The sequence below is a fragment of the Nothobranchius furzeri genome, chromosome 14 (genome assembly GCF_043380555.1).
Source record: "Nothobranchius furzeri strain GRZ-AD chromosome 14, NfurGRZ-RIMD1, whole genome shotgun sequence".
NCBI classification, from domain to species: Eukaryota; Metazoa; Chordata; class Actinopteri; order Cyprinodontiformes; family Nothobranchiidae; genus Nothobranchius; species Nothobranchius furzeri.
In genome coordinates, this window is record NC_091754.1 from 28,588,775 (window position 1) to 28,732,953 (window position 144,179).

At 42.0% G+C, this 144,179-nt stretch overlaps 4 protein-coding genes across 4 annotated transcripts in view; 3 read left to right on the forward strand and 1 right to left on the reverse strand.

Moving 5' to 3' along the window:
• Window positions 1-521: 521 nt before the first annotated feature.
• Window positions 522-121,370, forward strand: clybl (citrate lyase beta like). Its single transcript, XM_015965989.3, has 8 exons — window positions 522-616; window positions 74,927-75,140; window positions 100,368-100,556; window positions 109,529-109,630; window positions 110,511-110,604; window positions 116,131-116,298; window positions 118,359-118,483; window positions 120,352-121,370. Exons 1-8 carry the CDS (start codon window positions 573-575, stop codon window positions 120,445-120,447), a joined length of 1,032 nt encoding a protein of 343 aa, XP_015821475.3. The 5' UTR covers window positions 522-572; the 3' UTR covers window positions 120,448-121,370.
• Window positions 121,371-129,991: 8,621 nt separating this feature from the next.
• zic5 (zic family member 5 (odd-paired homolog, Drosophila)) lies at window positions 129,992-134,163 on the reverse strand. Its single transcript, XM_015965987.3, has 2 exons — window positions 132,669-134,163; window positions 129,992-131,628 (listed from the first exon to the last, which is right to left on the reverse strand). Exons 1-2 carry the CDS (start codon window positions 133,708-133,710, stop codon window positions 131,189-131,191), a joined length of 1,482 nt encoding a protein of 493 aa, XP_015821473.1. The 5' UTR covers window positions 133,711-134,163; the 3' UTR covers window positions 129,992-131,188.
• Window positions 134,164-136,301: 2,138 nt separating this feature from the next.
• On the forward strand, window positions 136,302-143,058 carry LOC129157058 (uncharacterized). Its single transcript, XM_070544384.1, has 8 exons — window positions 136,302-136,361; window positions 136,750-136,806; window positions 137,140-137,170; window positions 137,771-137,916; window positions 138,819-138,880; window positions 139,125-139,272; window positions 140,038-140,130; window positions 141,049-143,058. Exons 1-8 carry the CDS (start codon window positions 136,302-136,304, stop codon window positions 141,325-141,327), a joined length of 876 nt encoding a protein of 291 aa, XP_070400485.1. The 3' UTR covers window positions 141,328-143,058.
• Window positions 143,059-143,975: 917 nt separating this feature from the next.
• zic2a (zic family member 2 (odd-paired homolog, Drosophila), a) overlaps window positions 143,976-144,179 on the forward strand; it is a 3,469-nt gene continuing 3,265 nt past the window's right edge. The window contains exon 1 of the mRNA XM_015965988.3: window positions 143,976-144,179. This exon is cut by the window's right edge and continues 1,272 nt beyond it. The gene's annotated coding sequence lies outside the window, so the exon portion shown is untranslated.

The following is a 144,179-nucleotide window of genomic DNA, read 5'->3' on the forward strand; positions in this document are numbered from 1 at the left end:
GCTTTTACATGGAAAACACTTCCTGGTATGAAAAAAGCTTTATAAATGTTTTTGCGAATGTGAGAAATGTGTTGCACTAGGTTCACGACGCGATAGTCAGATGAAGGCACATTTATTCTAAAAGCACATCTCTGACATGTACTTAGGAGCTGACATTTGGAGCTAATCCCCTGCAGACTTAATCACAGTAAAGTCATGGTAAATCATGGCTGATGGTGGTAATCACCACTGCTATGAGAGACAAGGATCAGTAGACTAGTGAACAAACCTCTCAGCTTTTATTGTCATGGTTTGTCTCCGTTGTTTTAATTACTTATTCTGTAACAGCTAGCAGATCTAAGCTGGTGAAATCATAAAAGCTCAACTTTTTACATGTAAAATTACTTTATTTATTTTTTATGAACACAAGAGAACGTCTTCCTCCTGCCAGTCTGCTGTTTGCTTTACCACGTGCTTCGCCACACTGAAAGCCCGCCCATATTTTGCTCTGTCCAATCATGGAGCTACAGAACCACGTGGGACCTACTAAAGAAACCAATCGCTGCTTTGTCTTTGACTCGACACCAGAAAACATGGCGGCGCACATAAGCAGGGCTGTCGGACTGCTCCGTCCACAGTAAGTGAGAGTCTTATGTAATGAAACATCATAACATACACGCACACTTCCTGTTTCACGTAGCAAACAGCTCTGCAGCATTTCTGGGTATTCTTACATTCTTTATTACGGTAGCTTTCTGTCATTGATGTATTGTTGTTTTTACCTGAAAACTCAACTTTTCCTTTATTCCAGTTGTTTGTCAGCATTTTAAATTAATAAAAAACAGCTGTTAGATATTTTGATCGAATGTGAATTAAAAAGAGACTTGTGAGTTTCACGCTGGCCAAAAAGCTGATTGTGCTTTGCAGTGGTTGCAGATCCACCCCTGTCTATTTTATTATTTCCCTGTCACCTGCTCACTTTCTCTGTCCCTTTCCTTACATATTTTTTTATCACAGTTTTAATTTTTTCTCATTTAACCATATTTTTAATCATTTTTGAAATCTTTAATATACTTTAATTTTTTGTTTTTGTGAAGTGCCTCCTGATTTTTATCTTGAAAGGCGCTATTTAAAAGATCGTTTCTTTCTTAAAACTGCACGGTATTAGAACAATTAGTGCAAAAAATTTATTGAATTTTGATGGTTTTGGTTTCATTAAATCCTCCTTTTTTTCAGTCCGCTCTCTGTGTTCTATCATAACAAAAATCTAACACATAATTATGTAAAAATGTTATTCATAATTCTTGTGTTTTCCTGTTGGGCTGCCATGTCCAAAGTGCTGCCGGGGGCCATTTGTGGCCCGCAGAGTGATTTTGTGCGGCCCCAGTTGCATTTCTAAAATTTCCAAAATGATGAATTTTGTGAGCATGGATGAGTACTTATAACAAGATACTGGACATATCTCGCTAAACTGTTGATGTTATACTTTCTAACATTTTTATGTTCAGATTTTTACTAGCATGCCTATCGGTCTTTGTCAGATGATGTGTCGGGTGCTGTAGCGCGTTGCATGATGGGATAGGTGAGTGTATAAACAATGCTGTGTTCCTTATCTGAATCCTTTTTTGGTTCTTCCTATATACAGAGTAACTAGAGCTTGTTTTTACCTTTTTGCTCACATGTTTAAGATCTTGCTGTCGCCTTTGTCAAAGCATTACATCACCGGTGTTGGTGGCATCCTTTCAGTTTCTGTTTATCATATAAGAGATTGGATTATCATATTTTGGAATGTCACCTCTCTGGTGGGGAAGGAACCTGAGTTGGTGTGAGAGGTTGAGAGGTTCATACTAGATAGTCAGACTCACCGTGACGCATGGTTCTGGCTCTGGAACTAGTTACCTTAAGAGGGGCTCTACCACTCTCCCATTGAGAGGCGCCAGGCAGGGGTGGGCATACTAGTTGGCCCACATCTTGGTGCCTGTACGCTGGGGTTTACCTTGATGAAAGAGAGGGTAGCCTCCCTCCACCTGCGTGTGGGGGGACAGGCAAGGGCGCCCCCAAGGGGTGGCCACCCCTAGAAAATTGCTGCCCCCCCCCCCCCCCCCAGGAAAAGCCAGTGTTAACAAATCATATTAATGTTCAGTCAAACCATATATGGATCTTGTTTATTCAAGACAGAATTGTAAAACAAATAAAAATATTGCAATTAAAGAGTAAAGAAATGATCAGAATAAAAAATACATATGTTTATGCTGCTCAATATTTAAAAATAGTTTTTAGCTCCATAGTTTTTTTTAACACAGCAACAGGTGAATTAACCTATGAAAATACATTTTTAAATTAAATTATGGATACAGTTTTAAATAGCTGAAATGTATATTTCTGAAATGTTTGTGTTTGTAAAATTTAAGTTAAATGTTTTGGATGCGTGCTGTTATTTTAATAAAAATGAATAAAGGTGCAATGCAGCACATCGCCACAGGCAATATTCTCCCAGCATTACCACAAGGACCAATTTTGTGTGTCACCCCAAAAGTTTCTTTGGCCCCATCTGGCCACCCCTATAAAATTTTTCTTGAGGCGCCCCTGCGGACAGGTCCTGACTGCTGTCTGTGCTTATGTGCACCAAACTACAGTTCAGACTACACACCCCTTTTGGAGTCCTTGGAGGAGATGATGGAGACTGCTCCTTCAAGGACTCCCTCGTTCTGCTGGGGGGCTTTAACACACATGTGGGCAATGACAGTGAGACCTGTAGAGGTGTGGTGGGGAGAGCCCCCCCCCCCATCTGAATTTGAGCGGTGTTTTGTTATTGGATGTTTATGCTCGTCATGTATTGTCCATAATGAACACCACGTTCAGGCATAAAGGAGTCCATATGTGCTCTTGGCACCAGGATACCTTAGGCCGCAGCACGATGATCGACTTGTCTTGGACACTCAGGTGAAGAGAGTGGCGAGGCTGTCAACCACTACCTGGTGGTTAGTTGGCTTTGATGGTGGGGGAGGATGCTGGTCAGACCTGGCAGGCCCCATGAGTATTAAAGTACTCTGAGGGGTCTGGGGGCATGCCCCCCAGTAGAAAATTTTGGATATTTTATATGTAAAAGCATCAGTCTTGTGCAATTTGAGAAAAAGGTAGCATTACAGGCTGGTGAGAGTGTATGATTAAAGTATCTATACATGTTTATGGTATTATATCATATTTGCTTGACTATATATCCTGTCCTGTCTCTAATCCATTTTGCACATCGACTACAGCAAAATCCTCTGATGCATCCATGCTGCTCAGTACCAGACCTGTACTGATGTCACTAGTTACTAAAGAACCATCAGTTGGCAAAGACACTGTTGAACGTGTGAGCGTCTAGAACTTGCAAAACTACATGACTCAATTTAAGGAACAAAGTGGAATCCAGCTGCCGTTTATTTGTTGTTGGTGTTTATTGAAACTAAATCTATCTGCAGGGCTTTTGGCCCAGGGCAGAGTTTCATACCTCAGACCAAACCACATCTAGACTTGTTATTAATACTACTGTGTGTTATTTACACCAATCAGAATATTCAGTAATGTTCGCAGACATCCAAACCTTAGAAATCAAATCAATCAAAGATACTTTATTAATCCCAGAGGGAAATTAGAGTTTCAGTACACACAATTCAGAGATCAGACATACATGGGCAAGACACATGACAAGAATTGGTGACTGTGGTCATTCGCAACCCTGAGTCGCGCTACCTTAATAGAGATAAGATGGTTACATGAGGATCGGTTCAGGTGGAGGGAAAAAAGAGGCACTTCAGAGTTACCCTCCACTGGGAGGGCAGCTTTGCTCTGCATAAAAAAAAACACCTCAGACAGATATGCAACAGACTTCAGACAACACAACATAAGTGTCCACTAGGTGGGGTGGTGGGTTGGGACTAGCCCTACTTCAGTTCCTGCAGCCACGTTAAGCAGCGCATGTCACCTCAGTATGGATAGGGGGAGGAGCATTGAAGGTTGGAGGGTTGCAGTGACCCTGGAACGTTTCAGCGGCCTTCCCGCAGTCCCGCCCAGGCTGGGATGGGAGACAGAGATGAGTTGCCATAGCGACGGCACATTCCACATATCTTCTGAGGGGGGAGCTTTCGTTGTAGCCTTGCAGGCTCAAGGGCGCCAGATTCCGATTAGAAATTGTTTTGGGGCCCGACAGAGATAATTTCCTCTCTGTCTTACAGTTTGTTGGTCCTCAACTAGGGCTGGGCGATATGACGATTTTAGACCGTTTTATGATCTACACATCTGACGGTCTGTCATTTTTGAGAGACCTTTTTACCACGATTCACAGCTCTGCTGTTGAAATTCTGCCTCTGAATGAAAAGGGAACTTACCTCAGGCGAATGACACGCCTTTGTTTGACCCTTAACCAATCAGAGTGAGTCATAGTAATATATTAGTGCCCCGCTTGTTTTCACCTGTGTGTGAACAAACATGGCTTCGGCCGCGGCTGAGAGCGACAACGAGGTTTTCGTTCCGAAGAAGAACGCCTCGTCCGTTATATGGAACTGGTTTGGTTTTTCACCAGATGACAAAGAGCAGCGAAACGTCATTTGCAAAGTTTGCAAGCAGAGCGCCAAGGCAAGTGATGGCAACACCACAAACTTGTTTAATCACTTGAAAAGAAGGCATCCCAAACAATACAATGAGAGCCAGCTGGCAGCTAAAGCTAAAAAGCCTGTGGCTGCAGCGGCTAGCGCTTCTTCCAGGCAGCAAACGCTAACATAAACACACACAAAACTCACTCCTTACGACAGAGACAGCAGACGATGGAACAGCGTGACAGATGCAGTGACGTACCACTTGGCTAAAGATTTGTGTCCCGTGCGAACAGTAGGAGTGGGATTTAAGAAAATGATAAAAACATTGGATCCGCGCTAGGGCTGGGCGATATGGCAAAAATAGAATATCACGATTTTTCCAATATTTTATCACGATTTCGATTTTATCACGATTTTTTTATCCATGAATAGCATAACTTCAATTGCATATTAAAGAAGAGAAACATTGAATAAATAAACATTTATTAATATTAGGGATAATCTACACAGTGCTAACACACTTATATTTTAAACTCACACCAGAGATGATAAAAGCCCTGAGAGAAACAATTACAAAAATCAGTTTTTCTCGTTTTTCAAGTAACTTAACATAAATTAAAATCGTAAACATATTTAAAGTGCAAACATGTCAATTGCAAACGTATTGTGCAAACATTAACTTGTTCAAAATACTATGTAGCTCCCTGCTCATGTAGTGGATAGTTAAGCTCAAATACGGCTCTGATGTGCGGCTGGACCAGAGATCGCTTGTGGTGGCAAAACACTGCGCATTCTGAATATTTTCTGCAACTCTCACTTTGCATTCAGCGTACATGCGTGGAATGGCGGTGTTCGAAAAATACTTGCGGCTGGAAAACAATTCTTTCCTTTTTAAATGAAGTGAAAGAATCTTAGTAAACAAGAATGTAGTGTGCTCCTGTACTTGTACTGGATTGTATGTACAATAAACATCAAACAGTATCCTGTTGGTAACAAGAAACTTTAACTTGTTTGTTTCGTTTTTGAGTGGCATGTCTGTTTTAGTTAGCAACATTGTGACATGTGGGTCTAATTCAAGGCAGAAACATTTCCAGAGGCACAAAGCTGACCATCCTTCTAAATTACAAAGTGAAGTAACTGTCACTGCATTTTGGTGGGTTTATTTGAGACTGTTGCATGATTTTTCTTAACTGTCTTTGGCGTTTTGCTCTGCTTGTGTACAGCCCAAGCTTAAAGGCCACATTTCTAAACTGGAGTTGTAAATGTTGACGAGTGTTCTAAATAGCAGTGTCTCTAGTGGTGAAACGGAGCCCCCTTAGATGGCTGCAGCTAAGAGAGGAATGTGTGTGCATGTTTTATGGACAGCCTAGAGCTCTCGCCCTAGAGTTGGCGGCAGACTGCTCTTTGTCACAAACACCCTCATGTCAAAGACGCAACAGCATCCTGGAGGAAGCATTGACTGCTTCTATGAAGTCGACAAGTGATGAAAGTAGCCTAGAGGTTGTCAATTAAGAGAGCCAAGGCCTGGACCTTATAAGTTAATGGGCAGTTTCCCCTCTCAGGGCCTGCTATGGCTTTATAGCACAACCTATAAAAACCCTAAGTGTAATGCACCCCCATAACGTTTTCAATTAAAAGAAGGGGCATAAAGCAGTGCAGACACTTGGCATTCATGCTAGAATGTTTACGTAGTGGCATTTGAATTGCCACAGTTGTTTTAAGTGGCAGCTACTGTGCAAAATTTTTATTTTGATGGCACTTCCTGCTGACTGGAAGCATTACAGACATCCTAGTGTCTTCCTATTATCATTTCTTTGTTTTTAATTTTATTTTGAAATCAAGATATACCACCAGTACTTAAAAAGCCCTCTTTTTTTTTTACTGTGGTAAGAAATACAAATCAGAAAATTATAATAATGTATCTGCAACTTAATTCATTATAATGTTGTTTTTTTCTTTTTTATTTATTTGATTGGGACAGTGCATGCTAATGAACATACATGAAAAATAAAAACATGATTATAGCCAAGGGCTAATTTCCATCTGTAGTCCCAAAGGGCCGGGTCACGGTTAGGGTTAGGCCCAGGAAGACAATTACACAAGAAAAAACATATACATTAAACACAATACATTTCATTACACTTAACAGTACATTGGACAGCGCATTTACATTCCCACTCCCACACACATACTATTATGTCTATGTAAAAGATCGTTAACAGTTAAAATTATACATTATATATATGGTGTGTGTGTGTGTGTGTGTGTGTGTGTGTGTGTGTGTGTGTGTGTGTGTGTGTGTGTGTGTGTGTGTGTGTGTGTGTGTGTGTGTGTGTGCGTGCGTGTGTGTGATCCTGCTGTGTGTTATATTACTTGGGGAGAATACGTTAGTATTATCAAAGATGGCCGTGCTACTTGCTATATATGCTGTAATAATAAACACTGAAGGAAAAATGCTCATCTGGTGGCTCTCTGTGGTTGAGCTTCTCCTTAGCTTCCGGTAGAAAAATAAATGGGACTAGGATAAACACCAGAGTGTTGACACCTCATTTCCTCATTGATTGGTTGTGGAAGCTGAGCTTTAGGTGTGTGTGGCCATAATCCAATCAAGCAAGAAAACAACCACTGGGACTTTGTAACTACGATCTGGAGCAGTTGGAGGGTCAGCCACAGCTCTTTAAACCTAATACAGTATTGAACTGTTTAATGTTTATCTGATCTTTAAATAGGTGTGTTTTAGATGATTGTCTGGGTGATCTGGACATGTTTTAAACCCTGTTCTCCCCTTTTTTCTTTCATTTTATGCTTAAAAATATGCAGTTGATATTGTCTGAAACTTTTTTGAGGAAAGGAATGGACAAATTGCACTATTACCTTCTGTTGACCCAGCTAAGATTGCCTTTGAAATCTGTTACAGAGCATTAAGTTAACACATGTTGCTATGTGAAAACAAAGTCCTGGCGACTGGCGTGGAAACCAGCTGAGTAAACAGGGTTGAGGGAGCAGTTTTGGATGCCAAGAAAGAGAAGCCTACACTTGTCTCAGCACCAGCTAAGGTGGATCCATAAGGCCAGCAGATGGATAGGTTATCCTGTATCCCACAGAAGAAGGGGGTGGAAAAAAGTAAAAACAAGTGACTCTGCTCTCGCACTAATGCCTTTGATCAACAGCACATCTTCAGCCACGGTGTAGGGCTTCTTACGACCCCTGAGAGCACATGGACCTGCATCTGTATAAACATGGCTGAGAGAAATGTGTGAACAATGCAACAAAAGAATTTTGTTCTTGAAACCTGGGGTGGACTTGGCTAACGGGTGGTTTATGTGGTTAAGGATCTGAGTGTGGGGGTTGGGTTGAACAAGGAGCTGGGGAAATATTCTCTGTTTTGAATGACAACACAAGTGTGGGACTCATGTTTTTGTTTGTAGATGTGAGCCAGTATGAAGGGGCGTGATGAAGTTATCATTTTTAAGCGTGGTGCGGTGTTTGGTGGCTGCAATTAAACCCTCAAAAAACTTTTTGTTTTGTCTTGAATTGTTGAAGTTTCTTGTCTTTGATCTAGATGAATGCATTAATCTCTTTGTGCTTACCGTTTCTGGGACCAAAGCTTGGCCAAGTCCGTTAAAGCTTGCTGCTTCTCTTTTGCCCTCTCTTAAAGGAAGTATACTTTTACTATGTAGCATTATTTCGGTTACACTCAAAGTTGTGCATTGATAACATATTGCTTCAGGATTTAAAACACTGGCCAAAAATCTGTGAGGGTTTTGGAAGAACCTTTTTGGGACCGTTTCGTTTCACAGTGGTTCTTTAACCTTTTCCTTACTCTGTGGTTGGCTTGTTGCCATGTAGATGCTTGGGTAGGTTCATGGCGATGAGGTGTAATTTACCCAGCATTTCCTGTCTGATGCACAGCACCCTAATAAGAGGCCTGCTTTCATAGCAGAGTGATTAACTAGGCTCGGCAGGAGCATTGTGTTTATATGTGCCTGTGTGTTCTTGCTGCTCTCTGTGCCAATATGCCTAAAGCTGAGTGTGTGTGTGTGAATCTATAGGTGAGGCTAATTGTAACAGTACAGGATCCTTGCTGTGGTAACAGGACTGCAATTCCTTCCTTAACCTCTTGGTGTCAGTGTTGACAATGTGCTTGAGATGAGGTTTGAGGAAAGCAGCTTGAACTGTTTGCATTATGTTTTACATGCAGACATATGTTTAGCAAATTCAACAAGTATTCGTCTGGGTATGTTTTTGTTGTTGTGTGAAATGAATGCTAGTGGTAGTAATACAGGATGCAATAATACAAGAACTAAAGCTTCAGTTTGACAGAAACACTTCATTGCAAAACTACTACAAATTAAGAAATAAGGTAAACATGTTATTGTGTGGAAAATGTTTGCAGTCAAGTCTAAATCTGTGGCAGAGAGGATCAGCACTTCCAATTCTGAGTTCATGCTTCTTAACCAGAAAAGGGTGAATTGCAGACTCCTGGTTGGTTGTATCTCAGGTTTAAGTATTTTGGGATCTTGGTTGCTGGTGAGGGATAGACGAAGTGTGAGGTTGGCAGGTGGATTAGGGAAATGGCTGCAGTTGGGAGGAAGAGGGAGCTACGCTGGTAGTGGAATATTTTAAATGTAATTGTTCCTCTATGCTCCAACTCTAACATAGCATTGAAAAAGGACCAAAAGAACAAAATGGCTAATCCAGGCAAACAAAATGAGTTTCCTCGGAGGATGGCCAGGCCTTAGGGATAGGGTGGAGCGGTCAGATGTCTAGTAGCTACTCAGAGGAGATCCACTCCTCAACGTTGAGGTGAGCCAGCTGAGGATAAGATCAGGATTCCCTTAGGTGTTTTGAGTGTGTCTGTCTATGAGGAGACCCAGGACACTCTTGAAGGATCATAACTCTAGACTGGCCTATGAATGACTTGATGTTCCACAGGAGAGACTGGTAGAGGACAGTTCCTTCAGAGGCTACTGCTCCCTAGGGATGCACCGATCAGGTTTTTTGCTGCCGATCACCGATACCGATATCAAAGAATGCTGATCACCGATACCGATCACCGATACCGATCACGTGGATTGGCCAGAAATTTTCTACAACATTATAATGAGTGCTACAAACTACATAATCTGGGAATAAAGGAAATGGAACCTAATCTAAAATGGTCTGTATTAGGGTTGTCACAGTGTGAAAATTTAACTTCACGGTTATTGTGACCAAAATTACCACGGTTTTCGGTATTATCGCGGTATTTTTTTTAAACGTGCTACATTTTCACACAATTGAATAAACCCTGTATGTCAGGAAATATTGTCCTCAGTTTGTGTCTAAATTTTGCCTAAAATGTGTTATTTTGTAATTATGTTGTTTATTTGTTTACATTTTTTCCCCTTTAGTCTTTAAAATACCAATATTTGCCCATAACTTTGTATTTTATGTCTGTTTGATGTCATCATTTAAAAATATTAGATCAGATGATACTCTGTACTCAAGTAGCCTTCTAATCAGATACTTTTTTTTTTTTTACCCTTACTTGAGCAATCCGTATTTCAGGAAAATATCATCCTCGGTTTGTGTCCTTCCAGTGAGCTTTGCAGATGTGGGAAAATGTCATCAGGCAGTAATCATTGTTAAATTCATAATTATTCTCGGAGAGAGACCAACTCTTATCTGCCCCTGGAAGCCCCGTAATGCATAGCGTCATTTCAACATGGCGGTGTCCGCGACACGGTTTATATGCAGGTAGCGGCGCTGCTTTATATAGCGACTCGTTGCGTTCTCCCTCAACCCAAAGCCCCGGATCACGCATTTTAGCTAAAACGCTAACGTTAACTTACCTTGCGTTGACTGTAGAGTTGTGGGTGATGGTCACGCAGATGTGTCATGAGATTTGAAGCGTTGCTGCCTTTCACAGACACTTTTTCTGCTCGTGCTGCAAACAGGATAGCCGTCTTCTATAAACTCCCTCGGCATTCTTCAAATATCTAAAATATGCCCGTACTTCCGACTTTGTCTTCTTTGAGGGATAAAAAATGTCTTCCTGAGCGCTGCCGTCTCCTCCTTTGACCATTATTTCAGCTTTAGCTTCAAGAAAGTTTTGTTGTAAACAAAGCGTGTATGTGCCGCCGGCAACTTCTGCAGATGATACGGTGGCTGGTAAGGGTCACCGCGCCTACACCGCAGCCACGGTAAACCCACCAAGATAATATAGTTTTTTAAAAACAAGACGGTTATTATTGTCAACTTTTTTTTTTTTTTTACCGGGGTTTAGCGCTACACTGGTTACCGTGACAACCCTACCTGATCGGTTTGCTTTGATCTATTTTGAAAATTCCGATCAAAACCGATAGGGGCGCTATCGGCCGATTACGATCAAATGCCGATCCATCGGTGCATCCCTACTGCTCCCACGACCCACCTGGATAAGTGGATGATGATGAGATTAGAAAAGACAAGTCATTGTATGACCGTTTTATTTCAAGTGTCATTATTTAGACTTTTCCTCTAAACTCCAACCAATAGTTTATTTGATTTTTCTACTTTATCAGTTTAGTATATTTGTAATGCTACCTGCCAGCATCTGTTTTCTAATTCAGGATTGGCAATCAGTGGGTATTTTCCCCACTGCATTCCCTATGAGTTAATTCCCCATTCAAGACCGATCCCTCTTGACTCTTAACAGAATCAGCCGGTGATCTCCTCAGCATCGCCTCTCACGCACGAGACCTACAACTTCCCCGGGTTTATGAACCGTTTTATCAAAAACATCTTTCAGGTTTGCAAAGTTGTTTCCGCCTACCTGCTGTTTTTAGTAAACGTCGTAGAAGTTTACTAGTTTACCATGCCTTGCAAGACTTGTACATAATTTACCTGAACAACACCAAGTGTTTAGATTCAACCGGCACCCAGCTTTGCACAAATGAAGTGTTAAGCATACCCCCTGCAGAACCATTGTTTGCACCCTGATCACAGCAAAGTCAAAGATGATTGTTTCGATGGAGATTGGATGTAATGTATAGAACAACACAGCAACTGAAAAACTTGTCTATGAAAACAGGTCAGATGAGATTGTCTGGTTTGTCTTGTCAGTGAGCAAAGCGGTGTTTAGTTCTTTTTGGTGTTGTGCTGGATTTTGGGACTTGTTTGTAACTTCTAAGCACACAGCTCTAGTTGCAGACAGGCAGCCTCCTGATAGCGCTACACTTCATTAGAACCAGGTTTCAGTGCTACCACACACATTCAGACAGCAGGGCCATCTCCCTAGCATCAAAGGCTGTTTTATACAAAGGGCTGTCTTTGTGTCTGTCCTCCCATCAGTGTCTGCTAATGATGCATGCTGCACACATTTTGCCGCCCTCCTCTCCCTGTCAGTCACTCACATTCTTCAACGCTGAACGTCTGATTCCATTTCTCATGCCGCTCTTACTGTTCCTCTCCCCTTCTGCCATTCGTGGTGTTTGTTTGGCTGCTGGGTTTTGTTTGTTTATTGTTTCCAGATGGCAGACACAGACTTCATTTGTGTGGCTTTCAAGTTCCCAGAGAGCTTTTTACAGCCCTGGCTCAAGCGCTTATCCTGTTTCCTCTTGCCAGCCTTTATGATGGGCTCTTTTACATGTAGCAACTGGAAACAACTGTCACTTCCATTCCGAGCAGGAGAAAGTGCCTCTTTCTATCTGTCTACACGTTTCTTCCTGACATCTCCATTACTGAAAGGCCAGTTTATGTTCAGATTGTGTTTCTTTTGCCATCATTGATCTTTACTCGGGAACAGGAGCTAAAACATGTCGACTTGGAGGTGTTATTCAATTATTCCTTCTCATTTTTTCTCAAGATTTGCTGAGTTAGTTAGTCTGGGCATCATTAAGAATGATGACATCACGTATTTACAGGAATCCAGGAGGGCGCCCTTCCCCTTAAACGTGGGGGAGGACCAGTGCTTGTCTTTAGTCATCGGATGCGGTTTTAATACACCGTAATAATCAAAGCCCCTAACTTCATAAAGCCCCCCCCCCATCCTCTTTACTTGTTTTTTTCCTGGCTGTTCCTAAAAGCGTGATTACTCTGGCATCCCACCCCACCTAATCTCATTCCTGATGATTTTTAGCAGAAAGTAGCAGGCATCACTTCATTGACATAATCGAACTAACAATGCCACTTAATAGTCACTTAATGGCTAGTTTTGCAAGATATTATTACAGAGGTATCCCTTTTTTTAGTAACCATTAAACGGGTTGATTAAAGGATGCTGGGAAAACGGATGTGTCACTGTCTTCTTCTGACTAGGATGCATCACAGCATATTTGTGTGTTTTATTATCTATGATTTGTGCTAATGTAAGGGTCATCCTTCCGGACACTCATTACAGTAACCTGCTCGTGACCCCTGCGCGATGGGATGTGAGCTGAAGTGTGAGGGGGATCGGACTTTAATGTTCACGTAATCACTGGTGTTTGTGTTTTAGCACTACTGAGCGCCTGGCTGGCTGGCTAATCTCATCAGGGTTTGGGCTTCGTGGCTGGGGTGAGGGAGAGGACAGCCTAACATGACCCACATCTCTGTGCCAGGACAGTTAGAAGACTCCAGCTCTACTGTGCGGTTCCACCAAGAGTTTACTACGAGGCCTTGTGCCAGGGTATTTACTACAGAACAGTCTGGCACACTGAGATAATGCCTGAATTAAAGACACAGACACTGTCGCATAGAAGCTTTTTGCCTGAGTCGCTAAAATGAACACAGTGACTTTTTGGAGAAAAGGACATTGTCGTTCATCATCTTTCTGCACTTGAGGGACTTTATCAACCTCACATGATGCATCTCATCTTTTAAGCAAATCAAGTGCATACGACTCATTTATTAGCTTATTTTAAACGCTAATTTGTATATCAAACAGTCAAACAGTCTTGGTTTTATTTTATTTAATTTTTTTGTTGTTTTTTTTTTCCAACATGAATTTTACGTAGGCTGCACAGTGGCATAGTGGCTAACACTGTTGCCTTGCAGCAAGAAGGTCCTTGGTTCAAATCCCAACCATGGGCCTTTCTGCTTGGAGTTTGCATGTTCTCCCTGTTCATGTGTGGGTTTTCTCCGGGTGCTCCGGCTTCCTCTCACAGTCCAAATAATATAACTGTCAGGTTGGTTGATTTCTCTAAATTGTCCTTAGGTGTGTATGATTGCTTGTTGTTCCTGTGTGTCTCTGTGTCACCCTGCGATGGACTGGGTCTGTCCAGGGTGTACCCCGCCTGTTAGATTGCTGGATAAAGGCACCAGCCCCCCGCGACCCTGCTTGGACAAGCGGGTACAGAAACTGGATGAATTTTATGTCTGAAACTTTACCCGCTCGCCCGCCCCCTAATTTGGTGCTAAGAGGTGAAGTGTTTGGATATCCAGGAGGTTTAGGAAGTAGAGCCACAGTTCCTCCACTTTCATAGACGAAGTCTACCTATGTGTTGACAGCTGAGGAGAGGTTCTATGCTGATTTTACTTATTGTGACATCACAAAATGGGATATTTTCTAATAGCTTGTAGATTATTCCTGAAACCTAATCCTGATAGTTTATTTTTGCATTTGTTGTGTTTGTAAGGACCTACATGGTAGCACAAAAGGCTCCATAATGTGATTTGGATGATGTGTCCTTTTTACCTTAATGTTTGTTATGAAGTAAGTAATTTAGTTGACATTGTTTAAATTAGGTTTTACACATGTGTATTCATTAGTCATTGACACAGTGGAGTTGTGCAAAAAGCTTATACAGGATTTTCTTTTTGTACACATGAAAATCAAAAATACTTCCTGATGTATTCATTGTCTTATGAACAGACTCCATTGCAGCATTCTGCACAAATGAGAGGTCTGACACTTGCTACTTCCTCTGCCTCATATCACCAGCCAACCAACACACACACACACACACACACACACACACACACACACACACACACACACACACACACACACACACACACACACACACACACACACACACACACACACACACACACACACACACACACTGATATCCTGTCTCACACACGCTTACACAGGAAAGAAATCAGCAGCTGGTTGTTTGATGGTCTAATTTAAACCAGTGGATATTTCTGAGCACGTTCAATCCCCCCATGTGTTTGTGGAGACAGAGGTATAATAAAGGTAGTTTTTTTATGCATGGGATAGATAGCTTTCCTGTTTTGATATCCAGATATGTTTAAATATTTTGTTTTCCAGTTTATTATATAAAATAGTGGGACAGCTCCATAAATTGTTACTTATTGGTCTCAAATTACTTTTATGAATGTTTCATCTTCTGTGTTCTAAAGGAAATTTGACATTTTTTTCAGTTCGCACAGAATTCAAATCTTCGAAATTATGAAAACATGAAAAATAAATCTACAAAAAATACCATTACAGTTTGAAGAAAGGTGTTGAAACCTATATTCCAGTAGTTTTTTTTACGTAGTTTTGCATCTTTAGTAAATGCTTTATGCTTCAAAATGAGATCTAGATCCAAGTTTATTCTTACTTTATTATTGTATCATTTTCAATGATAATTATGATAATGATAAGTCTTAGAACGCCATCTGGGAGCACCTGTTCGGATCAAACAAACCTTAGGATTAGATATCCCCGAGTATAATTATCACCTTGAAGCTGATGCGACAACAAATTAGTACTGATTATTATCTCATTAGCTTCTCTTCGTTCAGTCCACACATTGTCAATTCTCAACAAATAAAAGATGAATTTTTATTAAAGGGGCATTATGGAAGTTAGACAGCCAAAACATGTATAGAAATAATAAATTTCTTCTTCATACATTCTCCTGCAATGCCCTGGTCCTGTAGAATGAGCCCTGGCATTTTTACTGTGATTGCCTGTTTTTCTGTAAAATCACAGAAAAAGAGAGCTGCTCGGGTCGAGCAGGCTGCTTCATGCGCGTTCACGCTCAGGCATAGCCCGTAGCATTTGCTATCTGTGGCTTTAGCAGCAGAGAGTGAGGCAGTGCCAACTCAGCAACTGTCGCTGTTCCTAACGCCTAGTGATGAACCTAGCTACATTTCTGAGGACCCTTAGCTACTTTCTTCTAGATATTTCCTGCAAATTAGCAACAAAATAGCCATTTTTGCTTCAAACCGTTCTTTGGTTTGACTTTGTTTCAGGTGTCATCAAGGATATAAATATTACAGATACTTTGAATGTTACTAGAGTGTAGTTCACCTTGTAAGATGCCTGACTCCCATGCAGAAGACCTGGGTTCGATTCTGGGTGTGAACATAGTTCATTCAGTTTCTTTTTTTACCTTAATGATATATTTTTCTACAGTAAGATGCCCAAATTTTTATTTGACACTCGCTGAACGGCATTGAATTCACAGATAAAAAAGATGTGGGTTCAACTTTCATTTTGGAACAATTTTTCAAGCAAGGGAAGGGAATGATCTGAGCATGCAGGAGGACTGACCCACCATAAACCTTTGTCGGCTGTGCTGAAGAGAAAGGTACAGTACCATATTATTTAATTAATTTGCTGCGTGTTCTCCAGTCCTCTGTCCTCCGGGCCACACACACACACACACACACACACACACACACACACACACACACACACACACACACACACACACACACACACACACAGGACTGTCTCAGCTGTTATTTTTGTTAAGGAGTGTGCACGTACAGCATGCGTGCCTCATGCACGAGCCTACTATTGAAGCTGCTGTTATGCTTTTGGCCTGAGGGGGCAATCGTGAGCATAATTCAATTCAATAAAAAAAATTCTATAAAATTTCAAAAGTCCGTAAAGTCCCTTTAAAAAAAGAATGTGTGCTGAATGTGTAGCCTAAACCATCGGGAATTTCTGTGTTTCACCTAAATGCTTCTATTTTAGCAGCTTACTTGATATGTGCTCACTTACTAAATCAATAGAGACCATGTGAGCTTTGCTTTATGATGTTAAGTACATCAATACAAACATGCACACAAAACATACAAACACAATCAGCATGATGAGTTGGTTTATCTTTGAAGTATCCCCCAGAAATAAAAGACCCCAAATTATGAAAGGATCACAAATAAACTGCAGTGGCCTAGTTTCTCCATGTCTGTTATCAATGAGTAGGTAATAATTACGCTTTGATATCAATGTAGCTCAAGACATCGCTCCCGTGTTTAAGAGAAGTGTTCGTCTTTGGTGCATATTCACCGTGAATAGTGGCCAAAGGACAGAATCGGATGGCCATATGACCACAAGCAAATTGCCACGGCTTTTTCAGTCCTATCTCTACTGATGCGGTACTTCCTCGGGCTTTTGTCCTCAGTCTGGGGCACAGCTGTCAGGCTAGGTGCTATCCACGCTCCCCTCCCAAAAACCTCAGGCCACGCGCCACTGCACCCCAAACACTAAATAGGAGCATTAGACACACCGTGTTAAGGGCTGCTGGTGTTTGGGTTGTGGTTTTTTGGTGCTTGTCTTGTCTTCTGGCCAGAGACATGTGCATTATCACAAGGACACACTCACAGCTGCACACCACACGGCAGAAGTTATTTTATGCTACTTAACTGGCAATCAGAATACAGAATTACTCAATTGTGGTAAATTCTCTGTCTGTCGCCCATTGTATCCTTTTCGTTGTCACCACCTGACTATAGATCTGCTCTATGTAAATGCCCGCCAGGCCTATCTACACATATGCAGCTTTGCAGGTTTTGATTATGCACCACTGGCATCACACCTCAGCAGGATATAAGCAAACATGAAAATTAATTCACAGCTAAATGCTACTATATGCAGTCTGACAGGGAGAGACGAGTGGGAATCAAACACAGATTTACACTAGTAAACAGCTCCAGCATTAGGAAACGGAGCCTGAAGGCAGTCTTCATTAATGTGCAAAGCAAATGAGCTAACACACACACACACACACACACACACACACACACACACACACACACACACACACACACACACACACACACACACACACACACACACACACACACACACACACACACACACACACACACAAGGATTTGCAGCCACTGTCCACTCAAGTGAGGAACGTGTTTTTTGTTTTTGGAGAAACTTGAATTTAAGAATTCACGTGGGTCTTACGTTCTAAACAAATTCTACATATCATCTTTTCACGTAGCAGCTTCTCAAACTTGCATAGCCCCCTTTACATTTGATGCTGAGTCTTCTTTGTTCTCTACAACCTATTAGAAGATGGGTGGATCTCAGCAAATTTAGGAAACCACCTCCTGTGTCTGCAGTCATGACTGCAATGTGCTCTTAGTTCAGTTCTTAGTGTTTGCTGATTAGGTTTATACTACTATATTCTCTGTCCTTAAAGGTAATGCGGACGTTCTTTCTGATTTTCAGGAAAGAACCGCCCTCTCCGCAAGCTGCCGGCCTTGCATTCTAGCTGTAATCTGAAATAAATTTCTCCAAAAAAATACCAATTTTAGCTTACCTGTCGAGAAGGAAACTGGCGTTGGGAGCCCAACCTTCTCTTTCAGCACACTTCATCATTCAAGAGTCTCCTAAAAAACCTCTGGTTTTATTTCCCACTTCAGATGCCTTTTTTTTCTTATCGTAGACTTAAGGCACTTTTTTTGTGTGACTCTCAGCCATTTTGAAAAGTACTCTGAGAACGGAGAGGTAGAATGAATATAAACAGAGTGCGCGTGCGCACGATATGAAAACGACGGCCTTGCATAACGGTTTCACCAGAATGATTGACAGTTATGTGGACCAATGGTTAGATGATCCACCCGAAAGAAAAGAACGTCCACATTATCTTTAAGAAGCTCTCCTTTTCCCATAAGCTATACATCTGGAACACATTTACACAATAATCCTACCACATCCTCTTGCAGTTGCCCTCCACCTAGATCCACAATACATGGCTAACACCATTGTAAATCAACACAGACCTGCAAGAAAAGTTCTGTGAATGCTCAAAACCACCTTTTCATACTCCATCACACAATGATGTCAAGCTTTATTATTCTCTTGCAGCAACAAAGCAAGGTCACCATCAGTCTGGGATTTTGTAGCCTCCTTCAGCTCCCTAAAATAAGTGTAGGCCACGCTGATGTTTAGTCTTGTTTTAGTTATTTTCTTCTTCTTGACGGTCTGCAAACAGGAAAAGCTAACTGCTAGCCTTTACAGGTGCTGGCCAGTAAATTAGAATATCATCAAAAGGTTGAAAATATTTCAGTAATTCCATTCAAAACGTGAAACTTGTACATTATATTCATGCAATGCACACAGACCAATGTATTTCCGATGTTTATTACGTTTAATTTTGATATTTATAGGTGACAACCAATGAAAACATGAAATCTGGTATCTCAGAAAATTAGAATATTCTAAAGGCCAATGAAAAAATGTTTGTTTCTCTAATGTTGGCCAACTGAAAAGAATGAACATGAAAAGAATGTGCATGTATAGCACTCAATACTTAGTCGGGGCTCCTTTTGCCTCAATAACTGCAGTAATGCGGCGTGGCATGGACTCGATCAGTCTGTGGCACTGCTCAGGTGTTATGAGAGCCCAGGTTGCTCTGATAGTCGTCTTCAGCTCCTCTGCATTGTTGGGTCTAGCGTATTGCATCCTCCGCTTCACAATACCCCATAGATTTTCTATGGGGTTAAGGTCAGGCGAGTTTGCTGGCCAATCAAGGACAGGGATACCATGGTCCTTGAACCAGGTGCTGGTGGTTTTGGCACTGTGTGCAGGTGCCAAGTCCTGTTGAAAGGTGAAGTCTGCATCCCCATAAAGTTGGTCAGCAGCAGGAAGCATGAAGTGCTCTAAAACTTCCTGGTAGACGGCTGCATTGACCCTGGACCTCAGGAAACAGAGTGGGCCAACACCGGCAGATGACATGGCACCCCACACCATCACTGACGGTGGAAACTTTACACTGGACCTCATGCAACGTGGATTCTGTGCTTCTCCGCTCTTCCTCCAGACTCTGGGTCCTTGATTTCCAAAGGAAATGCAGAACTTGCTTTCATCAGAAAACATAACTTTGGGCCACTCAGCATCAGTCCAGTCCTTTTTGTCCTTGGCCCAGGCGAGACGCTTCTTGCGCTGTTTCTTGTTCAAGAGTGGCTTGACACACGGAATGCGACACCTGAATCCCATGTCTTTCATGTGTCTCCTCGTGGTGGTTCTTGAAGCGCTGACTCCAGCTGCAGTCCACTCTTTGTGGATCTCCCCCACATTTTTGAATGGGTTTGTCGTCACAATTCTCTGCAGGGTGCGGTTATCCCTAGAGCTTGTACACTTTTTTCTACCACATTTTTTCCGTCCCTTCGCCTGTCTGTTAATGTGCTTGGACACAGAGCTCTGCGAACAGCCAGCTTCTTTAGCAATCACCTTTTGTGTCTTGCCCTCCTTGTGCAAGGTGTCAATGATTGTCTTTTGGACAGCTGTTAAGTCAGAAGTCTTCCCCATGATTGTGGTGCCTTCAAAACAAGACTGAGGGACCTTTTAAAGGCCTTTGCAGGTGTTTTGAGTAAATCAGCTGATTAGAGTGGCAGCAGGTGTCTTCTATATTCAGCCTTTTCAGAATATTCTAATTTTTTGAGATACCAAATTTGGAGTTTTCATTAGTTGTCACTTATGAATATCAAAATTAAACGTAATAAACATCGGAAATACATTGGTCTGTGTGCATTGCATGAATATAATGTACAAGTTTCACGTTTTGAATGGAATTACTGAAATATTTTCAACCTTTTGATGATATTCTAATTTACTGGCCAGCACCTGTATATTAGCTACCAGAACTGTAAACAGCTATTGGCATAAAGCCGGTGGAGGCCTCCAATTAATGTTCCTACTTGAACCACATAACTTTGGTCAAACTGTGCTGGCAAATGTTGGTAGTTTCTACCTCAAGAATCACTGAAACTGGTTTGACAGCAACTACTTACTCTTTAGTGTTGCTTTAAAGCCCCATTGTGTAAAAACATTTGTCTCGTCGGCACCAACCAGGTCAGAGTAGGTATTGCAGCTACAGTAGCCCACTTGTGTAATTGTGGAGATGTGTGCACGGTTGCAGGGAGGAGGGAGCAGAGACCGCCACTAGGAGGTCACACATAGAAAACACCACACACCAACTTTCAACCATTTACACGTTTTATTTACCGTTTCTGCTGCTCTGCTGCTTCCTGCTGTCAGCGTCTCTCTCAGGGAACCGAGAGCCCTCTCTCTGTGCCCTGGAAATATATGTAGAACAGGTCGGATTATTCATCTGCAGCAGATGCATCTTCTTGCTTTGCTTCCTCTTCTACTGCTTCTACCTTGTCTTCCAGTGATGCCATGTTCCTGTCTCTATCTCCCTCACAGCCATGCACACACTGCCACAGTCATAAACAATGTCCAGCTTTTCAATCCAGCAATATTCTAACATGACATTGTAGGAGGGCAAGCAACCCAAGGGAAAAGAGCAGAATTTCTCTAAACCTGCGAGGCTGCCACAAAGATGGCCACCATCATGCCCCGCAAAACATTTGGAGGGTGAAGGAGAACTTCCATGTCAAAGCGCAAACGCTTAATATGGAGCGATATATCTTGTATTTCCTTTAACATCTATGGTATTTAAGGATGGCACATGACTGTGGAGGGTCGGCCACAGTTTCTCTTTATAAAAATGGACAATTTCGAGCTAATAGGATTATTTAGAATTGACGTTGGTGAGAAATAATAATGAAAAAGGACATGTTTGTGAACGGGATACACAGAATTTGATAGTAAACAAGTAAAAATATTCCAAACTGTGCCCTTAAATCAAAGCAGCACCATGATCTATTGTGATGTCTGATATGTTGACCTGGCCTTCAAAATCTGACATGACCTGATGGGATCTGATGGCATACGTAAAAAAAAACAACCCTATTCAAACAGACATTTTCCAAACAACGAACAAGCCAAAATGATCTGTTGCTAATGTCTCCGCTCAACACAGGACACATCTGGACATTCTTGTGTACCTAGATAAGATAGATAATGATACAAACAGTGCAATAAGCTAAAGAATGATGCTCATCAGCTCTTTCAACATCATTTTTCTAATTAAACTTGAAAAAAACAAAACCTGATGTTTTCAAAGGACACCCCTCGGTTAGACTGATGTATTTGTTTTATGTTCTTTAATACTTTTGATTTTTACCTGCAGTTTTAACAATTTCTTAGAACGTTGGTTATGAGCTTAAGCATGAAAGTACTTGGGCATGACTTTGTCTGAGAGTGATGCAAATGGAATTGCCCCCCCAATGGTTTGGAATGCGCCCAGCTGGCCTTTAAAAGGTGATAATTGGAAAATACAGGATGGAGCCTCAGTCAAAGTAAGAAACTTATGTAAGAAAGTTAGAAAAGATGAAATGAGGAGATCGAGAGAGATGTTCAAGGAGATACGAAGAGAAAAGATCAAATGCACAGATTTAGCTTTTATTTCTCTTTGTGTTATGAAACCAGACTGCACATTGATTGATACTACCCTTTAGACGGTCACTGAAAACAAACCTTGTAACAACAGTTACTTCTTTTTCTAGAAGTCAAACCGTGCCTTTGTTGTCAAAGTTCTTCTTCAAACGGTCTTGTTTAATTCTTTATTAGGCCGTTAGGTGACCAAGTTGAATCTTGTGTTCTCTGACAGGAAAAATCAAGAAAGCACATTTTTTAGACATCGGACGTGAAATCATAGGGACACATGTTCTGATACTTACTCTACAGATGACTTAAAATGCACTGGATAGTTTTTCACCACTGTTGTACCTGGTTTCATCTCACATCTCCTTGCGTTGACGCAAGCATCTATCATCTATCACACTTTCCTCAACTGTTTCATTGAAGCAATGCCCTCCAATTGCAAAACTGGATGACCAGATCTGTCACATGTTAAGAGGGACCTTGGGTATAGACAGGCTTATGGAAAACTAGCACCCGTTGCAAAGAGTAGTATTTATTACATTAGGAGGTTTGATTTTATCTATTAAAAAACAAGATTGTTTTAAGAAACAGATAAAAAATCTTACATTATTGACATTAAACTCTTGACTTGTTGGGCTCCTCATCTATTAGAATAGAGTATTTTTGCTGAGAAGCGAGGCGATGGTGTTTCTTTTGAGGCAGATGTTCAGTTTGTTTAGATTTAAAAGGAGCTGTGGAAAATCCACTTTTTGGAGCTTTTTACCACGTGATATTGTTATTTCCTCATGAAATTACCCCCAAACCCATTTTTGGCTGCATTCCAAGCATTTTCCTGTCTTAGCTGCAAGTTTTCAGATTCTGTGGTAAAACCTGCAGACATGGGGGTGGAAACTAAAAGCGTCTTCAGGTCTTTTTACTTGTTCGAAAATAGCGCACCCAGAGATGTTTGACCCTAACGGCCATCCGTTGGTAAGGTCTTACTCAAACAAAAAAATACCGCTTGAATGCAGTGCTTTAGGCATGTACTGCCCTCAGTCACCAGGGAAAACACACATCGTCATTTTAAGCATTAATAAACAATTGATCCTTTTATTTACGTTCCTGATATTTCTAATTAATAGGTGTCCTTAAGGTTAGGGCAACGGGCCAGGTGGGGGTCGGTCTGCTTAGTGATGCATTACTCAATATTAACAAAAATATTAAACAGCTGTTAATACTTTATTTAATAGTTTATTAATGCTTAATAATGCACTCAGTGACAAAATGAAGTAACCCTTATTTTAAAGTGTTACCTTTCTTCTATTTATTTATTTATAAAATAGTAGATTTTGATCTTTGTCAAATTGGTGCATTTTATTCTTACAAATATTTATATGAATGTTCCTTGATTAAATTCTTTGTCGTTCCTTTTTAATCATCCTTTGTTATTAGTTTGCATCATTGTTTTATGGCCTTTACTTTAAATCTGACGTTTACTGAATTAGACAACTGAAAGTCCTTTGAAATGCACAAGCGTACTAATTTATTAAACCTGACACAGCATTCCTTTTCTTGTGAGGAAGGAAGTGGAGTGGGAAGTTCAGGAGGGCTAATGGGAGCTTGTCCCTTTACAAACCTAAATTCAAAGCATTTCTTTTCTCCCCTCCTTGCGTTTGCCTAACCCAGTGCACGTTTGTTCATTCGCTCTCTGTTTCTGCATTTTCTTCCAAGAGAATGTGGCAATGATGAGGTCTTTGAAGTCCTGTTTTACTATAGGACTTAAAAAGAAGGACACATCCTAAAGGCCTTCTGCCAGATAGGACACAGCCTTTAGCCAGCTCCCTTTAGTGTTCTTCAATTCAAAACCTAAACGATTCACTATGTTTAAATATTGAGAATGTCATTCCCTCTTCAGCGCTTGATGCTCGCTTGATAAAATCTCCACATCACACATTTTAGTGACCTAGTCATTAGGCTGGAGTCCAGTCAAAACAGTCTGCAGCATGACACCCGTCATGCCCTGCATCAGTCAGCAGGGATTTCCAGTAACAATATATCAACACCCACGCTACACTGGTCAGGAAACATTGCACCAAGTTCAAATGGAATATTCCTAATGATGTCCTGGACCCGATATCTGCTCTCACTCTCTGTATCCCGGTAATAGACCCATTTGACTATACTCCTCTTACACTTTACATCCACACGACATTTATCATAGTCAAGAATATCAATTATAATTATGTGAATATCAAAAACATGTTATACTTGGAAACATTTAGATCAAATATAAAACTAAGCCATTTGCAAACACCAGAAGGAGGGTTTGCGCTATAACTATTATTTTTTGGCTGCTTAATAAGACATGTCGATGTCTAGTGCTGAAGATGAAGAAAAAAGGTATGATAGTCGTTAGTAGGACCAGCAAACGGTTTAAAACCTTTTTACCATTCTCACAGCAGAGGCGGACTTACAGATCAGGCAAATGTAGGTGACTGCTTTAAGCCTGGTTCATGCTTCTCTATCAGCTCTGCAAGGGACAGACACGCACGGATTGACGGAAGCGTTTTGCCCTCATACTTCTCCGTCTCCTGGAGAGTGTTGCAAAGCAATTGCCCGGCAGGAGAACAGAGGGCATAGCGCTGTTCTGTGGTATCCTGTCATGTATCGGTCCAAGATAGTGCGTTCATACTGTGTTTTTTTGTATATAAGAGACTTTTTAACACAGACAAATTTGTCTCTCATCCTCCTCCACCTCTTCATGCACTCGCCACCTCTAAGCCCACGTTTCCTGTCATTTTCGTCCACAAATAAAACGCTTGCTGCGCATCTTTTAACTCCTCCAGTCACGGGGAATTAAACGTTCATGTTTTTAGAGTTTTTTCTTGAGGTATTCTTCAAGCTTCTCCGTGTCTGCCGCTTGTTATCCTCAGCTCTCTTTGTTTTTGAGGGCGCAATGGCGGCGCTGTAGACAACAGCGGCGTCCTGACCAATCACAAGCTTGCGTTGTCTGTCTCGACTGACGGATGTTTAGAAAAGAGAGCTCGACTCCGTCCGTCCTTGCGGGGCTCTTCGGCAGGCCTGCAAGGACCTTGCGTGTCTCCGCACTGACGCAGACGGAGAAGCATGAATCAGGCTTTAAGCTTGGTTTATGTTTATGTTATGTTTGTTTTTTTTATTTGGGAGACGCTTTTACCCAAAGCGACTTACAATTTATAACCTATAGGGCATGTTGTGATCTGTGGGGGAAACCGGAGTACCCGGAGGAAACCCACGCATGCATGGGGAGAACACGCAACTCCACGCAGAAAGGCCGCAGCCGAGCAGAGTTTCGAACCTGCAACCTTCGTGCTGCGACACTGCAACAGTGCTAACCACTGCGCCACCATGCAGCCCTATGTGTGACGCGTCCGCGAGGTTTGCACAGCTCCGCGCGGCAAAATTGCGTCATTTTAACAACCATGCCCCTCCACCGCGCCTCAGCACGGCCTAAACTTTCCGCACCGCACACCTAGGAAATTTTCTAACCACGTGGACGGTCGGACGCGGAAAAACATGGCAGACTGGCAAGAACTAGTATGGCAGAGGTTCGTAAATACAGAAATTTGTATGATTCAGCTCTCAGAGATCACCGTGACCAACATGTTGTTAATAATCCTTAGAGAGAAATAGCTCGCACTGTCGGAAAAGACGAAGACGCTGTTAAAAAATGCTGGAATGCCATATTGTAAACAACAGTAATTTTTACTTCTACTATGATGCATGCCGTAGAGCTCCATGCTGCCCCCTACAGTTTGGGAGAATATTGGCTTACTGCAGAGACAAGCCGCACGAACCATAAACGCTGCAAGTTGTGAAGCGCGTTCCATCCGCGAGCCGCATCAGCAAGCAGAAAGTGAATGCGTCAAGCATAAACCAAGCTTTAGGCCCCTAACACTTCAAGAGCCCAGTGAAAATATGTTTAAAATATTTTTTTCCTCCATAATAAATTATCCTTGTCTCACTCTAAAATAACAATTACACTAAAATGGTGTCAGGTTGCCTTGCGTGAAGGTACTTCGATGACCCCTGTCCAACTACAGTGGATTATTACAAGACTGTATGGAAGTGAATGGCTGACGAGGAAATTTGTCAGTATTTACAGCACTGTACTGCACTTGGTCAGTGCGCTCAAGTGTGTTTACTCCAGAGAGCACACTCTGACAAATCTTTTATAATAATAATAATAAGAAACAATCTTTTATCGCACGCTTCTCAAGCAAAATCACGAGGCATATCACAAGGAAAATAACATAATATCATAAAATAAAACTAAAAATAACATTAATTATTAAAAACAATAAAGAACATCATAAAAATGGGGAGTATAACAATTGTTTTTACTAAAACCACGGCATCCACTCCACAATGTCAGATTCCCATTGGGTGTTTTAGTAAAAATTATGTGACTCAGCTGCTTTTCCATGGAAAATGTATTTATTGGGTAAAATAATTTTTGGATTAGGATTATGTGTGGATGACTGTGACCTTCGGTATTGCGGTTCTACCATAGATGCCGTTCCTACGCATGGTCTAAAGCAGGGGTGTCAAATATGTGGCCTGCGGGCCGGATCCGCGAGATGGTTGTGTAAACTTTATTTTCATACTTTACGATGTAGAGTGAAAATAAACTTATCTTTGTGAGCAAGTTTTCTCTGTAATGAGTGTAACGTGAGGATAAACAAAACAAAGCTGCTCTCAAGGCTCACACAAGAACTTGAATCACATCCTGAAGTTGGCTGCCACTCAGGATGTGACTTCTGATATTGATGTGCTGGTGAAAGCTAAAAGATGTAAAGTAAAATGAGTCAAATATACTTTAAGTGCTGCATGAAACTGATCTTGCCATGTGATCTGTAAGCTCTTTGAATCACTAAGAAATGTTTTTATTTGTTGATTTTTTTTTTTTTTACATTTTCAAGTACACTTCAGGTGTTGTACTTGTACTACACTGTCCTCAGGCTCCAGCCTTGTTTTATATTGATTGTGTTAAAACAAAGAAAACAATCTAAAGTTTTTTTTTAATTTACCGGTCCGGCCCACTTGGGACTAGATTTCCCTCAATGTGGCCCCTGAGCTAAAATGAGTTTGACACCCCTGAACTAAAGTTTTCTTATATTTAGGAACATTTCCACGCAGCAGGTAGAAAATGATACATACCACACAATGCATAAATTAGTTCCTACGCACGATGTACGCACAACTCTGTGCGTAAGTACGGTTGATAAATGAGGCCCCTGGTTTCAGAAAATCATCCTCAGTAAAATAATCAGCGACAGTAAAGCTCTGTCAACGGTAGTAGCTTGTTAATGTTCATTTATGAACACAGGCTCCCAAACTCTGGGCGTCTCCTTTAATGTAGTTACAACAAATTAACCTCAACAGTTTCAGCTGATTGTCTCATTTAGTATTACTACATGATTGTGAACACTCTCTCTTTCTGCTCTGTGTAGCGCACAGCCGTCAGACGCGCAGAAAAAGAAAAAAAAACTACACCTAAAACTAAACCTCCAACCTTAATACTGCCTGCAAAAAAACACAGCGAAGCATCATTTACCTGCGGTTATTCACTAGTGAAGCAAAACTTAACTATCATGAGAATAAATAAATAAATAAAAACCATAAAAATTATTCAATAAATCAGGAAAGTAGAATAAATGTTTCTGTTTTTACATATTTCACTTGAGTTCAAACTATTTAGAAAGTTGTGTTTTCATCACCTTTAGCTTGTATTTTATTAAAAATATCTTCAGCTTTAATCATGTTGCGAACATTTCTTTTGCATTGTTTGGAAAAATAATCATAACAAAACAATTACTTGACATTTTTTTATGAAATGCTTTTTAAAGGACAGTAAATGTTCTGTAAAGGCCCCGTGTGTGAAGTCCATTTAAATCGAGATGAAAAAATGCGACTCTTCAATGCCGTGCAGTCCCGAGGGAGTATTGCAGCTACGGTGGCTCACTCATGAGTTTGACTGTATAATGGATTTCCAACCTGTGTAACCTAACCCACACTAAGCTTAAAACAAGCTACTCGCCCTCTTTAAAAAAGCATTTATAATTATGACTGTTTTATCAGCCTACCAGTCCTGAAAGAAGCAAGCTAGTTCTGTTATTGAATCGGTCACGGTTCACACACGGAGGAGGGGTGACGTCAGCCGGGAGGTCAGGTGTTGTGAGAAATTGTGTTCCCCTGAAATATTCTGTCCCCCCGTGTCGGGAGATCGCACTTCTGGCTATTTTCACAACATTTATGAAAAACTTTCATTGGAAAATGATGTAATGTAATATAATGATGTTATGCTTGTGATTTCTTATCTGTATTTCCTCCTAAAAACAATAAAAAACATACAGTAAAAACATTCTTGTTCACTCTTTTCCAGCAAGCTTATCATTTTTGAAAATTATGCAAAATGATGTGATCTCACTCAGTTTAACACCTTTTATCTGAGGTTGTTTAGTCCTCATAATGGACAATAAGTTCTGTGGATTTGGAAATATTTGCTCTAGACTGCCTAAGGGAAACAAAATATTTCAGGGGGACATCATTTCCCACAACACCCATTTCACGTGGATAACTGAGCGCTCGATGTAAACAAACTGGCTCCCGCTACAAGCTTATATGGATAAGGAGCGATCACTGGCTGATCGTTAACTGTGACTGGTGAAGGAGTGTTGGTGAGCCGGGGACAAGCTGTGGACATCAAGTAAACAATGCTGACTTATCCACCAGCTAATCATGGCTCACGGCTGGCGTGGTGGAGATCGGTGTCACGAGCTACTGAGCTACTAGTTAGCCACAGCTAGAGCTGGGGAGACGCTGTGTATGCTGTGTGTAAACTATCACGGATTACCAGCAAAAGGAGACCAAGTCTGAAGCAGGGATGGGGAACCTTTTACTTATAAAGGGCCATTACATTTCTTTTAATAGTTCTTTGAGGGCCATGCTATAATAAATACATACCAAGTGATGCAATAGAAAGAGCAATATAAAGTCTTTAACTACTGTGTTCTAAGCCTGGGAATTGCTGAATTTGTGCACATCAGACTCTCCTAATGAGACGGCTGGAACTGTTTTTCTTTGGAGAGGCGTTTGATGTCAGCTGGTTTGGGTCAGTCAGTCTTGAGCGGAAGCGACTCTTTGCAAGTGTCAGTTTTGAGAAGAACTGTTCACATTTGTATGTTGTCCCAAATAGAGATGCAAACTTCAGGGCATGTCTCCTCAGGTTGGGAAAATCCTCTGCACAGATGTACAGTTTGTAAAAGTCCAGCAGAGAGAGGTTGTCGTACTTAGCTTTGAGCTCGGTGTCATTTTGCAGTTCAAATATTTCCATTTGAAGGTTGTCTCGCACATCAGATGGTTGCACATTAAATGGTGTAGAAAAGATGTCCAGTTCCTTTTGAATATTTTATACAGCTTGAAACCCAACACATTCTCACACCCAATGCGTCAAAATATGACACGTGTGACCAAGCCTCAATATATGATGATTAGGAACGCCCCAGCGCGTCAGAAGACGACGATCAGGGACACGCTGGTTCACGTGGCTCCGCTGGCGTCACAGTTTGACGCGCGCGGTCACATGGACATTATTTGACTATTCAACCTTCCCCTCACCCCAATCCTAACCTTAAGGTCCATAAACTGTGACCTTAAGGTTAGGATTGGGGTGAGGGGAAGGTTAAGTTGTTCGCAAGTAGTTCTAATGTCCGTCTCACCACCGGAGTCAGATACCGACGCTCTGGGACGCTGTGTCAGCAGTTTGTCCCTGATCATCATTTCCTGACGCGCTGGGGCATCCCGGATCGTCATATATTGAGGCTTGGTCACACGCGTCATATTTTGATGCCTTGGGTGTGAGAATGTGTTGTGAAACCTGTTGTCAAATGCCTTAATGAGTTTGGCACACTCAACAGCATATTCAGTTGTAACATCAGGATTTTGCTCTTGCAGGGTCGGAAAGTGCACTGTGTTTCCCTTGCCAGAGCTTTAACTTCATTTCAAATGAAGTGACATTTGAAAGTAGGGAGCTGATGAGCTGGTTGGGACCTTGCAGCTTGATTTTTAGTTCTGACAGGTGCTTGGTGATGTCCACCATAAAGGCCAGGTCACTGAGGAACTTGTCATCACTGATCTCCATGACAAGTTTCCCCTTCATCTCCATGAGATGTCTGACTTCTTCCCGCAGTTTATAAAAGCATACAAGCATATTTGCACAGCTCAGCCAGCGCACTTCACAGTGATAAACAAGATCTCCGTAATCTGACTCAAGCTCGCAGAGGAGCTATTTGAACTGGCGGTTGTTCAGCCCTCTGCTTTTGATGAAGTTTATGGCTGACACAACGGTTTTCATTACATTGTTTAGCTTCAGGGAATGTGCACAAAGACTCTCTTGATGTATGATACAGTGGCAAACAATTAAATCACTTGCATCCAGACCCAAACAGCTCATTTCTTTTTTTTTTACCAATGCAGTCAGTCCTTTCTGACCTCCAACCATTGCAGGTGCTCCATCAGTGGAGAAGAAGAAGAAAATATCATTTCTATAGTGCCTCTCAAGATAAAAATAACGAGGCGCTTAGCTCGATCCCGCTTAGCTTTTTGAATGGCAGTTCAAAATTGTTCATTGCCACTACAACTTGTTGAAACAAATCTTCACCTTTAGTAGTGCCGTGCATGGCTTGCAAAGACAGCAACTCCTCCTCTGTTTCAAAATCGACCGTAATTCCACGCACAAAAATTGATAGCTGTGCCGTGTTAGTGATGTCTGTCGTCTCATCACAGGCCAAAGAAAAATACTCAAAGTTTCTTGTAGTGTCCTTCAGTGAATTTTTAATATCTTGTGCCATATCAGCAATCCTATCAGACACGGTTCTTCGAGACAAACTGATGTTTTAAAATAATTGCACCTTGTGGGGGGCGAGCAGCTCTGCGGCAGCTATGAGGTACTCCTTTACAAACTCTCCTTCAGCATGTGGTTTCAGCTTCTTTGCTATTAATGCACCCACCTCGAAACTTGCACGCGTAATATTCTCTCTGTCAGTCTGTGGATGTGAGAAAGCTGCTTGTGGAGCAATCGAACACTGACGAAGAGCACTTATTTTATCCAAGCTCATTTGTCCTTTTAACCCCAAAATTCCACTACCTCCGCTCCGCTCTGCCCCCGCCTTCCGCAGCCGCTCGCTTCCGAACTCAATTTTTACTGGTACCCGCTCTACAACGGCTCCGCTCCGGTGCGGAGACCTGAGGTGCGCAAACAGGCATGCGCGGAATTTTCGAGATCTTGCGATACAGTCCGAGCAATAAACGCGGAAGTTAGATCCAAACACCCGTTGTGTGGGAGAAGCATCGAAATGAACTGCTTAATCTGCCCATCATTTGTGTTGAGAGATCAGCAGTGTTTGGATCAACAAAGGGTGACTACTTTGATAGTAGAAACTGTATTTATGGCTTATTTTTGTGCATTTAAAGTTCAGCCGCCATTGATAGTTGTTAAAAGTTGTTAAACCTGTGCATATGAAACAAAAAACGCTTTTTGTTTATCGATTTATTGTGAAATAACGGAAGTTGTGCTTGCTCCCTTTCCTGTTGGGCAGTTGTGATTTCTGTCCATTGACTGCGGAGGTGCTCCGGCAAAAACAGAATTGATCCTATTTTTGCTGGATGGCGGAACGGCGGGTGGTGCACTGTGCCCCATGGCCGCAGTAGTGGAACAGCTCTGATTGACTACAATGGGACCGATTTTGCTGCGGAGTTCGTGCCGGAGCGGAGCGCAGCGGAGCAGAGGTAGTGGAATTTTGGGGTAACTCCGCAAGTTTAGCATGTTTTGAAGTGTAATGGCGCTCGAGATTCACCTTTTTCATTACTGCCAGCGCATCACCACAAACCAAGCACACTGGCTTGCCTTTCATTTCAACGAAGAAAAATTCATTTGTCCATTTTACCTGGAATCCACGGCATTCTGCATCCACCTTCCTTTTCTTGACAGCAGCCGTGATTAACACTAAGTCGTCTGTCTCAATCACATAATAATGTTCATCTCATGATGCATTCACTGACGCTGAGCCTAACTCGGACATACAATTCCATCTGTTTTATCGCTAAAAAATAATTATTTTTCCCCCAACTTTCTAAAACAAATTTTCATTTTTTTGTCTGGCGGTCCGGTTAAAATGGTCTCACGGGCTGTATACAGCCCTGAGGCCGGACGTTCCCCACCCCTGGTCTAAAGGTAATGTTTGAGAAGAAGCCTTCTGAGTCGGAGCATCTCTGTAAAGCATGGAGAATTACATCGCCATTAGTAAAGGGTTGTGGAGAAAAAGTAAACAATGCTGATTAGCCACTGGCTAGCGGACGAGCGTGTTGGGCAAGACGGCAGGCTGCAGGAAGAGAGGAGACTTGAGTAGAAGTACTTTTGAACCGACATGTTGGAACCGGGTCGGGAGTTCTGCTACTGACAAGTTGGGACCGGTTCAGGAGTTCTGATACGGACACGCTGGGACCGGATCGGGGGTTCTGGTACGGACACACTGGGACCGGATCGGGAGTTCTGGTTCTAGGAAAAGACGGATGAACAACTTGAGGTGAGTTTGGGAGTCAGAGATACACTAACCAGAGGCTGGCGTCCAGATAATGGCGGGCGAGGATCTGAACATATGCGGCTTCCTTGTGTTGGACATGATGACAAACTGACAAATTTTATGTGTCTTTTGATTTAATTTTTTTTATTCAAACTAACAAGTACAGCAACGGTGTAGCTATTCTTTTCTATTTCTTAGTTGAATTAGCAGACTTCATGCTTCCAGGGTGCACTGCTGCCCTCTGCTGGTTCTTTCAGGTTACAGTCATAGTCCAAATGGGTAACATGGAGCTCGTATGTCCCTAAACAGCTACTGTATTTTAAGATGGTGGATTACAATGGAGGGTCGACCACAGTTTATGTATATAAAAATGTATAATTTGAAGTTGAGAGGAATATTCAGAATTGATGTTGGTGAGAAATGTTAGTGAAAAAGGACAAGTTTGTGAACCGGAAACAGAGGATTTGATAGTAAACAGGTAAAAATATCACACACTTTGCCTTTAATTCATTAACTGCCAATGACGACTAAAGTCGCCATTTGCATTTTTTCACTGTGTGGGTGTCAGAACGAGCACCCGCACCATGAGAACAAACAGCTCTAAAGCCGATCTTCATCCGCGTACATCACACGTCACGTGATCAGGAAGCAGAAAACCTATGTGTTAGGAGATCGTTTTGGGCCGCTGCTGTAAAAAGGGTGAGGCGCGAACCAGAATAGCTTCTGCCGATCACATTTCGATAGTGGATTATGAAAGAACAACAATGCTCAAAACTCGCTGATATTTCCTGATGTAAGAGGTGAGTCTACTCTTTGATTTGGTTGTTTTTGGTAGTTTAGGCATTGACATCATCCTAGCGCGCAACATTCTGACTCTTAAAAAAACTGTAAAAATGCTGAAAAACGCTGGCAGCGAAGGTCTTTACTGGTGAGGAATCAGCGGGTAGTGAATGAGTTTAAAAGCATTTTATAGTTTTTTGGTAGTTTTTGTTCATCCATGACAAAATAGCTGAACATTATGAACAATTGCTGCTTAGGACAGGTCACAGGGTCAAGGACTGAACAGGAACAGGTTAGCTGCTCCCGTGTGGTCAAAAAGCCATTTTATTGATCCATTCTAAAAAAATGTCAAATCATTCACTCAATTTGTATTTTATTTTCTGAAAGAATCTGGTTAGTTAATAACCCACTTACAGATTCTTTGCCATATCAGTTCCTCAGTCATGCTATTTTTGGGACCAAGTATAATCTTGAAATTTAGGATGAGTACGATTACTTTTCAGTGTTTAAGTGGTGCCAATGCAATGGCCAAAACCAAGCTAGCTGGTTGCCCTTGGTACTTGTGATCATGTCTAGTCTTTTAGTACTGTGGTGGTCTTTACCGTATTGATGAATTGCCAGATTTGTGTCTCCCTAGTTTGTTTAACTGAGGAGGTGAGTACAAAGTATGCATTAGTCACTTATTCAGTTAAAAACAGATGCTTTCACATCTTTTTGTGTAAATCTAAATGGTGCATTGCTTTGTTGTACATAAATTGTAAAGTTACTGATGTAAAGTTGCATCAGTGTGTGAATGTGTGTGGGAATGGATGAATGATGCACTGTGGCGTAATGGGCTTTGGAGTCCTCTGACCCTGAAAGGCGCTATATATCATTAATCATTTAGGTTAAAATAAAGTTTGTCTTTATAGAAAACACGAGTTAGCTGTATATTCTCTAAACTTAAAGAAACCAGATTGTTGGTAACTATTTTCTGAATTATTGTCAGCTAAATAAACTCAAAATGTCATAGAACATGTCAAATTATAGGCATATTTATATATTAATGTCTTTATTTTGCCAAATTTGTGGAAACTGAACTATTTTTTTCAGATCTGAAACAAGCTGATTCCAGACAAATAAAAAACGTGATAATGAGTTCAGTTTCCATGATCCTCCCAGTAAGGGAAGGAAGGGGCTCTGGTTTTTGCCCACCCCCACCCACACCCCACCCTTCATGGAGCAATAGGCTAACACAGGGTCTCTCACTTTCCACATTGGGTTTGTGTTTTTGTTTCTGAACGCTTCTCCTATTAACACACTACTGGGAGTCGGCTACCTGGACGATTTTAGAATCTAAGGCCATAAAAATCTAACTTTACTCTCAGGCATTGGTTTGGCGATATTATGATACTATTTCCAACTAAAATAAAATGTAAGATTTTTAGTGTTTTTTTTTTTCATTTATGGTCTGAAAATGATGTAAAAACAGGAAGTACCTTTTTTGCCTTTCATGTTTTCTTTGTTTCAATTTCATATGGAGCATCAATTTGAATGGCAATTTGTAAAGTGCAAAATCATAATCTGGAAAATATGAAAGTGTGAAATTCATACATACCTAAACAATAATAATTGGTTTGAACTCCAAAATGTATTTAAGAAATAGAAAAAATAAAAATGTAAGAATACGATAAAGTGTAAAAAATATATGTTAAAATCTAGATTTATTTTTTTCTATTTTAAGTCGTTGTTGCTGTTGTTTTCAGAGCCATTCTCCCACAGTTTGTTGAGTATTCACTGGCTGTGTTTTGCAGGACAAAGGAACAGGAGCATTCTTCATGGTGCTCAAAAACAGTGCTGACTAGCTTGTGTTCTAGTGTGGTTTGCACCTTTCGCTGCAGGAAGTGTGTTGTTTTAATAAAAAGGGTGTGTGGGTCTGATGTAAGGAAGCCATCAAACTAGATCTGCATCAATGACTTTACAGTGTGCCATAAATGCACCGTGGATGTAAACTGACTTCTAAATGGGTCAAAGCAAACTTCAGATGTACCAGTTATGGGTTAATACACAGTGTGTGGCATAACTTATTAATTCCCAGTCCCATGGACTGACCAGAGGAACTTTCGGCCTACAGTCCCTTTATGTGGAGTTTGGGAGTAACTATGGGCTTCTATGGGGGGTTGCAGCCTATACAATACTTCTATGGGTTTGTTCTGTCAGATTTTCAAAAACCTTCCTGGTGTGTCAGGATCAGTCAGGCCTAAGCCAGTCTTAATTAAAGGCCCTGGGCTGGGCAGAAGTTGAGGGCAAAAGGCATCCCTGTTGGTTAAAAGAATGAGGCGTCTGCCATTTTAACACTGTAGGGGAGCGCCAGCTTTATTACTCAAGATTCCATCGAAGAATGGAAAAGTATTTGGCGCCGACACACACGAATAATGGTTTTTCCACAGAAAACTTAACATAGTTTAAAATAGTTCTTATGAGTTTTGATGCTTTCGTCTAGGGTTCATTCCATTTTTATATCCCAAGACTGCTTTGATCCCACAGGTTTACACTCAAGGTGGTGTTTCATCTTGAGGGCCCTTTTCACTTCTAGTCACTTCCCTGAATTATTTTTAAAGAGAACATTAGTTGTAAATACTGACATTTCAAAGTAGATTTTACAGAGCATGAGAACATTTGAATTGTTTTTGGTTATTGCAGCAGTTTTTGTTGTTAGGAAGATGCAGTTACAGTGTTCAACCACTTGGGGGCACAGGCAACTTACAGGCAAGATGTGAGGACGGTTGAGCTTGATGGAGAACAGTTTGCAATGAGTGGGTTTATTAATTAAGTGGAATATGATCCAAAAGTCTGTATGACCCATCATGCATCACAAGAGAGAAAACAGGGTAAATGTCACAGATGTCCCTTTTTCCTTTGTCCTGTTATCCACCAGTTAGTTTCCCTCGAAATTCAAACGTCAGTCAGACAACGCCTTAGTAGTTTTTTGGTCTCCTGAGTGGATATTTCCAGTCCACCCATATGTCAGACCTTTTTCTGGGGTCTGAGAAAGGGCACAAAGGTGTGTTTTTGTCTGCCTGAATTCATGAGAGCAGCAGAACAAACGATGCATTTTACACTGCCGGCCAACAATCCAAATGCTCTGATCTACTTTTTGATTTATTGTCCTGGTCCTATCCATTTCCAGGTCTCACTGAGGCCAAATCACTACATGTGGTGGATGCTGTAAAAAATGTTATAACCATACTTGTACAGTTTTTCATTGTTTTTCTTATCAAACTTGTGCTTTTATCATCCAACAAAGCCTCATCTTTTATTTTATACAATTTACATACAGCTTTTTGTTTGAAAAGTTAAAAAAAAGAATTAAAATGATATGTGTGTGTGTGTGTGTGTGTGTGTTTCTCATTGAAACATCTTTCAGCAACCTTATCTTACATGCAAATTGGAGTCAGTATCATTTCTGAGCAGTGAGAAGTATTTGCACCTGCAGAACTAATACTGTGAATGCATTCATATCATGGAGGGTTATATAACAGCACTAACTGAGGTGGAAAGTGCATGCAGCCACCTTGCCAATCTTAATGCATTCAGGCTCCATGGTGTCAGATGGCCCGAATGATCCAGGGGGCTCAAGATGCTGTTTAGCAGTCCATATATGTGTGTGTGTGTGTGTGTCTGTGCTGCAGTGTTTGTTAGATTAGGCTCAGATATATGTGTGCATATGGTTTGATGGTGACACATTTGAGTATGTATGGCCTCATGCCAAAGATGTGTAACATTTATACTGTGTTTATGTGTGTGTTGGTTCACTTTCAAGCCTTGCCAACCATATGTGCTTTTTTATGGTGATCTGAGTAGGCCTTATTTTGGCTATGTGACTGGTGGGTGATCGTGTGACCTCATGTTCACAGTTCATATCCTGTCGCTGAAGAGTTAGGGGGATGAATCTGTTGACCCATGAGGGTATAAATGGGAGATGGTCCAGTACACTGTGGTTTGTTTGGTTTTTCATTGGTTGAGAGACTTGCTTCAACCTAAACACCAATCATTCCTCACTGGCCCTTCATTCCTACCTTTCTCTCTAAAACCCAGTGTTGGCAACTTGGGTTGCAGAGAAGGCCCCCCTCCTCTCCTCCTCTTTTCTCCCGCGCACTGTAATCCTGACACGGAAAACCACCCCTCAGAGAACAAGTGTCAGCGCTCAAATGGAGTGCGCAGTCAGCTTCCTCAGTTTTCTCCCTCAGGTTAGCATGTTAGAGAGCGCTAATGCTGATGGAGGTGGCAATTAACTACACAGTGATCAGAGTGATTGTACTGCTGCCTTACAGCCGTGCTAAGAAGATCTGTAACTGATCTCAACAGGCCTGGGACTGCGTTCATGAAGCATATAAGCAGACTTATCTTGGTGAATAAAAAAGCATACCTAGATGTTGTGCAACCCTGATCTGCTATGCATTAATAAATCAAGTTCTTATTGGAGCTGAACATCTCAAACAATGAAATATACTTACAAAAAATGATTTAATGTCATACGTAAGCAAAGATAGATCCTTTGTTAAAGTAGTGATGTTTTCTGACACTTGGTGGTATAAAACCTTTTGGAAAGGCACCACTAAGTGTCTCTTTAAGACAAGCAGTGTATTTTAGACACCTGATATTGATAATTTTACATCCAGGTCAGGTTTAAAACCAGCCATAAAAAGGACCCCGTTACACAAATTTTTTTTGTGTTTTGAGTTTGTTTTATATTTGAAGTTCAATAAATAGTAAGAGATTTATTGATTTATTTAATTTATTTTGCACACAGTGAGTATTCAGTTGTCATTCACTATCAATGTGCTGCTAAAACGTGTATATTTATATATATCAGCCTTAATAATCGGCTTTAGATATCAGCCATTGGCAACAAAGATCTTTAAAACTCTGTATCGGCATCTGCCTCTATTCATGAATGACGAAAGTTTTGTAACTACAAATCAGTTAATTAATTTTGTCCTCACGGGCTCCCGTGCAGATTAGATACATGGCATCTAATATGGCGTCACCCAGAAACTTAGACCTGCTCCCATGTGTTTTAGACCTGATGCTTACCAGGCTGCCAGTATTTCTCAACAACTGCGCATCATTTAAGTAATTTTCAACAACATTTTGATGGATATTTCCAGAGATTTACAGTAAAAACTATACACTGTCTATAAATAAATGGAATTCCTCTCATGTTGGACTCTGCTAAGGCTAAAGTGTTATCGCTCACAGATGCAGGTGCCATCTGCTCTTGTTCTCCTAATTCTCTAATTGTTACCCACAACAATAAATAGCCATGAATGTTTCTATGTTAAAGGTATTGGCCAGACTCGGCATTACAATTGTAGAAATTCAGTACACTTTACCATGTTTATAAATATGAACTGGGCTCAGATTTTCATTTTGTTGAGGACTTTTGTCATAGATCATTACAGAAAATCTATTCTCTCCACCAGAGAGTGAAGAACTGTGTTTCGCATGCAAAACAAGGTAGCGGCTGTTGCTAGTATTGTGAATAAGAGTATTTTGTTTTCAATTGTGTTTACAGCTGCAGCAAAAGGTGTGAGCCGTATGCCCTTGTCCTACATGCATTTTTAAATAACATAGGTCTGATCTAAAATAATACCCTATATCTATAAATCCATCTAGAACCACACCGGTACTTCTGGACTCCAGACGAGTCCCGTTAGCGTGACTGCAGCAGCACTGCTAATCGTGTTAGCTCCGGTAAGGAAAAAACAAGTCATTAGGGAAAGCTACGACAAACACACACACACACACACACACACACACACACACACACACACACACACACACACACACACACACACACACACACACACACATAGAGATATAATCTAAAAGGTGATCCCCATATTTCAACAATAGATCCTCCTGGGATTGGTAGAACCTCCGTGCCATCCTATAGTGCAAACAACGAGCCGATCTAGTGAGTTACTCCAGCATCAGGAAGATTTATTCTGGTAAATTATCGGTTAAATATTTTTAGAGGCTTTTACTGGGCTGCATGGTGGCGCAGTTGTTAGCACTGTTGCCTCGCAGCATGAAGGTTGCAGGTTCGAAACTCGGCTGCGGCCTTTCTGCGTGGAGTTGTGTGTTCTCCCCATGCATGCTCGGGTTTCCTCCGGGTACTCCGGTTTCCCCCACAGATCACAACATGCCCTATAGGTTATACATTGTAAGTCGCTTTGGATAAAAGCGTCTGCCAAATAAATAAACATAAACATAAATATTTTCCGTCGTTATATCAACATATATATATATATATATATATGTATATATATATATATATATATATATATATATATATACACACACACACACACACACACAGCGGTAAAACTGGCTGCACATTATTCTATGTATCTGTAGATTATTGAATTATATTGAGAAAGATGGTGGAGCTAAAACCAGCTCAGACCTCTTCAGCTTAGAGCTCCCGGTGGAGCACAGAAATAAAAAAATAACATATAAAAGTAAACAAACTGTACTGATTTTGGTTCTGAAGATGAACAGAATTCTCCCCAGTGTCCAAATCGGGTCGCAGATCTTCTGAGTCAAACAGTCCAAAACTTGTTTGCACCTCTGGTAGTGATATCCAGCTAGCGGGGTCGAAGTTCAGTTGAACTACTCCGGTAATCCGATATTCGTTCTTGTCGCTGTATCCCAGAGAAAAAAAAACAAATGTGACTGACTAGCAGAGGCCTCAGAAGCTACATCTGAGTAGTGACACATTGTTCTCTGCTATAACACTAACGCAGAAACACCGGAGTCGGGGGTTGTTTACTATAGCTGTTTCACCAGACCACCTTGCGAAACGTCACCAGCTGCCCAGGGCTTAGACTGGGAGTTAGTTTCTGTTGTTCCCGCACCAGTCACAACCATCAGATTTTCTTTAAATTCCAGCAGTGAAAATCCAAAAACCTTTTTTATCTGAGGTTTTAATGCTTCTTTACACATGCTGTTCAAAGGAATTTTGCCTCTGGCCAATGTCTTTAAGAAACTATCAAATAGAAGACTAGGGATGCACCAGAAATTCAGCAAATGAAAAATATCATCCGAATTACTCAAAAATGCATTTTTGGTTTTCAGCCGAAAGACCTAAATCACCGAAACAACACGGGTGAAATGTGCGCTCTCGCAAGTAAACCGCTAAGCCAGCACGCAAAAAACGAGATTAGAGCCAGCAAGTCTGTGGTGTGGACTTACTTCACTATCTTGAAGAAAGACCCACGGATTGCAGTTTGCAAAACATGCAATACTAAAATTCAAAAAAGAGGGCATCTACACAGAGTTTCTCTAAACCGGGCTTCATTTATCACCTAAAATCCAAACACCCCTATCACCATTCTGAATAGGAAAATAGTGCGACACAGAAAAGGACACTGGCACCGAGCACGCCCACTCCATCTGTGGCGTACGTTTTTGAAAAGGTATGGAATTTGTTGCCTTTATTTATAATTTATTATTATTTAATGGCCACATGAGTGGGGTCAAGTGAAACATTTTATTGAGTTTAATGTATATTGTGCATTGTTGTTTTGTCAGTGCTAAATAAGTATTTTCATAGTTTTGCAATTGATTTATTACAATGTTTAATTTTAGTGATGTTTGTACACATCATAGCCATAAATAGATTCACTAGGATAAATACAATAAAGTTTATCTCTCACCAAATAGAATATTTACTAGGAAATCACAATGTGACCATAGAAACCTTACTTGGTGTGTTGTGTGTGTGGATGTGTGTTTGTGTGTGGGTGGGCTGGTGTTGGTGTATGCGTGTGTGCTCTGTCTTCTCCATCCCCAGTGAGTTGTGGTGGATGGCTGCTTATTGAGCCAGGATCCTCTGGAGGTTTCTTCCTGTTAAAAGGAAGTTTTCCTCTCCACTGTCGCTAAATGCTTGCTTAGTATGAGGATTGCTGTCAATTGCAATTTGCTGGGTTCCTTATATAGAAAACTTATTTCTGATTGACTTAATGAACTGACCTGTATTAGAATGTTTACTATGTGAAGTGCCTTAAGACAACCCTTGTCGTGATTTGGTACTATATAAATAAACTTGAATTTAATTGAATAAATTCTATGGTTCTAATAATCAACAATCATTTATTTCAGTTTTTTGGTTTTCGGCCTTGGTTTCCTCTTTCGGTTTCGGCCAAGAATTTTCATTCAATTGCATCTCTATACAAGACAGTCATCTAAGCCTTCCAAATAAAAAAAGTACTTTTCTTTTTCATTTTTGACTTTCTAAATTGGTCTTGAAACTTTAGCATACCTAGTCAATGTGACAACAAATTAGGGATGTTCCGATTAATCAGCCACCGATCAAAATCGGTCGATTTCCGTTCTACTCCTTTTAGAGCCGATCATAACAGCCAATCACACGTCACTGCAGCCAACAGAGAACCTGTGTGTAGCTACAGCATCACGTCTTTCTCACCCGCATGCGCGCAGCGGCAAACGTGTTACCTTTACTCCGTCTGTGAGAGTGATGTAATCAGCAGTGGATTTAATAGCACTATGAAAGAACAAACTCTGCCTGGAGAGAGGCGCGTTTTTGTTACTAACCTGCAGAAATTTAAAAAAGACGGAGCAGTCAACAGTTAGATGTAGCTAAACTAACCAACATTTGTCAGCATGAGCATGACCATCAAAAATCAGACCAACTAACCTGGAAAGTATTTAAAGTCATCATGCTACTGTGTTCAGCCCGCTAGCATCCACTACAAGTAATAAATAAATAAATAAATCTATTAACGTAACGACTCTGACTATCTCAGGTTACTTGTTGAGGGGTCTTTTATTCAGACTACTGTCGGCAGTAACCCGCAATTACAACTTCTCCATTTATCCACAGAACAGTTCATAACAGAGTGGCTTAGCACAACAGCCGCTGACCGGAACCGGAAACAACCCTTTTCACCCACGGAACTGCCCTTCAAAATAAAACTAACACATAACATTACTCTCGTATGCTTACCTCTAAAAACTGTTTCAATAAAAAAATAACATTAATTTTAAAGGGACAATGTGTAGTTTTTACCAATAATCTCTAGAAATATCCATTGAAATGCTGTTGTAAATTAATTAAAATATACCCAGTTGTTGAAAAATATTGGCGGTTTCATAACATAACCATAAAATTCAGGTTCAGAATAGTAGCGGGTCTAAGTCTCTGGGCGATGCCATATTGGATGCCATGTTTCCTTCTATGGAATCCCGTGAGGACGGAATGCATTTACTGATTTGTAACAAATGGTTACAAAACTTTCAGCATTAATAAACTTTCTTTTACACATTTACCTCTTCACTCATTGCCAGTGATGAAAGGGAAACTGATGTTCTTGTTATTTTGCTGGAGGTTGTATTCCCAGGGATTTTTGACCCTAATGGCTATCTGTTGAACATGAAAAAATAATGCTTGGTTGCTGTAATGTAGCATGTGCATTACAAAATTACATTACATGGCCCCAAAGATGCAAACAAGGAAAGTGCAGACAGTGCAACATGAAGAGCCTGAGGTGGACTCAAGTGCATCTGCTGATCAGGGAGCTGCAGGAATGGGCACCACTGAGGAGAAGTTGGAGGAATTGGCAGAGCTGGTGAGGGTTCTTGCAAAGTCTCAAACAACCGGAGAGCAGCAACTGGAAAAGGAAGCAGCAAGACAAGACTTGAGATGGAAGAACATGCAGCACCAATTCAGAGAAATCCAGTCTTTGGTGCATCAAGTTATCCAACGACCTCCTGATCAAGAGGAAGATTCTGCCCCCCTGCTGACCAGCAAGAGAATGAGGAAAGAACCAGTAATGTTGACTAAGACAGACATCACAGAGAGTCAATCTTCCACAGAGAGCCAAAGTTGTTGCCATTATCACCAGAAGACGATATTGAACGTTTTCTGACTACTTTTGAAAGGATGGCTCAAGTCTGTAGGTGGCCAAGAGAGGAATGGGCTCTCCGTCTGGTAGCTCTGCTGACTGGTAAGGCCCGAAGTGCATATGTGCTCATGGACATTTCTGATGCTGAAGATTATGATAAAGTAAAAGCAGCTATCCTAGAGAAATATGAAATCACTTCAGAAACATACCGTCAAAGATTTCGGTCTACACAGATGGTTCCAGACAAAACTCCTAAAGAGCTGTACGTGAGGCTGAAGGATCTGTTCTCAAAGTGGGTAAAACCTGACGAATCTTCAGAACAACAGATCTCAGAAACGCTGATTTTGGAGCAGTTCCTGAGAATTGTTCATCCAGATCTAGAAGTATGGATCCATGAGCGAGACCCCAAGACGGCAGTAAAAGCAGCGGAGCTGGCGGAGGTTTTTCTGGCTGCAAGGAAATGATCTGGTTGGGCAATCCTTGGACAAGGTTCTACACAGTTCCAGAGGGAGAGGGACAGAGAAAATAGACCCAGAGACCAAGCCCAGAGTAAGTCCGATGGGGGTGAAAGGGGTTTTGGTCCACATAGGGCAGGGTCTTAACCAAGGCAGTTTACAGCTAATAAGTACCATAAGCCAAATCCTGCTGACAGTTTTCAAAGGCCCAGTAAAGAGGTTAGATGTTACTTGTGTAAAGAGTTGGGCCACACCCAGTATCCTTGTCCTTTAACCAATAAGTCAAAACCTTCCCTTTACTGTGCAGTACCTAGACCTGGGTTGGCAAATTCTGTAGTAACTTCCCAGAAAGCACTTACCACACCAGTGCTAATTATTGGTCATCGGGATATGGCATTATGAGATACAGGTGGATTTCAGTCCATGGTTTCTGCTGACCTAATATCCAGAGAAAAATGGAGGGAGGATCAAATCAGTATTAGCTGTGTTCATGGTGACAGACATCAGTATGCTATTGCAGATGTGTATTTAACTGCTGGTGGTCAGACCTTTTTGCCAATGGTCCAGTGGCGCCTGTGCTCGGCAGCCTCGCCTCTGTCAGTGCGCCCCAGGGCAGCTGTGGCTACATCGTAGCTCATCCCCACCAGTGTATGAATGTGTGTGTGAATGGATGAATGATACACTGTAGTGTAAAGCGCTCTGGAGTCCTTACTCTGAGAGGTGCTATACAAGTGCGGGTCATTTATCATTTGCTGCCAATGGCTTTAGCTTCAAGCTTGCCATTTGAGGTGATTTTGGGTAATGATGTACCAATCCTGCTAGATTTAGTGCAAGAGGCAGAACAATCATCAGTAGAACTAGATCTATCTAAACATTTGGCTGCAGTCTCTGAGTGTAGCTAATCCACCTACAGGGTTTAACATGGCTGTGACCAGATCTCAGAGTGCTAGTGAGACCTTAAAGGAATTGCTATTCTGGGGGGAAGATCTTGAACCTGGAAACGGCAAACCTAGGAAATCAAAAGCACAAAGAAGTGAGAAACTGAGCAGAAATGGTGGTAAACAGATGGAAAGTTTAAACATTTCTCTTCAGCCAGTTGAGTTAAATCTCCCTTCTGATGTCGCTAAGTTACAGAAAGAGGATGTTACCCTGAAACCCTGGTTAAGCAAGGTGATAGAGGTTGAGGGAGTAAAGCAAGGTAGCTTAGGATCTTTAGAGGATGCAACATATGTCATTAAGAACGGCATATTGCACCAGAGTAAGGGCACAGTAGAAGCTTTGGCTTTGCCTAAACATTTCAGATCCAAGGTAATGGAGTTGGGACATTCTGTTCCTTGGGCTGGCCACATGGCTTTCCAGAAGACCTTGTGTAGGATTGCCAGCGGGTTTGTTTGGCCAGGCATGTACAATGACATCTCAAAATTTTGCAGTTCATGTGAAATTTGTCAACTTTCCTCCTCATGCAGAGTGCCTCGGGCAATGTTGCAGCCTCTACCCATCATGGAAGCACCATTTGAGAGACTTGGTATGGGCATAGTGGGGCCCTTAGAGCGTAATGGTACAGGGTATAGATTCATATTAGTTCTTTGTGACTATGGAACTCGATACCCAGAGGCATTCCCTCTAAAAACGGTGAAGGCTAAGAATGTTGCTAACTGTTTAGTGCAGTTATTCTCTAGAGTGGGGATTCCTAGAGAAATTTTGACTGACTGTGGGACAAACTTCATGTCAAAGTTATTGCAGCAGGTGTATAAGCTCCTAGGGGTTAAGGGGATTAGGACCACCCCGTACCACCCCCAAACGGGCGGGCTAGTGGAACGGTATAACCAAACATTGAAAAATATGCTGCGGAAATTTGCTTCTCAGACATGAAAGGACTGGGACCAATGGTTGCCGTACCTGCTGTTTGCATACCGGGAGGTGCTACAAGCTTCAACAGGATTTTCCCCATTTGAGCTGCTCTATGGTCACGAAGTCAGAAGGCCCTTGGACCTGCTTAAGGACTACTGGGAAAATCCAACATCTACAGGAGACAACGTGGTGGCCTATGTGGTGAAGATGAGGCAACGCCTGGAGGAAATGATGGCGTTGGCACAGGAGTCCTTGAAGACGACCCAGCAGAACCAAAAGAGGTGGTACGACTGCAAGGCTAGGGAGAGAAGCTTCACACCAGGCCAACAGGTACTCCTACTCCTTCTCACTTCTGAAAACAAACTCCTTGCTAAATGGTTTGGTCCTTATGAAATCACCAGGAAAGTGGGTAAGCTCACCTATGAACTGTTCATGCCTGACAGAACTAAAAAGTATCATACCTTCCATGTGAACTTGTTGAAAGAATTTCAGTCTCGTCAGGACATGGTTTCACAGCTGTTGATTCGTGCCGTGGGGAATGAAGAGACCCCAGAGAAGTTCATACCAGGACAACTGGGTGAGTCATCTGTCATAGACGTATCACACGTATCTGTGACTCAACAGGAAGAGGTAGCTCTGCTCATCAACCCAGAACTGTTTAAAGACACCCCTGGATACACTGACGTGGTGCAACACAACATTCGGTTGAAGGAGGAAGCAGCTCCGCGCCGAAAGAGCTACAGGGTTCCAGAGAGGCTGGTGACGAGCCTGAAGAAGGAAATCCATGTGATGTTGGAATTGGGTATTATTAAGATGTCCAGGAGTGAATGGTGCAGTCCAGTGGTGCTGGTACCGAAGAAGGATGGCTCACTGCGATTTTGCATTGATTTCATTACCTGAATGCAGTTTCAATGTGTGATCTGTATCCTATGCCCAGGATTGACGAGCTGGTGGAACGAGTGGGACAAGCTGAGTACATCTCCCCCTTAGACCTGAGTAAGGGTTATTGGCAAGTTGCTCTGGTTCCTGAGGCTTGTGAGCTGACTGCTTTCAGAATGCCATTTGGTATGTACCCGTTTTGTGTGATGCCAAGGAGCACCAGCCACCTTTCAGAGGTTAATGGACAATGTTCTGAGAGATATTTCAGACTATGCCGCTGCATATCTAGATGACGTGGTGATATAGACGAAGCTGGGAGGAGCACATCTGTCATCTGAAGGAAGTTCTGCAGCGTGTCAAAGCAGCTGGATTGACAATCAACCCGTAGAAATGCTGGCTTGCTCAAAAACAGGTTGAGTACCTTGGATTCGTCATAGGTCATGGGAAACTGAGACCTCAAGTGGGGAAGATGGAGGCAATCCATTCCTTCCCGATCCCATCCACAAAGAAGAAAGTGAAAAGTTTTCTTGGGTTGGTGGGATGGTATAGGAAGTTCATCCCTCACTTTGCAGATCGATCAGCCGTGCTGCATGACCTGACTAAAGTGGCGGCGCCAAGGAAGGTAAATTGGACAGCTGAATGTGACCATGCATTCACGGATCTTAAGGAAGCAATAAATGAACATACAGTACTCCAGACTCCTGATTTTCATAAACCTTTCATTCTGCAAACTGATGTGTCTGGTGTAGGTTTGGGTGGAGTTTTGTTGAAGGAAGTGGATGGAGAGAGGAGACCTGTTGCCTTTCTGAGTAGGAAATTGTTGGACCATAAAACTAGATATTCAACTGTGGAGAAGGATTGCTTGGCAATGAAATGAACGGTCGAGTTGCTCAGATACTACCTGTTGGGACGTCATTTCAGCTTGGAGACTGATCATCATGCTCTGCAATGGCTTCACAGGATGAAGGATGCCAACACAAGACTAGCTGGTTGGTACTTGGCTCTGCAGCCACTTGACTTCACTGTCTGCTATCGGGCAGGGAAGTCCAACACGGTGGCTGACTCTCTCTCGCGGATGTATGAGGATTAGAGGTATTATAACCTTAAAGGAGGAGGGGAGGAATGTAAAGTAGCAAGTGCATTACACAGGCTTTTGCTATGGTTGTAGGATAAATGAAACCAGGCTCAATAACAATTGTTTTAATGTTTATTTAAAAAGGGTGAAGCGTTTGGACCTGTAAGACAAAGAGTTGGTATGAATATTGAGGATTTAATGTGGTAAATGATTGAGTGTTTGTACTTACCTGTTTCCTTTGTGCCTCTGGAGGTGTTCCAGCTAAAAAGAGTCCCCGGGGTAGCCTGGCAAGCCAGACTACTGGTTCACTGCCAGCTGCTGTGAAATTAAAAGATTTCCTCAAATCTATGAAAAGTGAGACGTGAGCTAGAGCACCAACATCTAGCAGCACCAACCATATTACAGTTTTATACTCAAGGCCAAAAGAAAGAAGGTGATGCATTTTAATAATTAAAAATTAAATATATAATTCATAATAAAAATATGTTGTTGGTTCAGAGTAAAAAAATTCAAGCATTTTCTTCAAATTCTCATTTATTTTGTCAGGCATGCAGGTGTTGTGTTTGAGTTTGTATGGAAGCTCAGAGAAAAAATGCTTCTGAGATGTGATGTTAAAATAATTATCAACAGATATGGATTTCTGAAGATGATGATTAACCTTCTTTTCTAGATTACAAGCTTAGTATTTAACAGATTTCTTGAGCAAACCTGATAGAAGTAGCGTGTTTTCTTAAAATAACTCGAATGATTGATTTGAGTGAACTTGGGAAAACCACATTAAGATTTAATAATAGCAGGTATGGGAATTCTTAGTTTGTTATTACACTGGTACCTAAAGAACGATGTTTCCCTCCGGCCACATATAGGCTACGTGACATTAATGTGAAAGGCAACAACTGGAGACATTTCCTCTCATCTGTGCCTCTAATCCTTCACAACGTAATATTCCTGGGTTCTGCTCATCCGTCCTGACCTCACAAACATCTTGCAACAAAACTTGCATCACAACCCCGTGTGCTTCAGGAGTGTTTTGAACTACTCTGGGTCGTCGGGCCAATCCCAAATTTTGTAACTTGCTGCACGAGTCATAAGGGAGGAGCAGCAGCACAGCGAGTGGTTTGTTTGTAGAATACATGTGGGTGAACAGAAACAAGGAGGTAATCGTTGCGTAGGTTACAAAAACTGGTTTACTTAGCCTAGTGAACTAGACCAAATTCTTGCTTTGCAAAGCAAGAATTTGGTCTAGTTCACTAGGCTATCCCGGGAAGCTGGAGCACCTAAATAAGGTTCCGGAGCATTCCATTCAGGAGGAATGGGAGGGGTGACCTGTGAAATTGCTCTAGGAAAGCAGATTAGTTTCACTGAATGTTTTTAGGATTCATTAAAGATGTTTCTATTTTTGTATTGTAATTATTTAAAGATATCTTAGAGATGAGGATGTAAGGATAGTTTAAGAATATGGAAGGATTGTATTTTTGTATTTACCTGTGTCTGATTTTAGGATTGGTCCAATTAGTCACACCTGGTATAAATACAGCTCTGTGCTTGTTGGAAGGGTGATGGATGGAGTGGCAGGCATGGATTTGTGCTTCCTAGAATTTAATTTTGTAAAATGTAAATAAAATACACTTGGGTCTGCACTGGACATCGGCCTCCTCAGTATTACTTTTTCCTCCGGAGCGCATGAGGGTCATCCTGACAAGTGCCCTCAGCACCACAGTTGCAATGATTTAGGTATCTACTGCCTCCTATCGCCAGGGAAAATACACACTGTTACTTTAATGATAATAAATCTCACAACACAAAAAGCTGTGAGATTTATTTTGCTTTCCTGCACTATTTAGAGTGCTTTTAGAGCCTTTATTGTTTTAAATCTGTTAGATTGTTGCTGATGGCAACTACATTTAAGTGTTTCAGTTTTCCTTTTGACTGAAACATTGTGATGCTTCTGCTTCAGCATATAGGTGTAGATTCTCAGTCATCCTGGACATGATCATCTGAAGAGATTTAAGTGAAAACATCTGGACTTTTCTGGTTATTACCACTCATCCAAGAGACATTTTCAGCTCTAAACCTTGGGTTGTGAGCAGGAGGCTTAGAAGTTGTGGTCAAAAACAAAGACACTAATTGTGCTGCAAGCCTTTTTTTTTCTCTTTAAAAAATATGTTGTTGTCTAAATTAATACAGGCATACATTTAAGGTGATGTTATTGTTCCTTTATTCCCAGATCATGTAGCTTGTAGCACTCATTAAAACTTCATAGAAAATTTATGGCCGATCCATGTGATCGGTATTGGTGATCAGCACTCTTGGAAATCGGTGTCGGTGATCGGCAGCAACAAACCCGATTGGAGCATCCTTACAACAAATAACCATGAGAAAAAAAATGCTGTCCTGCCAATATTCTCGCAGCCCAACATAAATCCCTCACCCCTTCGCTCAGGGCTGCGATCCTACATCTCCAGCATAATGAAGCCGTATAAGCCTGTTATTTGCTGCTTTACGACTTGTTTTATGAAGGTGAGTTGACAAGCACCTCCCAGAATGGATCCTGCTACTTTAACACACAGTATTACCAAAAGAAAAGGAGCAGTGAGGAGGGAGGCCAGGGCAGGCTGGAGAATGTGCTGGGGCCTTTATGTTGGCCCTACTACGGCTTTGATGGGTAGAGGCCTGGCTGCAGGCTATCACTAGTGCATTTTATGTCTTCCACCTTTTGTCACCAGGACATTATTGACGTTTGACCTATGTTACTGTTGCCACCTCCCCTTCACTAATCAATTCCCGTATCGATCCATTAATCAGACTGGCCAGTGAAAGGGCCCATGGGTATGTGTTAAGAACTGTGGGATAGGCCTCAGGCAACTTTGAAGGAGGGCATTCACTTGTAGAGTGCACTGCTAAGAGTTTGGCTTAAGTCATCCTGGACTTACTTGAAAGATTAGGAATGGTCTCACTTATATCTCAGTTTGCAAGTTTTTTAATTTAAAGGATTATTAACCCTCCCACTGTCTTCATGGGTGACTCCGCCAGGAAAGTTGACCATTGAGCAGGGTTGATGGTTCATCCCTTGAGGGTTAATGAACATTTAAATAAGGTAAATAAAGTCTACCTATGAATGTTTTAGACTTTGGCCGAAATTCCGAAAATTGTAACTAAATGTTGAATATTTTCGAGACAGTTGTTCCCAGGCTCGATGCCATCCGAGTGAAATTTGGCAGGAAGTGTTCTCATCAATGAAGCATTTAGTATAACTTGTAAAAACATTGGCTCAAATATCAGAAACTCTATGTGACTGAAACAAGAATGCTTTTTGGATGAATAAGAGCAAACATGTTTTGGTTCATCTTACTGTTTCCATGGAGGTTGGACGGCAGTGTAATTGTGCCTAGGCCACAAACAGAAATGACTGATGCGCAGGCGGCCAACAGATTAAAACGGAAGCTGCGGGAGCAGAACCCGCCATGCTTTGATTAGGTTTGGTTCGGTTTTGGTTTGTTGTGTGCTGCCTAAAGCAATCACCCCAGTCTGTCTCTGCTCTTGCCAAGTTGCTAGCCAAAACATGTTTTTTTATTCTTTTTTTTTTTTGTTAGGAAAAAAGTTAAACAGAGAAAAGCTGTGGGCTGTTTTTTAATTCCACCTGCTTCTCAGAGTGTCCGGGGTCCAGCCGACAGTCACTCAGCTCTTGTGGGTTTAGTGAATTGAGAAGACACTTCTTGTGTGGATTTTTCAATTCTTCAACATGTCATTTGGCTGAGAGTGCTATTGTCCCCTGGCCTTTTCTCCCTGCCCCTTCTGCCGAGACAAGTCGTGTCATCCCCTCGTGATCAGCACTTTTGTTGCCTTTGTTTTTGGCCCTACCTCAGAAGTCCATCTTGTCTTTTATGTCCCTTCCTTTCATGCATAAGGGAACAGTTGTGGCCTGTTGTGGGGCTGTTCCACTGCATTTCCACCAGTGGGGTTTCCTTTCATTCATTTCAAAGTACTACAATGGGCTCTGAGGGCCTAAATGACCAATGCCGAGTGCACAATCCTACAGAGTCCGCTCGTTTTGTATGGCCAGAGTCAATAAAAATGCTAAGTTAAAAGCTAACCCCCTTGTGCCCTCTTCGAATCGAGCGACTTGTTTGACCTTTTGAAGCCCCCCTCTTTATTAACTTTTAATGATAAATTTATTAATACTATTTGTTTTACTGTTACCAAGCCATTGTATTCTGCACAAGTATGATTAAATTGTAGTTCATGTTTTCTGATTATTTGAAGTAGAGCAGTTGGATTTATTTATTAAGTTATCCATGACAGCTAGAGGGGTAGTTTAAATCATAAAAACTAGTTGATTTTACCATTTCACTTTTGCCTCCTTAAGATTTCAGCAAAGACATATTTTTATTGTATGCCAATTTGTGAGCTCGGCAAAAGCCTGTGACCTTGAGAAGGATTACAGGTAGACAGACATTGGCTGCTGCAGATAACTGTCAAGACTTCATGCTCATTGTGTAGATTAAGGCATACAACCCACACTGATGAGGCTGGAAAGGGGAGAGGACATGAATGGGGGGATGAGGTAAGGAAAGGGTTTTGTTGAATGTGAGAGAAATGGTTTCTGGATTTAGGGTTTTCAACCAAACCAACGGTGCTTGTTCAGGGCTGGAGCCACATTAGAGCAACTTGTCAAAATGGTATTTTGAAGCCACGGTGTGTAATATTTTTACTTGTTTACTATCAAATTATGTGTATCAAATTCAAAAAATGTGTCCTTTTTCATTCATATTTCTCACCAAAACAGTAGGCGTGAGCAGAAGCTCTATTCGGAAATTCTCGCCTGATGTGAAGAGAGGAGGAGCAGACAGCGCACAAATTTCATCCACTTCGCGGCACTTCGCAGCTGGTATGCTCCGGGTATAAGAAGGCACTGTACTAATTAGGGCTGCATAATATATCGAAAAATTATCGTCATCGCGATAACAGGACGTGCGATAGGCCCATCGCAAAGCACGTCAAAAACGGCGATAAATTTTTGGTTCAAACATTTCCATCTGTGTCATACATCAACTTTTTGTAAACCAGTTCTGTTTTTTTACGCGGAAGTATTATTTGATTAATCAAATGTAGCCCTTCTGATATACGGCCAATCAGAGGGGTCCGTTTACGTAATACGCCTGCCCCCTACGTAGACCCTTAAGATGGAAATCAACACCAGAACTGAGTTAGCAGCGCTGTTCCCTTGTTCGCCATTCTGGCTCAGGGCAACGAATGCACTTTGTGCTGAGGTTTCTGGAATCAGCGCTGCTTTCAAATGTGAATTTGAGTCTGCTCGGTGTCGGTAATTTTTCCCGGGCTGACTCCGACACGTGCCGGTGAACCAACCCACCTTCATGCCGCTAGTGTTCCACCGGGTGGTGATGTTAGCCCCAGGATCCGGTTACCTTCCAGCTAAAAGGCTACAGCACTCTCCTCCCAGTCCCACTCTGCTAAAGAGGGTGTGAAAAAGTTCCCCATATCAAAGTTAATTTTCATTTATGAGCTTTTATAATCTTGTTAATCAGGATAGTTGATTTGCTGCTGCACATAAACTGTCAGACAGAAGCTCTGCTAGCCGGCTATCTTAGAGGAGCTAGTTCAGTTTGTTAGCTTGTTATCAGAATCATAGTTGCAGTTTCATCATCTGAGCTGCTTTTTTAAGATCTGGGTAAACGTGTTCAATTTGGGGTTAAAACAAACGTTTTCACATATTTTCCATGTATTTTTTGCCAGTTCCTCTTCTGAAAGGTAGAATATTGTTTTTCTCTTTCCCTCAAAAAAAGAAGAAGAAGAAGAAGGAGAAGAAGAAGAAGAAGAAGAAGAAGAAGAAGGAGAAGAAGAAGAAGAAGGAGAAGAAGAAGAAGAAGAAGAAGAAGAAGAAGAAGAAGAAGAAGAAGAACTCTCAAGACAAAAATCACGAGGCGTTTCACAAAAACAAAAAATGTACAAATATTAAAAAGAATTTAGAAAATGGTTAAAAATATATTTTAAATGAGCAAAAAATAGACAATTGCGATTAAAAATGTTAAGAAGGAGAGAGAGTAATTAGGAAAGAGGGAAATCAGTGGATCCTGAGGAAGGTGGAATAGGTGGGGAGAGCAGAATAAAGAGAGAGTGGTGAAGAAGCTCATACAAAAGCCAGCTTGAACAAGTGAGTTTTCAGCTGTTTTTTAAAGGAGTCCACTGAGTCCACTGATCTCAGGCGCAGGGGGAGAGAGGTCCAGAGTCTGTGGGCCACAGCAGCAAATGATCTGTCACCTTTGGTCTTTAGCCTGGTGCTGCACAGCCAGTAGGCTTTGGTTACTGGACCTCAGGGACCTGCTGGGGGTGTAGGGACTAAGAAGATCACCAATGTAAGATGGTGCTTGTCCATGTAAGGCCCTATAGACCAGAACCAGGATCTTGAAATGAACCCTGAAGTTGACTGGCAGCCAATGAAGCTGGAGGAGAAGCGGGGTGATGTGGTTGTGTTTGGAGGACTTGGTCAGAAGCCGAGCACAGGCATTCTGAACCACCTGCAGACGGTTCAGGGAGGTTTTGCTCAGACACGTGAAAAGAGAGATACAGTAGTCTAAACGTGAGGAGATGAAGGTGTGGAGAACTGGTCTCAAGTTCAGAGCGGGACAGAATGGGACTCAGCTTAGCAGTATTCCTGAGATGGAAGAAGGAAGAGCGAACAAGAGAACTGACATGATAATCCAGGGTGAGAACTGGGTCAAAGGTCACGCCAAGATTCCTGACGGAAGGTTTGGTGTGGGAAGCAAGCTGACCAAGAGAGTCTCTGACTTTGGGAACCAGCTTGTCTGGGGCACAGATGAGGATCTCAGTCTTATCTTCATTCAGCTGTAGAAAGCTCCCAGCCATCCAGGTTTTAATAGAGTCTAAGCAGGTGTGTAACAGCTGCAGCTTAGACATCTCATGGGGCTTAAAGGAGATGTACAGTTGGATGTCATCTGCATAAAGATGGTAGGATATTCCTTTGAAGGAGCTCAGGATGTGCTGAAGACGAAGCAGATAGAGGAGGAAGAGCAGAGGCCCCAGCACAGAACCTTGTGGGACACCATGGGTGAGGGAGGTGGTGGAGGACCTAAACTTGGTGACGGCCACAGAAAAGGAACGCTCAAAGATGAGAGGAGAACCACGCCAGAGCAGTTCCTGATGGGCCTACCCAGTCTCTCAGCCTCTCAGAGGGACCTCTCAGCAGGTGATGATCAACAGTGTCAAAGGCTGCAGTCAGGTCCAGCAGGACCAGAACAGAACAGTCCCCTGTATCACTGTGAGTCAGAAGGTCATTAGAGACTCTAAGAAGAGCGGTTTCAGTAGAATGAGCTCTACGAAAACCTGACTGTAAGCAATCATAGCTGTTATGTTCATCAAGAGCAGCTGTGAGTTGTTTAGCCACAACCTTTTCGTTTCTTAGTTCATAATTTAAAAAAATGTGAACTAAGTTCACTGTTTTCAAAAACAAACTATTTATATATTCGGGCACAACACTGCCCACAACACCCGTTTCACGTGGATCATTTCACGTGGATCATGGTGCGCTCGATGTAAACAAACTGGCTGCCGCTACAATCTATGGAGCGATCACTGGCGGTTCGTTAGCCACGGCTGGTGAAGGAGTGTTGGTGAGCCGGGGACACGCTGTGGAGATCAAGTAAACAATGCTAACTTATCCACCAGCTAATCGTTGCTCACGGCTGGTGTGGTGGAGATGGACTTCACGAGCTACTAGTTAGCCATGGCTAGAGCCGGGGAGACGCTGTGTATGCTGTGTGTAAACTCCCACGGATTACAAGCAAAAGGAGACCCAAGTCTAAAGGTAACATTTGAGAAGAAGCCCTCTGTGTCAAAGCGTCTCTGTAACGTGTGGAGAACTACATCGCCATTAGTAGAGTGTTGTGAACATCATGTAAACAATGCTGATTAGCCACTGGCTAGCGGACGAGCGCTGGAGCGTGTTGGGAGAGATGGCAGGCTGCGGGAAGAGTAGAAGGACTTTGGAACTGACACGCTGGGACCGGATCGGGAGTTCTGGTACTAGGAAAAGACGGGTAAACAACTTGAGGTGAGTTTGGCAGTCAGAGACACTAATCGGAGGCTGGCGTCCAGCTAATAGCGGCGGGGATCTAAACATATGCGGCTTCCTTGTGTTGGACATGATGACGAACAAACAAATTTTACGTGTCTTTTGGTTTAATAGTTTTTTAATTCAAACTAACAAGTACAGCAACGATGTAACTATTCTTTTCTATTTCTTAGTTGAATTAGCAGACTCCGTGCTTCCAGGGCATACTGCTGCCCTCTGCTGGTTCTTTCAGGTTACAGTCATAGTCCAAACGCATAACGTGGAGCTTGTATGTCCCTAAACAGCTATTGTATTTTAAGATGGTGGATTACCATGGAGCGTTGACCAGTTTTTGTATTTCAAAATGTATAATTTCAAGTTGAGAGGAATATTTAGAATTGATGTTGGTGAGAAATGGTAGTGAAAAAGGACAAGTTTGTGAACCGGAAACACAGGATTTGATAGTAAACTGGTAAAAATATCACACACTTGGGTTTTAAATCCAAAGTGTTTGATTAATGTGTCCTAAACGTTACATTAATGAATGATGGGTTAAAATGAATAATTTTCCTGTAATTATTCATTTCAGATCTTAAAGTACACCAGATCAGTAATTGTTGATTCTAGTAATGTGATATATAAGTATGAACACAATAAAATCATAATATTGTTAATAATGTTTAATATTTTTGCTCCACATAACTGTATAACATTTTCACTTCACACTAAGAGTTAAGTATCTGAGTGAGCTGAGTGAGGGAGTGATCTATTGAGGTATTTTAGCAATGCCTTTAAACTAGTCAAATTCTGATTTGTCTAAATTTGTCAACAACATTTAATAAATACAAGGATCACTTCCTGATTCCTAAGTTCTCCAGCAACCCCTGATTAGGCTGATCAGGTGAGCAAGCACTTGGAACCATTCTCTCTTTTGACCAAGGTCAGTCGCTCTGCAACGCTTGTGAGTGATATCAGACACAACAGCCTCAGAGGCAAAATAAATAGCTTCCCGCCGTCACCTGGAGGGCATCTCAGGCTAGACGGGTCGTGCTTGGAGCTAGACTACAGGTTCTGTTGCCCAGAGGTCCACTACCAGCAGTGTCCTTCTTGACCTCTTGACCCCCTGGATCATACAGGGATCTTCAACACAAAAGGGTGTGTAGACTGGCACAAATGGCGTTGGATGGTTTTATGAATAATGTCTAGCTTATCAAACCATACAGCCAAAATGATTTTACAACCCAGACATCACAAGATCTTTCAGATACTTAATAAGGTTTTGCTATTAAACATCTAGCTTACATTCCAGCATTTCGTTCACTATCATCCTATACAGCAATCATTAATATTGTGTCCTGTATAATCGTTAGTTTAGGAAAATGGAATTAAATTCATTTTTATAAAACTAAATACCGGACTTTGTCTGAATTAATATGAAGTGTGTGTTCCCTGAATAGTCAAAAAACCTAGAATGATATTAAATAAAATGTTCAAAGACCAATCAGATTGATCATTCATTTTTATATGGAACATCACATCTTATTGATCATTTACTCAATGTAGCTAATCATCACCGCTACACTTTCAATAAATTTCAAAACAAAAGATCATTACATCTCTAATTATGACTGAACAGCTCACTTGTTCCCCGCTATATTGGGGGTTTTACCATGGATGAGGCTTTTATTCTGACAGTAGAGAATCACAACATTTCTTTTTACAAAGACAACACCAAAAACGAGAAGGTATGGACATCTTTGTTACGGTTGCTCTGTGTTCTTTATCTGGTTAAATGTTTCTGGTTCTGTACAAAACACAAAGTGAATAGAGCTTGTTTCTACAGTTTTGCTAGCATGTATCGGCTCACTGTAGCCTTCATCAGAGCATCGCCAGTGTTGGTGGCATCACTTCCATTCATCTGTGGGCAGCAGAGGACGATATCATCCTTTGCTGTCCGCACCATCCCCAGTGATCACCTTGTACTGTGAGGAATTTAGTGATGATAAGCTAATGCTAATCTGTTCACTTGACCTCTTTTTCACTTTAAGGCAGATCATTTTGTTGTAAACAAATCTGGGTAAAAGTGAAACAAACTCAGAGATTTAAAACATGATCAAAACATTTTCATGGACCCACTTTTTAGTTCCTGATTGGAAAAAAAATAACACCTTACGTCTACTGATACGGCTTAAGTATGCTGGACCATTTTTTATGATAATTGTACAAATCAAAGGGGGTTTAAATTCATATTTTTTCATAGCCCGTGGGATACATATGTTTTAAATTAAAAGTACTAATCGTACATTGTCATTAAATCTGTAACATGTCCAGATTCCTATTATGCATCTTTATTTTTTTCTTGTAAAACAAAGTCTAGCCCTAGTAAACACTCCAGCCCCCAGCTGTTCTAATCTGGTGGGGAATGAATTGCTCATCCTGAGCTCCAACTTGCTGGAGGGCAAGCAAGGAAAGCAGGGGGGCCAGTAAAGTAGAAGACACGTGTTTGATTCTGTTCTCTTGACTGTCTTGGGTGTATCTGGTTAATTTTTCAGCATTTCTGTACCTTCACCTGTGTCCTCAGTTCTTAGGCAATGTGGATAAAAAGAAGAAAAAACCCACACATTACAGCACCATGCTGGGTGGAGGACCACGTGTGGGGGAATGCTTCAGCTTTCTGATTCATTCTAAATAACCAAGTGTCAGACAGGCAGGTAGATGTGAAGCAAGGTAAATATTGATGACTTTTTGACCATTTTATTCACCCCCTGCAGACAGCTCTTGGCAGAATGAGGGCTTGTTGATACTTCAGCAACATTGATTTCCTCCCTTTTCTTTATTCATCTTTTTATTTTTTATACCAAATTTAATCTGGATTCTTAAGCACTCCAGACCTCAGAATGTGGTATACATATTAAGAAGTGGCTCATTACTGTGGGGTGGAAACGCAGATCTTTAATTTTGTGCATTTTAGACACAGCTTCTGTCTGCTCCACCATGCTGGAGATAATTGTGAAAATCTACATATTGAGAGGGAAGCTGTCATCAGGGTCTGTTTTTGAGTGGGCCTCTTGTTATCTGCTGTAATTCATGTAGTAGGATGAATATCACCACCAGAATTAGGCTATTATCCTGCCACGTGGACGCCAGTAGAGTTACAAGAAATGGTGTTCTTCATGTCATGATAATGAAGCAATTACTAAAAGATGTCTATATTACAAAATTGACTATCAGACCATAATAATCAGTGGCTTGAAGCGGTATTGTCTAATATAAAATCCAGTAATTATTAAGGTGTAGTATGAGTAATAAAATGAGGACTGATGGCAACACTTCTTTCACAATTCTTCATTCATGCCAGACAAAAGAGACATGCTGGGTGTTTCACATACTAAAATAACCTACGATTTATTGTTATAATGTAGGTTTAATGACATGCAATAACGTATGGGCAGTAGGAATTATGTCCTTCAGAAAAGTAACAATCTTCTTCCTTGATGATCCCTTTTGGATCCCTGCTTTGTTACAGTGGAATACAAAAGGCATTGGTCATCTGGTCCAGCAAAGCCACAACTCCCAATGAGTTGAACTCCCAACAAAAATGAATGCAAGTCAACGGGGCTAAAAACACTATTTTCTAATTCCGCTTGTTATGTGACATGGATTTCACATATCATGTTCGTGAATTTTTAAGACTCATTTTGATACCGAGATTGCGTTCATTTTCAAACAAGGGGAAATGTCATTTTAGGTTTTTTTGTGAAAATAAGTCCAGGATTACAAATTTGCATGACGAAAGTGACATCATCGAACCAGACATGGAGAAAAACAGGGAAAATGGCTGTAAGTTTAGCAAACTTGAAATTCTTCCTTCAGAGGACAAGACCACCATAAATATGGCCATGTGGTAAGTAGCAGCTACGCTAGGGAAGAGGAGATTATGTGGTGACGTCAAATATGTGATGTGCCGATGTCTGGTGGGTAGTCATGCTAATTATAAACTTTTACAAGCTGATAAATCTCAAAGTACGTGACTGGTGTGGTTGAAACACCCATCTTTAGTTTTTGTTTAAATTGCAGTGCAACATATGTGTGATCCAGTCCATGAGGCTAAGCAAATGAGAACATAGCCCCGTTGACTTGCATTCATTTTTTTCATTCTTCCGGGGACCCATTAGTCGACTGGAAAAGGAGGAGACTTAGGCTCCCTACGCCCAGCATGTTCGCAAACATGTCACCCACTGTATCTCACAACTCGATAAAACGTACATCCGAAAAAAGAAAAAGACAAACATGTAAATTTACTTTACCATAATGTTGCTGATACCTATTCTCAAAGGTCATTGGGGGAGAGGTGGAGTAGATGCTGGAGAAGTGACTTGTCCATCACAAGGACGCACAGAGATAAACAACCATTCACACCCGAGGCTAATTTAGAGTTCAAAATAACCGAGAAAAACTAAAATCCCTCTGCATTCATTCACATGAAAAGACAATACACCTCAAATAGTGTTATTGATGTTATCCGCAATAATGCCTCTTTGCCTCAAAGTTGTTATTTAAACTTATTTTGTTTTAGATTGTGTTTATCCAGCCATTTTTAATTCTGATGCAGTTTGGCTGCATGCAAAGGCTTTAGTTCAAAATTACAAAACTGTTTAAAAAATACAGGCAAAACTCTAAAGAATTTTATTATCATGCGACAGTTAATTTTTTTCAGTGATTCAAAAGGTGAAACTAATATATGAGACACACTCATTCCACGCAAAATCAGATATTTCAAACCTTTATTAGTTATAATTGTGATGATTGTGGCTTACAGCTTATGAAATTCCCAAATTCAAAATCTCAGACAATTAGAACATTGTGAAAAGGCTCAAATATTCAAGACCCAATGTGTCACACACAGCTAATGAATCTAAAACACATAGGGGTTCCTGAGTCTTTAGATGGTTTCTCAGTATGAAATGAGTGAACTTTTGCACCATATTCTCATTTTTTGAGTTCCACCTGTAAGTAAAACTTCCACAAATCATCACAACAGCTGAGAGTTAATTAATGATTGTTTTGTGTGTGTTGCTATCATAAGTGAGGATGTGATTAGGGTCACAATAGCAACAAGTTACATCTAAATATTAAATAGTTGTTGCCAAGGGTTACTGAGCATGCTGTATCTAATCTAAAACCAAACAACCTATAATTTTTAGAAGAAAAAACTTTATTTAATCTATTTCAGTGTATATTTGGCTCCCAAACTCCGCAGAAATTAAGAGATGAATGGGAACGGTGGCAGAGGAGTGCTGATCTCACAACTGAAGGGGTTGCGGGATTGAGTCCTCAGTCTTTCACAGTCATTGTGTCCTTGAGCAAGACACTTCACCTGCCTTGCCTGCTGGTGGTGGTCGGAGGGACTGGTGGCACCTGTGCTCGGCAGCCTTTCTTCAGTCAGTGCGCCCGAGGATAGCTGTGTGAACATGTTTGGGTGAATGACTGGATGTGTTGTAAAGCATCTTGGGGGGGTTGTAGAACCTTAGAAGACACATTTTCTATATGCTATATAAATTGTTGCTATTTCTTCTACTATGAAAAATCGTATTTCTGATAATGTGACATGATTGTTTCTTTCAAAAGGAGATGTTTAGAGCTTCTTTTTTGGAACCGCTGATTAATAATATTAAACTATGTCTGATCACGTCATTTATTTGAAAAACATATTTACTTCTAACTTCCTTCAAAAAGGTGACAAGCCCAAACATCGGTTGTAGTCACAGTGCTGTGATGCTGAAAGTGAGTACTACGTAAGCTAAAGCTTGGTTTATGAGTACCAGAGAACTGCTGAGGAGAATTTGAACGACTATTGACTCAAAATTCCACAAATACTGCTCAAAGTTTTCAAAACAACTCTTCTTTGGATTTTATAAATTCCTGTTACATCCAAATATGACACATGGCAGCTTTAGAACACGCCTGAGTAAAAACGTGACTCAGCCCCCCTCTTACCCCATCCTCCTTCATTTCTGAGTCACCATGTCTGGGTCTGCTGCGGTGTTTCTGTTAATAAGAACCAGTTTCATCTTGCTCCGTTGTAACCCCACTAACACAGTTACCTCTGATCCCAGACTAGTAAATATGGTCTCTGTGGCCAGGTTTCACCACTTTACAGCTGCCGTATGGCCACAAAGCCTTGTGTTATGATAACCTCAAAGAATCTAAGGGAAGCTAATAATAACATAAGGCACCTTTTGAACCAAGCATTCCGGGGTCTCCCTCACATTAAAACTCTTGGGGGCTCCCACTAGAACTGCATATCTTCCAGTTCTTTTTTCCAGTTCCTATTCACACTTCTGATAGGATCACCGAAGTGAGGAAATAGCGGCCCAGCAGTTGGTATTCAAGTCCAGATTGTGTTAGAAAGCCCTGATGTATTCTCTATTGGTCATGTATTGTCTAAAATAATAAATTCCTTTCTTTGGTAGGTAACATTAAGATTGAATGGACCAGGTTTTACCACAGTATACAGGTGCTGGCCAGTAAATTAGAATATCATCAAAAGGTTGAAAATATTTCAGTAATTCCATTCAAAACGTGAAACTTGTACATTATATTCATGCAATGCACACAGACCAATGTATTTCCGATGTTTATTACATTTAAATTTGATATTTATAGGTGACAACCAATGAAAACATCAAATCTGGTATCTCAGAAAATTAGAATATTCTAAAGGCCAATGAAAAAATGTTTGTTTCTCTAATGTTGGCCAACTGAAAAGAATGAACATGAAAAGAATGTGCATGTATAGCACTCAATACTTAGTCGGGGCTCCTTTTGCCTCAATAACTGGAGTAATGCGGCGTGGCATGGACTCGATCAGTCTGTGGCACTGCTCAGGTGTTATGAGAGCCCAGGTTGCTCTGATAGTCGTCTTCAGCTCCTCTGCATTGTTGGGTCTAGCGTATTGCATCCTCCGCTTCACAATACCCCATAGATTTTCTATGGGGTTAAGGTCAGGCGAGTTTGCTGGCCAATCAAGGACAGGGATACCATGGTCCTTGAACCAGGTGCTGGTGGTTTTGGCACTGTGTGCAGGTGCCAAGTCCTGTTGAAAGGTGAAGTCTGCATCCCCATAAAGTTGGTCAGCAGCAGGAAGCATGAAGTGCTCTAAAACTTCCTGGTAGACGGCTGCATTGACCCTGGACCTCAGGAAACAGAGTGGGCCAACACCGGCAGATGACATGGCACCCCACACCATCACTGACGGTGGAAACTTTACACTGGACCTCATGCAACGTGGATTCTGTGCTTCTCCGCTCTTCCTCCAGACTCTGGGTCCTTGATTTCCAAAGGAAATGCAGAACTTGCTTTCATCAGAAAACATAACTTTGGACCACTCAGCATCAGTCCAGTCCTTTTTGTCCTTGGCCCAGGCGAGACGCTTCTTGCGCTGTTTCTTGTTCAAGAGTGGCTTGACACACGGAATGCGACACCTGAATCCCATGTCTTTCATGAGTCTCCTCGTGGTGGTTCTTGAAGCGCTGACTCCAGCTGCAGTCCACTCTTTGTGGATCTCCCCCACATTTTTGAATGGGTTTGTCGTCACAATTCTCTGCAGGGTGCGGTTATCCCTAGAGCTTGTACACTTTTTTCTACCACATTTTTTCCGTCCCTTCGCCTGTCTGTTAATGTGCTTGGACACAGAGCTCTGCGAACAGCCAGCTTCTTTAGCAATCACCTTTTGTGTCTTGCCCTCCATGTGCAAGGTGTCAATGATTGTCTTTTGGACAGCTGTTAAGTCAGAAGTCTTCCCCATGATTGTGGTGCCTTCAAAACAAGACTGAGGGACCTTTTAAAGGCCTTTGCAGGTGTTTTGAGTAAATCAGCTGATTAGAGTGGCAGCAGGTGTCTTCTATATTCAGCCTTTTCAGAATATTCTAATTTTTTGAGATACCAAATTTGGAGTTTTCATTAGTTGTCACTTATGAATATCAAATTTAAATGTAATGAACATTGGAAATACATTGGTCTGTGTGCATTGCATGAATATAATGTACATGTTTCACGTTTTGAATGGAATTACTGAAATATTTTCAACCTTTTGATGAAATTCTAATTTACTGGCCAGCACCTGTATTTCTTGTTTGTCAGTTTCTTTCCAACTCATTCAGCTATCTTCCTCTGACTTAAAACAAAAGCAATGTCAGTTAAAACACATGCATCAGTTTTGTTTTTGTATGTGTAACATTCTAAAATGCATCCCCTGGATGTGAGATGGTAAACAAATACCCACGTTTTATGTTTAAATCAGAAGTAATGTATTGTTTTGATAGCAGTAGTAAGATTCCAAACCATGTAATGCAAAACTGGCAGTATTGTAAAGGTTTATTAAAGATTAAAGCAGTTTAATTGACATGTTGCTTATTAGTCATTAGCTTATCTGTCCTGTAGACATAGGGTGTTTCACAATGTCAAGGAACCCCGCCTCGATGCCTTGGTTCCGCCCCGGTTGCCTAGGAGATACGTCAAGGCGTGTTCCCATGTTCATGTTCTGCGGAGGCGTCTGTCCCCAGTTTGTTACCCTTTTAGCTAAGTGATCAAGGATACATGGGAGGTGTCTTGTTGCCTTCTCTCGGTCAAACATTTCCCAGAATACACAGGGGCATTTTCAAAAGAATGGAGGATCAGGAGTCAGCAGCTACTTCAGGGGAACATTTTAAGTTTAAATGTAAGTCAGCTAATTGTAGCTATCAGGCTGATATCTAAAATATTTTATTAGATCCAAATAATTGGTTAGTTGCTTAGTAGTTGCAGCTTTGGTGGCTAGTTATATACACAATTAACCCTTGTATTAACTTTTAATTTTCTAACGTTTCTGGTGTTTGAGCACAACAAAATGTACATACAAAACTTCCTATAGAAATATTAAATAATATTTCATATGTCCCAATTATTTTACATGAATTTCATCCTTGGCTTCAGCCCTAACAAAATATAATTGAAAAAGTGTGTGTTTCTGAGATTTAACCCATTTATTGCCAGGTTGATGATCAATATCAGAAGTGTGAAAAAATGTTAAAAACATTTCTAAATCGATTCATTTTTTGTGTTAAATGTTCACATGACCTGTTTTGGGGTTAAACTGTCACAGCCTTGGAGTGTCATAAATAGGCATAAAATGTTTTTTGCTCTCTTTAAAGTTTTTGTTTAATTTAATGTTTTCTAAAAAAAAGTCACAATTTTAACCTTGGTGCGCAAAAAATGCAGACACAATACTTCCTCATATAATATTTCATAACTCCCAATTTTTTGTCATCAATGGCAGTGAATGAGTTAATATTTCACAATTATGTACAAGTAATCCTCTGATACAGGCCCGAGCCTTTATTTACCCAAGTGCATCCTGGTTCAGGCCTTTATTGGAAGGAGGCCAGAATTAGAGACAGGCTTCAATTTCAATTTGAGCTAAATGAACTACCAGTAGAATGAATGAAAACTACGTTTGGTTTCTTTTTGAACCTATAAAACACTAGGTTTGCCTATTCAAAATGTACAGTTAACACTGTACATACGTATGCATAGAACATTTACAACAAACATCGCTGTTTCAAGCTAAATCCCAGTATGGTTGCAAACATGGCAAACATGCCGGTACTGCATTGTAAACACTTGGTGATAATTTGGTTATTGATTCACAACAAAAGGCAACAGACACCTTAACGCTCCAAAGTTTAAGTGTTCATGTCTCGTTTGATTTGACGTAAAAAGAAGTCCTCCAAATGTTTAACCCTCATCCTCAGTGTTAACAGAGTCGCTTTACCTTCAGTGGCTAGCAGTAATATCTGGGTGGATGGTGGCAAGTCGGGATAAAAAACTCCAACACATCAGTTTCATTTTTCTGACGGCTCTCAACACTTTTCCCTAAGAACCTTCTTAACAAACACACATCTGCCACTTCCACTCACTGTGACACTCATCCATCCTTCTGCCAACAACTGGAGTGAAAGTGGGCCGTGCCTTTATTATCTTCCCCACTGATTACACATTGGTGTCACCTGTGGACACACAGTCTAACACTCCGCAGTTCCATGTTACAACACTGAGCTAACTGCTAAATACATTAGCACTCTACAAGCTATTTGCGGTGAGGACACGTGAAAACAGTATCAAACTGTTTACCTGCTGTCTGCATTTCTAAGCTGTTCAATAAAACACCATGAAAAACCTTTAGTAAACCCTTACCTGTGATGAAGTGATCACTGCAAACTGTAGCATTTTTCATTCCGTTTCTGCTCATCCTGCAGCCGGAGATTATAATCCACTATTCTGTCTTCTTTCAGTAAGTCTTTCATGGCAAACTACTTTTGGGACACGAAAACAAAGCTGCTTGTTTTTGTCGTGATCGCATGGGATTTGGGCATTTTTACACCTAGTCAACAAAGTAAATAAGCCTGGGGGCACACCAAAGACGGAAGCACCACGCCGCGTTGCGCCCGCGATTTTGAGAAGTCAAGTGGTCACACAGCACATGCCGCGCCAATGAGCATTTTTTGGAAAGTCGTGCGATAGTCACAACATCACATGGGACTTGAGAACAGGAAGCGGGACGTGACTATTGTTTATATGTGATCAGATTTGCCGTTGTGTCTTGTGAGACTCTAATTAATTAACAGTGGGTAAATACACTATTTATTAAAATATTTTAAGATCAATTGTAGGGGTTTACTACATACATAATCCAAAGATTAACATTTAAGGTAATTAAATTTAATAGCAAAAGTTTATTTTAAAGCAGAAGTTAGGAATCTTTGCTTTTTCAATAACCAGAAATAATTATACCTTTCTGTGTTTCATGTCAAAGAATGAGGCAAGTTTAAAAATGAAGAATTTATTACTAACAATTTTAAACTTGACGATTTGGAACGACAATTAGAAATGACAATTATGGATGATAATTTAATGACAATTTTTAACAGCTTTGATATTAAACTTGTTTTAAAAGGCAAACCTGTGGCTGGATGAAAGCTAAATGGAAAATACCAGTTTGGATGAGTGAATGCATTTCTCAGAAGGTTTCTTTCAGAGAGAGGAACGCGTTCTGGGTTGGAAATGATGGTTTTGCAGCTAACTGTTATTTACTTAGAGAAAACAGCATCAGACACAATCTGTGTGCTACCTCACCCAGCAAGGGTGACCCATCGTGAGGATCCGGAGGTCAAGGGAGGATGGTTTCTTCCTCCAGGTACTCGGTCCGGTAGAGGAGACTCGAGGAACCGACTCTCTGGTCGAAGATGTCGCTGGGTACACAGTGTCGAGCGTCTGGCTTACTCTGAAGGAGTTTCGTCTTACTTAACTCAAAAATCAATAACTCTGAGGAGTTTTGCGTCAGCTGGCTACAGTTACGTTTATTCATAGCTATTCTCATCGGCGTGACAGAATAGCAGGTGGAGGTTACGGGACGGCCGTTCCCGAATCCTCAGTGATGGTGGTTGGTTCACAAACTGCAGTGAAAGCTGCTGGAAGTTAGTTTAACAAAGTCCTCAGAACATGCCCACTCTCAGAGCAAGAAAGCTTTGGTCATGAGTCAAAACCATGTGATGGCAGTTACCCTTTACTCTGGATAAACTCTGTGCTAGATGGATAAGTGGAAGTTGACCTTCTGGTTACTGAACACACATTATCAACCATAATCATAGTAATCATTGTTACCCAAAGCATAATAATTCATTTCAGTAATTAAAATACTGTAAATCCTCTAATACAGGCCCGGGCCTGTATTTGACTCAAGCTCATCAAGCTCCAGGCCTTTATTGGAAGGAGGGCCAGTATTAGAGGCATGCCTCAATTTCTATTTGAGCAAAATGAACTAATGGTTCGCTGGAGTTTTTGACGATTAAAATTGTGCCCACATTTTCAAAGTTAAACACATTTCTTTTAACAACGGTAGTTTCTGCTTCAGCCCTCTCCCCCCTCCCCCTGCGCAGCGGCCGCAAACTCACTGATGCGCCTGCAGCCTCTCGGAGTTCCTGCTGCTCTAAACATTAAAATAATTATTTCATTTTCTGTTCCTCACTTTTGATTACCTTCAATTGTGTCTGTTTGTTGCAACCAGCAGGTACAAAAACTAACGTGTTTTTATTTGATAATTTTTCTGTCCTGCCTTTTATTATCTTCCTGCATCTCCTCTCAATCCTAAAGAAAAACTGCTACCTGTGTTCATATATATTCACCTTATGAGTTACCTTTGAACTGCAGTTCTAAAAGATCTACCGACCGCAAAAACAGCGGAGTGCGTGCTGCTCGCTGGCCGCACCGGTGAGGTGCATCACTGGAGGACAATGTGATGCGCCCCGCTCAGCGAAAATCATCACGCACAAATAAGACAGAAAACATAAAAGGAAATGAGCCGACATGAACGATCGCGTGTTAAATTAGTTTTTGAGGTGGCGACACCTGATTTGATAATGTTACTGTGGCCGTGCTCAGGACGCAGATGTCTGGAGCGCGTCAACAATCAGAGCTTTGCATGCGCAAGCTGGTTAAGGTTAGGATGGGGGTGAGGGGAAGGTTAAATTGCAAGAGGGTAAACGTCACAATTTGGTTAAATGTCCGTTTTACGGCGGGTGTCAGTACCGACGCTCTGGCACAGCGCGTTGCCTCCCGACGTGCAGGAGCTTGTCACCTGCTGACAGCAGACTGCTGTCTTTTCCGTGGACTGCATATTGCCGGTCATTATCACGTACAGCGACTAGTCGATGACAGGCATAACAAGTCACTATAGAGCGGTGAAGTCGACTAGTGACTAGTTCGTACAACCCCTACTGCTCCCCAGAGTGTTCTGCAGCATAATCAGCACGTTCTCTTTGAACTTGATATCAAATTTTCGCCTCCTCTTCGTCTCCGCACGGTTTAAGTTACCCTCGCGGTCTATCACTGGCAAATCAAAAGTGAGACGGATGACACAACCGCCCCCCCCGTGGTACTTGCTTGTTACCACATTCCACCCGGCCACAATAAAAAAAACGGCCATTATTCACCTCCGCCGACTCCGACACCGGCCAAAATGTGATACCCGGCCGTTAATTGAATACAGGCCAATATTAGAGGATTTACGGTACATTTATGCTGAACCAAGTGATTATTTATGATGAATGTAATAAACAGTAATAAAGTCAAAGAGTTTATTAATGATATTATTTAATTATTATCGTGACTTGAAGTGTCCTTCTTCTGGGACGGAACAGCAGCAGATAAAGGATGATATTCTTTAGACATCAGGGCTCCTGGGTTAATCTGTGGAACTAAAATTTACAGTCTGACCCAGCTTGGCCCAGCTGGGAAAGTGTGACCTATGTCACAAATTAGAGGCCCTTCATCACGCTACATCAATAATACTTTAAAGTTATCAAAACTGCAGCTAGGTTTGTGCCGTAAAGCCGGTCACTATTAGAGACAGACCTTTATTTAACATGCTAGCAGTGAGACCGGCTAATGTAGGAGATCTGGCCAGTAATGGCATACATGCCAATATTAGAGGATTTACAGTATTTGTTATATTGAATGGAGTACAACAATTTTTCTAATTGGTTTTTGTAATTCCCCTAAAACACACAACCTCCCAATAAATAAGATAAACTGTATTAGCATAGCCAAATTATTCACAAAAACACACCTGTCTGCAAAAAATGCACTAAGGATATAAAAGAGTTAAAAAGGTAAAAAGCTTGTTTTATATTTATACTAAAACTAGGTATAAAGTATAACTTACCTCACATGTCACGTGACTTGATGTGGATAAGTCTGTTCCATTTAACCATTTTCTTTGACCAAGGAAGAACAGTGTACTTGTAAGCAAGGCACTAGGTGCCCTGACATTGAGAGACACCCATTATTTCTCCAGCTGTGGCCATTAAGGAATAGTTTTATTATATTATTGTATTAAATTACAACCTTTACAGAGAAACATAACTCAAAATGGGAGAAAATCTCTTTCAATAACTCTAATCTTTATTTGACATGTACTTTGGCTTTTATCGGGTGCTTAGTTCTGCTTTCTTTTATTTTCTTTTTTTCTGCTGCTTTGAACAGTTCCCGGAGAGCACTTCTGATTTCTTTGTGCCCTGTACAGGTCTTAAGTTATGCACTCACGTCCCCCATTTTACAAGAAATTTTCTGTACCTTCTCATATTTCTATCATCAATGTATCCCTTGAGGCATTTACTCTTTGGAATTTAATTTTTTTTAACTCTGTCTACTATAATTTGGATTTGGCTAAAGTGTCCCCTTCCTAACTTTGTCATACTTTCTGCTCATGCATTTTGTAAGTAGTCTCAGTGCCTGGAAGCTCTAAATTGCTTGAAGTATTCTGAATTGGCTTTAACTACCTGCTACAAATGCAACAATTCTGTGTAGATTAGGCCTTATTGGGACTTGAGGGCACGTGGAAGCGTAGTTGACAGGATTAAGTGGCTATTGAAGTCACTTAAGCTCCTTTAGAGAGCAAAAAACAAGACGAGAGAATAACTCATTTAGCAGATATCTTCTCTCTTGCTTGCTTTCTTTTGCCAGACAAAGAAGGACACTATACAAGGACTTCAGATAACCTGAGAGGGTTAGTGGTGGGAAATCCTCTTTCTTGCTGTTATTTGGGATAAATTATGCTCAACAAAAAATTATTCACCATGCCCCATTATATTTAAAGATTGAATATGGAACAATTTAATAAAAATCTATCATTGTTTTAAATAGTATCTCCAAGGGGCTTTTAGAGGTGTGCAGAAAGAAGTAGAGGCCGACTGATTTATTTATTTATTTATTTATTTTTAAGGCCGATGCCGATACCAATTTTTAAAGAACATTGATGCCGATGGACAATATCTAAAGCCGATTATTAAGGCAGATATACGGTATATGCAGCACAGTCCAAAAGTTTGGACACACCTTCTCATTCATTGTTTTCATTTTCATGATCATTTACATTGGTAGATGCTCACTGAAGGCATCAAAAATATGAATGAACACATGTGGAGTTATGTACTTAAGCAAAAAAGGTGAAAACATCTTTTATATTTTAATTTCTTCAAAATAGCCACCCTTTGCTCTGATTACTGCTTTGCACACTCTTGTCATTCTCTTGATGAGCTTCAAGAGGTAGTAACCTGAAATTGTTTTCCAACAGTCTTGAAGGACTTCTCAGAGGTTTTTAGCACTTGTTGGCTCCTTTTTAAATGGTCATGGTCATGAAAATAAAGAAAACACTGAATAAGAAGGTGTTTCCAAACGTTTGGCCTGTACTATATATGCTCACAAAAATTAAAGGAACACTTTAAAGAAACACATCAGATCTCAATATGAAGTTGGACAAATAACAACAAAAGGATGCCGAGTCTTTTAATGGAAATAAAAGTTATCAGCCTACAGAGGGCTCAATTGTGTAGAAACCTAAAATCGGAGTGAAATGAAGATGTGGCAGGCTAGTCCGTTATTTCAAAAACTTAATTTCTGCAACTCAAATTGCTTTTCAGTATCTTGTGTGGCCCCCACGAGCTTGTGTGCATGCTTGACAACGTCGGGGCATGCTCCTAATGAGACAACGGATGGTGTCTTGTGGCATTTCCTCCCAGATCTGTGTGAGGGCATCCCTGAGCTCTTGTACAGTCTAAGGAGCAACCTGGTGCCACCTAATGGACCGAAACATAATGTCCCACAGATGTTCTATTGGGTTTAAGTCAGGGGATCGTGAAAGCCATTCAATTGTTTCAATTCCTTCATCCTCCAGGTACTGCCTGCATACTCTTGCCACATGAGGCCCGGCAATGCCGTGCATTAGGAGAAAACCAGGACCTACTGCATCAGCGTAGGGTCTGACAAAGGGTTCAAGGATTTCATCTCGATACCTTGTGGCAGTCAGAGCACCATTTCCTAGGCAGTAGAGGTCTGTGTGTCCCTCCATGGATATGACCATCACTGACCCACCATCAAACCTGTTATATTGAACGACGTTGCAGGCAGCATAGCGTTCTCCTTGTCTTCTCCAGACTCTTTCACGTCTATCACAGGTGCTCAGGGTGAACCTGCTCTCGTCTGTAAAAAGTACAGGGCACCAGTGGCGGACTTGCCAATTCTGGTGTTCTTGAGCAAATGCCAGTCGAGCTCTACGGTGCTGGGAAGTGAGCACAGGGCCCACTACAGGACGTCGGGCCCTCAGGCCATCTTCATGAAGTCTGTTCCTGATTGTTTGGGTAGAGACATTCACACCAGTGGCCCTCTGGAGGTCATTCTGTAGGGCACGAGCAGTGCTCAGCCTTTTCCGCCTTGCACAAAGGAGCAGGTATCGGTCCTGCTGGTGGGTTGTGGACCTTCTACGGCCCTGTCCAGCTCTCCGAGAATAACCGCCAGTCTCCTGAAATCTCCTCCATGTTCTGGAGATTGTGCTGGGAGACACATTAAGCCTTCTTGCTGCAGCACATGTGGATGTGCCATCCTGGAGAAGTTGGACAACCTGTGTAACTTCTGTGGGATTAAGGAATCGCCTCACACTGCCAGTAGAGAGCCAAAACTAGCATGAGTGGAAAACCAGCTGAAAAAGATCAAGAGGGAGAAACTTGAAATGACCTCTACATGTTAAACCAGTCCTGTTTTGAGGGTTTTGTAATTGTTGCCACTTTAGTGCACCTGTCATTAAGTCCATGAACACCAATACAGCTGAAAGTGATCAACAAGCCCTCAGCTGCTTAATTAGCCAGGAAATTATCAGACAGGTTTAATTGATGTCATGCCAGGCCCAATAAAAAAGTGCTTCTTTAATTCTTGTGAGCAGTGTGTGTGTGTGTGTGTGTGTGTGTGTGTGTGTGTGTGTGTGTGTGTGTGTGTGTGTGTGTGTGTGTGTACACACACACATTGATTGAACTTACTCACTGTGTGCAATAATTTGAATAAGCCAATAATCTCAATATTTATTGAACTTCAAATATAAAACAAACTCAGAACTTGAACAATGTGCAAACTGTTTCAGAACAATAGAAAATAAAACTGATTCAAGTTTCTTTTAAGTGTTTAGGGTTAGGGTTACCCATTACCCAGAATAACGGCGCAAAATAGTGGCTGGTTGAGGTAGAATCTACAAGTAAAAAAAAAAGACAAAGTAAAGCACGCCACCACATTGTACATAGTAAAAAAATTAATCTAAACTATACATGAAATATAGTGCACATATTAAACACCAAACTTAAAGAGATATTCCACTCAAAAGTAAAATTTTATCTCCTGTTTGATTTCTCAGCATTAGATGAGTGAGAAAAAGGATTTTGTAGCTAACAAGATCAGTCATTCTCCTCATCTGGAAGCAGTTAGTTTTGCTTTAACTCAGCATTAAATGATGTAAGTAAAAGAAAGGTTCTATGCTAGAACTGTGCTTGAAGTTGGCCACACAGGTGCCTGATATATTTGTTTTTTTCGACTTTTAAACATAATTTACACCGATGGCCGATGTAGAAAAAATTGAAATTGGCTAAAAAATCTGCCTCTAGAAAGATGGCACAGTATCAGCAGAGAACCTGGTATTCCAAAGGCTTGAAACCTTGTTCTGTGGTTGCAGCTACAACCTCCACACACTAGATGTCGCTTTGGTGTTCGTGTTCCATGTTCCATTTAATGTATAAAGGTTGCAACAAACAAATCCAAAGGTATGTCTTAACCAATGGCTGCATGAACATAGACATTTGGCTTAATGAAATCCCACTATGCTTTCATAAGACACACCATGCTGGCAAATCAGCGCAATACTGCTGTCATGGTGTGCCCCGTGAAAGCGCCTTGACAGCATGACGATCTGGGAATTTTGCGGCTTTTTATGCTGCCAACCGCAATGTCGGACTGGCGAATGAAGATTACGCCTTGGTGCAGCAGAGGGCGGTGCCCTGATCACGTGTTGAAAATAAAGTATTGAAAATTTAAGTAAAATTTCTAAGTAAAAATTAAAGTAAACACAGGTGGTAAGTTTCACGTTTGTAAACAGAATCAGCTTAGATGGCAAACTGAAGAGTTGCAGAACTCTGGGAGCTTCTCTCAGTTAGAGCTGAATCTCAGATCACAAGACAGTTCAAGGGAAATTTGGAGGACAAAAACCTTAAGGTGTGAAGCTTCAGTCGCAATAAAAACAAGTTATGTCTGAGCTAAAAGCCAGTCCGTGATAGTGCAGAGACCGCCCCCACACCCCTTTAAACCGCCATCGCTTAATCTTTTGTGAAAATCCCATGATCGTCACCGCCACATTCTGACCACTGATGAAGGACCAAAGGCTCCCTGATGTCGGCTCAGCTTTGTGGGAAATTGGCAACATTGTTTTTTTTAAACAGGCTTGAGTTTTTGTTGATTTGTGCGGGATTGTTGAAGAAGTGAAAATCAACTTTTTTTTTTTATAGGGAACCTTTTCTGATAGTAAGAAGAGAATAACATAGCCCAGCCAGACAATATTGTGATGTTTTATTTCAAAAGGAATATGAATATAGATTATCAAATTTTCTGATTTTCCAAAATGATTTTCCCCATGTCAATAAATTTAGTAATAACAAAATGGAAAGATGTGTATGGGTTGGCAACATTCATGTCCCTTTAAGAAGCTGTACCACCTCGAGTCACATGAAAACGTGACTCAACTAATACACAGTCCTTTTGTTTTTGTGCATACATGTAATTATTGTCCAGTTATCAAGGTGAACTCCTCAATATACCGTGATACTGATTTTAGGCCATGTCGCCCAGCGTTAGTCTGAGTCTAATCAATTTAAGGTGACCCACACAGCTAATCAGCCTTAGCAACAACAAAAAGGGCCACATGATCAATTACAGGAATTGTAAATGAAGCATTTAAGGGGGAAAAACATGTTACGGTAATGCTCAAAAGTTGCTCTCACAAATCAGTTATTTGTTCATTTTTTTCGTAGAACCCATTAAAAACTAACTTTTGTAGTTCCCGTGGTCTACCACACGAACGGCAATGATGGAAAAACTGTTTCTCATCCACTTAATAAAACAGCTGAAAGATTAACTGAATTTAAAATTTTAAGACTTTCTAGTGCAGAAACTACTTCCGCCAGGATCTGTAATACGAATGGTGAAGAGATTATGCAGCAACAACCTTTAATTATTCATTGCCCTGAGCCCAGTACCGACATTGTTTGCTGAAGGATACCAGTGCATTAAATATGTTTGCTCCTACAGTCAAGGTATCAATGTTAACTAGTGTTTGTATATTTGTGCGTATGCCCATGTGGTGTTTATGAATGTATTTGTGCTGACAGGGGGACCCACTGGCTCCAGCCTGCAGTCTGGCAGCTGTATACTGAAGCGTGGCGTCATCACCATCACTCTGCAGGCTCCTCGCTGCGCTACATCCCCCGTAGGGCAGTTCTCTACTGCCCTGGCAATGATGAACGAAAATTGAAGAAACTTGCCTCACTGGATGTCGACTGTGCCGTGTTGGACTGCGAGGATGGAGTGGCATTCACCAAAAAGGTATAAAAATGTGTCCACTTCCACATGAAATACTGTTCACAAACACAGCTTTGTAACCCTGAGAGATTTTAATTTCATCCCCCTCTGTCAGACAGGTGCTTGGTCTTAATCACTGAAAAGAAATCTACCTAAGTGAGATGTTTAAATTGAGCACATTTCACCCCATTGTGATTGTCAAAAAGCGGTGGTGCTCCCCCACTCATCAGTCTTTTAAAGCAAGGTGACCACGTCCCACTGGGTTAGCAGTGGGAAAGCACCAGATGCAGCAGGTTAAAAGCATTCTCCCCCTGCCCACTCAGCCTCCCTATTGGTCCAGCTGAACTGCCCATGAAATTGTGATTGGAGAGTGGGATAAAGAAAGGGTCCGGGCAAAAAGTTAACCAACAAAGGTTTTAAGTCACGATAGTAAAGATGATTGATATAGCTGGAGGCTGTTCCTGTAGTAGACAAAGACAATAAGATGATGGCCTGTGTGAGTGACAGGCTGAAGCTGTTACCCTACGATGGCAGTGGTGGATGTCAGAGCTTCTGTCTTTATTATGCGTGAAAGGGGGGAATGTGGAGAGGAATGCTTCACAGAAGGCGCCAAGTGGACTAGAAAGGAAATTCCAGAAGCTGGACGCTTGTTGAAAACATTTTGCAAGCAACTTTATTGTCCTCTTTCACTGACCTTCGTGTCCAATTGCTCTATATGTGACTGAATTTGTGAGAAATTATTGTAGATTTTGATTATAGCATGATCCATTTTCCCCCAGCATTTCTGAAATGGTCCTTTTTTTCCATCGGCAATTAGCTCGTGGGTTGCACTTGCCAGCCTGGTATGTGCTTTTACAATTGAAGGTAACAATCACATTAGCTACAGGGTAGTTCTACTCCTTTAAAATGCAGAATAATGTCCCTCAGCAGGCTTACCACTCTGACTTCCAGTTGAAGCTCTCTGAGTAATGCACGTCAAAACACCAACAATAAATCCGGCAAAATAGCAGTGTCCATCAATAGTTCCCCATCTAATATTCCCATTGTGATCTCCTTTTTTTGATCAGGCAGTAGCTAAGCAGGACGTTGGGACGCTCTTTGACTCGGTAGCTTTCAGTAAAGTGTGCAATGATCTTGTAAGCTGTTATGCGTTTTTCCGTGTCATACAGTAACTTACTGGGGGACAAAATTCACCCCTATTCACTTCAAACTCTTGGTTTCTGTCTCCTCTGCAGCAATTAGAAACCCATTTTAATAAGAAAAAAAAGAACAATTTTTCTTTGCTAATGTGTCTCTGTCTGAGTTTCTGACAATCCTAAAAAGAACACCTTGTAGTAACTATGCCAGGACTCTGTGTGGGGCAACACTGGGTTAACTGGGACAATGGTGGCTCAGTAGTTAATAGTTTGCCTTGTAATTGGTGGGTTTCCCATTTGAACCTGGGCTCTGGTCGTGTCAGTCGTCACGTCCTTGGGAAATACACTTCACCCCCCTTGCTTGCTGCTGGTGGTCAGAAGGCCCAGTGGCCTGGCTTCTGCCAGTCCGCCCCAGGGCAGCTGTGCCTACATTGTAGCTCAGCACCTTTATTGTGTGACTGTGTGCATAAAGGATTGCACCGTAAAGTGCTTTGGAGTTCTCGACTCCTTGGCTCCAAATGTTGCTTTTTGGCAGTCAAATTTTGTTCCTCTTTGAAATCCTTTCAAATAAAAATATTATTTCAGGCCCCCTAAAATATTCATTGAAAATGCATTTTGGGCTGCAAAACAGCTAAAATGTTGACTAATGGGCTCGACACACGGGAGGCGACAAACCACCGCGATCAGCGAAATTTGTTGCTTTTATTACCTGGCACACGGGAGGCGATCCGCGGCAGCGGCCAGCGGCAAAGCCGTCTTACTTCTGATTTTATTATATAAAACATAATAATAATCAACTTCTCTTCCATGTTTGCTCGGAGATGTACGGAGCATCCTGCCCACTCATTCGTCAGTGAATGAAACCTCCGTTGATTGGCCCTCGTCCGAGCGACAGCGATGAAAAGTTGAAAATATTTCAACTTTCTGGGATCGCGTCGTTGGGTCGCCTGTGCACGACATGTGCACAAGCGCAAAAATTCACATGCACGTTTTTTGCGTTTCGCTTGGTAGGAGGGAGACCCGCGATTATCGCTTTGTCACGCATGTTTCATTGAAAATGAATGGAGGAGAGGCGATGTCGCCTCCCGTGTGTCGAGCCCATGAATGTCAGATTTTCTGTTTACACACACATTTTTTCAAAGTGTATGTTACTCATCTAACGTGATCGTTTGAAAGTGGTTTTGTTTTTCTGCTAAGTCATGCTTTTCTTTTGAAATGCTGAGGTCTTTTTTACTGTGTTGTTGCTTTAGGAAAAGGTCAAGAATATTTTTTTCTTAATCAAAACAATAAAATAGCATAAAACTGTGAAAAAAACTCAATCCTGGAAGAAATCTGATGACCCATGATGGGGCATGAAGCTCCTGTTCTGAGATGCAGAAGTTTGCTGGTGCAGAGGTGGGCTGAAAACTACGTGATTACTCATTATTATCAATTACATGCACACACCTCACTTGATTGGCTAATAGAACGCCTTCAGCCATGTTGAGCAGCTACTATCACCAAGACACTCTGCTTTCTCTCCTCGCATAAAAAAACAGAAAGAAAAAAAAAGCCTTCCTGTGGGCGAGTGTGAACCAAGGTGGGCGAGGCCATGAATGCAAATTCACAGTGTGACATAGATGTGTGAGGATTTTCAAATCCTACAGTTTCATTGTCTATTTTCTATCAGAAGCTAATTCAGGAGATAGGTGTACGAGACTGTTTCCATGTTCAGCCTGCATGAAAAGTCCAAAGTGACTAATTATAATCAGAAACAATCATTACAAATGGTTTTTCAGTCAATCACACCTTTAAAGAAAAGAAAACACTTACTGTTTTTCCCTTCTGTATCCTTTCTTCGTACCCTTTTTTCGTACAACAAGTCAAGTCATGGAGCCATGTTTTGGTGATAGCTGTGTCATGGTAATTTGTGGCTTTGATATATTAGTTGCAATGCTAACCCAAATAAATTTACTGCAAAGACTAAAGGTTTCAGGTCAGACATTCCGTATATCTTACATTTACTTATTAAAATTTTGTATCAGTGACAACAATTAGCAGGAAGCTTTGTAAACACACCCTATATTGTCTTTTATTAAATCAGTCGAAGATATGTTCCGGAACCAGCTGTTCAGTAAATGGATAACTGATTTAACCATTCCACCGTGTGTGTTTGCGCTGACAGTTTTTACCGTGTATGGCACTGCTGCAATTATATTCACCATGACAACCACACAGCCCGCACCGTGGGTTTGGCAAACCATGCAAGGCCTCAACAATGACTCAAAGTCTTATAATGCACTTTTAATGAGAGAACAACACAGACTGGGCTTTTTAAATGTCATCCTGAAGCGCTGCTTTTGGTGAAGGTCACAATGGACTAGGTGAGGAAAGAGTTCAGTACTGGGTATGCATGGATAGGCCCTAAATACTTAATGCTGGTCGCATCGTCTGATTAGCACTAATGTATTCTTAGTGTTCTCAACTTAAAAAGTTCATGAATGAAGATCAATGTACCCCACTTCTTTAAAACTCTAAATCTGGATTTGTTTGGTTTAATGACTTGCTGCTTTAACTGGAGAAGTGTTTGCACTCTGTCCAAATGGTGACAGCTTAAGAGTTAGGGGGATAAATCAGGGAGTAAAGGGTAGGTGCCTCCCAGAGTTTGCTAACTGCCACTGTGGACCTGGAGGGGAGAGAAGGAGGAGGAGAGAGAGAAGGGAAGACAAGGCTGACTGCTCTAACACTCTTACACATATCATCATAGCTGTATGATCAGTGGGGTGGAGGAAGAGGGAGGGCAGGTTGAAACCCCAGAGCGGAACTGACGGCTACACCTGTCCTCTCTCCTCCTCTCTCCCTCACCGTCTTGTTCTCCATCGCCTCCTGCCCCCCACCTCCCCACCCCCCATCCCCTACCCCAGTGTCCTTAGGGCTAACATTGTGTATCTCTCCCTCCCCCATGTTCTGTGTCTGTCTCTTAGTGCCCTTTGGTCCAGTATTCCTCCTGGTGTTTCTCTTTCTCCTTCTCTTCTCCCCACATGGGTCCCTCCATCCTCCATGACTCCCCCCTGCCTCCCTGCCGCAGAGAGTCTCTCCTAATCCCTGGAAGTTTGGAACTAATGAACTAACTGCTGAGCCGCTGCCAGGGAGCTTGGTCCCAAACTATACTGTACTTCACACTCGATTTCCTCTCCAGATGGCATAGTGGCGCGGCCGACACGACGGGGAGCAGCTCTTGCGCACCAGCGTGCTCCTGCAAATGCACACAAGACAGGCAGAATGCAAACATGCACACGCGCCTGAGTGTGTCTACACACACACAAACACAAATGGTGAAGAATAGAAAAGAGGAGCGGTGCAGTCAATTCATCGTAGATCATTCAGACTAGCAGCACCCTGAGCTGCAGCACCTTAGAGTGTTCACCCCTGGGTCTTCTGCTTTTCCTCTGAGGCCTAAAACAGACCAAATTAGGTCTATTGAAGTGCGTTGGCCACTCAGCAGCCTACAAAGCAGGAAGTGGACTTTTTATCTGTACTAATCCAAGTCTCTTAGTTCTTCAGCTTTCTCCAGGTTCTGAGTGATTTCATTAGTGCCTAGAGCAGGGGTCACCAACCTTTGTGAAGCTGAGAGCTACTTCATTGGTATTGAGCCACACGAAGGGCTATTAGGTTGATATGATAGTGACCTTTGAACTAGAATAAATCAGAGTTAAACTAAACTTCATGTTTAATAAACATATGTTAATGTGTAGTTTTTAAATCAATATTAAGGCACTTGTGAACAAAAATCATGGCAGCAGGTTTTTTCTTAGACTTGTATTTGGAGAAAAGGCCCCTATGTAGTTCCTGAGAGCACCATGGTGCCTGTGGGCACCAAGTTGGTGACCCCTGGCCTAGAGTGTAACCACTGTCAAAAACAAATCACAGATGAATGTTTTATTATTGCATTCTTCTTAAAGGTGTGGAACACTGGAAAAATTTTAAATTATTATTACTTCTGAATATAATCATCACGGAAAATGCTAGGATTTGAAAATCCTCACATATCTATGTCACACTGTGAATTTGCATTCATGGCCTCGCCCATCTTGGCTCGTGCAGCACACAGGAAGGTCTTTTTTGTGCAGCAAGGAGAGAGAGCAGAGAGTGTCTTGGCGATCATGACATTGCATCAATGGCTGTGTGGCATGGCAACACATTATGTTAGCCAATCAGAACTGAGGCGTGTGCATATTAATAATAATAATGAGTAGGGATGAGCGAGTACACCACTATCTGTATCTGTTTCTCTTCAACCAACTAAATTATCTGTATCTGTACTCGGACTGGGCGTGGCATAACCCGGAAGTGGGCGTGGTTTAACCGGAAGTGGGTGTGGTTTAAATCAATATATTATTTTAAGTCTGAAATTGATATGGAATGATCAGAACTTGCTATGTGTATTGTTTATTTGAAAACTATTTACAGAGCAGCCTCAGAATTGAGATTAAATATTTTTGATCACAATAGTAAAGGAACTATTACAGAACAAGTTTTTCAATAAAATCAGAATATTAATATTTAAGTGCATGGATTAATACATCTGAACTCATGCAGTAGGAACTAGGAAATATGAAATGCTAGAACCAGACACAACTTTGTGTATATTTTTTTATTTTAATTTGATTAAACTGATTTTTTTCTTAACGTTCTTGGCATTTTGCCCCACAGTAAGTTAAACAAAACAATGTTGATTAAGGTGTGTGTGTGTGTGTGTGTGTGTGTGTGTGTGTGCGTGCGTGCGTGCGTGCGTGCGTGTGTGTGTGTGAGAGAGAGAGAGGGTGAGAGGGAGAGAGATGGAGTTAAAAAAATAAAAACCTGACCGGAGCGGAGCTAGTGAGTGACTGATGCAGCACGTCAGCTCTGTCTTGTCAAATGCACCATGTAAGTTACGAAAAAAGTAACTTTAAATATTCAACTGAAAAAAAGGCGAGCTGAAGAAAACCTAGGGAAAACTGAAGAAACGTGAGTAGGGCTGCAGCTATCAAATATTTTTGTAATCGAGTACTCTATCGAATATTTTCTTCGATTAATCGAGTACTCTAATAAATTACCCTTTTGTGTTTGTAAACCATTATATCAAATAGCATGTTATAAAATATGAAAGGCCTCTTAAAATGAGAAAGCAATTGCCAGTTATTCTTCAAGTTTTATTCAAAATTAGTTTGCAAAACTTCAGCACTTCAACTTTACTTCACAGTAAACAAATGTCTGTGCAAAAAATATACAACCTGAGCCGATTTTCCCCTCGTGCGAGAATCTGCTAACCTGCAAGCCAGACAAAAACTAGGAGGATAACCGTTGAAGTAGCGCTGCGAGCGGCTGCGGCCCACACAGAACCAGAACCGCTCACGGCGCATGCACAAACGGCTCGCCGGCTGTTTCCCTATTAACACACGTCCGTTTTAATTTCTACACTTTTTTTTCTCACACTAACAAGGATTGTCGAGAAAGCATGTTTGCTGTGGTTATGTCAAATTATACTGATCACAAAACATTTATTTACTTTCTTTCGTTTTCCTCCGCCACTCATAAATACCTGTGTCCTCCTGCAGAAACCCCGAGGGACAACGAACATCAATAACACAATAAAAAGTCCGACGTGTTGCTACCAGACGTACGGTGTGAGCTGAAACTTGAGTGCTACAAATGAAAAAGTCGCACAGTGTCCACAGAATATATAGAAATACAGGCTAAAATGCATTACCTTGTAGAGGCTCCGAGTCCGCTTGCAGAAGTGACATTTACAGGTGCTGCAACACAGAGGATGTGGTGTTGTGGTAGGCTAAATCCATTTTACAGTTTTTACACTGGACTACATTTTCCGTCTTAGGACGTGAAAGATGGTCCCACACCTTTGACTTTTTCTGTCTTTTTCGCACTCCACCGGGGTTCAAGTTGTCCACCATGGCTTAAGAGAAAGTTAAGTTATATTCGCTACTCGCGTGTGAATTCAGCCCAGTGGGCATGTGCGTCACTTATTTCGGTCCGGGTGAAACATGACGATTGCAAAGCCATGGCTATTGCAAAGCCATGAATTAATTAAATATGAATTAAACGAATCCTCGAGGCAATGAATTTGACTCCAGGATTTTTTGTACTCGAATTATTCGAGGTACTCGAGGAATCGTTTCAGCCCTAAACGTGAGCAACAGTGAAGCGATCACAGCGAGCTCCGTTACTGTCTGTGTGTGTGCGTGGATGAGCCGGACGGACTGTGCTCCCGGCCGGCTAGAGAGTTTTGTGTGTAGGGAGGGGCGGGCGCTCTATGTGACTGGCCAATCACAGAACGTGAAGACAGTCAGTTACCCAATGAGGATTTTCCTTCAGCACGATTACAGATATTTACGAGGTTTACTCGTTTCATGCTCGTATTCGTCAAAAATGCTTTATCCGTACCGGATACTCGTCTGAAACGAGTATCCGGCTCATCCCTAATAATGAGTAATCCGGCTTTTTTTAGCCTACTGCTGCACCAGCAAACTTCTGCATCTCAGAACAAGAGCGTCATAGCATTTTTTTTAATTACTCATAAGGCATTGATTAACTCTAGAGAATACTGCAAATGTATTGAATAAAAGAGTAAACCACACCTTTAAATTTGGGATTTTATTCATTATAACGAGCCTAAGTCTACTTCCGCACCTTGGGTCCCGGAAGAACGAAAAAATAAATGCAAGTCAGTGGGGCTAAAAACGCTATTTTCTAATCTGCTTTGCCTTACGCCCTGGATCACACATATGTTGTACTGCAATGTAAATGAAAAGTAATGATGGGTGTTTCGATCACGCCAGTAATGTACTTTGAGATTTATTCGCTTGTAAAAGTTTGTAATTAGCATGACTACAAACAAGAAATTGGCAGGTTGCGTATGTGACGTCACCACGTAATCTCCTCTCCCCAAAGTAGCTGCTACTTACCACATGACCAAATTTATGGTGGTTCTTTCCTCCTGTAGGAAGATTGCTGACCTTACAGCCCTTTTCTCTCAGTTTTCTCCGTGTCTGGTTCGATGACGTCACTCTGGTGAAGCGCATTTGTAGTCCTGGACTTGTTTTCACGCAAAACCTAAAATAAGTTTCTCCCTGTTAAAAAAAAAAGAATGTCTTTAAAATTCTCAGACATCATGTGTGAAATCCATGGCACAAAACAAGCGGAGTTAGAAAATAGTGTTTTTAGCCCCGTTGACTTGCATTCATTTTTTCATTCTTGCGAGGGATCCGTGATGCGGAAGTAGGTGGGCGTGACTTAGGCTCCCTGTACTAGAGCTTGAGCAAACAATGCATCAGCTGTTGTTTTCCCCCACACATTTCGTTTTTACCTGTTCATTTTCAGATAATTGTTTTTATGTTAAACCACTTAACTCTGAATTTTGAGTTAAAAAAACCTGAAGTCTGTTGTTTGCTTATCCACATTTCTTAAGGACTAATTAAAGAGTGCTAGCATGATCAAATACAACAATTGATTTGAAATTCTGCAAAAATAAGATAAATAAACAAAATTTATAATTGGAAATCAGACATGGTACTTTTAATAGCCATGTTTCCATTACCGGAGCTTCTGGGTAAATTCAGGAGATGCTATGTCCCAGTCCTCTCAGTTGTTTTGTCCATTCCATTTCAGGTCTTTCAAGACTTTGCACAAACATCAGCATATCACAACTGTGACAGTGAGTGATGTCACTACTCAGTGCCAAAAAGCATCCAAAATAAGATTAAAAGTTTTAATCTGTCGAAGTGTATATCATAATTTAATCCATTCAGAGAATGAGAGCAGCTGCGTGATATAAAATGTGGTGTTCAATGACCATAAAAAGCTCTGTCCTTTACGCCGCCCTGTGAGACAACAAAGCCCCATGAATTACATTATTGCTGTGTTTTCTTCAGTGTTGGGGGTTTACTCACAGCAATTTTATAGCAGCGCGATTGCTTCACCAGCAACTCTTCTAACTGCCGGTTGTTTTGAACGGTGTCTGCTGATGTCATTTCCTACTGAGTTGCAACCAATCAGCTTGAGTTAACCAAAAGTTCCGCTCAGCTACTTCAACAAGCTATTCTGAGTACCTATCCCTGACCAGGTACTCAGAAAGTTCCTGAAAACGGCCCGGAAAATGGTCATTTGGCTGGCCCAGTCGAGTTGAGACATGATGAGAAACATGATGGGAAGTTCCTGTAAATTTACCTCGAAGTTCCAGTTGTGGAAACGCAAATAATACAGTGTACTTTAAAACACTATAAGAATATTTGGCTCTACGAAAGAAGGACGGTTTAAAATCTTGTGCCAAATAAAAAAATCTGTATTTCATTATTCTTTTTCTCTTTTGGCCATTAAACATGCCCTATAAGACCTTCCACCAATGGCCCAGAGATGGTCCTCTCATGCTTACATTATAAGCATGAGTGAAGGCCGTATCGCTGTGGACTGGATGACATTATTACAGTCTATTACCTTTGTCTTATTGTCAGTCAGCATGAACCATGGTCTATGTGCGAACTGTGTCTGACACCAGAGATTTTCAACTTAACATAAATTATGCAGCCAACTGTCAACTGTTGCATGACCTCATTTCAATGCTCACTGTGTTGTTCCAAAGGATGCTGAAAGCTCGGCTCTCTTTCTGGGGGTAGATTCTAATGAGCAAACTGTTAACATTATTTCCCAAGAGTAATTTCTGTCAACCAATTGAATTATGTATGATGAACATTTGTATTGAGTGTGTATTGTGTGTGCATGCATTCACGAGAGCCCCGTGTGTGTACTTGTCTACTCGACACCTCACAGGACCCCAGAGACTTGAGAAACTCCTAGTCAGGCTGCCAAGACTCAAACGATATGTGAGCCGCTCAGCCAGAAAATAGACTCCATGTCGGTCAGATCAGAAAGACGTTCCGTTCCAAACCTCACTGTCTGTCATAGAGTATATGTTTATTTAAGTGTCATGTATCGACCCTTTATGTGGGGGAGTGCAATGGGTGAACCAGAGGTCAAAGAGTTAGGTTGTTTTCTGATTAGCATGTGTTATCAAAGGGCATAAAGAATTCTAATTATTTTTATTCCAAGAATTTCCCTTTGAAATGTATATTTGTAGCAAGACCAGACAGCATGGATACCATGTGAGTACTGAAGCACTTTCGCTCTTTTATTATTCTGTTACACCCATTTTGTTTTCACTGGCAGCTGCAATTCATACCAGTTCGTTCTTAATGTGCTCAACACCCGAGAGTAACGCCTGTGAAGAGAAGTGGTGTTGGGGAGGAAGGAAGGAAGTATCAATAGAATGGGACAAAGAAAGGTGATGTGGGTTAATGTTAATGTATGGACTTTTATTTTGAAAGAAAGACATGTAATATGCTACCTCCTCTTCTCTGTTCTGCAGTACATCAAATGAAATTTTGGATACATTATTGGAGGACATTAAGAGATGATATGGTTGTGGTGTTTTATCACTTTTCCAAAAGGTATAAGTGTGTGTTGGTGTTCTCACTTGTGTGTGTTTGCGAACCACTGCAAACTTTTTCATTAAACTCTCATAAATCAATAATCAGATTTACATCTATAAGTGATTAATTTTAGGAGTCAACTAAATACAAGAACTTATGCGTTCATCTCCAGCAGGCTGGACTGTTGCAGAGTTCTTACTAAAAAGCTGTGAAGCAACTGCACCTTATTCAGAATGCTGCTGCTAAAGTCTTTACAAGAACCAAGCGAACCAAGCACATCACTCCTGTTCTTAAATCTCTACACTGGTTACCAGTAAACTACAGAATTGTTTTCAAAGTGTTTCTACTAGTTTATAAATCACCCATTGGCATGGGGCCAAAACACATGTTTGATGTCCTTACACTATATACACCCAGCAGGGCTCTGAGATCCTTAGGAAACTGTCAGCTGGTAGAACTCCTCTTGGTCAGAACCAAACAGGGTGAAGCTGCTCTTAGCTACTATGCTGCACACAGATGGAATCAGCTTCCTCATGACCTCAAATGTGCCCCAACTCTAGAAACGTTTTAATCAAAATTGAAAACTTTCATTTATTCATCATCCTTTGAACAATTGTTTCTTATGCTGCACCTTCTGCACTGTAACTGCTCACCCTTTAACATTGCCTTTGGCCCGATTCTTAAATCTGAATGTGATTTGTAGTGATGCACCGATATGAAATTTTTGGGCCGATATTCGATATTAAGATCACTGTTATGGCCGATAACCAATATTTGCCAATACCGATATACTGACATTAATGCTTCTAAAATCAGCAGATTTTGTATACAATGAAAATGATTAACTCATTCACTGCCAATGACAACTGAAGTCGTCAGTTACATTTTTTTACTGTGTGGGCGTCGGAACGAGACCCCGCACCGTGAGAACAAAAATCTCAGCTCTAAAGCCAATCTTCATCCACATACGTCACATGTCACGTGACCAGGAAGCAGAAAATCCATGTGTTAGGAGATCGTTTTAGGGCCGTTGCTGTAAAAAAAGTGAGACGCGAACCGGAAAAGCTTCTGCCGATCTCAGTTCGGCAACAGATTATGAAAGAACGGATAATGGTCGAAATGCGTGGATTCTTCCTAATGTAAGAGGTGAGTCTCTTCTTTGTTTTGGTAGTTTTGGCGTCAACATCATCGTAGCGCGCAACGTTCTGTGACTCTTAAAAAACAGCAAAAATGGTGAGAAACGCTGGCAGCGAAGGGCTTTACCGATCAGGAAACGGCTGGCAGTGATTGAGTTAAACCTAAATTTACATTATTATGTACACACACCATACACATTTACGCTTCTGAGATGATCACAATCACTGTCCCATGACTAAACAAATAGACATCACCCCCTCACCCTCTGAAACAGGCAATCAAATGGAGACAAGATGGAAAAAATATTGGTTGTTAATATCAGCCCGGTTTTATTCATACCGAAACGGATATGTTAAAAAATGACTATAACATTGGCCTATACCGATATTGATGCTGATATATTGTTTATCCCTAGTGATTTGTGTATTTAATTAGACCGAAATTTATTTGTGCATTGTAATTATGCCGTCACATTGATTTTGCTGTACTTGATCCTGGAAAGCACACTGGATAACCTTTGTGTATGAAATGTGCTATACAAATAACGCTGCCTTGCCTTGCCTATTACTTACATTTGTTTGAAATTCTTCATGTGAATCTTGGGCCTTTTTAGGTCATACATTTGATTCTGCTAATAAATGTGCAGGTAAGAGAATGTATCTGATGCAAGAACCTTCTACCCAAAATAGTTGCACATTTTGTGAATTCATCATCTCATCATACTCTAGCAAAATTAGCTGCAAAGCTAAACAGTAATTATGTCGTTTGATGGGTAATTAGTATAGTAACGTTGTGTTATAAAGTGCTGTTTTTCTACTTAAAGCTGTCAGTTCTGACCAACCTTGACAAGCAGAAATGATGGTTTACAAATCGTAGCTCCTCTATCCGTTTGCTTATGTCTTGTTGTACATGCTGACAGCAGAACACACAACGCCGTGCGCCTTCAGCTGACAGATTGAAGGCCTGTATCTCCTTCTGCTACATCTCAGTTATCAGCATAGCCTGACTAGACAATCATCTCGCGCCAGCTTTCTGGAGTGCAGCATGTCACTTGTCAGATCGCATCCACGTTGACTTGAAGCCTACACTCACACACACACACACACACACACACACACACACACACACACACACACACACACACACACACACACACACACACACACTGACAGACAAACAAATGTGTACACAGTCACACTTCAGGCAGGCAGCCTTCACTGAGTTTTGCGCTCATTTCAAATGGCTTTGTGAGTTGCACTGCAGGGTGCAAAATGCCAGCTCTTAAAAAGTAAAAGAGACTAAAACAACTACAATTATAGCCATTCGTGATCTCCAACTATAGTCATGATAATTTAAGTAGATGTGCATCTTCACTGTCCATCCAGTGTTTTTAAATGTCGTAATTAAACAAGAGTTTAAAGAATCCAAGAAACCACTCAGGTTTAAGTATTTTTGGTTGGCTAATCCAAACTTTAATAGAAAAGTAGAGTCTTAGCCTTACAACACTTCTAGAGACCCAACATCACCCACCATCTTTGACCTGATTTTTATTCACTGCATGCTATTTTTCTTTTCTACAACTGAGAAATGATACAAATTCAACATATCGACTAGGTGAACCTACACACGTTGGCTCTCCGTAGACAGTGTTTGACGTTACTTGTTTCAAGCAGCTTGACAGGAGGCCTAGACATCCATGATCTGATGCAGAAGAGGAAGCTGCCCCCACTGTGGACTGTACACACATCAGTTTGGACGCTCCGGTCTGATGTGGTGTCTACAAGGCAGCAGCCATGCTGTGTCGCATATACACAACACTCTGTAGGATCCTCAACGTCAAGGCTCAGGCTGTGTGTTAAGAAGCTGCCCTCGCTCTCCTGGAAGGTCAGCCTCGCCGCACTTGAAAAGCTTCTCATGTGCATCTATGCGTTCCACAGCTATGTCTGCCCGGCTGTCTGCTTGCAAAGCTGGCGTGCCTGTGTGTGTCAGCCTCTAATGATGAGCATGATGGAGGGAATCAAAGGGTTGATGGGGCTGACGTTGAGGCGAGCTCTCCGTGGGAGACCAGGTGATTGGGGAGGGAGCTTTGAAGCAACTTGTTGGATGGCTGTCCATTAATGTAAAATATCTTCCTTTCAAAGGGTTTTATTCAAGCTTGGAGTAGGAGAGACCATCAGGGTCAAGGTGTCTGCCTACTTTAAACAAAAGGGAGATAAAATGTAAGGAAAGTGCATCATCAATTGGTCATTTCTGCTAAAATGGATTCAGCAATACTGAGGAAAACGGGGTAACAGGCAAAGAGTGTTTGTAGTAAATTAAGTCATTTTATTCATCAATACTTCCTGTTTGAAGTGGGGCCTTAGCCTGGCGAGCCATCCTTTACACGTGAATACATGGTCTGTCCAAAACAGATCTCAGTCTTCTAGGTGTAATCTATAGTTGTCCTTCAAACTGTCTCCACGTGCAATTGGACAATGAACAATGGGACACACTCACTTCTACGGATGTCGGTCAATGGGGAAGTTCGCCATACGCCATCAAAGAAGTTGCAAATACATCCATTTTCTAAATAGACTTAAGAACCTCTATTTGCTCTTGACTCTAAGAAAAAGCCCTGGTCTAAATTGTCCAAAGTTGATGCCAAAGTAATTTCAGTAACATTCTGCCCACCAAACCGATAGACACATGAATTGCATTGCTTTGTTCTTTTAAAACACGGGAAAAAAAGAGTTGTTCTGTTTTGCTAACCTTTCAGGTAATTACTATAGCCAGCCTCAGAGATGTGCCGATGTTGGTGGCGTCACTTCCCTCACCATTTATCTGACAGCAGAATGCACCGACAAGGAGGGCGCGATGACACAGTCCCATGCGTAATCCAACGTGTAGACTCCATCATTTTTGTTTATGGTTTCATGTTCTTGTCTCCTTATTTGTATTGCTTCTAATCCATCTTTTATATTTTTGCTGTTCTGTGTTTATGATCCTTGTTTTGTCCCTGTCCTTTTTATGGTTTTCTCTTGTGCAGTGGTCTGTTACGGCTGATTTCTTTATACTTTCTGCTTGTTTTGCTGCTCTTGTATGTCTTTGATTTGTTTCCCGCTCACACTCCTTTTTATGTTCTTGTACTAGAAATCCTACCAAAAGGACAAACTGAGACACTAACAGAACATCTGAACAATACAGACGACACAGACAACATGAAATTTACATATGAGGAAGAACTAAAAGGCAGCATATCGTTCATGGACATGAAAATAACTAGACAGGGTGGCGGGACCCTGAACTTAAACACATACAGGAAACCAACACACACAGACCAATATCTGTTTCAGAACACCCTACCATGCATAAAATGTCAGTGGTCAGAGCATTATACCACCGAGTGAACTTTATAACAGAAAAACGAGTCCATAAATAAGAAGACCAACATATACAAAACACTTTAAAGACTTGCGGAAACCCAACATGGACAGTAAACAAAGAAAAACAACAAACAACAACAGAAAAAAAAGAACAACCAAAGCAAAGAACCAGAAATCCAGAAAACAAGAACAAAACTCTGTGATAACCCTTCCATACATCAAAGGCATAACAGAAAAAGTAATGGCAACAATGAAAAAAGATAAACACACCAACATAACCACACACAACAGTTAAACGACTCGTACACCCAAACACAAGATATCATCAGGACATACGTGTGGAGTCATTTACGAAATACCATGCAAGCTATGCATTAAAACATACATTGTAGAAACCGGACGTCGACTCAACACACGAACAATAGAACATAGAAAAGAGTGTGAGAAAGAAATAGTCAAAGACACACAAGGGCTGCGAAACCAGAAGCAGAAAGTACAATAAAGAAACCAGCTCTAACAGACCACTGCACAAGAGAAAACCATATTGACTTGGACAAAACAAGGATCATAAACACCTAAAAACAAAAATACAAAAAAAAGAAGCCATAGAAATAAGGAGACATAGATACACAACTGTGGACAGGGACGATGGGGTCTACACATTAGATCACGCATGGGACTGTGAAACCGTCCTCTGCTGCCCGCAGATAAACGGAAAAGGAAGTGACGCCACCATCATCAGCACAGCTCTGAGGATAGCTACAGAAAGTAGCCAAAATGTTAGCAAAACAAGATAAAGAACAACTCTTTTTTTCTGTGTTTTAAAAGAACCAAACAATGCAAGTTGACAAAATACACAGAATGAACGTACAGAAGAGCCTGCTGAGGCTGTAATGGAGCATGGCTAGACCGATCTGTACAGCAAAATGTTTTTGCCTTTTGCTTCGGTATGTCTAGATTTCTAGGCTAGTGGGGCTTTGCTCTTATCTGAATTTCATAGACTGTGTTTATGATCTTCTCTAGATGTCTGTTTGTCTCATTTAGTTCAGGATCGCTGTCCTGCCAGCTCATAGAGCAGGCTGTAGTTCACACAGATCATTTTCTCCCATCACCGTAAACTGTACTGGAACAGAAAGAATTTCATCCACCAAGTAGCAGGTTTATGATTAGTGATTTACAGCTGCGTAAATCGCTCCCATCCGCTTTAAGTTACCGGGTACAGTTCCAGGTCTGCGTTGGCTTATGAGACTGGCAGTAAGACGGACGGAGCAGGAGAGAGCAAAACGTGCGTTAAAGTCAAAGATCACAGCAGGCTCGTCATACGGTGTGACAGCCCCTCCCTTCTGGTTCACTCAGGCAAAATGGAGCCATAGATGACACACTGCAGCTCAGCCTGCCCATGACCCCTAATAAATTGGAGCAAATCTTTGATATGTAGCTTGATACTGTATTTTATTGATACTGTGGGAGTGTCCATAATATCAAATACAGTTCTGCATTCCAGGAGATCAGACTATGCACTGTTTGGTCCTGTGACCCATGAAGAGTTCCCATAGAACTGAAGTTGACTTTGCTTTTCTGCAGTTCTCATCTACATGTCCTTTTTCTTGTCTCTGTTTTGTACCAAGAAATTATACTTGCCTTCATCTTTTAGAGCAGTATTTCAGTGTCCACCTTGTTATATTTAGTAAACTTGCATCTGTGAAGCCAAGTTGTTGTTTTGAGGTTTTAAGTAATTTGTTTAGTGGCAGAAGTTTAGACCAGGAAGGAGATTCCCAGTTTACCATAACCAATAAAATGGTCCAGCCTCTGATCCGAGGTGACAACTTATAAGCCACTGTTTCCTCACGCTGCTTAACTCAGACCACATTTTCCCACAGAGTCTGTCTTCTCTCCCGAGCCTGGCAGTTTTTTCTCCATTCCTGTAGTCTCTGCATCTGGTTTGAGTATAGTGTCACGTGCCGCTCAGTCATTCATACAAGTTGAGAGTCCACTTCTTTTAGATGTATTTTTGCCGAAGTATACTCCTATATTGAAAATAACGTTAATAAAACTGCACTTATTTTGCAAGGGTAGATTATTTTACTCTATTCTTGCATTTGCTTGAAATTTTCTAGAAATACAATTTCAGTGTTTTAAAGCATTATGAAAATCAACTTTAAGTTGATGTTCTGAGAAGGTGGTTAAAACCCTCAGGCAAGGCAGGAATTGCTTTGGTTAAACTGCTACCTCAGAAGTAAAGGTAGAGTTGTGAAAGGCAGATTAAGAAGCACTAACAGTGATGGCATTACTACCAGTCAGTTATAGTGAAGTAAGAGCTGATGATACTAGTTTAACTGGGTTCTAACCCTCACATGTTTTCACTACTAGTGAAAGCCAAAATCCAAGCAGTCAGAAATCACAGTGAGGGTGTGAGCTCTGTTAAATAACGGTTGTTCTGCAGAACATAAGGGTGTGTTTATTGTAGTTCAATGATGTTAAACAATAAGATGTGTGATGGATGTCTCCCTTAAAAATACCTTTTTAAATCCCGTAGATTGTCATCACCACATCACTTCCTTTGTCAAAGATGGCTTTCACACATCAGGGGTCTCACTTATCAAACATTGCGTAGAATCCTTACTAAAACCATACTTGAGCTCAGCAAAAATGTACTCACGCCAAGTAGGTGTGTGACCTATAAAACATGCTCAGCTGCACGCAATCTCTGCTTTATCAATCAGAAACTATCTAAAAAGGTTCTCAGGTGTTTTTTGATCACATCCCGCCCTCACCACGCCCACTTTCTGCCATAAATGGGCAGTGCAAAGTGCCTTGTGGATCTCATGCATATACATAAGCCGGCTTGTTGCAGCATTTCACCATTAACGATGGCGACCGCAGATCAAGGAAGTGCAATTTTGAAGCAGAAATTGAAGTACTTTTGGGTGAGGTGAAAAATGAAAGGAAGTGCTTTTGCAAAACAAATAAGAGAAAATCCACGGAGTGGCACAGCGTTGCTGAAGCCATTAATGCTGTGAGTTCTTCAGAGAGATCTGTGGCGGATATAAAAAAAATGGTCTGATCAGGATTCGATCCCCAGACTCCCGCGCGCTAACCAGTCAGCCAAAGTCACATCCCCTTGGCCAAGTAGCCAGGGTGCATGATCAATTGGGTCCCAGTGACAGGACACTCACACTGTCAAAGACACATAACACTCTGTCTCAATCTGCCCACCTGCTGATATTCTGCCCTCCGTATTATGCGCTTCTGTGTGTGTGTGTGTGTGTGTGTGTGTGTGTGTGTGTGTGTGTGTGTGTGTGTGTGTGTGTGTGTGTGTGTGTGTGTGTGTGTGTGTGTGTGTGTGTGTGTGTGCGCGCGCGCGCGCGCAGTGGTGGTTTTACCATTAGGCATAGGTTGGTGGCCGCCTGGGGCCCCCTTATGTTGGGGGGCCCCTTAGCTCTGACTGCTGGCACCCCTCTGTTAATGCCACAATGGACTATTCCTTTAAGATGCCAATGCACAAACAGGAAGTGATTGGTAGTCATTCCACTCCAGTCCAGTTGGTGGCAGTAATGCACCAAATTGTTCTTTGCCAAGTGCCATAAGACCACAAATAAGAAGAAGAAGAGAAGCAGAAGAAGAAGAAGAAGAGAGGCGGGGGCATTCGTAACAAACTCGAAGCGGTAGTCAAAACATTAAGCGTGAAACGGAGTTATACTAACGCCGGGAACACACCGGCCACGGAAGTGCAGCTGAAGCGCCGCGAAAATGGGACCACCTTCATTCGGCGCCCTTGTTAAGCTATTCTATAGACCACATGGGCCGCAGAAGCGCCGCAAATCACCTCACCTCACCGGCACTCCAGCCCGCGCCGTGCAGTGATCATTTCGGTGTCGGCTCTAATTTTTTCGCGAGCCGCGAGTGAATCGCGTCAATTCTGGCAGGAAGTCAAACCTAGACATAAGAGGCAGGCCGGTAAAGTTAACAAAATAAAGCATTTCAAAATAAAATTCCGCAATCAAATGTGTTCGTAATCAGACACTGCAGAAAAACCACACGAACACACACATACACACACATTGAACTTGTGTGCGTGTGTGACCACATGAAGGGGGGTGTGGTTTTGGGTGTCTTCACAGGACAGAGAGGCAGAAAGTCTGAGGCAAGCAGTTAAGATGGATGACTTTAAAATAATTATGGAAGTTGAGAAACACAAGGAGCTGTACGACCCCCGAAAAACTTAGTTATTTACGTACCCATTTTGGAAGAAACTGCCCGGTGGCCCGGAGGACAGAGGACAGGAGAATGTGCAGCTAATTAATTAAATAATTTGGTTCTGTATCTTTCTCTTCTGCACAGCCGACAAAGGTTTAAAATCGGTCAGTCCTCCTGCATGCTCTTGAAAAATTGTTCCAAAATGAAAGTTGAACCCACATCTTTTTATCTGTGAATTAAACGCCGTTCGGCAAGTCTCAAATTAAAATTTGGGCATCTTACTGTAAAAAAATATACCATTAATGTAAAAAAGAAACTCTAAATAAACTATGTTCACATCCAGAATCGAACCCGGGTCATCTGCACGAAAGTCCGTCGTCTTACTAGGCCAGGGGTTGGCAACCTGTTGCCATCAAAGAGCCATTATTACCCGTTTTCCACAGTAAAGAAAACACTGGGAGCCACAGCAGCCGCGGCATTGTGGGCGGGGTCTACCCTCAGACAGCAGAGAGCTGCTTTAACCAATCACAACAGGTGACAGCAGCTAGTACCGGTCGCTCGTGTATGTCATAGTTGTCTTTCATAAGACGATAATCAGTAAAACGATTTATATAAAATGGATCCAGAAGTTGTAGCCCGTCTCTGCCTACAATATTTTGATATTTTTCACCCTGTTGGTGGTTTTACTGAGCAGGTGCCACTTTTGTCACACGTTTCTTTTTAAAACATGTTTAGACTGTTCAGAATACAAATCCAGGCTCTGTCACGTTTGATTGTTGTAATTAAACATTGTAGTTGGGGAAGGTCAGAAAAGGATCCGATCAATTTGTTTTTCCCTCATTTACAGTGACGGAGATAACGGCGCAGTGCGCCTGGCTCTGGTGGTAATCAAGTTAAATTATCTCTTTGCAACAATTTTCACAAGAAAACAGAACAGTTAAAAGCAGGGCTTGTGTTGACTGGATAGTTCCCGTATTTGACCGTTTATTTTGACGGAGAAAGAATTGAAAGAATTACCCCGAAGCGTGCAGAAAAACTGACATTTTATTTGTTACGCACATCGCAGATGTAGCTAAATCTCTCAAGAAAAGATTCCCTTCTGAACATCTGAGCTGGACACTGCTCAGCGCAGCTCACTGTCAGCGTGTATGTACGGTGCACAGCGAGCTGAAGATGTGGAGAGGGGCTTGGAGTGCGTCACAGAACCAGAGCGCATGCAGGAAGATTCCTCCGACTGAAGCGAGACTTGTCACTTAGAAAATGTTCCCTGATTATGAAACTTTGGCTGAATAGTGCTTGTTCCTGTCTCCAATGTGGCGACACATCCAGGAGCCGTCTGAGGAGAAGCCCAGAATCTCACATCCTCGTCAGCTCAGAATGCGCCGATATGATTACGCACAAGCGTGACCCGTCAACCTGGTCTCACAGTAAGACCGGGTTGGAACTGTTCAGGTTTACGCAGACAATCTTTACATTTAGAATTGGCATACAGATGGAAAATTAATGCAGTAAAATATAAAGCATTTTATTTAAACAGCCATTCATTATTTTACAAGCACAGAGAGCCGCATCAGATGGATGGAAGAGCCGCGGGTTGCTGACCCCCATACTAGGCGAGCTATCGCGCCAGTGACGTCAGTCGTATCTGTACCACTTAAGAATGGTTCGGAGGGCTATGCCTGAGCGTGAACGCGCATGAAGCAGCCTGCTCGACCCGAGCAGCTCTCTTTTTCTGTGATTTTGCAGAAAAATAGGAAATCGCAGTAAAAATGCCAGGGCTCATTCTACAGGACCAGGGTATTGCAGGAGAATGTATTAAGAATAAATGTATTATTTCTATACATGTTTTGGCTGTCAAACTTCTATAATGCCCCTTTAAACATTCAGGGTGGACCTGGCTAGAAAATGCTCAGTTTGTGGCTTTTTTGTCATATTTGTAAAAAAAAAAAAAAAAAGATACCCGTAAAAATCTATGGGTAGCTAGGCAAAACACTGTAGTGTTTCTCAACCCAGGTCCTTAGGACTGTCTGTCCTGCATGTTTTCCATGTCTCTGCTTCAGCACACCTGATTTACATTGACTCCTCAGGAGGACATCAAGTGCCGCAGATGCCTGTTAATCACTCATTCATTTAAGTCAGGTGTGTTGCAGCAGGGAAACACTGGTGTTTGAAAGAACAACATGAAAAACGTGCATGATAGTGCCTTGAGGACCAGGGTTGGGATACACTGCTCTAGAGCAACCAGTGACACCACCCCTTAAACAATCCCTAACCCCCAAATTCCACTACCTCCGCTCCGCTCCGACACGAACGCCGGAGCAAAATCGGTCCCGTTGTAGTCAATCAGAGCAATTTCACTACTGCGGCAGTGCGGCGCCGTGCGCCGCCCTCTGTTCCGGCGTCCGGCAAAAATAGAATCGATCCTATTTTTGCCGGACGCCGGAGCACCTCCGCAGTAAATGGACAGAAATCACAACCGCCCAACAGGAAAAGGAACAAGCACAACTTCCGTTTTTCACATTAAATCGATAAACAAAAGGCGTTTTTTGTTTCATATGCACAGGTTTAACAACTTTTAACAACTATCAATGGCGGCTGAAGTTTAAATGCACAAAAGTAAGCCATAAATACAGTTTCTACTATCAAAGTAGTCACACTTTGTTGATCCAAACACTGCTGATCTCTCAACACAAATGATGGGCAGATTAAACAGTTCATGTCGATGCTTCTCCCACACAACGGGTGTTTGGATCTAACTTCCGCGTTTATTGCTCGGACTGTATCGCAAGATCTCGAAAATCCCGCGCATGCTTGTTTGCCCACCTCAGGTCTCCGCATTGGAGCGGAGCCGTTGTAGAGCGGGTACCAAGAAAAATTGAGTTCGGAAGCGAGCGGCTGCGGAAGGCGGGGGCGGACCGGTCCGGAGCGGAGCGGAGGTAGTGGAATTTGGGGGTAACAGGTGACACCACCGCTTAACCAATCACTGACCTGTGACACCACCCCTTAGCCAATCACTGACCAGTGACATCACTCCTTAAACAATCACTGACGGGCGATACCACCCCTTAACCAATCAATGACCGGTGATACCATCCCTTAGCCAATCACTGACCGGTGACACCACCCCTTAACCAATCAATGACCAGTGACACCACCCCTTAGCCAATCACTGACCGGTGGCACCACCCCTTAATCACTGATCGGCGATACCACCCCTTAACCAATCAATGACCGGTGACACCACCCCTTAGCCAATCACTGACCGGTGGCACCACCCCTTAATCACTGACTGGCGACACCACCCCTAAACCAATCAATGACTGGCGACATCATCCCTTAGCCAATCACTGACCGGCGACACCACCCCTTAGCCAATCACTGACCAGTGACACCACCCCTTATCCAATCACTGACCGGTGACACCACCCCTTAACCAATCAATGACTGGCGACACCACCCCTTAGCCAATCACTGACCGGCGACACCACCCCTTAACCAATCAATGACCAGCGACACCACCCCTTAGCCAATCACTGACCGGTGACACCACCCCTTATCCAATCACTGACCGGTGACACCACCCCTTAAACAATCATTGACCAAAAAACTTCTGACATTGTGTTTTCAGCCTGGTAAAGCTAGCTCAAATAAACCGGCTTGGTACCCGGTACTCATGAAAAAGCCTTAGAACCATTCAGAGCCAAGTCAAGCCACGCTGAGTAGGTGCTAATGGAAAAGGGACTATAATGCTGTGGTCATCTTTAACTCGTTCACTGCCATTGATGAACTACTCGCTGCCATTTACAACTAAAGCCATTAATTGCATTTTTTACGGGGCAGGTGTGGGAACGAACTCCTACATCTTGAGAGTAAATATCACAGCTCTAACGCTGATTTCCATCTGTGTGTGTCACATGTCACATGATTAGGAAGCGAACAATCCTTGTATTAGGAGATTGTTTTGGGAGGCTGCTGTGCCTAAAGCTATAGGTGCTAACCAGAGAAAGCTTCTGCAGCTCACACTGACAACGGATTGTGAAAGAATGAAATCTCCTGATGTAAGAAGTGAGTCTTCCCTATTGTAGTTTTTGTGTTTACATGGTCATAGAGCACAATATTCTGTGAGTCTTCAAAAAACAATAAAAATGCTCTAAATCTCGAGCAGGGTCCAGCCTGTCGCGGGGTGTTTCTGATTGGGCTACAAAAAAGCCTTAGTGGGGGCTACTGTAGCAAGTCACCAACCAATCAGAATGGGGTTCAAAATGCATAAATTTTGCGGCTGAACATGTGACAAAGTAAAAGTCTACCCAACATGTCCATCATGTCGGTGTTCTGTTCGATTTTTGAGAACTCTAGAAAGGTGGCACACTGTACAGCGCAAGATTCTTTCTTTCTTTCTTTCTTTCTCTCTCTCTCTCTCTCTCTCTCTCTCTCTCTCTCTCTCTCTCTCTCTCTCTCTCCCATCCTGCAGCTAAACAGCTGCAAGCTCATCCTCCTTTATACATAAAAACTCACAAAACTACAGAGAATCTTTCTTTCTTTCTTTCTCTCTCTCTCTCTCTCTCTCTCTCTCTCTCTCTCTTTCTCCCATCCTGCAGCTAAACAGCTGCAAGCTCATCCTCCTTTATACATAAAAACTCACAAAACTACAGAGAAGTAACTATCTGTCACAGAATATCGAATTGTTTGCCGTGTATTCAGTCTCACTGATTACTCCGCAGCTTCATTACAGCTCATCTCACCCACTGGCATGGAGTGGAGCTTCCTCTGTGCCTCTGCAACAAAACACTACTGAACCATCTGTATCAGTTGAGATTTCCACCAACAGCAAAGGAGTGTTTTAAAAAATGTTAATCTTTTCAAAATTATTACAGTCATTTTTAGATTAAAATTTTACAATAATTTGTTTAAAATAATCCAAATTATCACTATTTTATCTTGAAGTTATTTTTTTTAAACAACCAGAATTATCACTATCTTATTTTGAAATGTCGATTGAGACCGGATGTGAAGTAACAATTCAGGAGCGAATTAGAAGAAGGGGCCGTTCCTGTTTAAAAACTAAAACGCCCCTTTTTGCTGCTGGCTGGATGATATTAAAAAACTCTGGCAGTTAACGAGTTAAACATTTGATACTAGAATGTTCCTAATGCACAGACATAGACCCAGGATGATCTGAAAATCAAAGATCCTACTGAGATACACTCAGACTGGGACTGTTGATGTTCTAGTAAAAGGTTGTCTTAAACAGTTCAATAAAATAAACTTTCTTGTTGTTTATCACAAAGGCCAGTGTTTACACATAGCCTGTGATTTTTATATTCAAGTTTGAATAGGTTTCATTTAATCAAATCAAATGTTATTTGATTTATTCACACCGAGTCAACTTGATAAGCAATTACCGCACGACATGTTTCCCTTGACACTGATTGGTCTGTAAGCTTGTTTGTATTACAAAACATAAAACAATTTGTATGCAAGTCAAGCGTTGAGGAATAATTATTTCTGAGTCAAAAATGCTACTAACTGCTTATTTAGCTCACATCATCTGGTCTTAACACCACATGGACATGGTAACAAGAAAGGGAAGCTTGATTTTTTTTCTGTAGGGGTTCGAACATTGTGTTATTCATGCTAAACTGATCCGTAATCACTTTGATCACTCATTATTTTTGTTCCTAATGTGATGATTATTTTTTATGCTTTTTCTGAGCATATTAATGGAGATGTTTTATCAGCGGAATTGGACTTTTATTGCATTCTCTCTTTCATTTTTTTTTTACATTTTAAGAGTAAGCTGAGAGAAATGAAGCCATCCTACATGGCCTTAAAGTAAATATGATTGCTTTTCAAATTAAGGTGACTACTTTCATCATCCTTTGTACTCATTTTACCTCGTAAACAGTTTAATTATAATGTCCAAAGTGTGTTTATGTGTTTTATTCTTTTGCTTTGTAGACGGAAGCCAGGGAGACCATAGCCCGGATGTTGGCAGAACTGGACCTGGGCCGAACAGAGAAGTGTGTGAGGGTGAACTCCGTGTCCAGCGGCCTAGCTCAGGATGACCTGCAGGTCATTTTGCAGGGAAAGGTTCTTCCTCCAGCCATCATGTTGCCCAAAGTAGAGGAGACCGATGAAGTCAAATGGGTGAGTTAGAAGTCGTACGTTGTTTTCTGATATAATAAATGAATCAGGAAATAAACCAGAGTCCTCTGAACTGTTATAATAAACTTTTTCCTCATGTAAACTGCTGTAAATCTGTTAAACTTTTATTGTAACCTTGTTTTCTCTGTGTTTTACCGTGTTTGGCCTTGTTTCCCTTGACAAATAGGTTTTCAATCAATCAATCAGATTTTATTTATAAAGCGCTTTTCAAGCAAAGCGCGACTCAAAGTGCTTTACAGAATTAAAATGACCCCAATTTCCCATAATAGTTTGAAAATATTAACAGACATATGCGCGCGTGCACACACACACACACACACACACACACACACACACACACACACACACACACAATCACATCAGTAAAAATTTATACACGGCTGAGGCCAGGTGAGCCAAGTAAGGTAAGGCAAGGAAACGCCATCAGAGGAGCTGTCTGCGCCGGCAGCATCAGGTCTTCCACAGCAACAAATCACACCTAATCACAGAGTTTGCTGAAATTTCTCCTCAGCTAAAAGTGCTTCCACTGGCTGACTTCAAAGCAGAATGTGAAGACCGTCCTGAATTAACAAAACTAATGGGCCATTCCTATCTGTACCGGGTAGCCCCAGTCGGCCCCAGCCTTGCCCGGTTGATTCCACACGTCCTTGTCTTAAGCCCATGTTGGCTGATTCTACCCACCAATCAGAGGCTTGCTCTAATGGAAGGTGTGAATTTGCTGTCAGCAGTGGGTGTGTTGGCCCTGGTCGGCCTGAAGCAGACCCCCTCGAGAAGAGGGCTGAGAATGAGCCTTGGTTGGCCCGGAAAAATACCAGGCCACCCAGATATGTAAACAACCTACACTACCCGACCCGGGCCGACCCGGTACAGATGGGAATGGCCCATAAGTCAGGGCGCTCAGAGGAAGGGGAGCATAGACCCCCACCTTCACGCAAACCCTACCTGTAGAGTGCCCAGGAAGCAACAGTCGACCTCCGCCCCGGGACAGAGGGCCCCTACAGAGAAAACACTAGATTAAAATGAGTGAAATTATAAAAATATAAATGACAAAATTAGGAAAATAAATAATAATTTATAAACTCATATGGACGGTAAAATAATAATAATATTAAATAATGAAACAGTGCTAAAATATAAATTCATTTAAAACATGCAAAGCAAGTCATAAAATATAATCATGTAAAAACGAGAAATAAAACTATAGTAAATAATTAGATAAAAGCTAAATCCCAACTGGATCTTCCTGGTTAGATAAAAGTTAAAGAAAAATACAAACTGAACTGCTATGGGAAGAGAAGGGTTCGATAGAGCACAGCTCACAAGACAAACGACATTTATTTAAATGAACCTGATAACTCATAATGGTCCCTTCTGCCACTGTTCAACTGAATGCAGACTGCTGAGAAAAGGGTCATGTTATGGCTGTGCAATAAATCTGATTTGTTCCAGTTAATGTGAACCTTAAGCTGCAATGAATTACACTCATTTGTGCTTAAATGTAGTGAAAGAGCAGTTTACCTTAAGAAACTGAATGTCTTACTGAGGTTCTTCTCTATTAAAAAGCTGATCTCTTACTGCACTTATACTGATTTTACAGCGTTTAAAGGGCCGTGTTGTATGGCCTAAGATAATATTGTGATATCTGGGGGCTTTTTTATGTCATGTTATTTAAAATCCACCTTGCAATAGGCTAATCATCTAGTTGCCATCCCAGCATGAAAAAGTGACTAATTCTAGAAAAAAACATTTGTTCAAGATATTTATTATATTCTTCAAGCGACTTCTTGTTGAACTAATCTTCTCTGAAGGATTGTGATTGGGATGGACTAGCTAACTTTCTCTTTGGTGCATTTCTTTTTGTCCTCCTTTTGATTAGAAAAATGTTGCAAATGCATGGGAGGATTTTTCTGAACGATGGTTGGAGTCGGCCTTGATGCTGTTGGATGAGTTTGCCATTAAAAATTAAATTCAGATGTCTGTAAGGTCACGTTCATCCAACCCCATCGCCTGCATTAGACACCGATAATAAAAAAAAAGACAGGAAACGTTCAAGTCGGAAAAGCCACACCCGTAAATTAGCATTTATGGACTCACCCATTTTGTCTTGCAACAAAGAGAAGGCTGTATTTATTTAGCATCCAGGAGAGAGCAGAGCATGTCTCGGCTAGTAGAAGCTAACTGTCAGGAGTAACAGCGTTTAAGTATAACTTCGTCTTCGTCTTCGTCGTCTTCGTCTTCCTCCGCTTATCCGGGTCCGGGTCGCGGGGGCAGCATCCCAATTAGGGAGCTCCAGGCCGTCCTCTCCCCGGCCTTGTCCACCAGCTCCTCCGGCAGGACCCCAAGGCGTTCCCGGACCAGATTGGAGATGTAACCTCTCCAACGTGTCCTGGGTCGACCCGGGGGCCTTCTGCCGGCAGGACATGCCCGAAACACCTCCCCGGGGAGGCGTCCAGGAGGCATCCTGACCAGATGCCCAAACCACCTCAACTGGCTCCTTTCGATCCGGAGGAGCAGCGGTTCTACTCCGAGTCCCTCCCGAATGTCCGAGCTCCTCACCCTATCTCTAAGGCTGAGCCCGGCCACCCTACGGAGGAAACTCATTTCGGCCGCTTGTATCCGCGATCTCGTTCTTTCGGTCATTACCCAAAGCTCATGACCATAGGTGAGGATTGGGACGTAGATCGACCGGTAAATCGAGAGCCTGGCTTTCTGGCTCAGCTCCCTCTTCCCCACGACAGATCGGCTCAGCGTCCGCATCACTGCAGACGCCGAACCAATCCGCCTGTCGATCTCCCGATCCCTCCTACCCTCACTCGTGAACAAGACCCCGAGATACTTAAACTCCTCCACTTGAGGTAGGACCTCTCCCCCGACCTGGAGGTGGCAAGCCACCCTTTTCCAGTCGAGAACCATGGTCTCAGATTTGGAGGTGCTGATCCTCATCCCAGCCGCTTCACATTCGGCCGCGAACCTACCCAGCAAGAGCTGAAGGTCAGAGCTGGATGAAGCTAGGAGGACCACATCATCCGCAAAAAGCAGAGACGAGATTCTCCTGCCACCAAACTCGACACACTCCACACCACGGCTGCGTCTAGAAATTCTGTCCATAAAAGTGATGAACAGAACCGGTGACAAAGGGCAGCCCTGGCGGAGTCCAACCCTCACTGGGAACAGGTCCGACTTACTACCGGCTATGCGGACCAAACTCACACTCCTCTGGTAAAGGGACTGAATGGCCCTTAACAGAAAGCCACCCACCCCATACTCCTGGAGCATCCCCCACAGGGTGCCCCTGGGGACACGGTCATAAGCCTTCTCCAAATCCACAAAGCACATGTGGATTGGTTGGGCAAACTCCCATGCCCCCTCCATCACCCTTGCAAGGGTATAGAGCTGGTCCACAGTTCCACGGCCAGGACGAAAACCACATTGCTCCTCCTCTATCTGAGATTCAACTATCGATCGGACCCTCCTCTCCAGTACCTTGGCGTAGACCTTTCCAGGGAGGCTGAGGAGTGTGATCCCCCTATAGTTGGAACACACCCTCAGGTCACCCTTCTTAAAGATGGGGACCACCACCCCGGTCTGCCACTCCCTAGGAACTGCCCCCGATGATCACGCAATGTTGTAGAGACGTGTCAACCATGACAGCCCTACAACATCCATAGCCTTGAGATACCCAGGACGAACCTCATCCGCCCCCGGGGCTCCGCCGCTGTGTAGTTGTTTGACTACCTCAGCAACTTCTGCCCCCGAGATCGGACAGTCCATCCCCAGGCATCCCAGCTCTGGTTCCTCCTCGGAATGCGCATTGGTGGGATTGAGGAGCTCCTCAAAGTATTCCTTCCACCGTCCGACTATAGCCTCAGTTGACGTCATCCCCACTGTAAACAGTGTGAGCGAGTTGCTGCCTTCCTCTCCTGAGGCGCCGGACAGTTTGCCAGAACCTCTTTGGAGCCGATCGATAGTCTTTCTCCATGGCCTCACCAAACTCCTCCCACGCCCGAGATTTTGCCTCGGCAACTGCCACTGCTGCACCCCGCTTGGCTATCCGGTACCTGTCTGCTGCCTCCGGAGACCCACAGACCAGCCACGCCCTGTAGGCCTCCTTCTTCAGCCTGACGGCTCCCTGAACCTCTGGTGTCCACCAGCGGGTACGGGGGTTGCCACCACGACTGGCACCGGCCACCTTACGACCACAGCTAGCAACAGCCGCCTCGACAATCGCAGAGTGGAACAAGGCCCACTCGGACTCAATGTCCCCCACTGCTCTCGGGACGTGGTCAAAGCTCTGCCGGAGGTGGGAGTTGAAGACCGTCTTGACAGGTTCTTCTGCCAGGCGTTCCCAGCAGACCCTCACTATGCGTTTGGGTCTGCCAGGTCTACGCGGCATGTTCCCTTGCCATCTGATCCAACTCACCACCAGGTGGTGATCAGTTGACAGCTCCGCCCCTCTCTTCACTCGGGTGTCCAAAACATACGGCCGCAGGTCAGATGATACGACTACAAAATCTATCATCGTTTAAGTATAACGGCGTTACTAACTGTGTTATTTTTTAGGTAACAGAGTAATCTAATTACTTTTCCCATCCTTGTAACGCCGTTATCATTACTGGGCGTGTAAAGTGGCGCATTGCCCTGTTACTATAATGAAATGGCTCTTGAACCAATCGGAGCCGGAGTGAGTGACACCGGCTTTGCTAGCACATGCTATCCCACCCCGAGCCAGTGTTACAAACGACAAAAAGGGCCCCGCAGCTCCAAACACGTTGCGATGTTTGTTTGCAGCGTCACACACACTCATCTCTCCGATTGCTATAAAGCAGGGAGGAGGTTGGCGCACGCAAAATGCCTGGGACAATTATTACATTAAGGTGATGGATCTGTAAATGTTGGTGGGGACAAATCTGTAAAAGATGAAGAAAGAAAAGTAAACAGTACTTCAGAAAGGTGAGGAGATGGTTAAAGCAGTACAGGCAAGACGATAGCAAGACTGTGACAAGCCGTTTTAACATTTAATCAGAAATTGGACCTCTCTGTAATCTAATATTTTATATATCAGTAATTTAATGTATCCTATTACTAACTGTATTCTTATTAGTCAAAACAACAGATGAAGACATCAACAGCTTTGGTAAAAATTATAGGATATCTATGATAACAACTGCACTAGTAGGAAGTTTAAGGTCTCTCAGAATCCCTCAAAAACTAAGGTGACTTTTTTAACATTTATTAGGCAGATTGGATATGTATTCCAGATATGTACTGTATAATTCTATTGATCCTAGTAGAAATTGGCAGATATCCATGAGAACATCTTACTGAATGAACAGTTTAGATATTTGAAATCTTGCGTTATAGATCATAAAAGTAATGTCACAATTACTTTGCTGGGTAACTAATTACATTTACAATGTGGTAACCGAGTTACTAACTCAGTTACTTTTTGAAAAAAAAATTGTAACTATAACTAATTACTTTTTTAATGTAAATGCTCTAACACTGCTAACTGTTAGCATTAGCAAATCCACCACATGGCAGAACTCCTTCTGACTTGGGTTGTTTGTGGAGATAAAACATCAGAATGAAAAGAGGCAATGGTAAACAGGAACGCTAGAGCTTTTTTTCCCACGGAGAACTACTCACAAAGCATTCATTTATATAAAGAGAACAGCTAATGTATAGAAATAACGAGTGTAAGCCCACTTTAAGAATTTGGAAAAGAAATGATATATCAGCTATATTTTTATCCACCTCTGGCATATATTAGTTACCAAGGGTTTGCTAGAAGCATAACAGCATAAATTCAGACCTTTCTGATCACCTCCATAAAGTTCACTTGTAAAAATATATTTGTTGTAGCTCTAAGTTCATTTTATATTTGTGAAACTTCTCATACATTTTTTCCTTCTTTCTTAGACGGAACTTTTACAAGCCATCATTCTAGCTGAGCATTTCCTTAAGTGACCGATTTATCCTTTAAAAGCTTCAGTTAAATCTGCTGTGAAAGCACGGTGTCTAGTCTGGTTTCTTACCTCGGTAACACGTGCGCACGAGTGCACACATACACAGACACGAACACGCTCACATACGTGCTCTCGGGGCAGGCGCAGGAAGTTTTTAACTAGCGCTTTTAATTAGAACGCGTCTATTTCCTGCTGGTCTTTCTCTCTTTCTTCTGAGTATAATTGCTGACAGGTGTTCCCTAATGCTCTCGCTCAGCTTTTCATCCATAGCTGCTCCTAAAAAAAAATACTTTTGTCGAGCAGTTTCTTAAAAATCACTGAGTTTTATTCCTATTGTTGCTAAAAATGATTATCTGCACATTTAAGCGTTAAAACGCTGGTAATTGAATGCCATTTTCTTCTTTTGGTAAAGCACGAAAGTTAATTTAATTTTAATTTCCCCAACCCCCTCTGTAAAGTTCTGTTGCATTTGGTGCATTTGTGTTTTGCTGCAGCAGGTGCATGCATGTGGGCTCTGGATGGGACCTTGATTCTTTCGTGCTTGCTTATCTAATCCCACCTTGGTCCCTCACAGCTCTTCCTGTGCCTTTTCTGTGTGTGTTTGTGTTCCAGGCATGCGTCTGATTCTGTCCCCTCTTGTAAGGCAGGGCAGTAAATCCCTCACTTGTTTATTTTTTCACCCTCTTTATTGATATTGGCACAGGATCCTTCAGACTGATTTGTCGCTAAAAGATGGACTTGCTTGTTTCTCTTTGTGCGGAAGTCCTTTGCGCCGTCTCTCTGCTCTCCTCCTGCCCTTGTGTGACTGACAGGCCTTATTGGGCTGTAACAGGCGTAACTCCCTCCTTTGTTTGGGGACAATTCTCACACGGATTCAGAGCCGTGTGCATTCTTTGCCCACCACACTATTTGGTGTGCGCTGGGACCAAAAGAATCGCACCCTGTCTGTCCTGCTCCTCCTCCTCCGCTCCTCCTCCCCTCCACCCCTTTTCTCCGCTTCCCCTCTGTGAAATGAACACTTCAGCAGGCCGGAAACATTTAATCTGGCCCCCTTTTGAAGAAAATTAATTGAAACTTGTCCCACTATAGCCTCCTTTCTTCAGCTGCGTCTCACCCTCCTTCTCTTTTCATGATCAGGAGTTAAAATTGTCAGAGGGCTTGTTTGTGTCTTGGCTTTGAATGGCCAGAAGAAGTGATGTTTCTGCTTTTTGGCAATCCCTTTTATTTTTTTTCTCAATTTGGTGGTGAGTAACACCTTGAAGGGTATTAGTTTTGATAGCCATTGATGGATAATGGTGGCTGTGTGTTGGAGTAACAATAAACAGGCACTATAGTGCCTCTTATCCTGCTAAATCAGACACTTAAAGTGTATAATAGCTGAAGAAGAGAGTGGCAGTGCACGGACAGAAACATGTAATCAGAGAGGGTCGCTGGTGCTGCGTGGAGCTGTCACGTGTTTTCCTTTGGTAGAATCTGAACAGCTCACTCCACAGCCTTGTTGAGGTTTGCACGGCCGTAATATCTCCGTGTGTGATATTTGCAAGATTTCCCCACAACAGGCCGTATCCAGTTCCCTCTCTCACAGAAATGGGTTTATCTACACCCTCTTTTCACACTCCCTCTCGGACCCCCCACCCCTTCGTGTGTCGGCGAAGGAGGAGGGCATATTATGCTAAACCCCCAGCATTAGTTTTTATGTTGCCATAGCAGCCTTGCTCCCACAGGGTTGTGACCTCAGATGATTACAGTACAAAACCTATTGGGTCTTGAAAACCTCTTTGAAGATGAAAAGTCTTTGATGGTTTGTATTTATGCAAATCTCTCAGATATGATTTATCCAACTGAGACTGAATGGTGAGATGATTAAAATTGCCTCTATTTTTTTTTATAAATATCCTTCAATGGAGGTCCACTCTTTCCGTTTGGAGGAGTGGTGAGTGTGAAGTTAGTTGCGATGTACCTGGGGTTATTTACAACCATCTTTCTTTTTCATGGTGTGTCAAAGAAGGAGCAAACGAGGAGGAAAGGGGAACTCTTGCGCTCTCGTCTCTCTCTTTTTTCTTTTTGTCTGCCTTTGAAAGGAAATATCTGACGGAGAGGGCTTTTGTGTGTTTCCAGATGATAGATTTAGGAATTTGGGCAACCCCACTGGCAGTCCAGGGCTCGCTGTGAACTGGTCTGTTGGAAAAGATTGAAATGCTTTGGTCTTCAAAGAACTAAACTTGGTTTTAAAGCCCTACTTAGGTGAGCTTGCATATTAGCAGCAGTCGTGCAGAATAAAGGCCTCAGCAAAGTGTCACATCACACTCAGATTGTTGCTCCTGTCTCCCCCGTTCCCCACGAAGGAGGGACGCAAACCAGAATAATGTAGCAACAAAAACTCTCACAGACATCGGAAATCTTGTTTCTTCTTTTTTCTTTCTTCTTTTTTCTGTATTTTGTTTCTTCTCTTGCTTTGCTGTGTGTATGCATGTGACGCTGCGTGCACGTGTGAATTTACATGCGTGCGCCCTCTCTCAGGGGAGCACAATGCTGCTGAGGAGAGCCTCTGAGGGTAGGTGGAGCAGAAGACTTCAGACGAAAGGGGAACCCTGGTGATAATGTAAAACATTTTATTTTACCTGTTTATGCATCTCCTGCTCCTTGCTCACTATGCCGTTTGAACCCTGACGTCTCTCAGAGTGCGGGGCGGAAACGGGAACCAATCTGGATTAAAAGTTAGTTTTTCTAGACTTTTTTCTTGCTTAAAAAACTATGGAATGGATAAACATTCATTAACACTAAAATGACAAATGTTCATATTTATTAATAAATAACCAATCAGAATATGATTCAACAAAGCCTTCAAATGAATTAGAAAGTGTGATCCCACGAAGTCCTGGGAGCAAATTAAACTCCAGACTGTTGAAAGGTTTGTCGCCACTCTCGTCACAGAAACAGTGGGTTTTTGTTAATGAGTTGTGCCTGAGACGGTCCCCGTGTGCTTAGTTTGTTGACAGGTTTCAACACAGCTTGAAAGGACGGACGCTGACAGAACCCGTTCGCCTCATCACCTTTGTGGAAACCGCTGTGGGTCTGCTCAATTTTAAGGTAAATTACAAGCAAAGCCCCTCCCCGGTCCAAAATAAAAAAATCTGCACACGTCAGACGTTTGGCTGTTTGTCCATTGTTGGGTTTAGATTAAAGACGCCATTGGCGTGCAGAGAACTCCACATGTCCAGAATCAAAAGTCTTTTGACTGCCTCTCAAAATGAGCCTTTTCTTCCGTGTTTTGTGTTCAGACATGCTAGTGTTTTTAATTAGTATTGTTTAAATATTAATAATAATAAAAAAACATTCACAGTGAGCATCAGATAGACTTCTGCTACAAGAAAACATGACCTTCAGATACCGGAGGGAACAAGGGACGTTTTTAGGGGATTTGGGGAGAAACCCGCTGGTTTTTCTTCCTTTTTTTTTTTTTGGTTTGTCTAGTTTGGGTTTTGGTTGATTGTGTGTTACGGGTGTTTAGGTGGCAGGGGGTGCACTTTCTTGAACACACCCTGTATTTTTTAACCAGACTGAACACCAGGTTGCGAAAATGGAGATAGAAATCCTTCTGTGGCACAGCGAGCAGTGGTCGTAGTTTTGTGATTAAAAACATGCAAGAAACAAATTATTGGTTGCTGGTCTTAGATTCTACTGTAGCACAAATAAATCTGTTCAGTATGAATCATTTTCATCTTAACATAAATACATTTAATTAAACTGTATCTGGTCTACCAAAATTATACTCCATTTAAATGTTTAAATTATTATTTGTTCTAAGATTCTTGGATATCAGAAGCATGATACTATCAAAGTGATGCTTGGATGCTGTATTTTTAAGAGGTTTGACTTTATGACAACATTTTGGAAATGATTCTAATCGTCATTCAATTCAGTGTTCTTTTGTCTGCTTGTGTTGTGCTGATTTGTGTCCATTTTGCAGACTGTGTGTGAGGAAATCCGTCACATTGCTCCTAAAGCAGCTCTGCATCATGATGGCGTGGTGTTTGGCTCTGATGACTTCTGTGCCAGCATCGGTAGGAATCACAGACTGTTTTAGAGACAGGGATGCATAAATGACTTACAAAAACTAAATGAGGAAGGGTTTCAGTCAAAGTCCAAGTATGTGATTATTGTTTAACTTTTTGGCCCTTCAAAAACATTTCAAGACCTTTTGAAAACAATCTCATAAATATAATTTACGATTACTGATCAACAATTGTGGCCCAGGAAGATACTGGTAAAAAGATGTTTGGCTCTTTGTAAGTCAGAGAGATTGTTTAACCATTTGGGTTCCTTAACGTTTGTTGTTTTGGTAAACAAACAATAAACAAACTTTCTTAAAAAAGAAAAACTGAAATATCACATGGTCATAAGTGTTCAGACCCTTTGCTCAGTATTTAGTAGAAGCATCCTTTTGAGCTAACAGCCATGAGTCTTTCATGTAAAGATGCAAAAGGTTTCTTACACTTGGATCTGGGGATCCTCTGCTGTTCCTTCTTGCAGATCTTCTCCAGGTCCATCAGGTTGGTTGGTGAACGACATCCATTTTTAGGTCTTTAGAGATGCTCAATTGGGTTTGGAGATGGTTCTTGTCCAGGATATCCCTGCACTTGGTCACATTGTTTGTTCCCTTGTTTTCAAACTGTCGTCCTGTCCCTGCAGCTGAAAAACACCCCCACAGCATGTTGCTGCCACCGCCATGTTTCTCCGTGGGGACTGTATTGGACAAGTGATGAGCAGTGTCTTGTTTTTGCCGCACATACTGCTTAGAATTAAGGCCAGCAAGTTTTTTCTTGGTCTCATCAGACCAGAGAATCTTATTTCTCACCATCTCGGGGTCCTTCGGGTGTCTTTTAGCAAATTCCTTGCTGGCTTTCCTGCTGGCACTGAGGAGAGGCTTTAGACAGGGCACACTGCCATAAAGCACGTGTTTAAAGAATTTCAGTACAAATATCAGAGCTAAGGTGCCATAGCGAGGGAAACTGTTGCTTGACCTGGGGTCAGATTATGCTCATACACATCATCTGTATTACAAATCTGCTCTGCCTATTAAAGATGTTTTAATTGGCGTGTGTCCACTATCAGAACTTCAGGTTAATTTTACCAGAACTTCCCGGGATTTGCAGGTCTCCACTTCTCCTGGACGGTTAATCAGCCATTTTGAGAAACTTTCGGAGTACCTCAACATGGTTAGGTACTCGGAATGGCCCGACAGAGTAGCTGAGTGGAACTTTGGGTTGTGTAGCAGAGTAGAAATGCAATCAATTAAGCACCAATAGTGCTGTTTTTAAATCGCGTTACTAAATTGCCATCACCAAAAAACAACCCGAAGTCCCCCGACTACGTTGTAGTCAGGAGACTTCTGGTTACCTTATCTTTTTTTCCCAAGGCTCTTTGTCCTGTCTGCCCACAGAGCGCTTCTCTGCATTTCTTCTAAAAAACTATTTTTACTAACCATGGATTTGATAAACTGGTCATTCAGTGCGATCGATAAGATTTTTTCAACAATGAGAACGGACCAGGGGATCCCACATGTCCACAGGGGACGCACCCGGTGGGATATATTTTGGATTCCTGGAAGGAGTGGAAGATCATATGCCTCAGCTAGCTGTCAATTGAGGATATCAAAGACATGTGGATATTCGGCCTGATGATCACTGGACTTCTCCTGATTGGAGTGGGAGGATATCTGGTTTTCTGGAAATTTGGGACGACGGGAGTGATTGGAGGGCGATCCGCACCCACGGAAAGCACCGTCCATGTGGAGACTTCTCAGACTGGGACGTTACTCGAGGTGAATCCTAAGCTGGACAATGTTCTAGCTGCGATACCGGTATTAGTGCGCAAATAGGATGTCATCTCGGAGAGAGTCACCGGACGGTATGGACAAGCTTAAAACCCAAAATTGGCTTCGCTGAAGGACTGGAAATGATCAGTTTAAAGACGGCAGAGAGGAAAAATTATCTCAGCCTGACCCAAACAAATTCTTGTTATCTGAATCTGACGCCCTGGTAGCCTTGAGCTGCAAGCAACTAAAAAACCCCACGAAAGAATGCAGTCAGATGTTGTGAAAACCTGACCTACCTCCCCACCCCCCCACCCCCCACCCCCTTTGGATTGGTGGACTTCAACCAGGCGAGGTCATCAACTGTAGGAGTCAATGTACTCTTTGCTTCTCCCAAGATCTTCTTCCCACCTGTGACTGTTCAGTAGATGAGCGCCGTAGATGGCTGATCTCACTGGGGGAAACAGGATCCCAGCCCCCTTCCTGCCTTCCTATTGGAGTCTCATGTTATGTTGTGTTGTCTAAAGTCTGTTGCTTATCTGTTGAGGTGTTTATTTGCAGAGCAACGCTGCCCTCCCAGTGGAGAGTAACTCTGAAGTGCCTTTTTTTCCCTCCACCTGAACCAATCCTCATGTAACCCTCTTATCTCTATTAAGGTAGCGCGACTTGGGTTGCGAATGACCACAGTCACCAATTCATGTCATGTGTCTTGCCCATGTATGTCTGATCTCTGAATTGTGTGTACTGAAACTCTAATTTCCCTCTGGGATTAATAAAGTATTGATTGATTGATTGATTGATTGATTGATTGATTGATTGATTGATTGATTGATTGATTGATTTAATTCAGGGGGATTTGTTTTCTCACATCCATGCATCCATCCATTATTGTCCGCTTATCTGGGGTCGGGTCGTGGGGCAGCAGCCTAAGCAGAGAAGCAGAGACTTCCCTCTCCCCAGCAACTTGGGCCAGCTCCCCTGGGGGTATTCTAATATGTTCCCTGGCCTGCCAAGAAACAGAGTCCCTTCAGCATGTCTTGGGTCTTCCTTTGGTTCTCCACCTAGTTGGACATGCCCGGAAAATCTCATCAGGGAGGGGTCCGGGAGGCATTCTAATCGTATGCCCTAGCCACCTCAACTGGCTCCTCTCAATGTGGAGGAGCAGCAAAATTACTCCGAGCCCTTCCCAGATGATCAAGCTTTTCACCCGATCTCTTAAGCCCTTTTCAGATGGACATTTTGGAACATTTGTGGACAATTCAATCCGGTTTTAACCGGAACTGTGTTTTCAGACACACCACTTTTGTACCAGAACTTGTCCTTTCGGCTGCGTTCACACAGCAGGGAAAAGTTCCAGATGTCTGACGGCGGCGGGGGGGGGGGGGGGGGGGGGGGGGGGGATCGGATTCATGTTAAGAAGAAGAAGAAGAAGAAAATATCATTTCTATAGTGCCTCTCAAGATAAAAATCACGAGGCGCTTAAGCATAATTCTGCGCACACGAAGACGCATAAGAGACCTGGATGATGAAGCTCAATAGTTAAAGGAATCACTGAAGCGGTGTGAAGCGCTCCGTCACGCGTCTAGGCGGTACCGTAGGAGGCGAGCTGCTGTGGTTCGCCGCATGCTACAGCAGTGGTCTATCTAGGTGCGCACAGCGTCCCCCGGTCCCCTCCTCCTCCCCCTCCCCCTTGTCCGGAACTCTACCTCACCAGTCTGAAGCAGCCACCCTGTCCGTGACAAGTCCGGACCTGTTACTAGGGGCTTTGTCTAGATAAATTCCGGAACACGTTATCCGGATGTTTGTATTCAGACACAAAGGTCTTACGGACAGAGTCCGGAACATTTCCGTTTTTCATGGCCTGTCTGAAGGGGGCTTAAGAGTGAGCCTAGATTCCTGAAGCCTTGCCTCCAATTACTTTTTTGATAACCTCAGTGACCTCGGCTCCAGTGATAGGAGAGCCCAACCCAAATTACCCAGACTCCGCTTACTCATTGGAAGACGTGCCGGAGGGATTGAAGAGGTCTTTGAAGTACTCCACCCACCGATCCACAATGTCCCAAGTCGAGGTCAGTGCTTCTCCTTCTGAGGTGACAGATGATTAACCAGAATCTTCTCAAAGCCCTATGGTAGTCTTATTCCATGGTCTCACAAAACTCCTCCAGGTCTTTGACTCTGTGACCACCAGAGCCACATTCCGCTTAGACTGTCGGTACCTATCAGCTGCCTCTTGAGTCCAACAGGCCAAACATAGCTGATAGGACTCTTGACAACATCTTGACAACCTCCCTAACCCCCAGTGTCCACCAGGGGATTCAGGAATTGCTTCCATGTCAGGAACAGATACCCCTGCGCCCGCAAGTCTGGTTGTCTACCTTGACAATGAAGGCACGGAACACGGCTCAGTCGGACTCAATGTCCCCCACCTCCCCTGGAACACTTTAAAGATTCTGTCGAATATGGGAATTGAAGCATCTTCTGACAGGAAACTCTGCCAGATGTTCCCAGCAGACCCTTACAATATGTTTGGCCCTGCCAGGTCTGACCTGCATCCACCCCCACCATCGAAGCCAACTCACCACCAGGTAGTGGTCAGTCGAATGCTTTGCCGCTCTCTACACTCGAGTGTCCAAGACATGCAGCCACAGATCAGATCAGATAACAACAAAGTCTGTCATTGAACTCTGGGCTAAGGTATCCTGGTGCCAAAAGCACAAATGTATGCCCACCTCTACTTTGTGCCTCTCAGTGGAAGTATCTCCAGAGTGGTAGAAAGTCCAACCCCTTTCAAGGAAACTAGTTTTGGAGCCAGAGCCATGCATCAAGGTGAGTCTGACTATATCAAGCCAGAACCCCTCAACCTCACACACCAACTCCGGCTCTTTCCCCACCAGAGAGGTGACATTACACACACCGAAAGCTAGCTTTTGTAGCCAAGGATCCCCAATAGTGCACCAATAGATCCAAGGTATCTGCTTTCGACTACCACCCAACACACAATGCACCCAAACCCTTTGGCCCCTCCCACGAGTGTTGAGCCCATGGGAAGAGGGACTCTTTGAGCTGTGCCCACCTGAGCTCCATGGGTGAAGGCCAGCCACCAGGTGCTCACCAACATGCCTCAACTCCAGGCCTGGCTCTAGAAGGAGGCCCCGGTGACCCTCATCAGGGCAAGGCAACACTTTTTCCATTTGACCAAAACCTAATCATCATATGAGGTATTTGGGCTGTGCTTTGTCTGATCCCTCACCTAGGACAGGCTTGCCATGGGTGGCCCTACCAGAAGCATACAACCTTGTACAACTTAGCCCCAGGATCACTGGGATACCGAAACCCCTCCACCACGGTAAGGTGGCATCCCAGGGATGGGTGTTTTCTCAGAGCACCATAAAAAAACAGTACTTCTTCTGGTCATTGTACACCACATTTTACATCACACAGAAGATCTCTGTCCTCCAAATGTATTAAATTGCAGTACTTTGACAGAATAAAACTTTTAATGTTACCGTGGACACTTTTTGGCATAGATCAGTGACATTGCTCACTGCCAAAGCAGTTGTGATATGCTGATGTCTGTGCAAAGTCCTGAAAGGGCTGAATTTGTTATAGAGACACAGCAGCTGAGACGACCGAGCCATTGTATCCCCCAGGTAATTTTCTCCTCCCAGAAATTACCCTGAAGCTCTGACAATGGAAACACACGATAAATCTGATTTTCTACGACATTTGTCCATAGTCATCTTCATTCATGTTTTTTCATGTTGCCCATTTTCAGGAGTCACACGAACCAAAGATGCTGTGGAGCTTCTCTACGCCAGGCAGAAGGTGGTCGTGACCAGCAAAGCTTTTGGGCTGCAGGCTGTCGACCTGGTTTATGCCGACTATAAAGACGTGGAGGGTCTGAGGCAGCAGGCCAGAGAGGGAGCTCTCATGGGCTTCACAGGTACATTTCCTGCCTAGTCTACTCAACATGAACTTCCTCCAGAGGCTCCTCAGGTTGCTGCGCTCATTTTGCATGGTTCTCATTCAAAAACAAAATAATGCCCTCCAAAAAAAAATTTTTTTGGTACATAATTTCTTGAGAAATTGAATTTTCACTTTGATGTAAAGTTTATAAACAACGTTAAATTCTAACATTTTTTTCGTAGATTGTTTTATAAGATGTTTGTTACACTGTGGAGAAAGCAGATAGACAGCTGAGTCTGTACATTATGTTGTATCATGGTGTAGCTCAAGCTCGTTGCTTTTTCACACTCAGACTCATCCGGTTGACCTTGTTTTCCACTTCTCTCCGGTTCTGCAGGTTCCTTTGTGCATTTTAAACCCCTCATTTACTGATTTTCTGCACTTGCTTGCATTTAATTCCTCAACTCTGTGCCTGTAAGATGTATTATTCTGTCATTAGTTGTTGCTTGATTCAGAATGAAGAATGGGATGAAAGCTGAAGGAAACAGCTGGTTAATGGAATAAATGCTCAGATTTGATGTGGAACAGAACCAAAGTGCTGGATTAGTGCCTCGCGAGCCGCAGGCACTCTGTATAATCTTGGTTAGTAGCTATTACTGGCCCGCGTGTGCTTAAGCAATAATTCGGTGCAGCCAAAAGCTCTACCTGTGCAGTAATTGACCTTGGCACAACCTACGCTGAGTACTGCAACCATTAGCGCGAAGCACAAAACCTGCACCATCAAACATGGTGGAAATGAAATGCAGGATGATTCTAAATTAGGTTAATTAAAACGTATGTGCTGGCTCCATGTTGGTGAGTTGCTAGTAGAAATGTTCCAGAAGCAGATTCCTCCCAAAAATTCTCATTTCTCAGGGACCCGGTTTCACCTCCATCCCCAGGACCCTGCCCATCATTCGCCTGAGAGCACTTTGCTAAGTAGCCATCGTCCAATGAGATGCCAGCTCCACATGGCAGCCTGGGATTGGCTGCAGGGCACGAATGATGTGTTTTTGAGTAGCCAATGGATTATAACTGAGGGCACCAGAGTCGCCCAGTTCACTCCTTCAAACCTCCATCTTCTACACACACACACCCACACACACATCTGACATAAACAGACATACTGTAAATACACAGCAAGGTAATGTATTTAGGCATTTAATTTTTTATATTTTTGTGGTTCTGGTGTCACACGAGGCTCAAAAGCATCAAAAAGTGTCCTCGTACTCATATTTAGTGGCTGTAGAGTCGCCGTATGCTTTTATTTGGTGTTTTTTTTTGCCACACGCTGATCAACAAATTCACAAAAGCCTGCAAATTAATATTATAAATAAATAAACTGTTGGTTAATGAGTCATATTTGCTCGTGAGTAATTGCTCGAGCTTTTAATCACTGATTGTGATGTGTGTTATTTGTGACTGTGTGTGTTTTCTGAGGTTAACTAGGGTGAGCAGAGCTGGACAGAGGGAGTGGGTTCTCCTCCTCCCTCCCTCCCCATCTTTCTTCCCCCTACTCCCCTTTCTTGGGCTATTTTGCAGCCCGCCCGCTTGGCCACCTTGAAGGATTTGTTGCTGGCGACAGAGCTAAGCCCTAAAGTGTCGAGTTCCTGCTGGCTGCCGCTGAGCCGATGTTCTCGCCAGACATTTCATAACCTTAACTTTATCACTACAAGTTTGATCCATGAATGTACACGGGATTATGTCTGCGGCGTTCATCCACATTTAACCGGAGGGGGGGGGTATGTGTGAGGTTGTGTCAGCCATTACGTCGTCTTAGGCTTCTGTATTAGCTCTTCAGTTATTTTCTGAGGGATTTTTGTAGGTAACTTGCTATTCATCCATCATTGTGACCAGACTTGAGTACACTCCCATCAGGTTTCAACTGGGTTCAACCGTTCTGTCGGAGGTGTACTTAAATAGTGACACTCTGCTAGTACTAGTTTAGTGCCAGAAGAAAAAAAAAAAAAAAAAAAAGAGAGAGAAATCTGATTTTTTTGGATTTATTAAAGAGAAAAATGATTCTTTACGATAAATTTGGGTGTTTTTCTCGTTCAGGTAAGCAGGTGATTCATCCGTGGCAGATCCAGCCTGTTCAGGAAGAGTTCTCCCCCAGTCAGGAGAGGGTCCAGTGGGCCAAAGAGCTCATTGCTGCTTTTGATCAACATCAGAAAGAAGGAAAGGTAACAAAAGTTTAGGATTCTAAATCATTTCGGAGTTTCTAAGTTTATTTTTATTCACCTTTCAAATAATTCTGTTATAGAAATAACAACAATAAGATGCACTGTAAAAACAAACAAATTGTTTCAACTTAAATATATCAATATGAGGGCTGCTTTAGGACTCTCGTGCATGAATTATGAAACACTCAGCTCTGTTTTTATTTCTTTATTTTAGATATTAAAATTTTACTTTTGAACTTGATTGTTTTATTTAACCTACTTTTCCACATTCCCTCATTTGGACAAAACGCAGTTTAACAAGCGAGTTAATGATTGTATTATGTTATAATTATATGCAAGAATACAGCTTTCAAGCAGCTGTAGCAGCTGCTTATGCTAACTTAATTTTAAGTGGAAAATAATAATTCACACGTACCATGTGTTGATGCAAAAACCCCACTGTTGTGTGAACCTTCATGCTAACGGGACGGTTGTTTTAAATAAAAAATCTGGTTACGTTTAATTCAATTAATTATAAAATGTGTAAAAATGGTCCAATTCATGGGAAACATTTATGTTTATGAAGGATGGTTTCAGCATCTGAGCCAAATTTTAAATGTTTTCATAGTTTAGCCTGTGGTGAACAGAGGTTAGCATTGTTTTGGACTGTGCAACTTTTTTACATCATTTGAAAAGACAATTTCAGTTTCCCGTGGTTGTGAAGAAGTTTGTAGGCAGGTTAGATTTCAGTCAGACTGGACACACATGGAGGGAATCTGTCACCGTTTTACTTCCAGGTCAATATCAGGAAAGTCATTCTGTCATTATTTAAGAAAATGTTTCTGTTGACTCATTTATAAATAATGTAGGAGAGGAGAGTGGCTACAGTGACAACTGGGAAACAACCAGTGCTTCATGGAGCTAATCCAAGTGGAACAACCTGTGCGGGCCTTGCCGGAGTGATCGCAGTTATAGACCAGAAACTTTAATTTTACTTGTTTTCATTTATATTTTGAATTGAAACAAATAGAAGGCGTTTCATTCAGTAAACTCTTATCTTTGAGCACGATCCATGGATTCATATCTGGAGGGCGTTTAAGCTGGTTTGCCTGAATTTAGGTATTTTTTTAACATTAAAGTTGTGAAATTGTTTTTTTAGTTAGTTTGCGGGTAGTCACCCTGGATTAACTTCTAGGTTAAGAAGTGTTTTTGTTTGTTTTTTTACATAAACTCCACCAAGACTTTGTCTGACTGATGCAGAATAACCTTTTTACAGTGCACAAACCTCCCCGCGCCAGTGTGAATGAGTCTCCCTGCTGCCCCGTGCACCGCGATGACACGGGTGTTTCTCTGCTTTAATGCTCGGTCTGGTCCTTTGTGTTGACCCGCTCACACACCTCCGCAGCTCAGAAGAATACAAACTGTACACCCCTGGGTGACTCAGAGATGGCTCAGGACACAGGGAGTGGGGGTTGAGGAGTTGGGCCAATTAAGTGTACAATATTATTGTCCCTAATTTAGTGCATGGTTGGATCCTGTGTGTTGAGCTCTGTGGGCTATCTGCTGAGGTAATACACAATCTGCCCACACCTCTCTCCCTGCCAGGGCATCGCCCGCGGGACTCGTAGCTTCCTCAGCCACCGACTGCCTGCCTGTGTGTGTGTGTGTGTGTGTGTGTGTGTGTGTGTGTGTGTGTGTGTGTGTGTGTGTGTGTGTGTGTGTGTGTCTTTTTCTGTGAAAAAGCTTGAATTTCTCTTCTTGTGCAACTTTCTAACCACCAGGTAGAGTTTTCACTCCTCTTGATTAGATTTTTATGTTGTTTCCAGAACAGCATCCCTTTTCTCCTGCAGTTTTGATGCTATGTCTCTTTTTTCCTCAAAACTCTTCAGGGTGCGTTCACCTTCCGCGGCAGCATGATCGACTTGCCCTCGCTGAAGCAGGCTCAAAACATTGTGACGCTTGCTGACGCGATGCCACAGGAGTAACACGGGCTTTGAGGAGGAACATGGAGGCACCAGAACACCAAAACCTAGTGAAAGGAGCCTGAAGACAAACTTCATAAACCAAGTCCCGCTGCCGCATACGAGCCAGTGGAAACTGTAATTTACTTTAGTTGTTGTGCAGTATTTTAATTTTACACAATTTTTATTTCTTGTCTCACACCTGAGTTAAACAAACTGCTCAGGAGCATCGCAGGCTGGATGGAAAACAGTAGATGTTTTTTTTTCCAAAGGTATTCAGTCAACAGTTGAACTCCGAAAATGAACTCCAGGACGAGTTGAGCAAAGAAGTCACAAATGAAAGTACAAAAGGGGTCTTTGTAGAGCGCTTGTCCACGTCCGGCTCGCTGAGACTGCGTGTGAAGTGGGTGTGATGCTCGAATGAGACAGATTAGTGGCCATGTTGCTCCAGCAGACCAGGACCGAGGCTTTGTCTCTCTGACTGCGGATGGGAGGATAATTGGGGGGGTGTTGAATGGTTAATAGTGCCGTTGGTGACCATGGTAATGAAAGGCACCATACCTCCTTTCTGCCCCACCTCATCCACTCGTCTCTCCCTTTTTCTCTCTTGCCGTATGACGTATTGTGTCTGGGGCAGAGCTGGTGTCGGTGCCAGGCCGGGCCAGACACAAAAAAAGACAGAAGCCACTCCAGCGTCCGGCCAAACACCCCGTCAGTAAGCCGACTCTTTGGCATCCGGCCACGTATGTCTGTCAGCCTTGGATCACATGGACACAGCATGTTTGTTTCACTAATTAAACACAATGGAATAAATCATAACCACAATTTAAAACATTCATATTGACAATCAAACATATTTTGTCGTTTATTGGTTATAAAATTACAAAAACAAATGTGTATTTTGTTACAATGGAAAATGTTGCAATTAAAAACAGAAATCATTTCTATGTGGTGGTTGATTTTATTTATTTATTTATTTATTTTAGCATAAAGCGTTAAAAGATGCTTTGGGTGCATGTTTCACATGGATACACAGAGAGTCCCAACTAAGCACGACAGAGACTTTGGACGGGACAACTTGTCTCTGCACCAACAGGTGTCCCTCCAACCCCTCTGAGAATTCCAGGGACCAACCAAAAGGGAATTATTTGAGCTTTTTATACTTTAACTAAATATTCTAACCTTTTGGGAGCTCAGATTTCTGCTCCATCTCATTTTTTTATTCATAAAATTTGACAAAAACCTAATGCAGTTGTTTTAAATCTGCTCATTTCCTCCTTCAACAATTAAATCTGCTTCAAATAAACCGAAATAATCATTTCAGCATCATTGTGTAAACCTGCATGAAATTTCAATCTTAAGAATAAAATGTCTTCAGCGCTGCAGTTTTATTTAAACACATATATCCGGTATATTCCCCGAGAGATTAAATTACAATTAACACGATTATAACCTCAACAAAAAAAAAAAAAAGTAGTGACGGGAATCAATTAGGCTGCGAGCGGCGTTTCACAGCCCCGGTAATGTGTTTGCGCTTCGTGATTGCTTTCATAAATAATGAGGGACGGCGCAGGCGGGGAGAATGCATGTATGCAAAACACCGTCGGAGGAAAATTAAAACGAAATGTTTTACATATTTTTCCATTAATCTAAATGGGACCCGTGTGGGCAGAGTGGGTTTGATTCTAATTCCCCGCCCGGGGATGCTCCAATAATGACTTGATGTTTTAATAGACTTCTAATGACAATATATGACAAACTAATTGCGGCGAAAAGATGATTCTGCAGCAATAAAACGCGCTGTTATTGCGGCTGCTGCGCAGTTTGGGAGAGGAGTGGCCTCAGATCGGGATGAAACGGATAATTAAGCGTTTCCGTTTTCAGGAATGTTGTTGGGATTCATAGAAGGAAATGAATAAGGAAAGTGGGACAGCAGCTCTAACCCCCTCGGGCTGATCATGCTTTTATTTTCTTTATCAATTACCCCTTTAATAATAATAATAATAATAAGCGTTTACATGGAGGTGAGGTGAGTTATTCAGATAAAACAATCACATTAAAGGAACAGTGCGAATAATTTAAAATGTCTTTGTAGTTTAGTAACATAATCACATCATTTATTTATTTGTTTAGTGGTTTTGTTCAAAATGTAGATCATCAATGACTTCCGTTATCTGTCGGCGCAGAAATGTAAACTTTATTAACCAGATTAGAGCTAATTAAATATGTATTTTCCATGTGTAATGCAGGTGTAGTGTAGAGTCAACCCACCTGCTTTAAGGTCTGATCTAACACTGATGGGCGGGGATGTGTGTGTTTAAACACACCAATAGCTCCTCTTCTGCTCCACAAAGGCCTTCAGTCCAAAATGATCCTCAAGAAAAAAAGGATGTTTAGGAAGAAATGGCTGCACTTTTATGCGATTTACCCTAAACAAAAACAGGGTCAACCGTTTCACTTAATTTGATTCTTGACATTTTTTATTTAAAATGAAATAATATACCTATCTCCACAGCCTGGCTCCCCTTCTCTCTTTCTTTCTTCTTAACGGGCCCAGATCAAAGGCTGTGCGGCCCGACGGAGACCACTAAACCCGCCCGCTTTGTCTGCTGTTGCCAAGAGTGAGGAAGAGGAAGAAGAGGAGGAGGGGAGGTTGGCAAAATGAGACCAAAGTCTCTAAAAGTTTATGGAATTCTTCATTTATTAGCAATAATGTTTCCAGCATCCTGAAGTGGTTTTAACCACCAGAATATTGCAGATATGCATAAATATTTATGAAATGTGCTGATTTACTAAACTAAAATGCATTTAGTCACAATTTGATCTTAGATTTAACCCAAGCGTTTATTAATAATCTCACCTGGATCAAAATGTGGACTCCAAATGGTCTAATGCTGGCTGTCCCTGAACGCACCATGCACGCTGTTGCAAAAATAATGAAAGTATATGATGATTACAAGTAATATAAACGTTCACGTGTGTGTGTGTGTGTGTGTGTGTGTGTGTGTGTGTGTGTGTGTGTGTGTGTGTGTGTGTGTGCGTGCGTGCGTGCGTGTGATCCTGCTCTGCTGAGCATCCTAAAAGCTTTCACAGCGGCTCCATGCAGCTTTGCAGGTTTTATTTATTTATTTCAACACACGTGATGTTTTAAAGAAGAAAAGTGCTGCGAATCAGCAGCTGATGTTCACCATCAAACGAGAAGATTTAATCCACGAGATCTCTACACCATTCCGTTCAGATCTTGGTCAGTTTACTTCGATAATATTTTGCATGTTTTAATCTGAATAAACAGCTATTAAAATGTTTCTGAATCTAATCGTCTCTCTCTCTCTCTCTCTCTCTCTCTCTCTCTCTCTCTCTTTCTCTCTGTCTGTCTGTGTGTGTGTGTCTGAGCAGGTGCAGGCCGCGCACCTGCACGCACAGCTGCGTGCACCTTTTAATCGCCGCCGCCGCTTGACGCACAGCCATCACTACAAACATCATGTTTCTTATCCTCAGCGCGTTCCACGTTACGCACTCACATGACAACTGAGATTAAACGGGTTAAATTATATGTATATTTATTCTATAAACGTCTAAACGCGTGTTTCTTCCGGACGTGATGCCTTCTAGCTTTGTTTTTGCGCTCCGACATGACACCATCTAATCCAATTAAACACGATAACCCCGGACCATTCTTCTCCTCCCTTTTCTCTCCTTCAAGTTGCTGACAAGCACTCTTGGTTTTGTGTGAAAGAGAGTCAAGAGCCCTCTCTTAATCCCGAAGCACGAGCAGGAGTGATTGAAATGTGAAAGAAAGCCCTTATTGGTCCTCCAGTTGGATAGTGTTCTCTTTGTCCTGTACCACCGGCTTCAGTCCCTTTCATTTGGATCTTTGCGTTCTGATTCTAGGTTCTGTCAGAACGGACAATAAATAAAAACGTCATGATCTTGTTTAACGTTCAACCCGGTTTGTAATCCAAACCGCCAGATTAGGATTTAGGTTACGTTTAAAAATGAACCGCATCCTTTGTATTCCGACAAACTTTTTAAAAACTTTTTTCAGCAAATGAGTAACAAAAATATTCAGTAATACGTTTAAAACACTCTAAATGTATGTAAACTTTGCGCGTTTTACGCACCAAAATTGCCTCCGAGTGAGATGCGCTGCAAAATAAATGACAGGTAATTGGTATTAATCCGCTCTGGAGACTCGGAGGGGATCTGAAGTTAACGGGGATGTGGTTAATGACGCGCCGCTTGCCCTTTGAATCTGGCCACAGTGTGCGGGGAAGTTTGGACAAACTTTCTTATAAATAAATGTTTAGTTTGCGTAACTGATGATTCAGCTGGTTTCTGTGACTTTTTCTTGAGGTTTGGACTCTGACGCGCAATTAGCATCATTTTCCTGGGTATGGTGCTCATTATCATTCAGATGGAGGATTTTCTCAACAGGAGCTGTGACAGACGGACAGAGGCCAGGTGAGAGGAGTCGCACCCCTCCTCTCTGCTTGGTGCAACAGGGGCGCACTTAATGAGGGCACCTATGGGGGCCTCCTGGATGGAGGAGTCCCCTAACCTCACCATGGTCTCAGAACACCTTCTCCCCCTCCTGATACCCCAACCCCAAATATAAGCTGCTCCAAGTTTTGATGAAGATAATGATGATTCTCAAACTTTCAAGCTGTTTTGAGAACCGCCCAGGGAATTTGTGAGTGTTGCGTGATTTTTTTTATTTACTCATGACAGGAAAACATCCCTTTTAGGTCTCCTGCTGAAAGGAATTCACAATGTTGCTAAAACACACAGGTGCTGGGTTTAAACCATCCGTCATGCTAATGGAGCCGCTCTCCTTTAGCACCGCTAAGATTCTGTGATATTTTGTCATCTACTATGACAAGTGTCTGCAAAAGGGCCGAGAGGTCGCCGTCCCCATGGAGCTGCCCTAATTATACAATTAGTCTTGTGATTGGGACAGTCCAGAAGCAAGATGTCCTGTGGGACGACCAGACACATTACGGCTGTCATCAGTATCTTCACTGCCTTATGTCAGGTGGAGGCTTAAGCTCCAACACCAACAGGAAGTGGCGGAGGACATGTCAGGAGACGCCTGTGATACCATAGGTCATCTTGGTTTTCCATCGTTTCTGCCTTAAACCTCATCAGGGGCCTCACCAGACCAAAACTGCATTTCTTTGAAGCTCGGGGTCAAATGGAGCCCCCCATATCTCAATCTTGCTGCCCATCCAGCCATATTTCCTTTCTGGCTAATCCCATAGGAAACATCAAGACGCCACATTTTCTCCTGGCCATTCAGAGCCCGTATCGCTCCAGCCCAAGTCTGCTAACGCGAATGGGCTTGAAGCTTGTGATGTTTGGGATCCACGCAGACATCTCCATGAAGTCAGAGGGAGGTCCTGGCACACCATGGAGGAAGAGGCAGCAGCGTCTCCGCGCTGGGCGCTTTACCGTCACTGTTCTGGCTTATCACATCGGATTAGAGCTCCTACAGCGAGCCTGGAAACTGATCGGTGATCAACTTCACCAGTTTGCTGAAGATGAGCATGTGGTTCAACAATGTGGAACGCCAAATGTTTGCAGTTCCGTTATCTGTTGCTGGCACAAATGCCCCCTTGTCTTTCTTTTATTAACAGGACTAATGCTCGACTTCACCTCGCCCATGTTCCCTCTCTTTATCAGGATGTAATTCTTTTCTCGTCCCCTCCCTGGCTCCCAACACGGACGCCCCTTTTCTCCCCCTTTTCTCCCCCCTTCCCAGCTGTGTTTGAGGGATTTCTCCCCTCTAGTTGCTGACCTTTTCTGCAATAAAACCAGATGCATTCAGGGCCAGCCCTCTGATGTTGCAGCCATGATAGTTCTGCCCAAATCTGCCTCTGATACCAATCTTTGTCCACAATGAAGAGGGACGAGAACAAGAAGGCAAAGGAGATGGGGGTGGAATCACGTCTGCGCTCTGAAATAATTTTGCTCAACCAAAGATAGGTTTGAAGATATGAGAAGGAGAAGAAAAGGAGAGACATGCGGATTTGAATTTGATTATCAGGGACCATGACGGTGAACGTAATCCTTTATTTATGAAGAGGCGGAGTGTGCAGAAGGAAAGTTAGTTGCTGTCAGGTACTCCTCTTGATCTCCAATGATCTGTTTTTGCTTTTAAAATTAGGAAGCGTCACACAAAGTGATGCCCAGTATGAAGTGGTGCATCTGCTTCACTCAGACTGAGTCGTTCCCCATGCCTCTGCACCTGCACATCCCTACTGAAGCCCACATCCTGCATTTAGAGGCTTTTAGGAAAGCCTTGTCATTCAGTAAGACACTACTGAGGCAGCATGCTCACGCTTATCTGCACTTTAGTTCCTACTTTCTGGCCGGCGGGTCGGATAACAGGCCAGGTAACGCAGGGCCTGGCTCGTGCGCTTGTCCGTGGACGACCTTGCTCCCCTCACCTACTGCCTTGGAGTGGCTCCCAGTCCTGGGATGGGGCTTTGGATCAGCACCAAGTCTCTACCCCCACAGATGTTACAGAGCCACCAGATATGATGTCAGTACCTGACTGATGTACTCATGCCCGAGAGAAATCATAGAAATCTTATGGGATGAGTGTGTTTTTAGGAAAGTTTTGGTCCATAACATCAGAGATTATAATGATGAAAGCTTAGAAATAAAATAAGGACTTTAACAGTTTAACAGTGCACGTTTGATGGCTGTTGGAGTTGCTTTCATATAAAGCAATTTTCTATATTTAAAGACATTTTGTCCAGTTTTTTGTCTTTGCTACAGAAAATTTAATTAAAACAAAAAGAATTTTAGGAAATGTTTAATCTTTAAGTTATTTTCTGACACACAGGTGGATAAAAACAATTAAAACTATCTAACACTTGTTATTGTTTTTTAAATGATATTTGCACGATTTTCCTTCACTGGACATAAAATTAGCTGCTTAATATTTAAATCAAGAAAAACATAAAATTTGGATTTGCATCTTTTATTCGTTTGGGTTAAATGTATAACAATAAATACATAATTATTTATTTAAAAAAATCATGAAATTTTGTTTACATTTTAGATTCATTTTAATTATATTTTTCAAATTTTTATTAAGTTTAGTGTGTGAATAAGATGGAGACTTATGTGTTTAATTTGATTCTTTCGTTTGTGTTTTTGGGGTTCATTTTTTAAAGTTTAAATAAATGAAAATATGAACGTGTTTTAGTGAAGTTTTATGAAAGAAGGTCAGCAGTAAACCTCTCCTCCTCCTTAGGAGGCTTTTGTAACTCCTGCGCTCCTCTGGGAACCACGTCGGGGCTAAAAGGTGAAACTACAGCTGCTGAAGTTGTTACGTTCCGCCTGGACGCATCGGACAGCCAGGAGGAGTGGAAAACAGGTCAAAGAGTCTTCAGGTCCCCTAAAAACCGCAATCTAACTTTTCATTTAAGCATTCAACTTCAATTACCCCAAAAATCAACCAAATGTTTGCGGATCAGTTTGAAATGTGCACTTCTTTGGAGCCTTTTGGAGGGATGTGAGCGCAACTGTGCCGCCTTGTTTCCTGACTTCCTCATGAAACTTTAGACAGCGACCAGGTAGAGGAGCTTTGAAAAGAAGGAAAAAGTTGGCAAAACGCCTGGAATGCAAATGTGTCATGAAGAGAAAAAACTGTTTGTGAGAAAAAGAAAATCTGAAGGAGGTCACAGTTTAGGGTGAGAACAAAACAGGTGCCAAAGGTGCGCAATTTAATCATTCCGGAACTAAAGATAGCGTTTTGGGGGTGTTTGATTAAATCTCTCCGCGGATTTGAAAGTTTTTCCAGAAAGGTGAGAGATATTTCAGCTGGGATAAAAATAGCAGCAGAGGAAACATTCGTATATTTTCCACTTCAGGGGTCTTGACTTTCGTTTATCACTCATTTTGTTAGTTTTCACTCATCATGGGATCAGGAGAAAAAAGTGTGATTTGGGTGTAAAACGGATCGAGGTGTTTTCTGATCCGAAAGGTGGAACGGTTGGTGTGAAGAGGCTGCCTCGCGACACCCTCGCCCCTTTTTTCCCATGAGGAAAAAAAAAGTAAATTTTGTTTGATCTTTACATTTGCCTCATAAAAAACACACTCATTCCTCTTCCTTCAACAAACACTTGGTGTTAAACGGTGCAAATTTTCGTCATGACGCACCAGCGCGGATCAGATGCTCGTTTCATTTTATTGTTTATTTATTTATTTAACATATAGTCCTTAACTTTTTGTGACCATCGTGATCACCTCTCCTGCCTTGCGTGTGCACGCGCGTGCGCGCCAGCAGCGTTCCGGAGACGGATGACGCTTGTAAAGTCTGACAAGCCCGCATTTGTTTTGGGTTCCACGCTCGTCTGAGAAATTACCGCTGGAGCCTTTAAACGGGCGCAATTGAGAGGCAGCGACGTTTCTCACTGGCACTTTTCTTCTCCTTTGTCCTCCCCAAAGTGGCGTCTGCATGTCTGACTCTTGCCAGTTACTGATTTGCAGGCAGTATATGTTAAGGTGGCCCATGTAAGTGATTTTCACGGACATCCCACTAAAGGAGAACAAATCGCTGACAAAGGAGAGCCTTTCCCATTCAGCTGCGTCGTTAGGACAACCAAAAAGTATTCCTCAGATAATAAGTTCGACTTCAAAGCGTTTCTCACTGAAGGGTGACTGCTTCACTCCTTTTTATTAACAGCCGCCCCCCCCCCCCCTTCTTTCCTCTAAATGCAACGCTGTCTTTGGTGATTTTTCATCGTGTTGATTTTGCGCTTGTTTCTAAACAGGAGCGACAAGAGGAGGCTGTAAAGGTCCAAAAACGAGGAGCCCTGAATAAAGCAGCGGCTCTGAAGGGGTTAAAAGGCGTTTATAAACATATAATGGTATAGAAGGAGAATGTTATTCACTGGTTGGGCATTTTTTTATTAATATTCTTTAAAAAATTGATTATTTCTAACGATTCATTCACAAATTTAAGGGAATAAAACAGTATTTGTTTTGTCTTTCATCCAGATTCCCATATGAGCGCGTGCATAGCTGTCGGTGTGTTTGCACAGACAATCCCATCTCCTGCTTTGATTTTTGGTTCATTTAGTGGCAGTTAGAGCAACCGGACATATTCAAATGAGACTGTCTCACCGCACGAATTGCCATAGAAATCCTAACGCACCATGAAGACTGTCAAAGCCTTCCTCTCAGAAGCTGCAGCCCTTTGAAGTAGTGCAGAACTGCGGCGTTGGTCAATTTTAATTCTATAGACTGGACAGGCAACTCTTTGAAAGTGAGATTCTGCGTTTTAATGGAGGAAATAAGAGGGGGACCCCCCCCTCCTTAATACACTCTATAGTACAAGGCTTTGCTTATTGTCAGATATCTTTTTATCTTTTATTTTTCCCATGAATGATTCATGCCTCTGCTGCTTTGTGTCGTCGCAGCTTTTCAGGAGGTAGAGCCATCAGGGGGCTATAAGTTTTCCCATTAGCTCAGTGATTAGTTTCTTCTGGGGCCTGTTTTCTGGGAACTGCGAATGTTTGATAGAAATGTCAGAGATGGCAAGAGAACACGAGTCAACTCCAAGTTGTGAGCTGATTTGTTGATTCTTATTTACAGTCCAGAATCAAGCTGCACACTGTTTGACATGAGAGGTGCAACCTCCCAGCAATTATTATGCCAAAACAAAAGGAATAAATACATAAAATCACAAGCAGCAGCTTACGTTTTAAAATATTTAAATAAAACTCCTAATTTTATTATTTTAAAATGACTCACTGACTGAATTCTGACTTTTTTTAATTAAATATCAGGATGAATTTTATTTTTTTAATGAAATCTTGAACATCAAAGGCTGATTCATCTCTCTCGCTTTTCTTTTTTTATAAATCCATAATGTCCAGTGGCACCATGCACCTCCATGTGAAAGACAAATCACTACAAAAAGGCATGCGAGAAATAAAAAAAGGGACTTTTCACATTACACAGCCTATTCAAGTAGATGTTTTCCTTTCTTCTTTTTACAGAGCACAAATAAAAATAAACCAAGAGTTTAAAAAAAGAGAATATCAGCAGGGCTCTACACATCACCAAAACTCATATTATTATTAATATTATTATTATTAATATTCTTTGGTGTTTCTGTAACAACACTGATACCAGAAAATAAATTACAATGTACAAAACAAATTTCCTTTGCGATTAAAACTACACAACATTCACAAGCATCAGAACAATTACATATATACACAAAATTTAAAAAAAAAACAACAGCCTGTGGTGGAGACTTTAGTGTCTCCTGGGACGTAAAGGAATCATTTAACAAGCAGTACACTTGTGTAGCTTTGCATAAAATACAGTCTTAAATAAATATTACAAAATTCCACCCAGGTGCACGTAGTTTATAAATCTGGAAAATAGTGAAGCCTTAAGACACTCGGATTTTTTTCACTCCTTTTTGTACTAAACCCTTCTTAAAGGCCTCTTTTAGATTTTGTTGCCACCTCTGTGACCTTCCCCCCACACCTGACAGTGATTGATTAGTTTTGTTATTAACTGCAACAAGATGAGTCCTAATTCATTTTCTTAACCCTGTGTATAAATCCTTAGAAATAAATAATGTGGCAAATGTTCCAGTCAGATCAAGTTGTGGTTTGGATCGAAATGTTCTTGCTGGTGGAGTTAAACCCACATCCCACCCACCCCATCTTTGTTCTGCTGATTTTGAGTGGGTCCTTGTAGCTTCAAACTGAAAAGGGTCACGTTTGACTGGTGGGCATCAGAGCATCGTCCTCTGGTCTGAGTTCCTGTAAGAGTCTTCGTCGTCCGAGTCTGACGTTGGCACGTCGCTGGAGGGGGTGTGGAGGTGATTGGGCCCCGCGCTGCCCTGGCACACGTACCACTCGTTCAGGTTGGTGACCTGAGGCGAGAGGTTCGCCGAGCGGTTCCTGAGTGCCTCGGAAGTCGGGGACATTGGGTCCCCCAGGGGGTTCGTGGGGGAGATGTAGGTGAGGTTGGTGGAGGGGGGTGGCGGGGACTTGCAGTGCACCTTCATGTGTTTCCGCAGCGAGCTCGGGTGAGTGTAGGACTTGTCACAGCCGCGCACTTTGCAGTAGTAAGGCTTGTCGCTGGTGTGGACGTGGGAGTGCTTCTTCCGGTCGCTGCTGTTGGCGAATTTACGGTCGCAGCCGTCGAACTCGCACTTGAAGGGCTTCTCTCCTGTCAGAAACAGATAGTCAGTGTCACGTGGACAGGAAGCAGTGTCGAAGTGCCCTTCGTTTCAATAAATCACAGAGGAGGAAGTTTGGAGCCACTGAAACGCAAAATAAACACCAGGGAAGTTTCAGTTTCTCTTTGGTTTGGGCACGTTTTCATCGGAGCGCGCGCACCTGATGCACAGCTTCACGCCCACTTATCCTAAAGCACATTTCTGTGTGAACACGTGGAGGAAGCCTCCTGGCCGTCTGGTTTACATACATGTGTAGAGAAGGGGGGGTTGACTGAGGAGACCACCAGGAGACGCTCTGCAGCAGCATCACAACTCACACACACATCATAATATTAATAATTAATAATAATAATAATAATAATAATAATCATCATCATCATCATCACCTGAACTTGACAGAAACTTGCTATGTTGGACGATGATTTATCCCTTCTGGGATTTGGATGACTCATTATAGAGGAGAGGCCTAGTTAGTGGCGGAAGTCTAGAATGAACCTCCTGTTAGATCGCTTTAACTGGGCCATAAATCATTAGGATCAACAACAGGTACCTGATATCAGATGGGAGCGTTACAAGTTCACATGTGAAAGTTTATCATGTTTCTTCTAAAATGTCTAATTAATACAAACATCCGGACCTGATGAAAGCACATTAAATAATTGCATTCATTAAGAAAACTTGTATCAACTCCTGACCTCCTCACTGTCTGGACCGTGCCTTTGCGTAAACGTACTACTACGCCTGAGGACTGTTATTTACGCGTGGAGTAGTGTGTACGTAAGCACGTTTTACAAATCGTGTGCTCTAATTTTTTCACGCCTACTGCAGGCATGTGGATGAGGAATAACGTTTACATTTATAAAAACGTTGTAGAAATCGTCAGTTAAATTTTTATTCAATCCGTGCGTCATTACGCACGAGCTCGGTGTTAAGATTGTTAGATTGTGAAGAGGAAAAAACAAGATCGCGTTTAATCTATTGCGCTTGGAGATCGAGCGGCAGCGTGTAACCCAGTCGAGACGGCACTAACCTGTGTGAGTTCTCTTGTGGATCTTGAGATTCTCCGACCGAGCGAACACTTTTCCGCATCCCGGGAATGGACACGGGAAGGGCTTTTCTCCGGTGTGAACTCGGATGTGGTTGATCAGTTTGTACTTCGCTTTAAACGCCTTCCCCTCCCGCGGACATTCCTCCCAGAAGCAGACGTGGGTGCTCTGCTCCGGTCCCCCGACGTGCTCCACCGTGACGTGGTTGACCAGCTCGTGCATGGTGCTGTAAGTTTTCGAGCAGGGCTTTTTCTGACTCTGCTCCTGCTCGATCCACTTGCAGATGAGCTCCTGCTTGATGGGCTGCCGCATGTATCTCAAAAACGCCCCCGCGGCTCCGTGAGGAGCAGAAGCGATGTTCACATTGAGGTTCATGGAGTTGTAGCTGTGGAGAGAGGATGGTCCATAGTGCTCCGGCCTGTGCCCAAAGTGCTCTGGCCTGCCGTAGATGTCCCCCGGTATACCCAGGCGCATCTGCCCGTTGAGGCCATGGTGGTGGGCACCTGGGGACGCCTGGTCGTGAAGTCCGGTGAAAAGTGAATGGGCCCCACTTTCCGCGTGCCCATAAGCACCTGTTGGCGAAATGAACATGCCATGGTGATGAGGGGAGGAGGCGGAACTATGCTGGTCGCCAAGTGCATGCATAGCAGAGGCTGAGAGTTCTCTCCTGAGGATGAAGTCCCTGCTGCTTGAGTAGCCTGAGTGGGGGTGAGCCACGGGGAAACCAACTGTGGTCTGAGCTGAAGTGAAAGATGCCGCGGTCTGGGCTTCGGGATGGCTCTGAATGTGCTGAGATGGGCTAAGTTTGAGAGCATTTGTCTGTGCCATGTGCTCTGGTCCAAATGGAGTGAGTGCCACTCCAGGGTCGTTGCCCAGCTCCCCAGGGTGGAGGTGGGCATGGTGGGAAAGAGGGTGATGCCCCCCTAGCCCCGGGAAGCCTGTCATATTCTGATGAGGAAGGGGTTGAGTTGCAGCCAAATCCGCTAATCTTATCGCCGGGTTCCTCTTGCTTAAAGGGGGTTCCATAACTACACAGACAAGTCCATCCGAGCTCAGCGATAGTTTCTCACCACACCGCGCGCTCTAAAACATCAGCAAAATGTGTACATAAGGGCTCTATAAGTTCTTTTGTCCGGCTTCTAACTCTGCTTGCTCCTTTCCCCACTCTGTCCTCAAGCGATTGGCAGAACATACAACAGTTGGAGGACGCAGTGGGGAATACAGTTTAGAAATGGCACTGCGGGTATTGGACGGATTTCGGTGACTGGCAGTTAGGAGAACGAAGCGATTGGCTGTCGTTCAGCGCAGGGGCTCAGCAGGGTTCCGCCCCCTCACTCTCTTTAACGCTGCTGACACCAAAAAGTTGTACTCGCAAAGTTACCAGTGGATCTGTTTACTGGCGCTGGTGCGCGTGAGGAACAAAATACTAGTTTATGCGACAAGTGCTGGTCTGGTTCTGGTTCCCTCCAAACGCCCGTTTAGCAGGAAAACGCGTTTAAAATAACAACTGTTATAATATGGATAATTAAAATGTAGTTCAATAAAATGCTGGAGTGTAAAACATGAAAAAATATAAAAAGGTTTTTTAATGGATAAAGTTTTAGTGAAATGGTGTACGGATTAATATGGTTTTGCAGCTTTAAATGCAAAGAAAAATATTTCAAATATATATTTAAAAAGACCAAGACGAACTACAAAGATAAAATTTTATATGTGAACATTTTTAAAGATAATTATAAATTTAATTTTCATTAATGACATAAAATAAATAAAAATGCACAAATGTAGTTTTGTTTTTACCTTTTTACACTCTGACACTTAATCCTAAATGTTAGATTTTTTAAAATGAATTTCATAAAATCGTATCTTGCATTCATCTAGATAGGTTGCATTTATTTTTGGAAAGCATAAAACAAGAGAAAATTTTTTTTTTGGATTTTTTAATTTAGAATTTAAATAAAAATATATTTTGTTTCCATTTGTTGTCTAATTATTATTTTGCCACTTTCCACCGCTTAATAAACACAAAGCTTTTACTGAAACTGTATTTTTATTCCCATGATAATTAATTTACCGTAAAACATGAAAAAGAGATGAATTCATTGTTTTTACATTAAGTGAAATTTGTGCTAATTCACATTAAATGCGCACATCCTGACTGTGTTCAGACCACATGTTAGAATTTCAGCTGGTAATGACATAAAAGCCCCACAGTGTATTTCCCTCTCAGATGTAGATTGTTGACTTTCATCACCTCAAGGACGGAAGTGCCATTAGCTACGGCTGCAGGGCTAAGACATTTAAGTAGTTAAGGTGAAAGTTGTGCTGTAGCAGAAATTCAAGTAAATAAATAAATAAATAAATAAATAAATACAGTTTCCTGTTAATATCTGACGTTTTCTGTTCTTCCTATTTTCACTCCTCAAATGAACAGAGACATCACCCGTCTGTTGGTGCAGTTATTTCGGGACTGTAGTAACATAAATAAATCATGGCCAGCTCCAGAGCCCTTCTGAAAGCCCATAAAACACTCGGGAGCCGTGGGTGCATTGTTTATTATTTTTTTCTTCTGAAGTGCTTCGTTTCATACACATAAAATTAAACACAACAATAAATTTGGAGCAAAAGCGCGCATGGAACTGGTCTGAAAACAGGATTCTGATCATAAAACGTCCCACTGACAGCCTTCACTGGGTTATAGTGCTGGATCCACTTAGATTCATACAATTATTTGGGTCTGCACATTGATATTTTAATGATTAGTTATTTTTCTATTTGTACTAATAGTCCAAATAAATAATTCAACTATTTTGTGTGTGTGTGTGTGTGTGTGTGTGTGTGTGTGTGTGTGTGTGTGTGTGTGTGTGTGTGTGTGCGTGTGTGTGTGTGTGTGTGTGTGTGTGAGCGTGTGTGTGTGTGTGCACGCGCGCATTCGCGTGTCACTGCCTCTAAAACAAAGCCGCTTTGTCATAAACTGGGTTATTTAACCAAAAGAAGTCAAGAGGGCAGCGTATGTGGTCTTAAAAGGTCATAGGTCAAACATCCATGAAACACAAGGTCACGGAAGCCACACAAGTAACCTTCCAGTGTGTCAACATATTGATACTGTCAGATAACAGCGAGAAGAAATACGCTTCTGACGTGCGTTATTATCCGCAGGCGCAGCGCCCTTATGCGACCAAGGCTGTTGCTTTTATTGATGGGCTTCTCTGTCTCACACACACACATACACACACATACACACACACACACACACACACACACACACACACACACACACACACACACACAAGCTCTTATTTCAGATCCTGAAGAATATTCCACTGGATTTATCATCTGCACGTGCACATCGAGCCTCCCAAACCTGTTGAAAACTCCTCTCTGGCTGAATTTTCTCCAAACCAAACCCAATGTTCCTCTTTTCTCTAAGCAGCGGTGAAATCCAGCCTCGACTGGATTCTTCCTTTGAGTTTTCATTTTCTCCTCTCCCTATCTGGGGAACGTTCTGTGGTTTTCCACAAAAATAAAGAACTTCTTATGGGGGTCGGCATACTGACTTTGAACTTGGATCAGCTCCCTGCGTTTCCTGTGGCGCGGGCTGAAATAGACTTGGGAGAATGGCGCACACAGCCTCCTTCCTCCCTCCTCAGCCAGGAGACAATCCCCCAGAAAAAAAAGTTTTTAAAAAACCTTTTCCTCTCTATTCAGCATTATTTGTCTCCCAGAGTGGCACGAGGAGAACTGACGCAGTAGATTGGTGCGTTTTGGAACGGCACATGCACCCTAAAAAGTAATTAATGGGACCTTTAGTCATTGCTTAAATATATATGTTGTTGTGAAATGAAAAATCAAGTTCATAAACACTGTTAGACTTCTTAATTAGAAATTGTATTATATTGAGTTCAGGTAACACACAAATTTAGCCTTTTTACTCAATATATAATTATGATTAGTCTGAATTTAAAATGATCAGTTAATCAAAACACAATATAATTTTAAGTTGTGTCGATGTAAAATAAAACTTGATGACGTGTAAACCTCCCACAGTTCCTCACTTTTTCTCAGGCGGACATTTTCAACAGCACATGTTCAGGATATGAAGCACTGTGTTGGTGGAGAACGGTAAGTACATTTATGCGGAATTACACATATTTTACAGTCACCCTGGATTTTGTTAGTGATATAGCCTAGTTTAAAACAAGGACGTAACATTATCTCTCCCGGTAGCAAGCGAGACGCTCCAGTTAGCTTTCACCCACATCTGTGTGCATAGCAGTTCGGCTGTAACATACACGGAGACGCAAATTCTGCGATAGTAGAAATTGTTGGGCTCTTTTTGAAACATCTAATACTAACGTTACTCTGATATAGACCATTGTAATTGTCTAATGTTTAAAAGATCACAGATATTGTTAGCCACGGCACTAACTGCTATGCTAACGCTGGGTTCTGTAGGATGTGAGCTATAATGTTGATGCTAGCCAAGGTAAGTAGCTATCACTGATGTGTTTGTTGTTAGTTAAGCAGCGATTGAAACGTTTTATTATCTAAATGTGGAATTATTTTTTGTAAAGAGAAGCATTTTATGTTAATAACCATTAAGAAATGCTAAAGCTAGATGCCGCTTTTCGCTTCTACATTTACGTCAACAGCGCCACCATCTTGTTAATGTTAAGGGCGGGAGTTCAACCCAGTACCGAGCCATGAAAGATGCCAGACTTAAGTGGACATTGCCGCACAATGGTAGGGTAATTATTATTATTATGGTAGGGTAAGGGTGATTTTTGGTGACTTTCGGTGTTTTGAAGAGAAATACGGAGAGGCGACACGGATTGTTTGTGCCATTGATATGTCTCAATAAAGTTTGAAGAAAAAAATTGAGCTGCGTGGTAGCGGACCACCATTTTGGATGGGTCTCCATTCGCCCCTAGTGCAGGTTTTTTCTACGAAGGAATGTGTTCCTCCAGTTAAAACACGTTGTCGTTCTTTTTAACAAAATGAGATATAAGGAGTGGCATGACAGGGCTACCAGAGTCAAATTTTGATGGTAAATAATGAAACTGTTAAAACATTTTTCCAAACACAGAAAGGCAAAAAAAAGTCAACAACCCCACTGTTTTTAGCAATATGCCAGTTTTTGCAACAGTTGGCTGCATAAAAAGGACCATGGATTCTGACTCAGCATTGACTCCAATTGGGTTTTGGAGAATGATAAACCCAACCAATATGGCAGTGACGCTGCAACCATAGAGAGCATATATTCATAGAGACAACAGTTGTTGTTGGAGAGCTACATGCTTTGCTATCATATTGGATGGGTCCAGCACTCTTCCAACAACCAGCGTACTGTTGAAAACAGATCATGTGGGAGTATTGACTTTTCTAGCTTGTGTATGAAAAAGTTTTTCCGTATTTACTGTCAGAAAATGGCTGAATCTTACGTTTGATTTTATTTAAAAAAAACATGATAAAGGCTTTTAGTTTAGTGAACACATTCCTGGTAGAAATAAATGCACTGGGGGAAAATGGAGACCCATCCAATATAGCGGTCTGCGGGTACACCAGCTCCAACAGACAGGCCCAGTCCAAGGTCACCTCTACGTGTATTTGATGTCTATGGAAAGCTACATGTTGCATCTATGCATATATGATTTCTATGGCTGTTGGGCTTTCCAGCGCTCAACAAATTCAGGTATTCTGTTTTGAATGACTGGTCCCAGCTCACACTGTCCCCGAAAAGGTCCCCAACTTTATAATTTTATGAATCAGAAATGTTACTAGCATCGCACGCACACACACACACACACACACACACACACACACACACACACACACACACACACACACACACACACACACACACACACACACACACACCACCTGGTTGTAAAAGTTCATTCAAATGCTGTAAAAGCAAAATATAGTAAAAGACTAATGTTAAATGTATCTAACAGAGTTATATATTACTATTTAAAAATGGTGCAAAAGATACTAATTGGAAAAGTTGTTTCAAAAGTGTAAACAAATGCCTCATAACAGTAAGTTAAATATCATAAAAACACATATTGGCTACTGATGGGCCACCAGGCTTTTCAAGTTTAAAATCATTTAACTTCATTTATTTTCCTACTCAGGTCTTCAGTGACTTTGAAAGGACAAAACACTGGTATCCTGGTGTCATAGACCAAGAGTTCAAGTTGAGATAGGTCAGCCTCTCAGGACAAGCTAGACATCCCGTCCTCTGTCCCCTGAGGTGAGAAGCTCTCCGAGTCCATCAACAATTATTGACAAAGACGCAGGTGAAACTTATTCACTGTATTGAAGACTCACAAGTGAAATTGACAATACCAACTTGTGTGTTTTTGTGCAGGTGTGACTTTCTGGTGTTCTACAGTGTCCTGGTGTTGTGGATCTAGGGGTTCCAGTTAAGACGTGGTCAGCCTTCTAAAGAACGTGGGAATCTCACCTAAATATTCAGTTACTTTGCTGTGTGCCTCGCAAGGACAAAAACTCAAACCTTCATCTTCTCCTGGTATCCTGGTGTCACGTGCCAAGGGGTTCAAGTTAAAACGTCATCAGCCTTCTGAAGTAAGCGTGAACAAACATGGAGTAAGACAGAAACATCAAGTATGGATTGGCCTTGCAAAATCTGTAAATTTGCGACCTCCACTAAAGACGAGTAGTTGAAACATTATAGGTTACGTCATATCCCTGGTGTGCAGCCTCTGCCATGCCCTTACCTAGATTGTTTTTGTTCATTTAAATCATGGGGTAGCCTAAAATCACACATATCAAGGAAACACTCTACTCACTCAACAACAGTGAAAACAAGCGGCCGAAATGAGTTTCCTCCGTAGGGTGGCCGGGCTCAGCCTTAGAGATAGGGTGAGGAGCTCGGACATTCAGGAGGGACTCGGAGTAGAACCGCTGCTCCTCCGGATGGAAAGGAGTCAGTTGAGGTGGTTTGGGTATCTGGTCAGGATGCCTCCTGGACGCCTTCCCGGGGAGGTGTTTCGGGCATGTCCTGCCGGCAGGAGGCCCCCGGGTCGACCCAGGACACGTTGGAGAGGTTACATCTCCAATCTGGTCCGGGAACGCCTTGGGGTCCTGCTGGAGGAGCTGGTGGAGGTGGCCGGGGAGAGGACGGTCTGGAGCTCCCTAGTTGGGATGCTGCCCCCGCGACCCGGACCCGGATAAGCGGAGGAAGACGGCGACTTAATGCTATATCGTTATGTATATAATTTTTAGCATAGAAAATCAGCCGCATCAGGATATGAAATTGTTGCCATATTGCCCAGCCCTACCTGCATCTGATTTTTTTTAACACGTTATCTATTTTTTTCTATCAATCAGGACAACACAGTTGAAAAGCGCAGAGAGATTACCATTCGCTGCCTCATAGTCTATATTGGAGAGAAGGAGGAGGATCTTTTCAAACAATACAGCGTAAGTACTTGACTACTTTTTCAATTTTTTGTTTTGTTTGAAATATGTGTCTGTAGGTTCTGTGTGTTTTTGTTCATTGGATTTTCTGTTCAAGTTTGAGTAATGAAGGGATGTTCCACCCCTAAGTGAAAATTTGTCTATTGCCATAATCCCCAGAGTTTGATAAGTGAGAAAAACACCTTTTGTTACCAGCACAGTAATTTTCTTGATCTGGCAGTTATATGTCTGCTTTAACTGAGCATAAACAATGGAAGTGAATAGCAGGTAGTAGAATTTTGTGTGTAAAAGTGATTAAAATGACACAATAATGATACCAACTGGAAAAGTTCCTGAAGAAACTTTGAGAGGGCGTGCTACCGGCAGTACTTCCATGTTGGCATAAAGTAGAAAACATTAGCTTAAAGCTAAAAGAGTTAGCATAAAGCTAAAAATATGATCTTAAAGCTATAAACATTAGCTTGAACCTAAAAAGTTAGCATAAAGCTAAAAGACATGTTACCCCCAGGAATAGTTTGTTTCATTATTGAGTAATTTTAATCACTTTTGCACACAATGCTAGTACCTGCTATTCACTTCTAACATTTATGTTATGCTCAAGCAAATGGACTGCTGTCAGATCAGTAGAATTACTGCGCTGGTTACAAAAGAATGTTTTCTCACTTTTCCAACTCTGGGGAATATGGCAATAGAAAAATTTTCAAACGTTATAGAGATTAAAAAAAATTGAAACTGCTTTGATTTTGCTTGTATGGGTTGCAGAATGACAAAGAAAAATCACTGAAAGATAAACACAAAAGACAACCTGTTTTAGCTTATTTTCATACCTGAAGTCGTAGTTCATTACTTGATTCACGTCATCCTGAAGAGCTTGAGCTACGTATTTTATACATCCTAACTTCTTTTAATTTCTCTTACAAGGATGTGGAGGAGCTCAACGCAGACCTTGCAATGCAAGTCATGAAGATTGCTATCATTGGTGATGGGCCTGAAACGATCATCGTTGAGGAATCCAAGATCCTGGAGGGGATTGATGCTGCCAGATCCTGTGTTTTGCTGATGGGAGTTATCTACACTCTGAACCTTACCTACCCAAAGCAGCTGAAATTTACCTTTGAGGTATTTCAAAAGCTATGCCTTGAGCTTGATGGACAAAAAGCCAGCTCTAAAGTAACGAATCTCAAGTTGGGTATTTTCTAGAGCAGACTTAATGAACTGTTCATGAGGGAGTTTCAAAGTAGACACAAAACCTTTTCTTATTTCTGCATTTGCAGCACTACTTCAGTCATTGGCTTTTACTAAATTTTAAAGCACTGTTCTTCATAAGCTTCTGAGTTAATTTTTTGTGTCTTAAATGCTGCTGTTTGCACATTTTTAAGGAATTTGAGCTGTGGTTAATTCCTCCCATTACCTCTTTGTTCTGAGGATAGTGGTGTGTTTTGAAGTTTATATATAATGCCCTCTTTAGCTGGCATTAATCTGGTAGTTGAAAAGTCAAATATAAATGAGAATGAATATGACTTTGCTAAAGTACTGACAAAGTTGAATGAGAGAAACTTTGCTCATTTTATGTTTAAATTAGTGAATTTAAATGTATTGAACTCTTTGATATTTTGTTTTGATTCACTGTCCCTTATTCAAGTCAAAAATTATGATTCATGTATTGGGTTTTATTACACTTTAATACACTGTTCCTCATAAGTTTCAGTGGGCGTTTTGTGTCTTAAGAAAATTAAGCCCTCAAATCTTGCACTTTACATGTTAAAGAATTGTGCTGTTATTGTTATTAAATGGGTCTAACTCATTTGAATAATTCTGTCTGAATTTCTATTATTTCTGAGCACCAGGTCTGAGTTCCTTAGCTGATGTCCAGATGCCAGGTTAGGACATCTCCCTCATGCCTCTACATAAGGGGTGTCAAATTCTGGTCCATGGGGGCCGGTGTCCTGCATCTTTTAGTGTTTTCCCTGTTCCAACACAGATAATTCACCTGTGCAGCAGATCATCAAACTCTGCAGAAACCTGTTAATGAACTGCTGACTGAAATCAGGTGTGTTGAAACCGGGAAACGCTAAAACGTGGGATTACGGCCCTTTGAGGACTGGAGTGACACCCCTACCCTGAATACTCCTAGCAACCATTCAGAAGGTATTTGGCATCTCCTTGCTGAGAGCTGATTTTACTCAGCCACCTTCAAACAAAAATACACACAACATCCTATTATTTTTCTGAAGGTCATGACACAAGAGCAGTCAAAGCACATGTTGAGGCTGAATTTCATTTGGTAAAAAGTCTGATCAACAACTTTCTTATGTCTTAGAACCTTGACTTCTTTGTGGGCAGGCACCACCTTGGATGAACCCTCCCACAAGGTAGTCATGGTTATAAGAGACGACCAAATCATCATGGTTCTATTTTGGAGCAACTTAGCCTCCTGAGAAACAGAAAAATGCCCTTATAGAATCTCCTGCAGGGATCATACATAATTGAGTTAATATTTGAAGTTTATTTTTTGTGACCAAAAAGCTACTACACTACTGTATAACTGAAATATTATATTGGACCAACTTAAATTCTTGCGTTCTTGTTGACAATTATTAAGTTCATGTAACTTAGGAATGTGTTTAAATGTGGCCAAAAAGTTACTTCAACATAAATGAATATTATGTTGGATCAACTTAAATTCTTGCGTAATTGTTGACAATTATTAAGTTCATGTAACTTAGGAATATGTTTTAATGTAGCCAAAAAGTTACGTCAACATACATCAATATTATGTTGTACCAACTTAAATTCTTGAGTTCTTGTTGACAATTATTAAGTTCATGTAATTTAGGAATGTGCTTTGTAGTCACGAAAAGGCTACTTCACCACACTCAAAAATATTGCGCTGATTTAATGTAATTCTGCCAGAAGTTGGTTTAACTTAAAAATTCTAGTGGAAAACGTTAACATATGTTTTTTTGTTGAACCAATGCTTTATTTTTTAGAGTGTGCGGATTTTTAAAATGTGGTGAAAAATGTAAGTAAACTTTTTTTGGTCTGAGAGTGAATGAGCTGCTGTGATGGAACCACTTGAACATGAACCACTTCAACTAAGACTAAGGGAGTGCGTAAGGGAAATATGCCAAAAAAGGGGGGAAATAGGCAGATTTTAGGAATCGTGGCTTGGTATCGGCTGTATTTATAATACCTGGAAATAACGAGACACCGTGACGACAACATGGCTGTGGTTTTATTTTGAATGCTTAAACTAACAGTATGCTGCATCAAAATGATGTAAAACGTGCGTAAAACGTCAAATAACGAGGATTTTCTCTTGTTCACCACCACGACATGCATTTTTATTGGTGTGGTGAATGTGAAAACCACCAAGGGAACAAATTAGCGACGCGAGGAACCAATGTGGGCCTGTTGTGGTTGCTCCACAAGCAGGGAAAAGCCACTGGACTCCATATGGAAGCTTATTCCACTGAACACGTTTACAATTTGGCCTAAATTCATATATTCATCCATTTATTTTATACTCAATTTATGGAATGTGATATTTAAAACGTAAAAAGTTACAAATTATAACATTTGTTTGATTTGTAAAGAAATTTCCGTAAAAAGTAGATCATTTCCCTAAATGAATGTCTCGTATCTTCTCGTAAGCACCAGATTTCTGCGCCTACAGAATGACAACAACAACTCTCTCCTCTCTCTCGATCCGTCCAAGCCTGGCCAGGAAAAAAAAAGTCAGCTCAACCTAAAAGTAGGCGGTAATTGTTTAGTGGAAGGAGAAGCAAAATGGCGTTGCGCTATTAAGTCGCCAAAAAGCGCTACCTGCGATTGGAGGGGCACCTGGGATTGATGAGGCGCGGTGGCCAATGAGACCACGAGGCACGAATGAACAGGCTCCAGTTAAAGGGGGCGGTAGAGGAGGTAGAGCCAGTCCACGGAGAAACAGGGACCCTTCGCGATAAAAAAAACCAAACACACACACTCACACACACTTATCAGAGAAGCGAACTGGAACGCAGCGCTTTTTGAGATGCTCTGCGTGCGCAGGA

Coding starts and splice junctions, on each gene's coding strand:
- clybl (XM_015965989.3), top strand. CDS start 573: ATGGCGGCGCACATAAGCAGGGCTGTCGGACTGCTCCGTCCACA. Junction 617..74,926: donor GTCGGACTGCTCCGTCCACA/GTAAGTGAGAGT, acceptor TTGTGCTGACAG/GGGGACCCACTGGCTCCAGC. Junction 118,484..120,351: donor AACATCAGAAAGAAGGAAAG/GTAACAAAAGTT, acceptor AAAACTCTTCAG/GGTGCGTTCACCTTCCGCGG.
- LOC129157058 (XM_070544384.1), top strand. CDS start 136,302: ATGGCGCACACAGCCTCCTTCCTCCCTCCTCAGCCAGGAGACAATCCC. Junction 138,881..139,124: donor GTCATAGACCAAGAGTTCAA/GTTGAGATAGGT, acceptor AGACGTGGTCAG/CCTTCTAAAGAACGTGGGAA. Junction 140,131..141,048: donor ATCTTTTCAAACAATACAGC/GTAAGTACTTGA, acceptor TTCTCTTACAAG/GATGTGGAGGAGCTCAACGC.
- zic5 (XM_015965987.3), bottom strand. CDS start 133,710: ATGGAACCCCCTTTAAGCAAGAGGAACCCGGCGATAAGATTAGCGGAT. Junction 131,629..132,668: donor CCACAAGAGAACTCACACAG/GTTAGTGCCGTC, acceptor TGTTTCTGACAG/GAGAGAAGCCCTTCAAGTGC.